At 40.2% G+C, this 144,179-nt stretch overlaps 6 protein-coding genes across 7 annotated transcripts; 4 read left to right on the top strand and 2 right to left on the bottom strand.

The window, feature by feature from the left end:
• Positions 1-2,159: 2,159 nt before the first annotated feature.
• Positions 2,160-23,496, top strand: LOC139443775 (leucine-rich repeat protein SHOC-2-like). Of its 2 annotated transcripts, XM_071224693.1 has the most exons (12): positions 2,160-2,258; positions 3,688-3,938; positions 7,038-7,087; positions 7,902-8,057; positions 10,871-11,036; positions 11,830-11,899; positions 14,177-14,288; positions 14,562-14,616; positions 14,929-15,092; positions 20,649-20,770; positions 21,684-21,845; positions 23,221-23,496. In XM_071224693.1, the coding sequence occupies exons 2-12, from the start codon at positions 3,711-3,713 to the stop codon at positions 23,382-23,384; spliced, it is 1,449 nt and encodes a 482-aa protein (XP_071080794.1). In that variant the 5' UTR covers positions 2,160-2,258; positions 3,688-3,710; the 3' UTR covers positions 23,385-23,496. The 2 variants fall into 2 exon arrangements, with proteins under 2 accessions (XP_071080794.1, XP_071080793.1); XM_071224692.1 differs by lacking the exons at positions 2,160-2,258; positions 3,688-3,938 and having other exon boundaries at positions 7,041-7,087; positions 10,877-11,036.
• A 7,476-nt stretch (positions 23,497-30,972) lies between these two features.
• LOC139442779 (tRNA (adenine(58)-N(1))-methyltransferase catalytic subunit TRMT61A-like) lies at positions 30,973-37,047 on the top strand. Its single transcript, XM_071223671.1, has 4 exons — positions 30,973-31,206; positions 32,352-32,508; positions 33,772-34,038; positions 35,413-37,047. The coding sequence occupies exons 1-4, from the start codon at positions 31,039-31,041 to the stop codon at positions 35,814-35,816; spliced, it is 996 nt and encodes a 331-aa protein (XP_071079772.1). The 5' UTR covers positions 30,973-31,038; the 3' UTR covers positions 35,817-37,047.
• Positions 37,048-57,475: 20,428 nt separating this feature from the next.
• Positions 57,476-96,488, bottom strand: LOC139444231 (transmembrane protein 87A-like). The gene is made up of 21 exons (XM_071225153.1): positions 96,366-96,488; positions 86,083-86,143; positions 84,486-84,577; positions 82,983-83,108; positions 79,493-79,537; positions 77,284-77,379; positions 76,113-76,160; positions 74,476-74,581; positions 73,724-73,785; positions 73,190-73,310; positions 72,415-72,477; positions 70,752-70,851; positions 70,062-70,155; positions 69,475-69,552; positions 66,384-66,492; positions 64,606-64,664; positions 63,173-63,276; positions 61,836-61,909; positions 60,890-60,963; positions 60,177-60,229; positions 57,476-57,686 (listed from the first exon to the last, which is right to left on the bottom strand). The coding sequence occupies exons 1-21, from the start codon at positions 96,486-96,488 to the stop codon at positions 57,614-57,616; spliced, it is 1,761 nt and encodes a 586-aa protein (XP_071081254.1). The 3' UTR covers positions 57,476-57,613.
• Positions 96,489-98,514: 2,026 nt separating this feature from the next.
• On the top strand, positions 98,515-122,223 carry LOC139443082 (endoplasmic reticulum lectin 1-like). Its single transcript, XM_071224014.1, has 14 exons — positions 98,515-98,750; positions 100,674-100,760; positions 102,824-102,904; positions 103,371-103,448; positions 104,049-104,109; positions 105,157-105,167; positions 108,534-108,754; positions 109,527-109,644; positions 111,690-111,839; positions 113,871-113,930; positions 114,108-114,217; positions 115,916-115,993; positions 116,390-116,468; positions 118,340-122,223. Exons 1-14 carry the CDS (start codon positions 98,613-98,615, stop codon positions 118,412-118,414), a joined length of 1,347 nt encoding a protein of 448 aa, XP_071080115.1. The 5' UTR covers positions 98,515-98,612; the 3' UTR covers positions 118,415-122,223.
• A 2,680-nt stretch (positions 122,224-124,903) lies between these two features.
• Positions 124,904-135,724, bottom strand: LOC139442835 (prostaglandin reductase 2-like). Its single transcript, XM_071223737.1, has 8 exons — positions 135,635-135,724; positions 133,092-133,216; positions 131,995-132,189; positions 131,046-131,216; positions 129,441-129,650; positions 128,276-128,397; positions 127,248-127,335; positions 124,904-125,605 (listed from the first exon to the last, which is right to left on the bottom strand). The coding sequence occupies exons 1-8, from the start codon at positions 135,678-135,680 to the stop codon at positions 125,498-125,500; spliced, it is 1,065 nt and encodes a 354-aa protein (XP_071079838.1). The 5' UTR covers positions 135,681-135,724; the 3' UTR covers positions 124,904-125,497.
• Positions 135,725-136,680: 956 nt separating this feature from the next.
• Positions 136,681-140,814, top strand: LOC139442987 (centromere protein K-like). The gene is made up of 2 exons (XM_071223916.1): positions 136,681-136,791; positions 138,783-140,814. Exon 2 carries the CDS (start codon positions 138,808-138,810, stop codon positions 139,642-139,644), a length of 837 nt encoding a protein of 278 aa, XP_071080017.1. The 5' UTR covers positions 136,681-136,791; positions 138,783-138,807; the 3' UTR covers positions 139,645-140,814.
• Positions 140,815-144,179: the final 3,365 nt, after the last annotated feature.

The raw sequence follows: 144,179 nt of genomic DNA, 5'->3' as shown, positions 1-144,179 counted from the left end.
GACCCGGGTTCGATTCCCGACATGGGTACAATGTGTGAAGCCCATTTCTGGTGTCCCCCGCCGTGATATTGCTGGAATATTGCTAAAAACGGCGTAAAACCATACTCACTCACTCACTCACTCTTGTTGCAAAAATAGTGAGTCTCGCCCGAGTGTCTTTTGATATCAAATATATCAACACTCGTTGATAAAAGTGGGAAAACTCAGACGCTTGGCATACTGGGATGATAAAGTGTCTCTGTACACGGTTATCACAATCCGCCTTATAGGTTCTGTACATCTATACGTATACTGTTAATGTGGAGTCTGCAACGCTCCATTGTTCAAGTTGTTGAGAATGTTTTTGTTTGTTTGTTGTTTAACGCCGCACTCAGCAGTATTCCAGCTACATGACGGCGGTCTGTAAATAATCGTGTCTGGACCAGACAACCCAGTGATTAACATCATGAGCATCAATCCACGCAAATGGGATACGATGACATGCATCCAACAAGTCAACGAGTCACCTGATCCCGTTAGTCGTCTCTTATTATATATACATCCACCACCACTCAACTCCAAAATTCGATGTGTAAATTAATGTACCTTTCACAGTCTCTCACACAAAAATGTCAAAATGGTACGTATTTGATTTACATTACTGACTTGTGGCAAGCTTGAAAACCTAGATGTCGTTGTAATCGAAGAGGTGAACAAGCGTTTGTGTGGGCACTGATGTGTGAGGACGGTGCGAATAAACTTGAAATAAGACAATTCTTTCTTGCTTTGATACCCCTGGAAACTCTGTTCACTTGAAACAATTATGTGACGTGGTTGTGCATTTGTGTTGGTAATAGAACATAAAGCAGAATATCTTGATTGAATTTGAAAACTGTTGGCAGGAAGTTCCTCAAATATGACCAAACTTGCGATAGATTGTTTGAAAATAATATTCTTTTTTGGTTTAATTTAGGTTTTGAAAGGTATTTTTCTGGGGGAGAGAGTATTTTACGACAATAGTTTCTTCTTTGTGTTTCCTGCATGACAATATATTGTGTTCCTCGTCTTGACGAACTGACCACTGATCATAAAGCTTCTCTTATGTGTTGAAGTCTTTGCGCCTGTGAACGCTGCCAACAGTCCAATACCCTGGGGCCGATCATTGGCGTAAATATAGCCGGACTTCACCGGTGTCTGTTTAGGTATGTCGTAAAAGTAAATACAGTATGAATTTAACTTTTTCAGAGCAGTTTGTGTGAATTATGTAAGTTGGATACAGTGGAAATGAACGAAATATTAATTACTCAAAGCATTATGGTTCAAAATATTTGTTGACATTTGCGACAACCATAAACCAACGGGCACTTGCTAATCAGGGAAGTAAACAAGTCAGGGCCAGCTGTATGTGTGAAACTCTACGATCTGGTAATATTAACTGCATAGAGGATACAATTTGCACACATATTTTGCTGATATGTCTCTGTATAGCTTTTCTGGTGACCGCAACAAGTTTATCATGTGTTGATTTCACGAGATTAACGAATTTTTAGGCCTAATGAACACACAATGCACTAGGCTAGTCTTGGTCAGTGTGATGTCGTCACTCCAGCCTCTAAAACAGTATTCACGAGTCAAGTTGGTAATTACTGTTAATAGAAAGGAGTGGTGAAGATGGACGCCCTTTCAATAACAGCACTCATAAACACTCATAAAAAATAGCGTATTTGTTTTTCTAAAATGTTAAACAACGGCCCACATGTCAAAGAATAACATTAGATAATAAGGCTGGAAAATTATAATTCAAAACTAACACTATAGGAGAATAAATGGTCTCACCATTTGGTATGGAATGGGCAGTTGGTATTTAGATTAGAAGTGTCATAGATTAGGAATTATAGAATCGATATATCAACTGAAAAGTAAATTGACATGACAGTAAATTGAAGTAAACATAGTAAATGTATTGCAATAAAAAATATTTATAAAATTGCAACGCAAATTCCTTGGCAGATCTTCAAGATATTAAATCATCAGTGATCGTAGTTATCTGTTGCATTTTGTCATAAATACGCCCCGGACCCAAGCAACAGTTTTGGAACAGTTTTTAAGGTGTACTTATGTTGATTTAACAGTTAAATTAATTATAACATTTATAGCATGTATATTTCAGGTACGGACTACATGGACAATGTGCAAGGCAGCTACTGTGTCTTAAGAAGAGCTTGAAATGGATGTTGTGATCCTTCGTATTGGTAGGCGGACATATACTTCACTCTCAGGTGAGAAAGACTTGGTGAAAATTTGAAATAACACAAATCCATTGTAGTCAACATGGTCAACATGATTAACCCTACATGGCTACAATGTGTGAAGCCTATTTCCCCTGCCATGATATTGCTGAAATATTGCGTAAAAAGCGGCATAAAACTAGCTTAATCAACATGTTTTATCGGGTTTAGAAATACGCTTTGGTCTTGTTTGATTATCATGATCATGTTGATCATCACAATAAATCTAAGAAATAGACAAAGAGAATTGTGAAAAACTTACATCATTGTGTATATCCTGATATTTGGGCCCCGTTCCACAAAGCGGTCGTAGCTCTAAGACGGTCGTAACTCCTTTCCTTTAACATAGACTTACGACTGTCGTAGCACTACGATCGCTTTGTGGAACAGCGCCCTGGTCCATCAAACTTACCGTATTGGACATAATAAGCGCCCCGCTCTAATAAGCACCTACTGCGACATTTGTTAAGATATTGGCTAGTGAACAATCCCAATTAGCACCCCTTCTGATTGATCAATGTACACAAGACATATTTATTCGCGTATAATATGCACTCGTGTGTTATATGCACCCTTAATTATGGGCATTTAATTCTGGAAAAATATATCTGTCGTACATAAACATTTCAAGGCTGTCAGCATAAACCACGAAATTCATCTTTCAACTCTGTTTTTTTTCACCAAATTAACATTCTAGTAAGAGCCCCCTATTTCTAATTTTGAGAGCACCCTGGGCACTTATTACATCGAGTACGGTAATAACATTTGATGTTTTTATTATGTTAATCCTGCGATTATTACAAATGTTAACATTTCCGAGTCCCGTGATGGGATTCAAACCATTAACTTACTGATCCGAGGTCAGACATCTTGTCCACATTGTCAAAGAGGTTAACCCTGTCAGCAAGCTGACAAGGAAAGAATGTCATCTGTGGGATGACTCCACGCCCTGCTACATACTCCCTCGTCAACAGAAGGCACGTCCCGGGCCACGTAGTAGGGTACTGAGACTTATTTAGCTCACATTTAATATGAAATTGCTCAGCCCCAGGTTGGGCGCCAATGTAGCGGCCATAAAATGGCGAAGCACTACAATCGCTTTGTGGAACAGGACCCTGGTCCATCAAACTTAATAACATTTGATGTTTTCATGATGTTAATCCTACAAATGTTAACCTTTCCAAGTCCCGTGATGGGATTCAAGCCATTAACCTTCTGATCCGAGGTTGGACGCCTTGTCCACATGACCAAATAGGTTAACCCCGTCAGCAAGCTGACACGGTAAGGATGGCATCGGTGAGATGATTTCCCGCCTTGCAACACATGTATGACAACAGTTGTGAAACTATCAGATATGACTATTGGGGAAATTTTAACAATGTGATTGGATCACAAAACTGATTCTGTTGTTTTGTTTCAGATCCCGAGTAGGCGAAGGCAGAAATGTCGGGCTGGGGACAATATCTGGCCAGGTTCGCCTATGACCTTATCTTCTTCAGCAATGACGTCCAAACAACCACCATCGCCATGGCAATCACAGGTTCCCTGTGCTGTTCAATCCTGTGGGCCATCATCCATGTCGTCACACTCATCCATGACCCCCCTGGACACGGCGACCCCAAGTCTGCCACCACACCCACAGAGTTAGCTCCCCTGCACGGCTTAACCCAGGTATCGAGATCATCCGGCCCTTAATATAGGAGACCAACATATCAGGGCTGGGACAAGACCAAATTTATAACTCAGGCACCCAACCCCCTATAACCCCACCCCAAAATATATTTAGATACACATATAAAACAATCTGGTCATGCATACACTGAAGTTGACTGAAGTTATATCTTTATTTAAATTATGACAGTCAGACAGAATGGATGCATAATGAGAAAGAAATGCGAACAGCGGTGACTTGTAGTGTAAATATGGAGTTCAAGATAAGTATGGCCTTTAAACAATATATCACATGACTAACCACAGGTCCGGGTAGTCCTGTGGGTACCCAGCTTCTACTTGGGTAGTCCTGTGGGTACCCAGGTCCTACTCGGGTACTTCTCTGTACCCACCCGACCCGGGTACCCGAGTTATCCATCACAGCCCTACAATATATGTGTGATGTTTCATAGTCAAGCATAGTGATCACTATAATTCTGTATCTGGAAAGAACATGTCAAACCCCCTCCCTTTTGATAATTTATTTCAAATTTCACTTAATTATTTACCAATTTCGTTTTATTTAGCTGAATTCTCTGAAGGGATACTACCGTATTTTCTACATAATAAGCACCCAGGGCACTCTCAAAATTAGAAATAGGGGCCTCTTATTAGAATATTATTTTAGTGAAAAACACAGTTGTTCGAAGATCATAAATTTCGTGGTTTATGCTGACAGCCTGAAATATTTATGTACGACAGATATATTTTCCCAGAATTTAATTTCCCATGATTAAGGATGCATATAACACATGTATTATACGAGAATAAATAAGTCTTTTGCACATTGATCAATTGGAAGGGGTGCTAATTAGGATTGTTCACTAGCCAATATCTTAGCAAATATCGCCGTTGGCGCTTTTTAAAGCGGGGCGCTTATTAAGTCGAATACGGTATGTATTTTTGTTACTGTACTATGATATTGACCGATAGTTTCACCCATTAAGGTCATGTATGCATTTATCAACAACAAAACACACGTCAGTTTGGCTGCAGCTCTTTATTGTATACTTTGTTGTGATAAATGGCTTCTCGTTTTTCGATCCTCTGACGCAGCACATCAAGAATAGCGGCAAACAGTCGAAATTATAGTCCATATCAACCAGATTTTGAATCCGCAAAGAAAAAGTCGATTCATATTTCAATACTTTCAAACTTGGAGTGTTGTTTCCCTTCAAGTGCTCTGCTTCAGTATGTGTCACTGACCAACTTCCAGATCAATCTGTAAGTAATCTTTATAAGTACCCCGTACAAAAGACTGACAATTTACATAGCAGTCCATATTTGTGTATATTACAGATCATTTTACAGACAAGAGCAGCAAAGAAGGGTATATAACTGCCTTTCATAGATGTTTGTAATAAGTTTGATCACTCTTTCTCAATCTCTGAAAACAAATTTAACTTGTGTGTTTTATGACAGTTTCTAAGCACCCATGTATTTTGTTTGTCTTGAATACACATCTGACTGATCATTGTGTTTACATCAAGCAACTACAGTAACAAACACCCAATCCCCCCCGCCCAATTCAAGGACGGTATGTCGACATTTCTGTGTGTTTTTAAACAAGCATGAAAAAATTTCCATGTGTGATGTCACATGCCCTATTCAAATCTCAAACCCAAACAATAGAGCTCCACACAGAGAAGCCGAAAACGCCATGAGTGTACTGGCGGAAGTCTTGTACTTTATTAGAGGCATACTGAAGAAAAAGATTGTGTTTTTCTCATGGATGAGCTAATTGCGGCTTGATTAGATTAGAAGCCAGTGTTTATCAAAGCCTAGATTACACTATAAATATGCCTTGGTCATATGTTGCCATCACTCTCCTACCCAGGGTTCCTTGCAGCCAGCCATGTTCCTCTGTCACGTCTTCAAATCTTACACACAGTCCATTCAAGTGTTTTTCTTCTGTTTCATGTTAGACAAGTCTGCATATTTATGTTAGCTGTCATCAAAGCCCTATGGAGAACTAGCTGTACGGTCACTTTGATGTGTAAAGTTATATTGTCATGCACCTCACTGTTACAGTTGTGAGTGAGTGAGTTTGGTTTTACGCCGCTTTTAGCAATATTCCAGCAATATCATGGCGGGGGACACCAGAAATGGGCTTCAGACATTGTACCCATGTCGGGAATCGAAACCGGATCTTCGGCGTGACGAGCAAACGCTTTAACCACTAGGCTACCCGACCACCCCCTTTACAGTTGTAGTAGTTCTATATAATGATGAAACACAATATGTAAAGCCGAAAGGCTTGCGTCAGGACCGTTTTTGTTTTAGAATAAGTGTGTTTGTTTACAAACAAGAGAAAAGTCCTGTCATGTGATAAGCCTACACCGGTGGAGCCAAGAAATTATCTCGCAGAATTAGTCAGTAGAACCAAGTAAGCTCGGGGGTTATCGGCTATTGTTTACAAACAAAGTTTGAGAACAGTCGACATGCCATCCCTTTAATCTCTTCAATGTTTCTTTGACGCCCTACAAGATATTAAAAAAACATTTTCAATCAATGTAAAAAAGTTGTCTGTATACTGGTCAATGAAACAAGACAGGAAGTTATTCTGTCCCGGTTTGGTACTGACATGAAAGACGAGTGGTGCATATAGTTACCATGGTCACATCCAGAATTGCGGAAAATCATTTTGTCAGCTCTGTATGGTAAGGATTGATCCCTTCAACCGTTCCTTGTAGGAGGCGACTTAATGGACTGTGGTTTGTTGTTTAGGTTCTAGTTATTGAATGAACATCCCGTGTCTTCTTTGGTTCAAGGATGTTATCCCCTGCCTTGAACATGTCAAAGTGGAAGAGGAATATAGGAATGGGTGCTGTCCGTCATGTTTTGTTTTCAGACCAGAACTCAAAAACTATGAGCGATATCTTAACCAAACTTGGCACATAGATAGGTCTAGTGGTTGAAATGGTGCCTTTTGAGAGTTTGGGATTTTAAAAAAAATTATTTTGAGTTTCCATGGCAACAACTTTGATTTGACTGAAAATGGGGTTACTGGCGGGGGATATGAGTATTTCATGGTTGTTAACATCTTACATCCTGTTTCAGATGACGCAGCGATCACTAATGAGTACTAGTCTGGATGTTCTGTGTATCAGGTAAGACTTAAACTAAGATCTTAATGATGTCTGCTGGGCTCACTGTGAAACGTGTGTATTGAGAGTCCTTTTGCAACCTATTTTAATTCAGTCTATCGCCAATTTAAGTCCAAGATAAACAGCCAAGGGTCATAGTGTTAAAAAATTAAATGTACAGTGTATATATATCAAACAGGTCAATGAAGCTCCATTTCATGACAGATCATCTGTTGCTTGTAGCACCACGACATTCTTTCATTGTCGATTCTAATACCCTCCAATATCCCTGATTTGGAGTTTGGATCTGTCAGTGTCACCACCATACAGATACATGAGGGTTTTAGTCTAAAAAAAAAGTCACATGTTTTGTTTTTATTTCCATTTTCAAAAAAAAAATCCTTAAACTTTCCGCGTCTCGAACACACAACCCTGGCAGTGAAATGCTCCAATACTTTAAAAAACTATCATCAAAGATAGAGTGCAGTTACATCCCATTTACATGCGCACTGCTTTACTGCGCACCTTGTGTTATGGTCATGGCAGCAATAGGAGTTTGTGTGCTTGTGTTTCCGTTTGCAAATTTACAATGGGTGACTTAGTTTAAAAAATCATTAATGTCATGGCCAAAATCATAACTGAAAAGAAATTTCATAGGAATTGATACGAAGACCAAAGACTTTGTATCTCTAACAAACCAATTCATATATATTTTTTTAAGCCTTACGAAAACCTGTTTTTAATTGCAAGTTAAGGAGACGCATCATTTATTAAGCGTCATACTGTTCAAAAGAAATAACCAGCTCACTCACACACTCAATTGTTTTGGTTGTGTCAGATGTGGTCGTCTGATGTCGAACCAGAAGTGTCGCTATGGGATGTGTTCGGGATGTTGCCTGGGGCGACGGCAGTGTCGCGTCCATCAGTCCCTGGTTGTGTCAGACTCCGTCGTCATGGGACTCCGGATCACTGGCCCCAAAGGAATCGATCTCAGGTATAATTGTACATTTAATTGTCAATATAGTCAAACTTTTCAAGGATGTCTCATTCCTTTTTCCTGAGAGACATACATAATTCGTAAGGAAAGAACGCCCGCCTCGGACAATATTCAGACTGCTGTGTCACAAACACTGTTGTTTGAATATGTTTGGGATAAGGCTGTAGCTGAAGAGATGGTTGACATCATCTTGTCATATTTCTTCCCAGGTAATAATATTCAAATATCTGACAAGTTTAAAGGAACTATCGGTGAGATTTGGATGCGCCATCTTGTAATGACAGTAATGAATGAACGATGTTACCAAGGATATGTTAGGTCACGGGGCAGGTAATTTCAACAGCGTCATGATGTCAGCCCATTATGACATAACTAAAAAAAGGTACTTTATTGCAGGATAGCGTACAGTCGGCGCCTTTGAAATTTTAGCAAAGTATCTTAGAATTGTCAATAAATTTTGTACAAGGTTCACACAGGACTTGAAAAGGCCTGGAATGAAGACAAAAAGTCTTGGAATTAGCCTTGAAGGCATAGAATTATTTGAAATGTGTCATTATTTTGGAAACTTTAAAATGTTTTGAAAGCTTTCACATTCTGTCGAGCATGTCTAGTATTACAGTTGGGGGCACGGGTGGCCCAGTCGTCTAAGGCGCCACAATTCCCTGTGCAGAGTTGCGTCCTTTGGGCAAGCCAGAAACCTATGATTGTGGGTTCAAATCCCTGTTCGCCCTGATTATGTTTCTAGGTTTGTCAGCACCATACCCATGCTCGTGGGTTTCACCGAAGTGGTAAACGTCTGAGAGCTGCATCACTTCGGGCTTTCCTCCCACATCAAGCTGACACGCTGTGGTATAACAGCAATGCTGTTAAAAGCGGCGTTAAACCCAACTCACTCACTCACTAGTATTACAGTTAATTTACCATGGTTACTGAAACTGATATGACTGACAGACACATAGAAAAACATACATTGACTAATCATTGGTAGCATTGAGATGTCTGACTATACGGGACAGACATCTAACACTTACATGACACATTCTTACACTGAATCTCTTGAAGTCATGCAGTCATTTCCATTTTAGAATGTCACAATAGCATTGAAAAGATCTTAAAATGCCATAAATTTTGTGAGTGAAAGTCTGTATGATCCATACAATAGTATGCAGCATTACTTATCAAATGCTTGTCAGAATTAATATGGGGAACAGATGGTCAAACACTAGCTGATCAATGCTTCAGCAGTACATAACAAAAGTTTCTCTTCCTTCCGGGCTGGGACAAGTCCCTATTTACTACCCAGGTACCCTACCCCCTAATACCCGACCCTATCCAGGTACCCACTGTAGGTCTTAAGAGTTGGGAACAAAAAGTCTGATTGAGAATAGTTTTACCACATCCCTGGCAAAAACTATTGAGATACATGTATCAACCGATCAGATCATGAATACACTGAAGTTGACGGAAGCTTTACTTTACTCAAACCTATACAAGTCAAAAGGAATGTGTGCATCGCCAGAAAGAAATGCGAACATTAGCGATTTGTAGTGTAATTACTGAGCTATAGCGAGTTTTTGTCATAAAACAATATATCACATGACTAACCACAGTTCCGGGTAGTCCTGTGGGTACCTGGGTCCTACTCAGGACCCACCCGACCTGAGTATCCGAGTTACCCATCCCAGCCCTATCTTCCTCCCGTGTGGAGATTCTAGGTAAGAGGTCACCATGTTTCTCATAGGAATTGACGAAACCAAGGACTGGGTGTTTGCAGTGGGTGGTGTGTGCATAGATTGTTGCAGAGTTGGCTGTTTTCCTGGGGTCCATCATACAGCTGGAGTATTGCTCACTGTGTGTGAAACAATATTCACCCATTCAGGCATTTTAAGGATTAGAAATGGCGATAAAAACGTTGAATTGTGTGTGGTTGAACCTACAAGGTTCTTATTGATCTCACCTGCACATTAATGCGTGTGTGGTTGCCACAGGAATATCTTTGCTTGTAGAATGTTTCTGAACCTATCTCTCACCCTGATGCAAGCTCCTTCCCATCGTGTGACACCTTCGTTACACTCGCTGTAACATCGCTGCCACCAGTGTGGGCGCGGCCATTACAAGAATCTTGAAATTTGTCCTCTTACCCCAAATATAGTAACGTTTATACTTATATTTATTTCTTTGGAAATGCCAGCATAGTTCATTTTGAAAAGGTTTATGACTGGACATATTTTCCAGATGAATTTACCTTTTTCGTTTGTATAATGAGATTGGTTTGAGATTGCAGATGAACGGAAAATCACTTAACTTCCCCGTTACATTCTTACTAAACCAATTACATGATAGTTGTAATGGAATAGAAATTTAAGAGTATTTGGCGTCACGACAGCCGTCACTTCTTTGTAAACATAACGGTCATTCAGTTGCGAGTTCAACTCCAAGAATGGTTGTGGCCACCGACCACAGTGGGGAGTTTTGACTGGTACGTGGCAGCAAAAGTATAGAGACCTCAGTGAACAATCTATCGCTGTGAGGTGCTTGACCCTGATGGTCAAAGGGGGGATAATTTCAGTTGTGTCAATAATTACCTCCCTTAACTTTTGAGAAAATTAAAAAGGCCAGTTTTTGGGGATTTTTTTCTGTTTTTTGGTCATCTTGAGAAAGTATAGGAGACACAGTTATTAGGCAAAGGATACTGCTAGGTGGTTTAGGTGATTTAAACAGATTTGAGTGTGAGGTAGGGGAGGTAACTCTTCAGTCATGATTACATCATTGCCTGGCATGTGGTTATGTCGTACCATGTTTTGTTCCAGCAACAGTTGTATGAGCAGCGTCCCCGAGCGACTTGGGTTTGTAGGCGCCCAGCTCACCTATCTCAACCTGTCCTGTAACAGTCTGACGCAGCTTCCTCCAGATATCGGTTGTCTACAGGGTCTCCGAGAACTACAGCTCAACGGCAATCAGCTCACTCACATTCCAGTTTGTGATGAATTCCTTCTTCTATTTTACTTATTGTCTTATGTTGTCTCATGTGCTTATAATAATTACTCCGTGGTCTAGTAGGTAGAGTGTCTGCCTTGAGAGCGAAAACATGGTGGTTCGATCCCTGGGCGTGTCATATCACAAGACTTTACAAGATGCTACTTGTTGTTACCCTGCCTGGCGCTCGGCATTGAGGGGACAAAACAAGGACTGGTCGACCCAGAGTCAGGATACTGTGTCTGAGTGGGGTATCCATTAAACTCCAGTCTGGAATCTCAGTGGGCTAGCACAAATTAAAACAATATGTTAACCCAGAAATCTGTTCGTAAAAGCACTTAGTGTGAAACTAACTAACAACCAACAAGTGGTATACAATCTACAAATGTATTACAAAATGACACTATGTTTACAAATCAATACAAATTTCGGCACAGCACTTTCAATGGCAGTAAACAATAGAGTGGTAGTACAATATTCACTGTGAGTATATAATATGATGGAAGTGGTCAGTATCAAATACAAAAATACAGTGATCATAGCAAAAGTCAGTGATAATAATATGTATTCACCCAGCGGCACCAGTGGTCAAGCTTCCGATATAGGCTAGGCAGGATATCAGGGATGATGAGCGATCCTCACATGAAAGCTGGTTCTGATGTGATGAAATGCATGAAAGATCTGTATAGTTATATAGTCTAACCAGCTTCTGGAGAGTTCCACATAGTGCCCTCACAACATAGAACATTACACGGCTATATAACAATTGTTGATGATGCTGATTTTGTTACAGTCCACATTAGGGAGTCTACATCAGCTGACGGAGCTCAACCTGCGACACAACCAGCTGGCCGACATTCCAGGTATAATCTGGGTCATCTCGCCCACTGTTATTATAAGGGTAATGCTATTTTTCAGGGCATTATCATTTGCAGAAGCCCGAGGTCTTCCATTAACTGCCCGACGAAGGAGGGCAGTTGAAAAGACCGAGGGCTTCTGCAAATGATAATGCCCAGAAAAATAGCGTTACTGTTATTATAGCTAAAATGGATGGAATTTTTTATCAAATAAAAAGAAACAACAATGTTGTGTTTGATACATTTACTGCAATCAACATAAATGTCACTTACCCACTTTTACTATATGGAAACGTCATAGAACTAATTAGATGACGTCACTATTGAACGTGACGTCACCGATCCTATCCTTTGACGTCACCTAACAACAGGCGTGATAATGGCCCGTCGTCAAGTAATATGAGGGCATTATCAAGTTACAGTGGCCCGCTCATTTCTGATAACATGCGGGCGGTTTAATGATAATTCTATCCATTTTAGCTATAACTGCAGATAGTCCATATTTTTTACTTACCCTGCATTACTCCTTAATGCATATTACTGCTTGTTTATCTGAGAAAAGAGCTGTGTGAAGATCTTGCTTGAAGAAGTTGTTTCAACAAGCTGAGAGGCGAAGCCTATCACGCAGCTCCCACATGACCAGGGGAAGTCACGTCACGGATCACCACATTATTCTTGTCACTTGATGTTTAAAGATCTGTTTTATTATCTGCTCATAAAACTTGTTAAAACTATATGTTTTACTTCTTTGATTTGATATTGATTTGTTAGTTGCTCTGGTAAATGTGTTACCTGTATGTTGTCAGTTTCTCTGCTACATGTTACCTGTATGTTGTCAGATGCTCTGCTACATGTGTTACCTGTATGTTGTCAGATTCTCTGCTACATGTGTTACCTGTATTTTGTCAGATACTCTGCTACATGTTACCTGTATGTTGTCAGATGCTCTGCTACATGTTACCTGTATGTTGTCAGTTTCTCTGCTACATGTTACCTGTATGTTGTCAGATGTTCTGCTACATGTGTGACCTGTATGTTGTCAGATGTTCTGCTACATGTTACCTGTATGTTGTCAGATGTTCTGCTACATGTTACCTGTATGTTGTCAGATGTTCTGCTACATGTTACCTGTATGTTGTCAGATGTTCTGCTGCATGTGTTACCTGTATGTTGTCAGATGTTCTGCTGCATGTTACCTGTATGTTGTCAGTTTCTCTGCTACATGTTACCTGTATGTTGTCAGATGTTCTGCTGCATGTGTTACCTGTATGTTGTCAGATGTTCTGCTGCATGTTACCTGTATGTTGTCAGATGCTCTGCTACTGTGTTACCTGTATGTTGTCAGATGTTCTGCTACATGTTACCTGTATGTTGTCAGATGTTCTGCTACATGTTACCTGTATGTTGTCAGTTGCTCTGCTACATGTTACCTGTATGTTGTCAGTTTCTCTGCTACATGTTACCTGTATGTTGTCAGATGTTCTGCTGCATGTGTTACCTGTATGTTGTCAGATGTTCTGCTGCATGTTACCTGTATGTTATCAGATGCTCTGCTACATGTTACCTGTATGTTGTCAGATGCTCTGCTACTGTGTTACCTGTATGTTGTCAGATGTTCTGCTACATGTTACCTGTATGTTGTCAGATGTTCTGCTACATGTTACCTGTATGTTGTCAGATGTTCTGCTGCATGTGTTACCTGTATGTTGTCAGATGCTCTGCTACATGTTACCTGTATGTTGTCAGTTGCTCTGCTACATGTTACCTGTATGTTGTCAGATGCTCTGCTACTGTGTTACCTGTATGTTGTCAGATGCTCTGCTACATGTTACCTGTATGTTATCAGATGCTCTGCAACATGTGTTACCTGTATGTTGTCAGATGCTCTGCTACATGTTACCTGTATGTTATCAGATGCTCTGCTACATGTTACCTGTATGTTGTCAGTTGCTCTGCTACATGTTACCTGTATGTTGTCAGATGCTCTGCTACATGTTACCTGTATGTTGTCAGTTGCTCTGCTACATGTTACCTGTATGTTATCAGATGCTCTGCAACATGTGTTACCTGTATGTTATCAGATGCTCTGCAACATGTGTTACCTGTATGTTGTCAGATGCTCTGCTACATGTTACCTGTATGTTGTCAGATGCTCTGCAACATGTGTTACCTGTATGTTGTCAGATGCTCTGCTACATGTTACCTGTATGTTGTCAGATGCTCTGCTACATGTTACCTGTATGTTGTCAGATGCTCTGCTACATGTTACCTGTATGTTGTCAGATGCTCTGCTACACCTGCCTAGTCTCAAACACCTGAACGTGGAGCACAACCAGCTGACAAGTTTATCCCCCGGCATCAGTCATCTTTTGCTCCTGGAGGAGCTCTACGCAGGGTGAGACACCTGCCACACCTCTCACACCTGTCTCACCTGTAACGAGAAGAATACAAATAATGGGGAATAATCATGTCAGATACCCTTTTTTCTCAAAATGTAATTCACACTGATATTTTGACAGTTTGACTTCTTGCTACAATAGAGACTTTACTTGAAGCAAAAGGATAACATTTTTATCCCCCCAAAAAGGAGGTGTTTATTCTTATGTATGTTTTTGGTGTAATTCGTTTTTATTTTTCTGTCATGTTATAATGATCCATCGTGTTACAGATACAACTGTCTCACATCTTTACCAAGTGCAATAGGAAAACTTTTTAATCTAAAGGTAAGAAATCAGAGAAACAGCTAGAGATGAGTCTTGTTCTAAACAGACTTACTGTACAGCCACAATCACACATTGTTAGCAGTGATATCTGTTTAAATCGCCAAGAGCGTCAGTATGGTTTAGGTGTCTTCTTTTAGACAAGAATCAGGGAAAGACACATATATATTTTCCTTTAATGTGTCACCGAGCACTACTATGGATACTGAGGTGTACCGTTTGTATTTACGTTACTGACCAGAATACTTCTGATGCATCTCTGAATGTCATTTCATCAAGAGTGAGACAAATGTGTATCCCATTTCATAATTACAGGTGCTGTCTGTCCACCATAACAAGATGGCGACTGGTCTACCGAGCAGTATTGGTAAGCTGATTTGTCTCCAACAGCTGGACGTAGAGGACTGTGATTTGTCGTGCCTGCCGCCCACCCTAGGGAGGTGCATGTCGCTGCGCACACTCAAGCTGTGCCACAACAGGTACACAGGCCCCTCAGGCACACCAGTGTGTGTGTGTAACAATGTGTGTGTGTGTGTCTGTGTGTGCATCGGTGTGTTGTGTGTGTGGTTGTGTGGTTGTCTCCGTGGTTGTGTGTGCGCATCTGTGTGTAGTTGTGTTTGTGTGTTTGTGTGTGTCTGCATGTGGTTGTGTTTGTGTGCCTGTGCGCATCTGTGTGAGTCTGTGTGTGGTTGTGTGTGTGCATCTGTGTGTGGTTGTGTTTGAGTGTGGTTGTGTGTCTGCATGTGGTTGTGTTTGTGTGCCTGTGCGCATCTGTGTGTGGTTGTGTGTGTGCATCTGTGTGTGGTTGTGTGTGTGCATCTGTGTGTGGTTGTGTGTGTGCATCTGTGTGTGGTTGTATGTGTGCATCTATGTGTGGTTGTATGTGTGCATCTGTGTGTGGTTGTGTGTGTGCATCTGTGTGTGGTTGTATGTGTGCATCTGTGTGTGGTTGTGTGTGCGCATCTATGTGTGGTTGTATGTGCGCATCTGTGTGTGGTTGTATGTGTGCATCTGTGTGTGGTTGTATGTGTGCATCTGTGTGTGGTTGTGTGTGTGCATCTGTGTGTGGTTGTGTGTGTGCATCTGTGTGTGGTTGTATGTGTGCATCTGTGTGTGGTTGTATGTGTGCATCTGTGTGTGGTTGTATGTGTGCATCTGTGTGTGGTTGTATGTGTGCATCTGTGTGTGGTTGTATGTGTGCATCTGTGTGTGGTTGTGTGTGTGCATCTGTGTGTGGTTGTATGTGTGCATCTGTGTGTGGTTGTGTGTGTGCATCTGTGTGTGGTTGTATGTGTGCATCTGTGTGTGGTTGTGTGTGCGCATCTATGTGTGGTTGTATGTGCGCATCTGTGTGTGGTTGTATGTGTGCATCTGTGTGTGGTTGTATGTGTGCATCTGTGTGTGGTTGTATGTGCGCATCTGTGTGTGGTTGTATGTGTGCATCTGTGTGTGGTTGTGTGTGTGCATCTGTGTGTGGTTGTGTGTGCGCATCTATGTGTGGTTGTATGTGTGCATCTGTGTGTGGTTGTATGTGTGCATCTATGTGTGGTTGTATGTGTGCATCTATGTGTGGTTGTATGTATGCATCTGTGTGTGGTTGTATGTGTGCATCTGTGTGTGGTTGTATGTGTGCATCTGTGTGTGGTTGTATGTGTGCATCTGTGTGTGGTTGTATGTGTGCATCTGTGTGTGGTTGTATGTGTGCATCTGTGTGTGGTTGTATGTGTGCATCTGTGTGTGGTTGTGTGTGCGCATCTATGTGTGGTTGTATGTATGCATCTGTGTGTGGTTGTATGTGTGCATCTGTGTGTGGTTGTGTGTATGCATCTGTGTGTGGTTGTATGTATGCATCTGTGTGTGGTTGTATGTGTGCATCTGTGTGTGGTTGTATGTGTGCATCTATGTGTGGTTGTATGTGTGCATCTGTGTGTGGTTGTATGTGTGCATCTATGTGTGGTTGTATGTGTGCATCTATGTGTGGTTGTATGTATGCATCTGTGTGTGGTTGTATGTGTGCATCTGTGTGTGGTTGTATGTGTGCATCTGTGTGTGGTTGTATGTGTGCATCTGTGTGTGGTTGTATGTGTGCATCTGTGTGTGGTTGTGTGTGTGCATCTATGTGTGGTTGTATGTGTGCATCTGTGTGTGGTTGTATGTGTGCATCTATGTGTGGTTGTATGTGTGCATCTATGTGTGGTTGTATGTATGCATCTGTGTGTGGTTGTATGTGTGCATCTGTGTGTGGTTGTGTGTGTGCATCTATGTGTGGTTGTATGTGTGCATCTGTGTGTGGTTGTATGTGTGCATCTATGTGTGGTTGTATGTGTGCATCTGTGTGTGGTTGTGTGTGTGCATCTGTGTGTGGTTGTATGTGTGCATCTGTGTGTGGTTGTGTGTGTGCATCTGTGTGTGGTTGTATGTGTGCATCTGTGTGTGGTTGTGTGTGCGCATCTATGTGTGGTTGTATGTGCGCATCTGTGTGTGGTTGTATGTGTGCATCTGTGTGTGGTTGTATGTGTGCATCTGTGTGTGGTTGTATGTGTGCATCTGTGTGTGGTTGTGTGTGTGCATCTGTGTGTGGTTGTATGTGTGCATCTGTGTGTGGTTGTGTGTGCGCATCTATGTGTGGTTGTATGTGTGCATCTGTGTGTGGTTGTATGTGTGCATCTATGTGTGGTTGTATGTGTGCATCTATGTGTGGTTGTATGTATGCATCTGTGTGTGGTTGTATGTGTGCATCTGTGTGTGGTTGTATGTGTGCATCTGTGTGTGGTTGTATGTGTGCATCTGTGTGTGGTTGTATGTGTGCATCTGTGTGTGGTTGTGTGTGTGCATCTATGTGTGGTTGTATGTGTGCATCTGTGTGTGGTTGTATGTGTGCATCTATGTGTGGTTGTATGTGTGCATCTATGTGTGGTTGTATGTATGCATCTGTGTGTGGTTGTATGTGTGCATCTGTGTGTGGTTGTATGTGTGCATCTGTGTGTGGTTGTATGTGTGCATCTGTGTGTGGTTGTATGTGTGCATCTGTGTGTGGTTGTGTGTGTGCATCTATGTGTGGTTGTATGTGTGCATCTGTGTGTGGTTGTATGTGTGCATCTGTGTGTGGTTGTGTGTCTGTGTGTGGTTGTGTGTGTGCATCTATGTGTGGTTGTATGTGTGCATCTGTGTGTGGTTGTATGTGTGCATCTGTGTGTGGTTGTGTGTGTGCATCTGTGTGTGGTTGTATGTGTGCATCTGTGTGTGGTTGTATGTGTGCATCTGTGTGTGGTTGTATGTGTGCATCTATGTGTGGTTGTATGTGTGCATCTGTGTGTGGTTGTGTGTGCGCATCTATGTGTGGTTGTATGTGCGCATCTGTGTGTGGTTGTATGTGTGCATCTGTGTGTGGTTGTATGTGTGCATCTGTGTGTGGTTGTATGTGTGCATCTATGTGTGGTTGTATGTGTGCATCTGTGTGTGGTTGTGTGTGCGCATCTATGTGTGGTTGTATGTATGCATCTGTGTGTGGTTGTATGTGTGCATCTGTGTGTGGTTGTATGTGTGCATCTATGTGTGGTTGTATGTGTGCATCTGTGTGTGGTTGTGTGTGCGCATCTATGTGTGGTTGTATGTATGCATCTATGTGTGGTTGTATGTGTGCATCTGTGTGTGGTTGTATGTGTGCATCTATGTGTGGTTGTATGTGTGCATCTGTGTGTGGTTGTGTGTGCGCATCTGTGTGTGGTTGTATGTATGCATCTGTGTGTGGTTGTATGTGTGCATCTGTGTGTGGTTGTATGTGTGCATCTGTGTGTGGTTGTATGTGTGCATCTGTGTGTGGTTGTATGTGTGCATCTGTGTGTGGTTGTGTGTGTGCATCTGTGTGTGGTTGTATGTGTGCATCTGTGTGTGGTTGTATGTGTGCATCTGTGTGTGGTTGTATGTGTGCATCTGTGTGTGGTTGTGTGTGCGCATCTATGTGTGGTTGTATGTGCGCATCTGTGTGTGGTTGTATGTGTGCATCTGTGTGTGGTTGTATGTGTGCATCTGTGTGTGGTTGTGTGTGCGCATCTGTGTGTGGTTGTATGTGTGCATCTGTGTGTGGTTGTGTGTGCGCATCTGTGTGTGGTTGTATGTGTGCATCTGTGTGTGGTTGTATGTGTGCATCTGTGTGTGGTTGTATGTGTGCATCTATGTGTGGTTGTATGTGTGCATCTGTGTGTGGTTGTATGTGTGCATCTGTGTGTGGTTGTATGTGTGCATCTATGTGTGGTTGTATGTGTGCATCTGTGTGTGGTTGTGTGTGCGCATCTATGTGTGGTTGTATGTGCGCATCTGTGTGTGGTTGTATGTGTGCATCTGTGTGTGGTTGTATGTGTGCATCTGTGTGTGGTTGTATGTGTGCATCTATGTGTGGTTGTATGTGTGCATCTGTGTGTGGTTGTGTGTGTGCATCTGTGTGTGGTTGTGTGTGCGCATCTATGTGTGGTTGTATGTGTGCATCTGTGTGTGGTTGTGTGTGCGCATCTGTGTGTGGTTGTATGTGTGCATCTGTGTGTGGTTGTGTGTGCGCATCTGTGTGTGGTTGTATGTGTGCATCTGTGTGTGGTTGTATGTGTGCATCTGTGTGTGGTTGTGTGTGCGCATCTGTGTGTGGTTGTATGTGTGCATCTGTGTGTGGTTGTGTGTGCGCATCTGTGTGTGGTTGTATGTGTGCATCTGTGTGTGGTTGTATGTGTGCATCTATGTGTGGTTGTATGTGTGCATCTGTGTGTGGTTGTGTGTCTGTGTGTGGTTGTGTGTGTGCATCTATGTGTGGTTGTATGTGTGCATCTGTGTGTGGTTGTATGTGTGCATCTGTGTGTGGTTGTATGTGTGCATCTGTGTGTGGTTGTATGTATGCATCTGTGTGTGGTTGTATGTGTGCATCTGTGTGTGGTTGTATGTATGCATCTATGTGTGGTTGTATGTGTGCATCTGTGTGTGGTTGTATGTGTGCATCTGTGTGTGGTTGTGTGTGTGCATCTATGTGTGGTTGTATGTGTGCATCTGTGTGTGGTTGTATGTGTGCATCTGTGTGTGGTTGTATGTGTGCATCTGTGTGTGGTTGTGTGTGTGCATCTGTGTGTGGTTGTGTGTGTGCATCTGTGTGTGGTTGTGTGTGTGCATCTGTGTGTGGTTGTGTGTGTGCATCTGTGTGTGGTTGTGTGTGTGCATCTGTGTGTGGTTGTGTGTGTGCATCTGTGTGTGGTTGTGTGTGTGCATCTGTGTGTGAGTCTGTGTGTGGTTGTATTTTTGTGGTGTGTCTGCTTGTTGTTTAACCCAGCATTCAACAATATTCCAGCTATGTGACTGTGGCTCTTAAATAAGTCTGGACCAGACAATTCAGTGATTGATATTATGAGCAAAGATCCATCAACCATGTACTCCCACCACCCGATCCATTAACTCGCTTATGACCACCATGGTTTCCTGAAGACCATTTGTTAACCACACTCCCTGTGAGGCATATAATATGTAGGAAGATATTGTACATCAAAATATGTTTATAACGAACACGCTTATAAAACTGATGTCATAATTTGATTTGCTTGTCGACATTAATCAGAACCCAGCTGTAAAGGAAAATAATAACTGGAAATCAAATCTAGCACCATTAATTTGACGATTATCTTTATCTCACATCCTCTAAAGCATTGTGGTTGATGTGGTTGATGAGCTTCCAGACCCGTGAGGATTCCGGGGTAGAATAGGTCTTCAGCAACCCATGCTTGCCGTAAAAGGTGACTATGCTTGTCGTAGAGGCGACTAACGGGATCGGGTGGTCAGGCTCGCTGACTTGGTTGATGCATGTCATCGATCCCAATTGCGTTGATCGCTGCTCATGATATCAATCACTGGATTGTCTGGTCCAAACTCGATTATTTACAGACCGCCGTCATATAGCTGGAATATTGGTGAGTGCGGCGTTAAAGAACAAACCAATCAATCAATGATGAGCTTCCATAATCATGTGCTGTGGATAATGGTTTAATAATGGCAGAATATTTCAGATTGAGTTACCTCCCCTACCAGCTGTCACAGCTGCAGCAGCTGCAGGAGTTGTATGTGACGGACAACGGGCTTTCATCTTTCCCAGCTGCAATGGAAAACATGGCAATCAAAATGGTTGAAGGTAAAAAGGATCTACGGTAGAACACAGCTATAACGACCAGGGCCCTGTTCCACAAAGTGGTCTTAGCGCTAAGTCGATCGTAACTCCCATTCTTTAACACTGACTATAAGCTAAGATCGCTTTGTGGAACGGGGCCCAGGGATAGAGCGAACAAACGGATACAACGAACTGTTACAAAATCCCCAATTTATCTCCTATATATTATCATATAAAATTTACGTACATAACGAACTCTCTACAGTGAACAAACGGAAATAGCGAACTGATATCTGATCAGCAAGCCCACCTACCACTAATTAGTGACGTGTATAGCGAACTGAGAAATCTCTCAGTGTCGAGTGTCACTGACAACTGGCTGTACGCAGTCAGAAGCGAATCAACACAATTGTGGCGATCAACACAATCACTGGTGACGATTCAACCTTGTTAAATTTGTATAATGTTAATCAGACCTGTCCATGTAATTGGACTAATCTAGTCTATAAAACAAACAAATTTCATTCAATAATGTTTACATTAATTTCGGTGATATTGGAATATATTATTCTGATAAAATAATAATTTCAGATACAATTTCTTCCGACTATTGCATTAAAATGTTTTGAAGTTTTTTTTAACTGAATCACCGGTAGATGCGGGAGGAAACGTGTATAAACATGTATGTGTATTGTGTTAGTTTAGCCAAGATGGCGGATGTTTCCAAGCGAAAACGTATATAACGAACATTGTATTTAACGAACTGATTTCTCCGGTCCTTTGTAGTTCGTTATATCCATGTTCTACTGTATTGTCATATATTATTGTTTTGTTCGTGATAATGAATGTAAGTGACCTTACTGATAGCATCTTCGGAACTAACATGTTTTACTAGATCCCTGCTTCGTTAACTTTTTCTGAATTCACTGTGTCTTAGTTTCAGGAAACCCTCTGATCACAAGGGACACTGCTGTAATTTTATCTAACGAAACAACACCATCAGAGGTCTTAACATTCCCTCCCCTCATTGAAATAGTTGCCCGGCAGATAGTATTAAAGAAAATAGGATACCGCCATCTTCTTCCTGACTTCTTGCAAGGTAAGCTGACAATCAATGGTCGTCCTTGTGTCATGATCCAAAATTTTTGAAAAGATAAGGGTTCATGTCTTTTATTATTTATGTATTTTCTGGGGGATGTTGGGCAGAATGGACTCCCTGCTATCCTTGTAATGACATCAAACTATTGGTATTTGGGTTGTTACATTGTGTGACCTGGCCGATTACTCATGCTATCAGTCACTGGTTTACCAGGCCCAGGCTTCATTATTGTAAATCTTGAAATTAATGCGTCTCCAAATTAATGTGACTTTTGACCCCTAGCCAAAAATGTGACTCAATATTAATGCGTGATTCCCGTGCAACTTTTCGAGTTGAGTTGATTGGTTCAACTGTGTCATATGGCCCTGTGACACAGGGTTAGCATTATGCAGATGGCTGTTACAATGAATGCTCGTTCAACCCGTGACGAACAGGTCTGGTTGTTGATGAAATATAGTGATAGCTAAATAGACAGATTTTTTATTCATGCACTGATTGTCTTTAAATGTAATATCCAGTTATGTATGACTGTTTAATAATCTCATACCAACTTTGACTGGAGTAGGTCCGATAGTTTTTCTGATATTGTAGTAAACGTCGGTAACTTAAATTACCTTCCAGACTTTACAATATAGATATTGCCTGATCTCACCCAAGCTATATCTCTTGTTGGAGCCACTTTGGGATGACAAGAGAAGATTGCAACAATGTTACAATGTAATGTCTTACATTTGAAATGTAGCTGCTTGTGACAACATGTTTGTACTGAACCTTATGCAGCAAGTAATACATCTTCCTGAGGCAAGGGAGTTATCTGACTGTAAAAGTCCAGTTTCCACCCTTGCCGAACTAGACTGAAATTTCTTGGCTCGATCGTAGCGCCACCAGTGACTATAATGACTTGTGTTCCTTCTATGTCCCTTCTATTGACCAATCAAATTCCACTTCTCACATCACATGCACTTGCTTCAAACAAAATGGCTGCATCCTTTCAAGACGATCTGATCGATAATCAAAGTCTATATTTTGATAATATTTGGTCTTACATCGCAAAGTGCATCGAATTATGTGAGCACCTTCATTAAAAACATGAAAATATCTGTTGACGCTGAGTTGGCAGTATGCATGCTTTGCAAATCCTGCAATCGTCCGAAATCTGCAGTCTTTTAACCAGATGTTGATTTCATACACGATTCTAATTGGACTATGCATAGACCCGTTAGTCCAGCCAAAACATAACTCCATAATTCCAGCCTAGTTCAGCAATGGTGGGAACTGGACTTTCATCGTCAGTAAACTCCCTTGCCTCGGGAAGATGCAAGGAATACAGATGTAGGTGAGCTACAGAGCCTTGTGTTTCTGGTTGCTGTTGCAGATCTCCTCCAGGCCAGGAAGCAGTGCTGTCGTTGCAAACAGCCAGTATTCCGGTACCACCACACAGCAATACGCCAGGGAGTCATTGGGAAGTACCGCACCAAGGTGCCGCTCAAAGAAACACTGTGTGCTCCCCATCTGTCCAAAAAATGTCCTCTTTTGTGATAAAAAATTGCTACAATTCCATGTTGTATAAAGCCTAAGGGAGCCACTTTGGTAACATATAAATATATTTTAGATCAAAATTTTTGGTTATTTCAATTATTTGTTTATTTTCTTGGAGGTTTTTGCTTGTTATTTCGATTATGTTTTCTACATTTCAATTATTTTCAAGTTTTTCATAATTTCAAGTTTATTTTAAAAAACCCTCAAAATTTCTATTTTTTTGTCTTGTTACCTCGATTATTTTCTGGTTGCTGCCAGTTTTTTCTCGTTACTTCGATTATGTTCTGGTAATTTCAATTTTCTCGTTACTTCAAATTCATCTTAAAAACACAAAATTTCGATTTTTGTTCTCATTGTTTCAATTATATTATGGAAATTATGAGTTTTTTCTCGTTGCTTACATTTTTTTCTCGGAATTTTGAGTTTTTGAAATAACAAGGAAATAATCTAAGTAATGAGAAAATACTCCTAATTCGGGGAAAATAATTGAAATATCGAGAGAAAAATTGAAATTTCGAGAAAATAATCGAAATAACAAGAAATTTTGATTTTTTTAAAAATGAACCAAAGTGGCACCATTAGGCTTTTGTAAAGTTGAAGGTATAACAAATACGTTGGTATTTCTTAAAAAGAAGTTTAATGAACATGCTTTCCTGTAGCAAAGTACTGTAGGTTGTGTGTTCCCAGTTGTCTGAGGTGCAGGAAGTCGCTGTGCGGAGTTACTTCCCTTAGGTGTGCCAGAAACCTTTGACCATGGGTTCTAATCCAAGATTCGCCTTGTTATGTTTCAAGCATAGTTGCCTATTACGGCAAGCATGGGTTGCTGAAGACCTATTCTATCCCGGATCTTCACGGGTAGTTCTAGGTTTGTCAGCACCTTTTCCTAGCTTGAGAGTTTCAACAGAGTGGTAAATGTCTAAGACCTGCATCACCTTGGCTTTCCTCCTGTTCAAGCTGACATGCTGTCATATAACAGAAATGCTAGATACTCATTTTAGTAACATACAAATGTGTAGCTTCCAAAGAACACAAGAAATGGTGGGAAGACTGTCTTTGATTTGCTGGTTTATATATTTCTATTTTACATATCAAGGGTTCAAATCCAGATTGACAGTGATTATATTTCTTGTTCCGTCAGCACCATATCTGTGTCCATGGTTTCACCAGAATAGTAAACGTCTTCAATCTCATTAAAATAAGATCTACGTTCTCGCTGCCGCTAAACAAAGATCTGAGGACATTCCATTACGGGTCACATCATAACGACTTTTCACAAACTTTGACCGACCACTGAAATGACTGACAAGAAGTCTACATCAGCCAATTAGAAAGCAGCTTTCTCGAGCTTAACGGCACTCGTTTCAACCTAGCGACTTCCATTTCAGACTACGCTTGAAAAATATGTTGAGACAGTTCTCGATTAAAATTTTGAAAACTGAACAAATGAACATTCCGAAATGTCTGATATATGGTTGAGATTGTATGGCTGTGTTTCCCACGTACTGTGCAACGCCTCCTCCGTTCAAATGTTTATCCCACGGAAGTGAGAGATAGGCGATAATTTTGACGGAATCAGTCGTACGGGCCATATCTGCCGTTCGGAATACCCCGTGTTAACGTTTTCAAGGTTGCATGTTTAGAAAACACATTCCGACTGTCACTTTCACGATCTGGTAATGGGTTGATGGGTTGGATGAAAGGTCGTTCTGACGTGACCGGTAATTGGATATCCTCAGATCTTTGTTTAGCGATAGTGAGTACTAAGATCTGATTTTAATGAGATTGTAAACGTCTTAAGACTTGCATCACTTCAGACTTTCCTCACACACATCAAAGGGCATGTCTCCAGGGTCTAATAGTCTGTTTATGTATACACAATTGGCCACGAACGGCCCAGCAATCCGAGCACAATGCACAATGCACAATGCACAAATTGCTGACCACAAGATGCTACAGTCAGGGTTGACCAATTATTGTCCAAGATGTTTTGGAGCCAACATTCCATCTGTGTTCCGTGAGATGTGGTGTGTGTTTTTCATACAATTGAGATAATATTTTGATGTCATGTTTGTTATGGACATTGTGTGCAGGGCTTAAAATTACCTGTTGTGTTTTTATCTGGACTGTACAAACTTTATATTCGGCCAAAACAATTTATGTCCGTGTCTCATAGACAAGCCTGAACATGCTAATCTTTTAGAAGTGAAAACAGATTACCGTAAAAATGTCATTTGAAGTAAAAAAAAAAAGAGCACCGTATTCGTCGTAATAAGCGCCCAGGGCACTCTCAAAATTAGTAATAGGGGGCTCTTATAAGAATATTAATTTGGTGATAAAAACATAGTTGAATGATACATTTCGTGGTTTATGCTGACAGTTTATGTACGACAGATATATTTTTCTAGAATTTAATTGCCCACAATTAAGGGTGCATATATCACACGAGTGCGTATTCTATGCGAATAAATGCGTCTTGTGTACATTGATCGATCAGAAGGGGTGCTAACTGGGATTGTTCTCAAGCCAATATATTAGCAAATATCGCCAAGGGCGCTTATTAGAGCTGCCGCTTATTACGTCGAATACGGTATTTAAATTTTATTTCAGCTGTTATAGATTTTTTATTTATAATTTGCATCCTTAACTTTTTTACCAAAAAAATCTGTAAGATAAGAAAATATATTGGTCTGGCCTAGTACATAAGTACAACCGACTGAGCTGTTATGGCTCTATACCGAAAAGCTTTCTTTGATCAGGCAGCTAATGCAAGGGTCATTTGTTTGCTGTGTGTCTGGAGACGTGTGTCTGTCAGAGGTGTGATGTGGGATTGTGTAAATCCTGATTTCTTTGATCTGACGACCCAGACCACCACGCTATATGAATACTACACATTAACTTGTGATGACTATAAAACTTGGATGGTGTTTGATCTTTGTGATAATTTAGCATTAACCCTGTGATGATTTGTAACTCCATATTTGTAAGAATTCCATATACAATCGCATAATTTTTGTGATTTCTATACACTCTTTAATGTGTATTTTATCAGTTAGAGTTACGTCCCCTTGGAGTCCATCTTGGATTGATTCATCTCCATCTTATCATTAGCTTCATGTGTGAACAAATAGAAGAATGATAACAGTCAATATTTGTCCTAAATAAAGAGTTTTTCTCAAAAGGGATGACATTTAGATAACAGTTTCTAAGAATTTAGCAGCTTATTACAAAACCAATACAAGTACATGTAGTTTAGTGAATATGTTACAGATTGTCATTACATCAATAACATAATTAGACTTAGCGTATGTCGGCCATTGCCTTACTTGCTCCATGGTTTACAGATGGAGCATGAGAAACAATATGGCTGTATGGCAAGCATCCTCCTTTATCCAGAGTATTATTTTATGGAATAGGCCTATATACCCTGGACCCGTTTGTCGTAACAGGTTTTGAGTATGCTTTGAATGACATGATGCTAAAGAAAACTCCAATCATATTACCGGGGTACACCTTTCATGATTGCGTGGCGGTCACGCCGAAGACCCGGGTTCGATTCCCAAAATGGGTACAATGTGCAAAGCCTGTTTCTGGTGTACCCCACCGTGATATTGCTGGAATATTGCTAAAAGCAGCGTAGAACCCTACTTACTCTGTAACTCCTTCCATGATTGCAACAAGCGGAAGTATCACCAGCACTTGTCTCACCTATTGTGTCGTCCCTTATGGAAACTCTTGGTAGCGTGGGGATTCACCTCCCCGTCTGGATTCTCAGGAATATATCCTTCCAGCTTGAAGTTTTTTTGGTTGTTGTTTAATGCCGCACTTAGCAATATTCCATCTATATAGCGGCGGTCTGTAAATAATCGAATCTGGACTAGACAATCCAGTGATTGATATCATGAGCATCGATCCACGCAATTGGAATATGAAGACATGCATCAACCAAGTCAGCGAGTCTGACCACCCGATGCTAGTCGCCTTTTACGACAAGAATGGGTTGCTGAAGACCTATCCAACCCGATCTTCATGGGTATCCAGCTCGAAGTAATAAAAGTCTTCTGCTTGTGTGTCACAATGTTGTATGTAGATCTATACAATCTCTTGTTCAGCGCTTTGATTGATTTCAAATGCATAAGGAAGTGAGATTCTGTGCCATGTTAGTGACATGAGAGATGGAGATGGTCACTGTTAACTAACGGCTCAGGGTACTTATGATAATAGAATGAAGATAATATACCCTTGATAACTGAGGATGGATGTACTTCAGTTGGTTTCAGATTTATGTGGGCAGTTCAAGCATGAGTCTCACAGAAGTAGATAAGGATGTATTGGAAGATGATTGTCTGGATCTGTGTGACTGTTAGGCCTGTTATAATGCAGCATTATTCAAATCTAGTCAAGATTAACAGATTGATATTTGAAGTTGTAGATAATTTGATAAAATGTTGTAATTGACAAAAATGTTCTTCAGAGAAGAGTGGTGTTGGTTGGTGCAGTAGTTAATGTGTTCGTCTGGTACACACAAACCCATGTTCAATTTAAATTCAAATCTCCTCGGTAGCTTTGCATGTATATGAGGACTGATGCCGATTTATAGTGCTAGCACACTGAGATACCATGCCGCAGTTTAACATGAATACCCCACTCCCACACAGTATACTGACTCCGAGCCGACCAGTCCTTGTTTTAGAGCCTTAATGCCGAGCGCCAGACAGGGTAACAACAAGTACCATCTTTTAACGTCTTTTGGTAAGACGCGGCTGGGGATCGAACCCCGGACCTTCCGCTCTCCGGGCGGACGCTCTACCATTAGACCAAGGAGGCGGTCCCATAATAAGCATGAACCACCATGAGTGTATTATATATTTTAAAGGAACTCTCACTCGCTTACTTGTCTATTCATGTTAAAATAATCTATTATCACAAAATCACGCAAGTATTAATATATGAAATATTAAATGACTGTCCATTTATATGGCATTAAACTGAACCCATCTGATGAGTGACCTCCCTTTGATTCCTTGATTCCTACACAAGACCATTCCCTTTCTAGTGCTTATTCAACATGTGATCTTATGAAGTCAATTCGAGAATTATTGTTTGACAAAAAGCAACATCAGTTTTAGGACAATAGTAGTATTGTTTATCTAGTCTTTATTCTTATGTGATGATTATGTAGTCAAAATAACAATTCTGTTGTCAATCTCAGTAATTCTTGATCTCCGATCCTATGATTTTTGTCAATAAACATGATAAATTATCTTTACCAATAATCAATTCATGTTTAATGTCCCTTCCAATTAATTTTTGAATTTGCTCAAATTAGAATAATCCTTATTTTGTTTTAGAAAGGATACAAGCATATTGACAGTTTTGTCTAAATGCTACAGAAGAGATGACACACACGTGTATCGAAAGTTGTTCAACTAGCCATGAATCAAATAGCGTTCTTTGTTTTTTCAGTGAGGCATAAATAACTTTCATAACTATATTAGGCTTAGAAAATAAAAGAATTCATTCTCAGGCAATGACTTTTGAAAATATAGTTCAGACAGGCGGTGTTTTTTTGTATTTTTTGGGTGTGTGTGTTATCAATCTATTATGTAACCAAATAAACAGTTGCGTACCATCAACCTGGAAACGGGCCTCCCTACATAAACAAGCATTCATAACACGAGATGCGCATGTAAAGAGAAGTAACTGTGTGTTGTATTGTTTTTAAGTGTTAGGATTTTTTTTTTTAAAATGGAAATAAAAACAAAAACAGCGGATTTTATGATGATGCTGCAGTGCCTGAGAACCAAGACTGTTATTTTTTTTAAAATTGATGAGAATTGGGACAGAGATTCAGCAAGAATCCTTGAAATAATTTCCAATATAAGAATAGGAAAGATATTGTAATCCCAAACAAAAGCCACACATACTGCACAAGTCCCTTATTATCATACGGCTCTATGCCACATGTATCTACTCCACACTTAGTACTAAATTAGACATTAATAAAATTGATAATAAATGTCCTAAACTGTCGCAAAATATGGTGTCATAATGTTAAAAGTTACAGATGTGAATGTTATTTAAGCTACAAGGAAATGACAGAGAAGGCTACTGGTTTCATGGTTGGTTTAGGCACATATGTATATATATATGTACATGTTCTTATTCCACAGGGAACACCCATTATTTGTGTTTAACTGTGATGGAGACTTCTGCATGTACCGTATTTGATGTAATAAGCGCCCGAGGCGTTCTCTAAATTAGAAATAGGGGGTCTTATTAGAATATTATTTTGGTGAGAGAAAAACAGAGTTGAAAGATTGTAAATTTCATGGTTTATGCCGACAGCCTGAAATGATACAAAATAAAAGTATGTGCATATCATACACGACAGATATGTTTTTTCCAGAATTTAACTGGCCATAATTAAGGGTGCACATTACACAGGAGTGCGTATTATACAAGAATAAATAAGTCTTGTGTACATTGATCAATCGGAAGGGTGCTAACTGGGATTGTTCACAAGCCAGTATATTAGCAAATATCAATGTGGGCGCTTATCACAGCAGGGTGCATATTATGTCGAATACGGTATCATATAAAACAGATCAGTGTTGTGAGAAATGTGAGGCAAATGTGCAGGTCTAATTTGTCAATGTCAACGTCTTTTTTATTTTGCATATATTTTACAGATATTTCAAGTGCTATCAGTTTTTCATTCCACTTTTGTTTGCTTGCTTTTCAATTGTTGCTTTGTATGGTTTCGTTGTCGATATTTCTGTATATATATATATATTGCAGTGTGATTGACAATCGTATTGCTAAAACATGTAGATTCTACCCTTTGAATTAATAATAGTTGAAATGATCTCTACCAAAGTATCATGATTATTGATAAAGGGCAATGATGCCCTGTGGTCTAAGGTGCTGCAATTTGCTGTGCACAGTTGCAACCCTTTGTTGGCCAGGATCTCCTGATTTTGAGTGTTTGGAATAGTTTGTTTTCAGGTATAAGAAGTTTTCACTCTATAATCATGAATCCAATACGTTTGCAATTACAGATTAAAATGGTCAGTGTGAAGATAATACCGTACTTGTCAAGATAATACTGCACTTGTTTGTACAATAGGGTTGCAGCTTTGGGCAAGTGAAATGTTGCAGAATTTGAGAAATTGTTGCAACCATATTTATTTTTTACAAAAGGGAAAATGTTGCTCACATAGCTATGTTAAATCAACAGTATTCTATGGAAATGCAATATGTGTGTGTGTACGCTGTGTTCGTTTAGCTTTTTTTACTACAATATGTCCTTTTTTGGACATTACATGAGAATGTTCATACGTGGGGCTAAAGGCTTTTAGTGCGGTTTTTCAAATCTTTGAATAAAATCTCTTCTAGTCCGAGTGCTGTTGTTATTTATTTAGTTAATGACATTATGATATTGAAAGTATCATAACAGACTCAAAATCTGTTATATTGATTAAATTATCAATTGAAGCAGTTTTCAAAATAGATCCTGAAACGATAAAACATATTCTTAGTGGTCTTCTAGATCGCACAGTAAGTTAGAGTTACCTCCCTCAACCACGTTGCTTCCTATTTCGTTTAGTTGCACCATACAGCGAACTTTGGTGAATAAGTAACAGTCTTAAAGAACATGAGTTTTGCGAAATACAAGAAACTGATTGAGGAGGGAGACACGGTTATACTGTACCTAAGTTTCAATAACTTGATCCCAATCACGGTCAAGAGCGGACAAACTCACCAGAACAAGTATGGAGCCCTGAAGCATTCGGAAATGATCGGGGTGGCTTACGGAAGTAAGGTAAAGAAATTAGACTTACAATGGAACTCGGAATCAGGCTAAAGGAGACCCGTGATCACATTTGTTTCCGAAAAAGAAACAAATTGGGAAAACGGACACAGGACATATATAAACAGCTGATAAACAACATGAACTGTTCCGAGGAAAGACTTCCGCCCGTAATACCGGGGAGCAGCCTAAAACGACACCTCAGCAAAACGTCACCGATTTCTCTGGCGAAAACGGCACCGCATTTGGTGAAAACGCTACTATGTGTCGGGCGAAAACGGCATCTCTATTTTCAATAACGATAAGAACGATTTATGTAGTAGTATATATGGTTATTTGATGTATTTGCGATTGTCATCTCAATATGGTCACAGTTGTCGCACGATACAGCATGTTGATTTTTTTCAGTAAAATTGAGTAAAGGTACTTAAAACTTCAAAGCATATATAATTTTTTACAATAAGTTAGTTGCGCTTCCCAATCAGAGTTGGCGAGTAAATTCGAGTAGAGGCTAATTCCTAATGTCAACTTGTTTGAACATTTCAAAATTATTTGTGTTTGTAAGTGACGATCGATGTGAGTTTAATTTTATTTATTTTACTTCAAAGCATGTTATGTTTTCACAATAAGTTGAGTTGCATATATTCTAATTTGGAATATAGTTGGAGTAGAGACTAATTTCTAATGTAAAATTGTTTCAACATTTGACAATTGGTGTTTGCAAGTGACCATATGAGTTTAATTTCATTTATTTCAGTACCAAGGTTAAAAAAAAATAAGGTGTCATTTTCGCCAGGCAATAGTAGCCGTTTTCGCTTGAGGCCAGGTGATGTTTTCACCAATGGGTGATGTTATGCTGTTTTAGCTATAACCCGTAATACCGCAATCCCAATCCAAAAGTTATATATACTTAGGGTGGGTGGGATGACACGGACAGAATCCTTACCACTCCAAAGCTACAACACAAGGCAGGTTTCAGTAACTTGTTGTATTTTGTATCTTGGATCTTTAATCAGTTTTACATTTCCTACTGACAGAATTTTCTTTATGAAAATAGTAAGTTGTTCACTAACTTCAAGATGTTGAATTAACTAGTGTTGTAGTCATGATAACAGCTTCCACAAATCCTACACTGCACCAGTTTGTTATGTTTGTAGATAAATCTGAAGAAGGGCTATGTGTACGTTCTGCACCCAACCCCAGAACTATGGACGCAGACTGTTCCACATCGCACCCAGATCCTCTACACCACAGACATCAGTATGATCTTGACACAGCTCGACCTTCGACCCGGCAGTGTTGTTGTTGAATCTGGTAAGGAATGTATTAAATACTTGGTTATAATACAAAGTGTTGCATCGTGACACGCTGTGGTTCTGTATGGTTAGATATATGTTGTCACAATATTATAGATGTATATGCAACATTTCAGTACAGTTGTTGGAATCTGTCAATTCCGTATAAGTAACTATACCATGTGTACAATTGCCAGGCAACAAAAGAACATGCTGAAAAAAAGAGGGTTATTTGTCTTTAAAATCTAAAATAACTGAAAAATCTGCCCTGGCCTGGTCTTCTGTGCAGAGTTGCTTCCCTTAGTCATGCCAAGACTGATGATCGCATCTTCCCAAGACCAGTAAGTTTACTGACTTTACAAGTCCAGTTTCCACCCTAGGCTGGGATTTCTGGGCTCGACCGTAGCGCTATCAGTGGCTATTACGAGTTATGTCCCTTCTATGCCTCTCCTATGGACCAGTCAGTTTCCACCGCTCCTATCACTTGCATTTGCTTCAAACAAAATGGCGGCGCCTTGTCAAGACAATCTGATCAATAGTCAAAATTTATACTGAGATAAAACAGGTCTTACATCACAAAGTGCATCAAATCACATGAGCACCTTGATTAAAAACATGAAAAGATTTGAAAAATATGTGTAGACAACAAGTTGGCGGTGCACATGCTTTGCAAATCCTGCAATCGAGCAAAATCTGCATCACAGTTAACAAACAGGATATTTTTTTTGTTGCGTGATTTTGATTGGACTCTTCATAGACTTGTTAGTCCAGCCAAAATGCAACTGGACTTTTATAGTCAGTTAACTCCCTTGCCTCAGGAAGATGGATAATTGTGGTGGGGATGTAACTCCAACATTAAACAGCATCATAAGATATTTTTGTTAAATGTGCTCTTAACAATGCTTCAGGAACCAGGAACGACTTTAAACAGCAGTATTTGACCTGTGAAGTTCACACCAAAGGCAGGGGCAAGGATGGCCCAGTCATCTAAGGCACCGTCATTTGCTGTGCAGAGTTGCATCCCTTGGCCACACCAGAAACCTATGATTGTGGGTTCGAATCCCGGTTCACCCCAATTATGTTTCTAGGTTTGTCAGCACCATACCCCTGCTCGTGGGTTTTACTGAAGTGGTAAACGTCTTAGAATAGCATCACTTCGGGATTTTCTCCGACATTAAGCTGACACGCCGTGATTTAACTGGAATACTGTTTAATGCAGTGTTAAACTAAACTCAGTCACTCACAAAAAAGGCTAACAAATTTTGTTCCTCGCTCTCTGCAGGTACTGGTAGTGGGTCCCTGTCACACTCCCTCATCAAGGCAGTGATGCCCACCGGCCATCTCCACACGTTCGAGTTCCACAAAGAACGAGCTGGGCAGGCAGCAGAAGAGTTTAAGGCCCATGGACTCTCGGACTATGTGACGGCCATTCACCGAGATGTCTGTGGGGAGGGCTTTCAGTTGGACCATGTGGCTGATGCTGTTTTTCTGGACCTGCCGTCACCGTGGGAATGTATTGCCAGTGCGAAGCAGGCTTTGAAAAAAGAAGGTAATCCAGACAGAAGAAAGTGTGTTGTGTGAAACAGAGCTCCAAATAACGTTTTGAGCAATTGAGTTTTTTCTCTAGGGTTTCTATTTTAATGGGGTTATTACATTTTTCATTGGGTAACCAATATTTTTTTACTCATCTATTCATCACTCTATTGTGTTTTTCCAAAACTAGTCCACATTTTTAGATTTGTATGCTGAAAAAGCTTCATTGGGCTGTTTTTATACATTGAGTTTTTCATTTAAGGCATGCGTTTCTGTATGGGTTTGGAATATTTTTTGGTGGGTATTTTTCGCAAATACGCTGCTTATCTGTAACTCTTGAGAAGGGTCTAGGTCAAAGTAAATACTGTAAATCTTGAAATTAATGCGCCTCCAAATTAATACGACTGCTGACCCCTGGCCAAAAATATGACTAAATATCAATGCAACTCCCCCCATCCTCTTAATCTTACCTTAATCCAACCTTACCTTCATCCAATCAAACAGCAAATAACACTGCTTAACAGCGCTGAGTAGAGCACTTCCGTTAAAACAGTAAACAGTTTTTTCCTAAAACCAACACACAGTTTATATGTTTATTCTGTTTACTGGCATAAAGGAAGTTCCAAGGCAATAAAATAATTGAACCAACAACAGTTCACTGATTGGTATGCAGAGAAGTAGACAACAAACTTGAAGGCAAATGACAAGACAAAGGCTGTAGATCTGAGGAGTGAAGCCTATCTGCTATCCAAATTGTGCAGTGAGGCCGTCTTGATGTTGATAGTCATTTTGGAGGCATAAATATGAAATCTAATCAATGCGAACAAAGACCACTCGCATTTTTCGCATTTAATTCCCACTCGCGTTAATTTGAAGATTTACAGTATGTGATGTTCTTAGATACCTTGAGTATTGTTAGGATAACATTCATCATGTTATCGGCATGTGGAACTAGTGGTGTTTTCAGATGTATGAGTTCACATCAGTACCAAAGATTCTCCTCTACTCTTTGTAGCTTGTGTGTCATTTTGTTTAAAGGCAATGTTTACACGAAAATATAAGCTTAAAACATGCCAACTCCATTTTATTGCAGACGTAAGTGAAATCCAATTGGTTGAAAGGGACCAATGTATGTTTCGTCAAAATCAAGTTTGAAAAAGTCAAAAATAATGGCCAAAATAATTTCAGAGGAGAGACAGATGCTATTTTTTGCCGACAGGTGCAAACATTTTTGGCAATGTTCAAACACTCAAACATGTTTGCAGCTGATGCTGTCTTTGCGTGGAAAAGCATTTTAAAGGTTCAGAATCAGTGTAGGAAAATCTCAAATTTCAGATTGTGTATCGTAAGAAACTTTTTCTGTATTTTCACCAACATCTGTATTTTCCAGGGGGACGACTATGTAATTTCTCTCCGTGTATTGAACAAGTCCAGAAAGCTTGTGAAGCTCTGTCAGAACATGGGTTCAAGGACCTCACAACACTAGAATGCCTCTTGCGGAACTTCGCTGTCAGGTCTGTCAAACTCCCATTGGCTGATCTTGGCCAATCAGAACTTGAGACACCAGACTCTGCTGAATGTGTATCAAACAAGGTGAAGGTCTCAAAGATGGATCACTCTATGGACAAAGAATCTGGTGTCAAGGAAGTAGCTCAGCCTTTTAAGAAAGTGCCCAAATGTGACTTGATTGGGAAAATGACTGAGAAAGACTTTGTTTTCCAGACAGGAGCACCCCCAGTCAACACTCAGGGTCACACAGGCTTCCTGACATTTGCAACATTGTATCCATCGTGAGATTGTATTTCATTGTGGATATCCTCACGCAAAAAACTTCTACCATTGTCAAACAAGGAAACTGATTTTAAAAGTCCAGTTTCCACCCTTGCTGAGCTAGGCTGGAATTTCCAGGCTAGATCGTAGCACCACCAGTGGCTATTACGTGTTACGTCCCTTCTATGTCCCTCCTATTGACCAATCAGATTCCACCTCTCATATCTCTTGCACTTGCTTAAATCAAAATGGCAGCGCCCAGTCAAGACGATCTGATCGATAATGAAGATCTATATTGTGATAAAACAGGTCTTATTTCGCGAAATGCATCAAATCACATAAGCACCTTGATTAAAAACATGAAAAGATTTGGAAAATATCTGTTGACAAATCGGCGGTAAACATGCTTTGAAAATCCTGCAATCAACTGAAATCTGCATTACAGTTTACGAACCGGATTTCTATTTTGTTGAGTGATTGGACTATGCATAGACTCGTTAATCCAGCCAAAATGTAACTCCATAATACCAGCCTAGGTTGACAAGGGTGGAAACTGGATTTTTATAGTCAGTTACCTCCCTTGCCTCGGGAAGATGGTGGCAGTAGGGGAATTCTTAGTTGTATTTAAGAATTGATTTCTATATTTTTCGTGGCTCTGATATTATCGGAGACATACATTGTCCCAGAAAATTCACGAAAAATTGGATATTTTTTCAGTAAAACCTACAAAACCAGTTGTTATTTTTTTAAACTAAAACCATGAGCCTAAATATTTTTTCTAAAAAAACCCTTAAAACAGTGTAGTTTTGTGTCATATTTATGTCTCCGAACAAAATACCAAGTTCTCCCTCCCGTCATTCTGGAATATCAAATGGTCGGTCCCTAAGTAATACACACATACAGGATAACGTCATGTTTGGGTGCATGTCGTCATACCCTGACGGCGTAGATCAGTGCTCATAATATCGATCACTGAACTGTCTTGTCTCGATTATTTATAGGGTGTCGTCATATGCTGAATACTGAGTGCGGCGTTAAACAGAAAGCAAACAATATAGATATACCTAAAAATATTTTCTTGAAATTTAAGCTTCTTTTTGCATTATTTTGCATAATCCTAAATTGATAAAGGCTCAGTCCTTGGCCCACAGGTGGTCAGCTACACACTACAGTCTGCATTAGATGTTGTGTTTGCCTATATTCCACAATTGTTCCACGGAAACAAAACTGGCAAAACAGTTAATAAACTTCTACTCCAAACAGTAATGGTGTATTGTTTTGTTGTTCAAGTATTTTAGAGAAACTTACCTAGAATGAGTGATTATAGTTTTACGCCGCTTTTAGCTATATTCCAGCAATATCACGGCTGGGGACACCAGAAATGGGCTTCACACATTGTACCAATGTCGGGAATCGAACCTGGGTCTTCGGCGTGACGATCGAACGCTTTAACCACTAGACTACCCCACCGCCCCTCTTACCTAGAGCATGGAGAGGACATATATAGTTCACAAGAGGGTGGCTGAAAAGTTCTGAGCCTACTGCCCTTCCATGGAATGGCCTTGACCCATGAACATCAATGTCGAAGACGGCATTGGGTAAACAAAGTACAATGCTGGCTGACGAAATGAGTGTGTTTATTCTATGTTGACAACTGGGATGGCACTCAACGGTTGGTTGGTTGGTTTGTTGTTTAACGCCACACTCAGCAATATTCCAGCTATATGATGGCGGTCTGTAAATAATCAAGCCTGAACCAGATAATCCAGTGACTGACATCATGAGCATCAATTCACGCAATTGGGATCGATGGACATGCAACAACCAAGTAAGAGAGTCTGACCACCCAATCCCGTTAGTCGCCTCTTACGACAAGCATAGTCGCCTTTTATGACAAGCATGGGTTACTGAAGACCTAATCTACTCCGGATCTTTAAGGGTCGGTAATCAATGGACGTGACAGGGATCATCATCCATCGCAATCTCAAGGGCCAGATTTCCAAGGATGACGTTCTTCAACCCATGATGTTACCATTCCTTCGCCAGTAACTGGGTGAGGTGAGGTGAGGTAAATTGGGGTTTAACATCGTGTCCAAGATTATTGCACTTATATAGCAACGTGCATGCACGTGTGTGTGTGTGTGGCTTCTTGTACCAGTCCAGACTGATGCCGATTTATAGTGCTAGCACACTGAGATACCATGCCCCATGAATACCCCACTCAGACACAGTATACTGACTCTGAGCCGACCAGTCCTTGTTTTAGCCCCTTAATGCCGAGCGCCAGACAGGGTAACAACTAGTACCATCTTTTAACATCTTTTGGTATGACGCGGATCGAACCCAGGACCTTCCGCTCTCCGGGCGGACGCTCTACCACTAGACCACGGAGGCGGTCGCCAGCAACTTGGAACACCCTTGGGGCACGACACGCTAGGCCGCACACAGCAAGGGTCGTCCAGGATTTCTTTTCTTCTCACAACGCCGCAGTTCTTCCATGCCCAGTTGTGGTAGCATCAGGATCTTAAGGTCAGGTGTCCTGATCCTCGACAGAACCGTCAACATTTGGAAGCCTCACAGTGGGACGAATGACAACAGATTTCCAATGACGTCGCCAGGCTAATGACATCAATGAGACAGTGCATATGGGCATTTATTATATACTTAAGTGTGAGTTTTCTAAAGAAAGTTATATTTTCATTTCAGTGAACATAACACTTGATAACTCACTGCTTTGAACATAACACTTTGAAGAAACTATTGTCATACATGAGTGACCTCCCATCAAATTGGCTCCCTTTAATGTAAGTGTCTGTCCCATTCACAAATTGATGGCTTCCTTTTCATGTTAGTTCCACAGTGACAAGGCAAAATATGGACAGATGGTCACTTATGGAGTTAATACCGCCTCATTGAACTTGTTATTCTCTTGAAAATGTTCCCTTACAAACTGTAAATTTCTCACTTTACTCGTCAATCGAGACCGTTTGTTTGGAAAGCCTCATTTTTGTTACTTGGCCAGCTTGTATTCTCTCGCTTCCAACAGCAATCTCAAAGTTTTCAAGAAGATTTTTTTGTTAAAGTTGATTTTGTATATAATCATATCTATATGTATGATACAGTATTTTCCTGAGGCATGAGTGTCCAGCAGCCTTTATCAAAGCCTAGTTTCCGACCTTGCCATTTGAAGCCTACTTCTCTTGGGATTGATCGTGGCGCCTCCCCATATAGAACACGAGTTCTGTGATGTGATTTCCAATGTGGTCTCTGTTCTTTTTTTGAATGGATGACCGCCATATTACAAAGGACCTGGTCAATCAGATAACGAAAAGATTCGAGATTTCATCCCTGACAAACTGGCCAATTACAACTGAAATAAGCGGTCAGTTAAAAAACAATGAAGTTTTCACTCAAATATATAACTTGTGCGAGTTGATTGAAAACTTTGAGCTTCAAAATATTTGTCTTCGCTTAATTTTTGGAATAATTTCAGGGCAAATTTTGACAGGTCATCGGTGTGGCCAGAGCAGTGATTGCAATATGGAGAAATCCATTACAGAAAAGCCACCCCTTATGGAGAAATCCATTACAGAAAAGCCACCCCTTATGGAGAAATCTATTACAGAAAAGCCACCCCTTGTGGAGAAATCCATTACAGAAAAGCCGCCCCTTCAATGGAGAAATCCATTACAGAAAAGCCACCCCTTATGGAGAAATCTATTACAGAAAAGCCACCCCTTCAATGGAGAAATCCATTACAGAAAAGCCACCCCTTATGGAGAAATCCATTACAGAAAAGCCACCCCTTATGGAGAAATCCATTACAGAAAAGCCGCCCCTTCAATGGAGAAATCCATTACAGAAAAGCCACCCCTGATGGAGAAATCCATTACAGAAAAGCCACCCCTTCAATGGAGAAATCCATTACAGAAAAGCCACCCCTTCAATGGAGAAATCCATTACAGAAAAGCCACCCCTTGTGGAGAAATCCATTACAGAAAAGCCACCCCTTGTGGAGAAATCCATTACAGAAAAGCCACCCCTTCAATGGAGAAATCCATTACAGAAAAGCCACCCCTTATGGAGAAATCCATTACAGAAAAGCCACCCCTGATGGAGAAATCCATTACAGAAAAGCCACCCCTTATGGAGAAATCTATTACAGAAAAGCCACCCCTTGTGGAGAAATCCATTACAGAAAAGCCACCCCTTCAATGGAGAAATCCATTACAGAAAAGCCACCCCTTATGGAGAAATCCATTACAGAAAAGCCACCCTGATGGAGAAATCCATTACAGAAAAGCCACCCCTTATGGAGAAATCTATTACAGAAAAGCCACCCCTTATGGAGAAATCTATTACAGAAAAGCCACCCTGATGGAGAAATCCATTACAGAAAAGCCACCCCTTGTGGCGAAATCAATTACAGAAAAGCCACCCTGTTGCACTTACAACATTAATGTACACATATTTACTTTGTATGGGCTTCTGAGTTGATGCTGTGTTTATTTTCATGTACTTAAGGAAGTACTTTCTTATGTTAGAGGTGTTGAATATTTTGATGTTTGTAATGCATGTAAAACATGTGAAAAAAAGGGAAAAGAAAAGTATGTCTAGGTTGCGTTGTATGGGTGCGACTCGAACCAGTGTTGCGTGCACGTTGACATTCACGACGTCATTAATGAACAGTCAATTAGAGTTGTGGTTCTTTGTGAGCAAGCGCGATAACCGTACTTGCGTGGTGGGCATAATGCCGGTTTTCTTTGCTGATGAAGGGGAAAATTTGTAAGTTTACAGCTGATGTTAATCATTATTGATGATGACTCATTACAGTTAGCGTTCATTCATACATGTATGTAGCAGATAAATACGCCTTATTCGGCGCTGTATGGACAGGAAGTTATTTTATCATGCTTGTGTCTTGACTGCTTCAGACTTGAATAAACAAGAAACATTCAAGACCCCTTCGATTTGTTCCTTTACCTCGCCAAATTCAAGTAAATTCCTCGATCAGCAGTCAACCATGGAGGAAAAGGAACAGCTTGAGAGGGCGAGAAGAAACCGGAAAGGAAAACTGACGCTGGCCATGAAAGAACTGATCGACGAGGTGCGACTGGAAGAGACAGACGTGGCTGAACTGCGAAGACTGATGTTAAAGGTTGATCAAAGGATGGAACCTGTGGAAGAGGCTCACGATAGACTGTCTGATGTAATCGAGTCTGACGAGGAATATGCCAAAGAGCAGGGATGGATGGAAAGGGTGACCAGTGACTACAGGGAAACAGTAAGGCGGGCAAGAATGTTGTTGAAAGAGACTGATGATCAAAGTTCAAGAAAGCCCAAACGTAATGTTCAAGATCAGAATGTAAATGCTGAAAATGATAATGTAATTGTTCACAGTGATGATGAAAGTGGTAGTAATGATAATCAAAGTGTATCGGACATTGATGAACAAAATGTAAAAGAAAAGATTGGCAATGTTGCCACAGATGTTTGTAGTAATGCAACGAATCCAATGGTTGGAATGATGCAGGCCATGGCTTTGCCTAGGGCACAGGCAAAAAGGTTTGATGGTGATCCTTTGCATTATCATGCATTTGTTGCATCTTATGAAAACAGTGTAAAATATATCTATGATGATGGTGTAAAACTCAATTTGCTGAGATCATTGTGTGTAGGTAGAGCCCTTGACTGTACAGATCATTGCTTGTTGAAACCCTCAGATGAAGGATTGCGATCAGCATTGCTCACTCTGAAGGAGAGATTTGGTACAAATGGAGTGGTTGTCCAGGCCTGGGTGAGAAAAGTAACAGTCCGCCGTGCAAGAGTTGAAGTGGGCAAACTGGAAGAATATGCAGATGATTTGGACAATTGTCATCAAGCTCTGAAAGCACTCGGGTATCTGAATGAGATGAACAATCAAGCAACATTGAAGAGTATTGTTGAGAAATTACCAAGATTTCTACAACAGAGGTGGGCTAGAGAGGTTTACAAACTGAGGATGAATGGAAACATGCCAGCCTTGCAGGACTTGACAAGATTTGTCAGAGCAGCTGCTATAGAAGTGAATGATCCTGTATTCGGGATGGTTGATCGTCAACAGACACTGACTCAGTCAAGGGAAAACCCTGGTAATCGCAGCAGAGTTCTAATGTTGAGAGGGACATCAAGAAACAAGTGTTGGAACTGTCCTGATGATCATTGGCCTTTTGAATGTCCTGTTTTCCAAAATCTATCACCATCTGAGAGGCTTAAGAGAGCAACTAAAAAACGTGTGTGTTTTTCTTGTTTGAAGATAGCTGGTAAAGGTCACAAAGCAACAACATGTACTCGGCGACGGCAATGCCCAAATTGTGATGCTGTCCATCATAGACTTCTGCATGTTGAGTCAGGACCACATACTCAACAAGCCTTAGTCTGAAGTGAAAATGAAAATTGAATGTTGCCAGTCATCAGTGTTGAAATTGGGAGGAGGACATGTAACGCTGTATTTGATTCAGGAGCTAGCATCACTCTTATCAGACAGCAGGTTGCCAAGGATTGCGAATTTGAGAGTCACCCAGTACAAGTAGAGATAGGAACTGTTGGTGGAGAGGTCCATATGCATAACACCAGAGCATACAAAGTTAAATTGAAATCAGCACACCAGCAGATATTTTCTGTCATTGCAGTAGGGGTTCCAGAGATAACTGAAGTACCAGAAATGAGTTTGAGCCTGAAACAGAAGTTTGAAAAATATCTTGGAGAACCTATACACAGAAGAGGAGGACCTATAGATCTGCTGATTGGTGTGAACAATGCTTGCATGCATGTTGGAGAGATCAGAGAAGCTGATGGATTTGTTGCTCACAAATCACCACTTGGTTGGGTTGTTTTTGGATCAAGTGAAGAAGGTGCATCCAACAGTCAAGTTCTCGTTGCACAGCTAGCGAAACCAGTTGATTTGAGTCAGTTCTGGAGTACTGAAGAAATGGGAGTAAGATGCATGGCAAAAGAAGAGAGTTCACAAGCTCATGAAATGTGGGATTCATGTCAAAGAGTTGATAATCACTGGGAGGTTACATATCCATGGATAAAGTCACCAGACCAGTTACCTGACAATCGGAATCAGTGCTTCTCTCAGATGAAAGCAACTGAGTCAAGGTTGAAGAAGAGTGCAGATTCAGCCAAAGTGTACAATGACGCAATACAATTTGCAAGAAGATTGAACGCAGAAGAGATCCGTGAATACAAGGGTCCAGTGTATTATCTGCCTCATCATGCAGTCATTAGAAAGGAGAGTAAGAGTACACCGATCAGAATAGTCTTCAACTCATCAAGTAAGTACCAAGGAGGCTGCATCAACGACTATTGGGACAAAGGACCAGATTTGCTTCAGAGTCTCGTAGGTGTTACTCTAAGATTTAGACAGTATCAGACAGCCATCGCTGGAGACATCAGTAAGATGTACTATCAAGTGAGGATATCAGAGCGCGATCAACACGTACACAGGTTTCTCTGGCGGAACTTTGAAAGGAGACCTCCTGATACGTATGTTCTTCAAGTGGTAACCCAGGGAGACAAGCCTGCACCGGCGTTGGCAATAACTGCTTTGAGGAAGACAGCTAAGGAAGCAGAATCAGAACATCCAAAAGCAGCACAAACCTTACTTAAAGATACATACATGGACGACATATGTTCATCAGTACCAACTGATGTGAATGAGAAGGAGTTGAGTGAGGATATTGATGCAGTCCTGGCATCTGGCGGATTCAAGGTTAAAAGTTGGACTTCAAACGGAGGCAAGTTCAAGAATAGCGAGTACAAAGAGAATATCATGTGGACAGAGGAACAGAAGATCCTGGGAGTGGTATGGGATCCAAAGGATGATGTGTTGAAATACAAGGTCAAACAACCTGACTTAAAGGGATCAAACCTGACCAAGAGAATTGTTCTCAGTGAGTTGTCAAAGGTGTATAACCCGCTCGGATTTGCTGGAGCATATCTCATCAAAGGAAAGGTTATGATGCAGCAACTATGATCAAGTGGAGTTTCCTGGGATGAGGAACTTGGTGAAAGGGAGACAGTCAGTTGGATCAACTTTTTTTCTGAGCTTAAAGAGCTTCAGGGAGTCAGCTTTGACAGATGTCTCATCCCGGAGCCAACTGCAGAGACACGTCAGTTAGTGACATTCTGTGACGCTTCTGAGAAGGCATTTGGTGCTGTTTGTTATACCAGATGGATAACGGTTGATGGAACTGTGGGTGTAAGATTTGTTGCAGCAAAGGCAAGAGTTGCGCCTTTGAAAGCCTTGACACTGCCCAGACTTGAGTTACAAGCAGCTGTGTTAGCATCTCGACTCTCAACAACTGTAAAGCAGGAAATGACAGTATCCTTTGATCAAGTGTTTTTCTTGTCTGACAGCGTTATTGTCTTGAGTTGGATAAGAGGTCAGTCATGTCAGTGGAAGTCATTTGTCGCCAACAGAGTTGCTGAAATTCAGAGCCAAAGTGATCCTACTGATTGGTTTCACATTCCAGGTGAATACAATGTAGCAGACAAAGTGTCACGGGGTGTGCCAATTGGTGATTTGACAGGGGATTGGAGAGATGGGCCCATATTCCTACAGATGCCTAAAGAGCAATGGCCAAAGTCAAATCCCAAAGCTGATTGCGATGAAGTTGAAAAAGAACGTAAGAGAGAGAAAACAGTATTGATAGTTTCAGAGACTGAACGAGTGATTGATGCAAGAAAGTTCTCAAGGTGGAGAAGACTGATTAGAGTTACATCTTATTTGCAGAGATTCATCAACAACTGCAGAAGAAAGGATCAAGCTATTACCGGTCCACTTACAGTTGAGGAACTATCTGCATCTGAGAAATATTGGATCCTCCAAGCTCAAACGGAGCTCAAGTCACTTGACACTTACAAAACTCTAAGTCCTTTTGTTGAAGATCAGATTGTTTATGTTGGTGGAAGGACCAACAATCAGAGGCTGTCATATGATACAGCCTACCCAGCACTCTTGCCACAAAGTCATCATATTTCATACCTGATTGCAAAACATGTTCACGAGACAGGTCATTATGGTGTTGCCTCAACAGCAGCCAGGGTGAGGAGGCGATACTGGATCATTGGAGTAACAAAGTTGGTGAAGAAAATCAAGCAGAGATGTGCAAGATGCAGAGCCTTTGAACATAAACTTGAGCAACAATGGATGAGTGATTTGCCCATGGAAAGAGTGAAACCCTTTTCACCACCTTTCTTTTACACTGCAGTGGATTATTTTGGACCGATTGATGTTAAAGTTGGCCGAAACAAGACAACAAAACACTATGGAGTCATCTTCACTTGTTTAAGCACAAGAGCAGTGCATTTGGAGCTGGCAGTTGACTGTTCTACTCAGGAGTTTCTGTAAGTGTTGAGAAGGTTCTTTGCAGTCAGAGGTTATCCATGTCAAATACAAAGTGACAACGGTACACAGTTTGTTGGTACTCAGAGACAGCTAAGACAGATGATTCAAGGTTGGGGCAAGGACGAGCTGAAGGAATACTGTGCTGAGAAACAGGTACACTGGAAGTTTGTAACACCATTAGCACCTCATCAGAATGGATGTGCAGAAGCTTTAGTGAAGAGCTGCAAGCAAGGCCTGAAGAAGGCTGTAGGATCTCAGCTTCTAACACCATTTGAGTTGTACACATGTTTGCAGGAGGTGGCTAATCTTGTCAACCAAAGACCCATTGGAAGAATTCCCAATGACCCAGATGACGGATCATATGTATGTCCAAATGATCTTTTTTTAGGACGTGCTACAAGTAGAGTTCCACAAGGTCCCTTTCAAGAAACAAGGAATCCACACCACAGGTTTAAGTTTGTTCAGAGAATCGCTGATGTTTTCTGGAAGAGATGGATCAGGGATGTCTTTCAAACGCTTGTTCCAAGGAAGAAGTGGAATGTACACAGAAGAAATGTGAGCGTCAATGACGTCATAGTTATGGCTGATCCTAATGCAGTTCGTGGTCAGTGGAAGTTGGGAAGGATTGTGGAAGTGTACCCAGGGGCAGATGGACGGGTCCGAAATGTCAAAGTAAGGACAGTCAAAGGAGAGTTCCAAAGACCAGTGACAAAGATTGCAGTGTTGTATCCATCTGAGGGTTTTGACGAGGAATGATTAATGTGCATTTTGATGCGAATCCTCCGCATGGTGGGGAGAGTGTTGCACTTACAACATTAATGTACACATATTTACTTTGTATGGGCTTCTGAGTTGATGCTGTGTTGATTTTCATGTACTTAAGGAAGTACTTTCTTATATTAGAGGTGTTGAATATTTTGATGTTTGTAATGCATGTAAAACGTGAAAAAAAGGGAAAGAAAAGTATGTCTAGGTTGCGTTGTATGGGTGCGACTCGAACCAGTGTTGCGTGCACGTTGACATTCACGACGTCATTAATGAACAGTCAATTAGAGTTGTGGTTCTTTGTGAGCAAGCGCGATAACCGTACTTGCGTGGTGGGCATAATGCCGGTTTTCTTTGCTGATGAAGGGGAAAATTTGTAAGTTTACAGCTGATGTAAATCATTATTGATGATGACTCATTACAGTTAGCGTTCATTCATACATGTATGTAGCAGATAAATACGCCTTATTCGGCGCTGTATGGACAGGAAGTTATTTTATCATGCTTGTGTCTTGACTGCTTCAGACTTGAATAAACAAGAAACATTCAAGACCCCTTCGATTTGTTCCTTTACCTCGCCACACCCCTTGTGGAGAATTCCATTACAGAAAAGCCACCCCTTATGGAGAAGTCCATTACAGAAAAGCCACCCCTTATGGAGAAATCCATTACAGAAAAGCAACCCCTTATGGAGAAATCCATTACAGAAAAGCCACCCCTTATGGAGAAATCTATTACAGAAAAGCCACCCCTTATGGAGAAATCTATTACAGAAAAGCCACCCCTTATGGAGAAATCCATTACAGAAAAGCCACCCCTTTAATGGAGAAATCCATTACAGAAAAGCCACCCCTTTAATGGAGAAATCCATTACAGAAAAGCCACCCCTTGTGGAGAAATCCATTACAGAAAAGCCGCCCCTTATGGAGAAATCCATTACAGAAAAGCCACCCCTTTAATGGAGAAATCCATTACAGAAAAGCCACCCCTTTAATGGAGAAATCCATTACAGAAAAGCCGCCCCTTCAATGGAGAAATCCATTACAGAAAAGCCACCCCTTCAATGGAGAAATCCATTACAGAAAAGCCACCCCTTGTGGAGAAATCCATTACAGAAAAGCCACCCCTTATGGAGAAATCCATTACAGAAAAGACACCCCTTATGGAGAAATCCATTACAGAAAAGCCACCCCTTGTGGAGAAGTCCATTACAGAAAAGCCACCCCTTCAATGGAGAAATCCATTACAGAAAAGCCACCCCTTGTGGAGAAATCCATTACAGAAAAGCCACCCCTTGTGGAGAAATCTATTACAGAAAAGCCACCCCTTCAATGGAGAAATCCATTACAGAAAAGCCACCCCTTATGGAGAAATCCATTATAGAAAAGCCACCCCTTTAATGGAGAAATCCATTACAGAAAAGCCACCCCTTGTGGAGAAATCCATTACAGAAAAGCCGCCCCTTATGGAGAAATCCATTACAGAAAAGCCACCCCTTGTGGAGAAATCTATTACAGAAAAGCCACCCCTTCAATGGAGAAATCCATTACAGAAAAGCCACCCCTTATGGAGAAATCCATTATAGAAAAGCCACCCCTTTAATGGAGAAATCCATTACAGAAAAGCCACCCCTTGTGGAGAAATCCATTACAGAAAAGCCGCCCCTTATGGAGAAATCCATTACAGAAAAGCCACCCCTTATGGAGAAATCCATTACAGAAAAGCCACCCCTTTAATGGAGAAATCCATTACAGAAAAGCCACCCCTTCAATGGAGAAATCCATTACAGAAAAGCCACCCCTTCAATGGAGAAATCCATTACAGAAAAGCCACCCCTTGGGGAGAAATCCATTACAGAAAAGCCACCCCTTATGGAGAAATCCATTACAGAAAAGACACCCCTTATGGAGAAATCCATTACAGAAAAGCCACCCCTTGTGGAGAAGTCCATTACAGAAAAGCCACCCCTTATGGAGAAATCCATTACAGAAAAGCCACCCCTGATGGAGAAATCCATTACAGAAAAGCCACCCCTTATGGAGAAATCCATTACAGAAAAGCTGCCCCTTCAATGGAGAAATCCATTACAGAAAAGCCACCCCTTCAATGGAGAAATCCATTACAGAAAAGCCACCCCTTCAATGGAGAAGTCCATTACAGAAAAGCCACCCCTTCAATGGAGAAAACCATTACAGAAAAGCCACCCCTTGTGGAGAAATCCATTACAGAAAAGCCCCCCTTATGGAGAAATCCATTACAGAAAAGCCACCCCTTATGGAGAAATCCATTACAGAAAAGCCACCCCTTGTGGAGAAGTCCATTACAGAAAAGCCACCCCTTATGGAGAAATCTATTACAGAAAAGCCCCCCCTTATGGAGAAATCCATTACAGAAAAGTTGCCCCTTCAATGGAGAAATCCATTACAGAAAAGCCACCCCTTCAATGGAGAAATCCATTACAGAAAAGCCACCCCTTATGGAGAAGTCCATTACAGAAAAGCCACCCCTGATGGAGAAATCCATTACAGAAAAGCCACCCCTTATGGAGAAATCCATTACAGAAAAGCCGCCCCTTCAATGGAGAAATCCATTACAGAAAAGCCACCCCTTGTGTAGAAATCCATTACAGAAAAGCCACCCCTTATGGAGAAATCCATTACAGAAAAGCCGCCCCTTCAATGGAGAAATCCATTACAGAAAAGCCACCCCTTGTGTAGAAATCCATTACAGAAAAGCCACCCCTTATGGAGAAATCCATTACAGAAAAGCCACCCCTTGTGCAGAAATCCATTACAGAAAAGCCATCATCAATGACAACAAAGCCAGCATTAAAAATATCAAGCTAAGTTGAAAAAGTAACACAACAACATGCCTCAGCGGAAATATTTAATGAGAGTTTTATCAATATAATCTTCCCACAGTGGAGTGAAACTATGTACACATGAAACCAGACATGCAACATCTAATATATACAGAGACGCCATCCACCCACAGACAGACACACACCGCTCAGCAGCTACCAGGACGCCCCCGTGTAGCCTGGAGACTTGTCAGGACAGTATAGCAGAGAATACATACAATCAACCCAGTAATACTCCGTGACATTACCACTGAAATAATTAGGCCACACAGTTCTTATTTTTCGTTTCACGGGCCCGCTGCCCCTACTGAAAACCATCCGGTCCAGTAAAAAAATTAAACACAAATATTTATTTTTATTGTGTCCCGCTAGTAATACAGACCCTCTTATACACTAAAACATACTCTATATAACTTCCATGTCAACATCACTATTAGTGATTCAAGAGACAGTTTTAACTCCTCGAAAGAACGACTTTCATATCAGCAAAGAAATAAATGATTGACATAGCTGTTTATTTAATTTCTACCGACCTTGTGTGGAGAAGCTGGAATAACTCCGTGAAACAATAAATTAAGAAAGTGTGGCCTTTCAGACAATTACCACAACTTATATTTTTTCAGGTTATCAAGCCACAAGCCACGAAAACAACTGTTAAGCAACCTATTTAAACCTTTCTATTGAATTAGAAATAAATGATTTAACCATGGTCACAACAAACTAACTAGTCAGTGAAAACAATAAACCACTAAAGCAAAAAATGTGGCCTTCATAAATGTTATCTTAAATATTATGTGAAATATATGATTGCCCATGCAAGTCTTACATCATCTTCAGGAGTCAAGGGTGTTGATTGGTAAAAGTCCACTTTTCACCCTTGCCAAATTAGGCTGGAATTTCTGGGCTTAACCTAGCACCACCAGTGTAATTACAAGTTATGTCCCTTCTATGACCCTCTTACTGACCAATCAGATTCTTCCTCTCATATCACTTGCTTTTGCTTTAAACAATATGGCCATGCCCAGTAAAGACTATCGGATCGATATTCAAAAGTCAATATTGTAATAAAACGAGTTATATTTTGTAATATGCATCAAATCACGATTTGGAAAATATCTGTTGATGCCAAATTAGTGGTACACTTGCTTTGCAAATCCAATATATAAACCAGATGTTGATTTTGTTACGCGATTTGGATTGGACTTGCATAGACTAGTTTGTCCAGCCAAAAAGTAACTCCAAAATTCCAGCCTAGTTTGGCAAGGGTGGAAACTGGACTTTTACAGTCAGTTAACTCCCTTCACCCAGGAAGATGATCTTGCATACCTTTTATCAGACACTTAAAACAAGTCTGTGATAAATACAGCATCAGTTGATGTTTGACATGCAGTACATCCTACACTGACTACACTACAACTGAAGGAATAAAGTCACATACTGTGGATATGTCAGTTACCCATTCACAGCAACAGAGAGTGACACTTCGATTACACGAACCAGAATTCCGTGCACCCCTGGATTATACAAGGGAAACATCATAATAATCATATTTAATGGCGTAGCTGGTCTGCGGAGGATGTAGCTGAACATGTATGGCACACACTGGTTCAACGCACCAGCCATCTCATAGACACATAACATATTATGCATGTAACAGTCAAACAACGAAACAAATATACACAACAGACACCGAAATGGAGTATTGGGTTCAAATTCTGATATGATGAGCTTACCAACAAAGTTTAGCGATGATAATTATCATTTCAACAATACCGTATCGGTCTCACAATCCCAAAGCATACAAAAAGTAGCCAGATAGTTCTTCCTGTAACACAATGGCCCTGTTGATATATACAGTTGTCAAAAGCCATATTTGTCAACAAACATATATTGTTGACTCTTCAATAAAGTGTTCAATATTTTGAATACAATAATTGCAAAGCTTGGCTTGTTTTGACCACTACACCAGCAGGAGTTGATAAAGGCTTACATTCTTGACTCATCAAAAAACCTTTTCATAATTAAACGACAAAAACAAACCAAAATTGCAAAGTATGGGAAGATGGGCTTCATCTTGTTTGACCGCTTGACCAGAAGCTTCAAGCGTTGTGTGAGAGCAAGCGAGTGAGTGAGTGAGTGGATCCTTGTCCAACTTACAGCATCATTCCAGCCATATCATGCCAGGCTCCACACGACCCACCCATGTGGTCAAATCATCCCAGTGTTCCCATGACGACCACAACGCGACCCCGAGGTCACAGTATTCCAGTTATATCGCGGCATGTCAGCTTAATGTGGGAGAAAAGTCCGAAGTGATGCAGGTCTCAGATGTTTACCACTTCAGTGAAACCCACGAGCACAGGTATGGGGCTGACAAACCTAGAAACATAATCGGGGCAAACTTGGATTTGAACCCACAATCATAGGTTTCTGGTGTGACCAAGGGACCTACTCTGCACAGTTAATCACGGCGCCTTAGACGACTGGGCCACCCGTGCCCCCACATGGCTGACTGAACACATCGTTATGATACAGACTACCCCATCAGCTGGCAGTCAGCTGGAGACGTGTGACACTGTACATATTTACAAAGCCCAACAAAGACAACACCACACTACTTCACCAAATCTTTCAGATGGCCTTGTATATACCATAAATATAGTCCTCAATGCATCATCAATGCACAACTGAATGTGAAGTTAAATTTCCCCAAATACCAACGCATTGTACAATCTGAATATGGATGGTTTTATTTTAAACATGTAGAAAACAAAGCGTTTTGGACACAAAAAATGAGGGTCAAATTGGCTGAAAAGTATTTCCAATGACAAAACATAAATTCAAACACTGACATTGATTTCAGCCAACAAATATCTAATTCTGCTACATAATGAAATTGAATAAAAAATAATTTCCAAGGGATTTGACAATTTGGACAATAAGACCCAACTACCAGAACCACAGCGTACAACCTAGGAATGCTATGTCTGATTTATACATCTGCTGGAAGAAGGAGGAATGAAAGCCAGTGGTTTCAAAACTTGTCGTTTCACAAATACTGTACAAAAAATCATAAGGCAAAGCCAACAACAAAATGACAATCACTACAGACCACAGAGCACCATGACCTGTTAAAGTTGGTAGATTCAGGCTAATTAACATTGTAATTGGGTGTAAAAGCATTTCCTACCGCCTAGTACAACACATCTGTAGGGGCATCCTGTAGGATGCTGTGGCAGCTGTGCAGCCAATGTAGTATAGCTGTAGTGTTCCTTGTTTCGCCAGCCAATGTAGTATAGCTGTAGTGTTCCTTGTTTCGCCAGCCAATGTAGTATAGCTGTAGTATAGCTGTAGTGTTCCTTGTTTCGCCAGCCAATGTAGTATAGCTGTGGTGTTCCTTGTTTCGCCAGCCAATGTAGTATAGCTGTAGTATAGCTGTAGTGTTCCTTGTTTCGCCAACCAATGTAGTATAGCTGTGGTGTTCCTTGTTTCGCCAGCCAATGTAGTATAGCTGTAGTATAGCTGTAGTATAGCTGTAGTGTTCCTTGTTTCGGCAGCAGAGTAAACACATATACACATCAAACAAAGGGAAACAACGCAGTAGAGGAAACAACGCAGTAGAGGAAACAACGCAGTAGAGGAAACAACGCAGTAGAGGAAACAATGCAGTAGAGGAAACAACGCAGTAGAGGAAACAATGCAGTAAGGGGAAACAACGCAGTAGAGGAAACAACGCAGTAGAGGAAACAGGACATTATTTACAACAGAAACAAAAATGGCACTGACTTCTAAAATTGGTCACAAGTTTAACATGACAAGATAAATTGTTCTCAAATCAATTAAATATCTTATTCACAAAGTACACTAGCCATGATATTGCTGCTCTGCTCTGAGTGACTCATGCACTTGATAATCAGATTTCGCCACTTTCTGCCTCTTGGGGTTTTTTTAACAAAGAAATGCTTGTCATAGTTTTCACACTGAATGTGATTTCTCCCAAGCTTCAGATGACAAGAAAAGCCACAATAAGTTGATTACTTGATCTTCATTCATTGTTTTCAAAAGTTTGAGATGGGAGGTACCTTATTTTTTATGTTTGCTACTTGTGATGAACTACTCCAAAGTCCTACCACAAATCAATCTTATTAAAATCAGACCCTTCGCTCTCTGATTTGATGAGATGGACCAAACATTAAAGCTCCATGTGAATCGCATCCGTCAACATTTAATGTATACCATGTACACAGATCTTGAACATTTTGTTTTAAATAAATATATTTTCTTTGCCTGTAGGAACCCGGGACAAAGAGTACCGTATTTGACGTAATAAGCGCCCCGCTCTAATAAGCACCCAGGGCGATATTTGCTGATATATTGGCTAGTGAACAAGCCCAATTTGCATCCCTTCCGATTGATCAATGTACACAAGACTTATTTATTCGGTATAATACGCACACGTGTGTTATATGCACCCTTATTTATGGGCAATTAAATTCTGGAAAAATATCTCGGTACATAAACATTTCAGGCTGTCAGCACAAACCACGAAATATATCTTTCAACTATGATTTTTTTCCACCAAAATAATATTCTAATAAGAGCCCCCTATTTCTAATTTTGAGAGCGCCCCAGGCACTTATTACGTCGAATACGGTAGTACTGATGGGCAGAGATGAAAATCTAATAATTAATCAATCATGGAATACTGTTTTTTGTCTTTTTAACTCACCAACAGGTAAGTCGACTATACCTTCAAATCCTGCTCCTCCTGACAGAAACGCTAACAAGTCTGTCTCAAACAGGTCTGGACATTTTTTCCTTAAAATATATTCTAATTTAAATTAACCACTGATCGCCCATACATAACAAATATTTCTTTTATTTCATAAATATTATGAAGAAGCTAAAATAACACACACAAAACAGGCATTTGACACAAGAGTTTGAACAACAAAACATTCCCTGACCAAGTGATTGGATATTTCAAAAATTTTTGCATCTCTGTGTCAAATATATTTTTTGTATCTTTGTGTCAAATATATTTTTGTATCTCTGTGCCAAATATATTATTTGTATCTCTGTGTCTAATGCCTGTAAGCACACTAACCTGGGACATTTAACATGTATGGACAGGTGGAAGTACTGTGCTTCACAGTGACAAGACTCTCACACAACACACAGCCATGACATCCCACACTTTGCACAGCCGACAAGTGGATTACAAACTCTTACACGTTACATCTGTTTCAACATGGACACCAACTGCGATGATGTCATGAAGCAATTACACATCGATAACAGGGTTTGGATTATAATACATATGCTCCCTTTTCACCAAATTAGTTACAATTCACAGGCTATAGGATTAACAGCATACTGTGAGTATTTGTCCCTAGTCTGGGGGCTATAAAACCCAATTCCCAACATACAGCCCCATTCCCAACATACAGCCCCATTCCCAGCATACAGCCCCATTCAATGAAAAGTTCGACATTTGACCAAGATGAGGTGTCCGTCATTCACCCGCAGTTAAGCCAATCAGATTCAGACACAAACATGCAACTAGCGCCATCTATACACAGACCCTACTGATGACACTACAGAGCAGTTGTTGGAAATAGCATCTGGAATCCAGCATTACGATTGGTCCCTGGTGATTGTATTCTAAGATCGAGTTCTACGAGGACAGCTCTCACAAAACCTAAAATGTTCCTAGCACATGTCCAGAGAGGCTCTAGCATCAGGTTTCCTGCACATGTCCAGAGAGGCTCTAGCATCAGGTTTCCTGCACATGTCCAGAGAGGCTCTAGTACCAAGTACCCTACACATGTCCAGAGAGGCTCTAGCATCAGGTTTCCTGCACATGTCCAGAGAGGCTCTAGTACCAAGTACCCTACACATGTCCAGAGAGGCTCTAGCATCAGGTTTCCTGCACATGTCCAGAGAGGCTCTAGTACCAAGTACCCTACACATGTCCAGAGAGGCTCTAGTATCAGGTTCCCTGCACATGTCCAGAGAGGCTCTAGTATCAGGTTCCCTGCACATGTCCAGAGAGGCTCTAGTATCAGGTTCCCTGCACATGTCCAGAGAGGCTCTAGTATCAGGTTCCCTGCACATGTCCAGAGAGGCTCTAGTATCAGGTTCCCTGCACATGTCCAGAGAGGCTCTAGTATCAGGTTCCCTGCACATGTCCAGAGAGGCTCTAGTATCAGGTTCCCTACACATGTCCAGAGAGGCTCTAGTACCAAGTACCCTACACATGTCCAGAGAGGCTCTAGCATCAGGTTTCCTGCACATGTCCAGAGAGGCTCTAGTATCAGGTTCCCTACACATGTCCAGAGAGGCTCTAGTACCAAGTACCCGGCACATGTCCAGAGAGGCTCTAGTACCAAGTACCCTACACATGTCCAGAGAGGCTCTAGTATCAGGTTCCCTGCACATGTCCAGTGAAGGCTCTAGCATCAGGTACTCTGCACATGTCCAGAGAGGCTCTAGCATCAGGTACTCTGCACATGTCCAGAGAGGCTCTAGCATCAGGTACTCTGCACATGTCCAGAGAGGCTCTCGTATCAGGTACCCTGCACATGTCCAGAGAGGCTCTAGTATCAGGTACTCTGCACATTTTACTAACGTCAGCACTATCTCATAACCTTGCCCAAAGGAACCCATCTGTGATAATAATCAAACTCCCTCCAAACATTGCACCACAAATATTCAGCATTTTTAAAAGGGAGGGCTCCAAAATATCAAAATCATCTCTCAGTCAATTTCACTGCCTACAACACACCACATTTGGTTTTCAAAAGGGGATTTGACTTAGCAGAAAAACAAATTGGATTTTGAAGGCTAAATGCAACTTGCTAGGAATACCACTTGGCCTGGCGTGGTACCCCTTCAAAATTATACTATTTGATGATGTTTGTACATGTTGGTGCTAAGCACTACATAATCCCAGAATAAGCCCAGGGCACATAATGCACAAAACAGCTCCCATCATGGAGGTATTCAATGATTCAGGGCAGATCTGGAGGTGAAGGATCTTGCAATGAAAACATTCAGAAGACAGAAGACAGAAGACAGAAGACTCTACTGGACTCTACAGTCCTTGTGAACTGGTTGGACTGAAGGATCAATATACAGACTAGGGCTGGGATGAGTCCAAATTTACTACCTGGGTACCTGACCCCCGACCCTACGCGGGTACCCACTGCAGGTCTCAAGAGATGGGAACAAAATGTCTGATTGGTAATTGTTTTACTGCAGCCCTGCAAAAACTATTTAGATACATGTATCAAACAATCAGCAATCAGACCACTGTCACTGAAGTTGACTGAAGCTTTATCTTTACTCAAATATATACAAGTCAAAAGGAATGTGTGTGCACCGTCAGAAAGAAATGCGAAAATTAGCGACTTGTAGTGTAACCACTGAGCTATAGTGAGTTTTTGTCATTAAACAATATATCAACAACGGGGCAGGGTAGTCCAGTGGGTAACCGGGTCCTACTCAGGACCCACCCGACAAGTACCCGAGTTACCCATCCCAGCCCTAAGACAGACATAACCTCAGAGCCAATATAACCCATGGGCGGATACAGAGGGGGGGTGCAGGGGTGCGCACCCCCCCTTTTTTATTTCGAAAAAAGTCTTTATTTCCATATAAATTACCACCAAAGACAATAAATAGATCTTAATTGTGCACCCCCCTTTTAAAAAAAGCTGTATCTGCCCATGTGACCTGTAGTGCTACAAACTGATAGTAATATTTGAGCTGCATGTACTCTACATGCAATGTCTTCCCAGATGTTGATTACACAACATCCAGGTCTTCGTCTTTGTGTCGAGCCTCATCCTAAATAGCATGAACATGTTACCTATCACAGCAGAGGAAAGAACATTCAGAAGAGATAGGGCAGTTCGGGAGGGAGACCACCTGTAACACAGGTCGTGGCCACTAACACTTTTGTGGAACCAACTAGCACGGATACATAGCACTGACAGACCAAGACCAATGATCAGGGGAAGTTTTACAACTCAATCTTACACATTGTGTGATAATAACAGACACTTGATAACTATTCTAAGCTGGTGGTGATTAGTAGTGGGACGATACACCGATGCATTTGTGCATCGTGATTTTTCACATCTCGATACAAGTATCGATCACAATCGCACACTATGTAAAAAGTATCGATTCTTACCTTAAATTTATTCTTTAATAAATGTTACACTAAACGCTATGTACTAGTGAAAAAGATCAGAAAAAATGTAAATAATTTCATCCACTGTGCCATATTTGACACTGCCAAGTGTAAATCGTTAGTGTGCCAGGTATTTGGCCATAATGTCTATGACAAAGATGCTTAAGCACCACAGATAAAAGCACATGCAAGTATCGTGATATGTATCGGATCGTACAGTTTTTGTATCGTCCCAGTCCTAGTAGTGATTGAATGTTGTTAAACGTCTTCCATCACGCATTGAACGTGTGCCAAAGATCTATTTCAGAAGTCTACTCAACCATCTCAGCATGCTGAGTGTGATTGTGATGGCCTACTTCTACGCACAACCTACCACACAGTCAATGAGATCTGCTTGCCAAACTGGCCGTATCGTTCTTACCCTGGCCATGATCATTGACATCAAATATGGTGAAATTAGCACTATAGCAAACTCGCCCCCTAGACCCTCTCCTCGCCCCCCTCCCAAAGAAGATGAATGACAGCCTGGAAGTGGTGCAGTATATACAGTTGATGTCTCGCAAGGATTGGTGTCGTTCACACTTGACGAGTTAGATAGCCCTCTATTCCATCTTGGAAATCTCAAAGTGCGTGTTCTGTAGTTCTTCATCCGAGTCCAGAAGGCTTGGCAGGGCTCTACACATAACAGAAAGAGAAGGAGAGAGTGGTTAGTGGTCTGCATTATATCTGCCCGTATTGACAGAACACTCAGCATTGTGGGTAACTTGTGGCCACGATAAATGTATACCATGTGCTTCTACCTTAAATCAGTCATAAGGTGAGGTGAGGTTTAACGTTGCGTCCAAGATTATTGCACTTATATAGCTACGTGCATGTACGTGTGTGTGTGTTTGTGTGGCTGCTTGTACTAGTCCGAGCCGATCAGTCCTTGTTTTAGCCCCTTAGTGCCGAGCACCAGACAGGGTAACAACAAGTACCATCTTTTAACGTCTTTTGGTATGAAGCGGCCGGGGATCGAACCCCGGACCTTCCACTCTCCGGGCGGACGCTCTACCTCTAGACCACGGAGGCGGTCAAATCAGTCTTGAAGCCCCTAAAGCATTCCTACTTTTGTTAAAATGGACATGACATGACAGTAATCTCCAAATGAAGAGCAGATTTTAGAAACATCTTTGCTGGGGTTTTCCACTGGTTTCAGCCAAAGATAAAACTAGATTAACAGGGGTATGTTTGCTTGTTTGTTTGTTGTTTAACGCCTCACTCAGCAATATTCAAGCTTATATGACGGTGGTCTGTAAATAATCCAGTCTGGTCCTGACAACCCAGTGATTGATATAACAAGCATCGATCCACTCAATGGGGATACGATGACATGCATCAAGCAAGTCAGCAAGCCTGACCCCCCCGATCCCATTAGTCCCCTCTTACGACAAGCATAGTCGCCTTTTACAGCAAGCATGGGTTAGTGATGATGGAAAAACCAAATGCTCATACCACAAACATACTGCATGACAGATTTTGATAATGAAGTGAGGTGAAATGGGGTTGAACGCTGCATCCAAGATTATTGCACGATGTGTGTGTGCATGTGTGTGTGTGCGCATGTGTTTTTTTTTGCTTGCTTGCACTAGTCCGGACTGATGGCAATTTATAGTGCTAGCCCAGTGATATACCATGCCGCACTTTAACATGGATCCCCCACTCAGACACAGTATACTGACTCCTAACCAACCAGTCCTTGTTTTAGCCTTTAATGCCGAGCGCCAGACAGGGTAACAACAAGCACCATCTTTTAACATTTGTTGCTATGACATGGCCTGGGATCGAACCCCAGACCTTCTGAGCTGACGCTCTACCACTAGACCACGGAGGCTGTCTTTAATAACGATAAATGCAGCAGTGGCGGAGTAATCGCGTTTAAGTCAAATAGGAAACACGTAAGCTTTGTTTCAGCAACATCCAAGGGTGCACTGGTCATTTCATGGAAAGCAGAAAACAAAGTTTCTCATGTGCCCATAACTGGTGTTGTACTGCCAGAGAAAGACCATTTCAGCATTGGAATTGGCCACAAGACAAGACGAAAACTGTAGTTAGTTTTCTCTTGAAGTTTGGTTGACAGCTTGTCAAAACAGCATCAGTCTGCTGTTGTACAAAACAACCTTAGCGCTTGTCAATATTAAGGTATGGGAGTTATGATCACCTTAGCGCTAAGATCGGTTTGTACAACAGCACCAGGACTATATATATATATGGATTGGTTGGGTTTAAGTGAATGTGTCTAACCCTGCTAATGTTGATGTAGGGATTTTAGTTTTATTTGTTTGTTTGTTTGTTTGTTTGTTTGTTTGTTTGTGCCACACACAGCAAAATTCCAGGTACAGTCGTGCCTCGTTTATACGGACACTTGCGTCATTTCACAATTGGTCCGTATAAACGAATTTCCGTATAACTGAAACCAGCTTCTTACTGGAAGAGTTACTTCCCTGTCCCTTGTCATATCACACAACAAAAGATATAATGCATCTTCCATCTTCTGGTGTTTTGCTACATGGGATCGTGATAAGTCATTTGAATTTTCCGGGAGATTTAGCCACTTCTGTTTGCCTTTTAAAATGTCACCAATTGTCGATTTTCCTATTGTATGTCCAAATTCAGTGCCATAATGCTTACTGATGGGATTACATGTACAATAAACAAGCTCGTCTCAAACGTAACTCAGTGTCACTTGGTTAATTGTCTTCTCACGAATCAAAGGATTACCACCAGTGGAAGTGTATTGTCCGGGTAAGTGAGACAATTTTGTGTGCATTTCAGTGTTTTGTGTATGAAAATGACCATCCGGTTCCAGAAACTGAATTTCCGATTATACAGGTAAATTTATATAGTAATTATTTCGTTTTGAATGAAAATCGTCCGGGAACCTGAGGTTTCTGGATATCTGACTGTATACGACGGCAGTCAGTAAATAATCGAGTCTGGACCAGACAATCCAGTGATTGAAATCATGTGCATCCATCTTCACAATTTGGATACAAGACATGCATCAACCAAGACAGTGAGCCTGACCACCCGATCTTGTTAGTCGCCTCTTACGACAAGCATGGGTTACTGAAGACCTGTTCTAAACCAGAATCCTCACGGGACGTTGGCGGAGAGGTAACTTACTTGTCGGACAGCGATGATGGGATGTTCTCTTCAACCCATCTTAGGTCATCATCCTGCAACAATCACCACAGACCATGTGGAGTGAGTGAGTAACATAAGAGTGAGAGAATGACACAATTTTATGCCACTTTCAGCAATATTTCAGCCATGGCATGAAAGTGCACAAGAGTGAGAGAGTGACAATTTTATGCCACTTTCAGCAATATTTCAGCCATGGCATGAAAGTGCACAAGAGTGAGAGAGTGACAGATTTATGCCACTCTCTGAAATATTTCAGCCATGGCATGAAAGTGCACAAAAGTGAGAGAGTGACAGATTTATGCCACTCTCAGTAATATTTCAGCCATGGCTTGAAAGTGCACAAGAGTGAGAGAGTGACAATTTTATGCCACTCTCAGTAATATTTCAGCCATGGCATGAAAGTGCACAAGAGTGAGAGAGTGACAGATTTATGCCACTCTCAGCAATATTTCAGCCATGGCATGAAAGTGCACAAGAGTGAGAGAGTGACAGATTTATGCCACTCTCAGCAATATTTCAGCCATGACATGAAAGTGCACAAGAGTGAGAGAGTGACAGATTTATGCCACTCTCAGCAATATTTCAGCTATTGCATCAAAGTGCACAAGAATAAGAGAGTGACACAATTTTCTGCCTCTCTAAGCAATATAGTCAATCGGATGACATTTGAGATGGACATGATGGATACTGACCACTGATTTTGACCTGGAGTCCTTCTGCTTGGGGGATCCGTTGGAGTAGGTCTTGGTCCTCATCTTCATTCCATCTACAAAAGCAGTTCAGGACATGTGTTCAGGACATGTACACATGAAATGAACATGTTCATAGGATGGATGGATGGATGGTAGCTCTTCCTGTCATGGGTATCTTGCAATATGACTGAAGGTGTCTGCGCTTGTAAGTACTCTACTAGTCAACCATAACGTTCTTGTGAGATGAAATGGGGTTTAACGTCAAGACCAAGATTATATGGCGATATGCATGCACGTGTGTGTGTGTGTGTGTGTGTGTGTGTGTGTGTGTGTGTGTGTGTGTGTGTGTGTGTGCTGGTACTAGTTCGGACTAATGCCAATGTTATAGTGCTAGCTCAGTGAGATACATGCCGCAGTTTAACATGAGTGAGTGAGTTGGGTTTAACACCGCTTTTAACATTATTCCAGTTATATCACGGCGTGTCAGCTTAATGTGGGAGGAAAGCCCGAAGTGATGCAGGTCTCAGACGTTTACCACTTGGGTGAAACCCACGAGCACGGGTATGGTGCTGACAAACCTAGAAACATAATCGGGGCAAACTGGGAACCCACAATCATAGGTTTCTGGCGGGCCCAAGGGACGCAACTCTGCACAGCGAATCTCGGCGCCTTAAGATGACTGGGCCACCCATGCCCCCCAGTTTAACATGAATATCCAACTCAGACACATGTTGATTCCGAGTCGACCAGTCCTTGTTTAGCCCCATAATGCCAAGAGCACCCAAAGTAACCAGAACCATCTTTTATCATCTTTTGGTATGACGCGGCCAGGGATCGAAGCCCTGACCTTCTGCTCTACCACAAGACCAGGGAGGCGGTCTCTCTTGTAAGTACTCTACAAGCCAATCAAGACATTCTGTAATTACAGCCATGTTATCTGACTCACCGAAGGCATCATTCATGACAGTGTCGTCATCTACATCGTCCTCAGCGGCATCCAACAGCGGGGAGAAGGCATACCTGGTGACAGAATATCAAACATTCATCACTACAACCAGATGAGCCCACAATCATAGGATCCTGGCATACCTAAGGGAAACAACACTGAACAAGCGTATAGTTGACGAAGTCATCTATATCCCCCGCCCATTTTAACACGTTATGGTCCCAAACCAGGTAACTGACCCAACATTTCTCTTAACCCATGTCAAAATAGCTGCAATGGAAATTCTAAAATAAACATTTATAAAACTCCTAAATAGCAAAAGGCAATAGTTCAGTATGCGCTTTATATATAGACATGCAATGTTTGGTAAGGAAATATTTAAGTTTATTTGTTATACTCCTCACGTAAACCAATCCTATATTAAAATTTAAATCCAACTTGTTGTCATGGAAACAAACAATAAAAATTTCTAAAAGTGCTATATATCAAAAGGCACCAGTTCAGTATGTGTCTGGTAGACATGCAAAGTTTTGTAAGAAAGTATTTAACGTTTTTTTGAGTTATCCGGAAACGAACACCACCCTTATAGAACCTAAGTCCAACTTGTTGCCATGGAAACGTAAAACATAAAAATTTATAAAACTCCTAAATAGCAAAAGGCACCAGTTCAGTATGTGTCTGGTAAACATGCAAAGTTTTGTAAGAAATTATTTAACGGTTTTTGAGTTACGCTCCGGAAACGAACACCACCCTTGTAGAACCAAAGTCCAACTTGTTGCCATGGAAACGTAAAAAATAAAAATTTATAAAATTCCTAAATAGCAAAAGGCACCAGTTCAGCATGAGTCTGATAGACATGCAAAGTTTCGTAGAGAAATATTTAACGGTTTCTGAGTTATGCTCCGGAAACGATTTCGGGACGCACACACGCACACACACACGCACACGCACACACACACACGGACGAAACCCATTTCTATAACAATGAATTGTGGAAAATTGAGTGCCCACTCAAGTGCAAACAACCAGAGAAAATATCCAACCGAGGTAAAAATCCACTGTCAGCATGAAGGAGCAGATATGCAGGTCCGTAAAAATCCAGGGTAGAATAGGTCTTCAGCAACCCATGCTTGGCGTAAAAGCCGACTATGCTTGTCGTAAGACGATTGGGTGGTCAGGCTCACCGACTTGGTTGATGCATGGATTGATGCTCATGATGGCTATCACTGGATTGTCTGGTCCAGACTTGATTAATTACAGACCGCCGTCATTTAGCTGGACAAACAAACAAACAAACAAACAAACAAACAAACAGTCGTGCTGCATGTGCCTCGTACCTCTGGTTGTTGGCTGTGGGTCTCCACAGGATCATGATGATGAGAAGGAGCACAGAGAAGAGCAGGTGCCAGAATGCCTCGTCCACCCACAGCTCACGCCAGTCCTACAACATTGTACAACACTCATCAGCCATAGCTTCTGGATATCCAAAACATCTAACCATCTTTACACATTAAAGCTCACGTGGGATATTTTCTAGTTTTTCAAGTTCTAAATTATTGGTTCTGTTCTCGATGTTCTCTTAGCCAGTTTATTTTATAATATACTCATCGCCAAAAGAAATGCCAACCATATCTACATATAGAGGAATATGTACGTTAAGAAGACATGTTTCCAATGTGTACACTTAATGACAAAACTAACTATCAGTCAAGTGTTACCACAGAGTGTCTTTATTCTTATCACGATATGCTGCATGTGATTTCCAAACTTTAGACGCTATTCCTGCACGAGACAAATGGTGCATCTCAAGTCATAGTTGTGTGATGTGTTCATAAGCGTCAGTTCAAACAACATAACACTATATTCGTTTGTGCATTGAACCAATCTAATGTCTCTTGAATATGAATAATTCTTCGTATTTTAACCAACCATATATGGTATTCGCGTTTCTTTTGTCTTTTGAGTTTTTAATACGGACAAGCAACAGTCATTCTTTGCAATTGTGATCAGTGACTATCATTTGTCAGTCCTTATTGTGATCAGTGACTATCATTTGTCAGTCCTTATTGTGATCAGTGACTATCATTTGTCAGTCCTTATTGTGATCAGTGACTATCATTTGTCAGTCCTTACTGTGATCAGTGACTATCATTTGTCAGTCCTTATTGTGATCTGTGACTACAATTTCTCAGTCCTTATTGTGATCAGTGACTGTCATTTGTCAGTCCTTATTGTGATCAGCGACTACCATTTATCAGTCCTAATTGTGATCAGCGACTATCATTTGTCAGTCCTTATTGTGATCAACTATCATTTGTCTGTCCTTATTGTGATCAGCGACTATCATTTGTCAGTCCTTATTGTGATCAGTGACTACAATTTGTCTGTCCTTATTGTGATCAGCGACTATCATTTGTCAGTCCTTATTGTGATCAGAGACTATCATTTGTCAGTCCTTATTGTGATCAGCGACTATCATATCTCAGTCCTTATTGTGATTAGTGACTATCATTTGTCAGTCCTTATTGTGATCAGCGATTATCATTTGTCAGTCCTTATTGTGATCAGTGACTACAATTTGTCAGTCCTTACTGTGATCTGTGACTACAATTTGTCAGTCCTAATTGTGATCAGGTCAGTACCAGCATCCATCATTTGTCTTTATTGTGATCATCAGATAGCAACAGTTAATGATGACACATTAGCATCAATCGTGCATCACCACTGTGCCAGACCACTGTAACCATGGGAACAAGTGTCCTGGCCTCACCGTGATGCATGCCTTCATCTTGTGCTGTGTGATGGACCAGATCATGTAGGCAATGGAAGCTGCAAACACAAGAACAAGGTCTCTATAGCAAGCAATTCTTCTTGTGACCCCATCTGAAAGTTCCCATGTTTTTCTGAGTTACTACTGGAGTAAAGATTACAGCCAGCTATTCTGTCTTTGTGAATGTGAGGATGTTTGTGAAGTGTCTGTAGAGAGAGTGCTTCAATATGTGAATTCTTACCTAGCACAGCAAATATGAGGGTGTTTGTGAAGTGTCTGTAGAGAGAGTGCTTCAATATGTGAATTCTTACCTAGCACAGCAAATATGGTGTTTGTGAAGTGTCTGTAGAGAGAGTGCTTCAATATGTGAATTCTTACCTAGCACAGCAAATATGAGGATGTTTGTGAAGTGTCTGTAGAGAGAGTGCTTCAATATGTGAATTCTTACCTAGCACAGCAAATATGAGGGTGTTTGTGAAGTGTCTGTAGAGAGAGTGCTTCAATATGTGAATTCTTACCTAGCACAGCAAATATGAGGATGTTTGTGAAGTGTCTGTAGAGAGAGTGCTTCAATATGTGAATTCTTACCTAGCACAGCAAATATGAGGATGTTTGTGAAGTGTCTGTAGAGAGAGTGCTTCAATATGTGAATTCTTACCTAGCACAGCAAATATGAGGATGTTTGTGAAGTGTCTGTAGAGAGAGTGCTTCAATATGTGAATTCTTACCTAGCACAGCAAATATGAGGGTGTTTGTGAAGTGTCTGTAGAGAGAGTGCTTCAATATGTGAATTCTTACCTAGCACAGCAAATATGAGGATGTTTGTGAAGTGTCTGTAGAGAGAGTGCTTCAATATGTGAATTCTTACCTAGCACAGCAAATATGAGGATGTTTGTGAAGTGTCTGTAGAGAGAGTGCTTCAATATGTGAATTCTTACCTAGCACAGCAAATATGAGGATGTTTGTGAAGTGTCTGTAGAGAGAGTGCTTCAATATGTGAATTCTTACCTAGCACAGCAAATATGAGGATGTTTGTGAAGTGTCTGTAGAGAGAGTGCTTCAATATGTGAATTCTTACCTAGCACAGCAAATATGAGGATGTTTGTGAAGTGTCTGTAGAGAGAGTGCTTCAATATGTGAATTCTTACCTAGCACAGCAAATATGAGGATGTTTGTGAAGTGTCTGTAGAGAGAGTGCTTCAATATGTGAATTCTTACCTAGCACAGCAAATATGAGGATGTTTGTGAAGTGTCTATAGATAGAGCGCTTCAATATGTGAATTCTTACCTAGCACAGCAAATATGAGGGTGTTTGTGAAGTGTCTATAGATAGAGCGCTTCAATATGTGAATTCTTACCTAGCACAGCAAATATGAGGGTGTTTGTGAAGTGTCTGTAGAGAGAGCGCTTCAATATGTGAATTCTTACCTAGCACAGCAAATATGAGGGTGTTTGTGAAGTGTCTGTAGAGAGAGTGCTTCAATATGTGAATTCTTACCTAGCACAGCAAATATGAGGATGTTTGTGAAGTGTCTGTAGAGAGAGTGCTTCAATATGTGAATTCTTACCTAGCACAGCAAATATGAGGATGTTTGTGAAGTGTCTGTAGAGAGAGTGCTTCAATATGTGAATTCTTACCTAGCACAGCAAATATGAGGGTGTTTGTGAAGTGTCTGTAGAGAGAGTGCTTCAATATGTGAATTCTTACCTAGCACAGCAAATATGAGGGTGTTTGTGAAGTGTCTGTAGAGAGAGTGCTTCAATATGTGACTTCTTACCTAGCACAGCAAATATGAGGGTGTTTGTGAAGTGTCTGTAGAGAGAGAGTTTCACGATGTTCCTTCTCAGTCTCAGGGTCCTGGTGGTCTGGACAAGGCTAGAGAAAATGTATGTGTCGTCAAGGAAACCAACACAGCTGACATGACCTGGCATGACCTGACATGACCTGACATGACAAGAGGGACCAAAGTTGGGACAGCTACAGAAGGAAGTCTAGTCTAACTCACCACGCTCACTACAGTACAAAAGTTGGGACAGCTACAGAAGCAAGTCTAGTCTAACTCACCACACTCACTACAGTACAAAAGTTTGGACAGCTACAGAAGCAAGTCTAGTCTCACTCACCACACTCACTACAGTACAAAAGTTGGGACAGCTACAGAAGCAAGTCTAGTCTCACTCACCACGCTCACTACAGTACAAAAGTTGGGACAGCTACAGAAGCAAGTCTAGTCTCACTCACCACGCTCACAACAGTACAAAAGTTGGGACAGCTACAGAAGCAAGTCTAGTCTCACTCACCACGCTCACTACAGTACAAAAGTTGGGACAGCTACAGAAGCAAGTCTAGTCTCACTCACCACGCTCACTACAGTACAAAAGTTGGGACAGCTACAGAAGTAAGTCTAGTCTCACTCACCACGCTCACTACAGTACAAAAGTTGGGACAGCTACAGAAGCAAGTCTAGTCTCACTCACCACGCTCACAACAGTACAAAAGTTGGGACAGCTACAGAAGCAAGTCTAGTCTCACTCACCACGCTCACTACAGTATAAAAGTTGGGACAGCTACAGAAGCAAGTCTAGTCTCACTCACCACGCTCACTACAGTACAAAAGTTGGGACAGCTACAGAAGCAAGTCTAGTCTCACTCACCACGCTCACTACAGTACAAAAGTTGGGACAGCTACAGAAGCAAGTCTAGTCTCACTCACCACGCTCACTACAGTACAAAAGTTGGGACAGCTACAGAAGCAAGTCTAGTCTCACTCACCACGCTCACTACAGTACAAAAGTTGGGACAGCTACAGAAGCAAGTCTAGTCTCACTCACCACGCTCACAACAGTACAAAAGTTGGGACAGCTACAGAAGCAAGTCTAGTCTCACTCACCACGCTCACTACAGTACAAAAGTTGGGACAGCTACAGAAGCAAGTCTAGTCTCACTCACCACGCTCACTACAGTACAAAAGTTGGGACAGCTACAGAAGCAAGTCTAGTCTCACTCACCACGCTCACTACAGTACAAAAGTTGGGACAGCTACAGAAGCAAGTCTAGTCTCACTCACCACGCTCACAACAGTACAAAAGTTGGGACAGCTACAGAAGCAAGTCTAGTCTCACTCACCACGCTCACTACAGTATAAAAGTTGGGACAGCTACAGAAGCAAGTCTAGTCTCACTCACCACGCTCACTACAGTACAAAAGTTGGGACAGCTACAGAAGCAAGTCTAGTCTCACTCACCACGCTCACTACAGTACAAAAGTTGGGACAGCTACAGAAGCAAGTCTAGTCTCACTCACCACGCTCACAACAGTACAAAAGTTGGGACAGCTACAGAAGCAAGTCTAGTCTCACTCACCACGCTCACTACAGTATAAAAGTTGGGACAGCTACAGAAGCAAGTCTAGTCTCACTCACCACGCTCACAACAGTACAAAAGTTGGGACAGCTACAGAAGCAAGTCTAGTCTCACTCACCACGCTCACAACAGTACAAAAGTTGGGACAGCTACAGAAGCAAGTCTAGTCTAACTCACCACGCTCACAACAGTACAAAAGTTGGGACAGCTACAGAAGCAAGTCTAGTCTAACTCACCACGCTCACTACAGTACAAAAGTTGGGACAGCTACAGAAGCAAGTCTAGTCTCACTCACCACGCTCACAACATATCCCTCAGTGTCCAACAACATAGACAGCAAAACTAAAGTAAGATTCCAGATCTGGCAAAGTTTATAACTATAACTAAATTCTGATATGCCACACAGTTACCGGACACATGTCCTCAAAAGTCTTATCACATTACTACCGTGGTGATAATCTCAGTTTAGAAAATACCTAGTTTGACTTAAACCAGCATTAGAAATTGGCACTAGTCCGGTAGTCCTTGCCAAACTGCCCAATAGTTAAAGGGGAAGTGTACACGCAAAAATAACTCTCTATCTTTTTCTAAACAAAGCACAATTTTAGAATTAGTTAGTATCTGTGTTTGAAAATATACACTCATTTTTTTCACAGTGAAAGAAGGAAGCTCACAATAGTGTGAAAGTGATATGCCGTTATGAGGCCTTTGTTTTTCAAGCTAAACAGGCCTGAGTTATCCCCCTTGGATTATGACGTAATTGGTGCCAATTCAACTGGGTCCCTGTCTATTCTCAATGCAAAAGATATCAAGTACCAGTTTGTGGTAAAACAACATGGCCTACGACACACTCCGGCGCAGTGGTGACTCAGCATAACACTATGCTGGCTGGCATCTGAGACGCTAGAATCACACACCTGTACCTACACCACGTGAAGCGGCTCTAACAAAGCATGATGACGTCATAATGTTTATCAATTGGCACCAATGACGTCATATTGCAAGGGGCATAAGCCATGGTGTTTTTGTTATGGAAATAGAACACCTGGTAAATGTGAAAAATATAAATCGTTTTAATGCAAAAAATATGTTAATTAATTGTTTTATTTTTATATTTTTGTCTATGACACTTCTAGGTTAACACTTTTAATGTGGAAAAAGTACAAGAAAAATAGGTTCATTTCCGTGTGAACTTGCCCTTTAAGGTATCATACGTACTAGTAGAATTTTTGCCCTTTTGGAGGTTTTTGCTATATCTTATTATTATAAGGACTAGTGGACTAAAACTGTGAGTTTCTACGACTGCTTAAACTATTCCTGTGCAGGCTAAAAGGATGTCAATCCTATCCTATAACAGACCTCATAATCAGAGAGCCAACCATTTTGACAACACATATCAGGAGAAGCTAGATTCAGCAACATCGTGGGAGCCAAGGAACACCCATTATTAGAGAGGGGCGCTTATTACGTCGAATACTGTAGTTTACATCAGTTGGTAAAGGATATCCACCAGCAGATGACTGCATCTAAGACAGCTAGTGGTACAGCCGCTAGCATCAACTCGTTGGACTGGTCACTCTTGGGCTGCAACAACAATCACCACACCTCAGGATACCATCAACATATCGACATACCATCAGCATACCATCATTGCTCCTATGATTTAAGAAATAAACGACGAGTGGGGGTTGTTTATTGTACAATAAAACACTGAAGGGAGAAAAAAAACATTTACACCTGCTTTAAAGATGATGATAAAATGTACAAGTTTTATAAATATTTACCTGTATTTAAATAATAACTCCCCCAATAGAATTGTCAACAGCACATGTTCAAATCTCCAGAAGTGATGTCATCATAGAACATTTTATCATGAAATAAACACAGTTCATTCTTCATAGTTATCACATAGGTGTCTTATATATTTGAATCAAGGCACCCCATAAATATTTATCTTTTAACTTTAGAGTTTTGACAAGAACTTTCATGTTAAATTCCAAACACTGCATAAGTATATCATCAGCATACCATGAACAAACCATCCACTTAGACACTGGCATACCACAAACGTTCCTTTAAATAAGGGTGCCTACCTTCAGAGCTCTCATGCAGCCTTCGATGGAGCCCAGCGTGAAGTACATGACGCCCACACACAGCACCTTGTGGAAAGTCTCCCCCAGACGCGGTCTGCAGCAACAACAGACATACAGACACATGTCCATTAACAACAAGAAGCATGAAATACTCATATCCCCAGTCAATATGACATGTCCGGTTGTGTGCAAGGCAAGAAAGAGTGTACGTTTTTCAAGATCTGCTCCGGAAACGAGCACTACCAGCATTTTCGCTGTCACTGCTATGGAAACTCGAAAAAAAATATTTTTTTTAAAACCCAAAATATCAGAAGGCACCAGTATACCACTAGACCTATCTATGTGCCAATTTTGGTGAAGAAATAGTCTATGGTTTTAAACATCTGCTCCGGAAAGGAACACTACGACCATTTTCAGTCAAAGTCATTTTCATTTTCAGTCGAATCCCGGATGGGACTCAACCCAAAAAAAGTACGAGAATATGTACTTTACTAAGAAAGTGTTATCCCAAATATAACATTTGTTACAGTGAGTAAACAGGTGGGTGTTAGGACCAGTGAGGGAACAGATTCAGTCAGGTGGCCGGATGGGCGAGTTAGAATATAATGAAGATTGCAACATCACACCTCGTTTGAGAAGCAGAACAATAAGCCCTGACTAGAATAACAATATCTGCACTCTCCAACTCACTTGACAATTCCGAAACCGAGGCTGACGACGATAACCAGCATCCTGGCCAGTGCTCGCTTCATGGACGACACAAGCTCAGCAACAATGATAGCTCCATTCACTGAACAAGTAAAATAAACACATTTTGAAACATGGCTACCTATGAAACATGGCCATCTCATGAAACATTGCTACCTATGAAACATGGCCATCTCATTAAACATGGCTACTATGAAACATGGCCATCTCATGAAACATGGCTACCTATGAAACATGGCACTTTTCATGAAACATGGCTACCTATGAAACATGGCCATCTCATGAAACATTGCTACCTATGAAACATGGCCATCTCGTGAAACATGGCTACTATGAAACATGGCCATCTCATGAAACATGGCTACCTATGAAACATGGCCATCTCATGAAACCTTGCTACCATAAGAGGGTAAACACTCTACCTCCTCAAGGGAAACAGTCTCTCTTGTGGGGGCAAAGGTGCGTCGATTGTTCTCAAAAAGGATAGATTTTCTGTCTAGAATTGGACAGTGAACCATGCCATAGTTGAAATCCATATTCATTGTGAGAGATGTACTCAGCAATTGGGTAACTGACCTGGTGTCCAATATTATCATGAGTAAGCAGAAAACCCTTCGACCTAACAAACAAATACAGTGCATGTCTGTGATAAACACAGGTAATTGATCAATTGATCAACATGTTATACTTTCATAGTACATAATACCACAAACACCTAGGGCTCAGAGTGGCGCAGTGCCTTCCACCCACGACGTCTATGAAGACCTTGGCAGTTAAATTGGGAAAACATTGTCATTTTGTTCAAAATTGGGACTTGTGTCCTAAATTCAGTTGCAACATTACATTCTAATACTACATTCAAAGCAATAATGTCAAACTAAGCATCAAAGCCTCTTCTTCCGTACTGGTCCTGTTGTCAGTGCAACACAAGTCACCTCTATGAAGTCATATCATTAGTTGTAACTATATATAAAAGCATGATATAAAAGCATGACATATGCTGCATAATTGGGTCTGAATATATGCATCGAAGCATATCTAGATATATCTCTGCTGTGTGAAGGATGACACCCTCCTGAGTATGACAAGCTTCCCAAGGCAAGGGAGTTAACTGACTATGAAAGTCCAGTTTCCACCCTTGACGAACTAGGCTGCAATTATGGAGTTATAGTTTCGCTGGACTAACCAGTCTATGCATAGTCCAATCAAAATTGCGTAATGAATCGATATCCGGTTCTTAAACTGCTATGCAGATTTTGATCAACTGCAGGATTCCCAAAGCATGCGTACCTCCAACTCCGCGTCAACAGATATTTTCCCAATCTTTCCATTTTTTAAACAAGGTGCTCACATGATTGGATGTACTTCGCGAAATAAGACCCTTTATATCATAAAAATGATTTGGATTATCAATCAGATCATCTTGACTGGGCCCACCATTTTGTTTGAAGCAAATCCAATTGATATAAGGGGTTGAATCTGATTGGACAATAGGAGGGACATAGAGGGGACGTAACTCATCATAACCACTGGTGGTGCTACGATAGAGCCCAGAAATTCCAACCTAGTTTGGCAAGGGTCGATACTGGACTTTTACAGTCAGTTAACTCTCTTGCCCCGGGAAGATGGAGTATGACCAACCTACCTGACAGTCCACTCTTGGCTATACTCTCATATTCTGCGAAGAACACAGCCTTCTCCAACATGCCTGCAATGTAGGAGTACAGATTTGTTTGTTTGTTTGTTTGTTTGTTTGTTTGTTTGTTTGTTGGTTGTTTTTTTTGTTCTTTAACGCCTCACTCAGCTATATTCCAGCTATATGGCGGCGGTCTGTAAATAATCGAGTGTGGACCAGACCAAGTCACAAGTCTGACCAGCAAATCCAGCTGAATCGCCTCTTATGACAAGCAATAGATCGCTGGGCATAAAAACAAAACAAATAATAAGGTCCTGACTAATTATCAAGCAGGTCAGCAGGTCAGCAGATCCTGGGAGCAAAGGGACACAACTTGCAGAGAAAGTTGCTGCAGACCACTAAGCCTCACACATGATACCCATGACGAGTAAATGTTCAACCTTTGCCTGATACTCAATGTTTGTTTGTTGTTTAACGCTTAGCAATATGACAGTGGTTTGTAAATAATCGCGTAAGGACCAATCAATCTAGTGACTGACATCATGAGCATCAATCTACATAACTGGGATACAATGACATCAACCAAATCAGTGAGCCCGACCACCCGACCCGTTTGTTGGTTGCTGAAGACCTATTCTACCCCGGAGTCTTCACGCCGACCTGTTAGTCGCCTCTTAGGACAAGTATAGTTGCTTTTTACGACAAGCATGGGTAACTGAAGACCAATTCTAACCCGGATTTTCACTGGTCTCCCATACTCTATGTTTATCAAGAAACTACCTACCTAGAACAATGACCCCCTCGATCCAGAACTGTACACGAAGCAGATCGCGCCAATTGCAGGCCAGCAGCCCGAGCCAGACCAGGCCATACACAATATACACCAGGCCCATGATGCCGTAGAACTATAACACAAAGGGGACTGTACAACACATCTCAACACACAAGAGTCACACACGAGTCACAGTCAAAGTTACCACATCAAAATATCTTCAACAATACTTTTCACATTAGCCAAAATTTAAAATTTAATTTACATAACATCAAGCTTATCAAAAGTGTGAAATGAAAAACATGTTTAAAGATGAATTAAATCTCTGTTCTCAGGTAAAACTTACCTGTTCCTTAAATTCATATAATGACAGAGACTTGCGATAATATTTTGCTAATATTCACTGCTACATTCCTAATCTCTAAGCTAAATGAAAGTCCATTAAGTTCAATAGCCTTTCACAGATGTTCTCTCTGATCGAATGATAGTATCATGCATAGAAATTGTGCGACATTTCAGCCTGATTTGAAATTGCAAAATATTTACGATTTCCAGCGGGAACTCCACTGCTGAGATGTAGCCATGGGGGCCAGGCATTCGGACAGTCACTGTCAGGGAATAAAAGCAGTATTTCAAAAGTACGATCATTGCTTTGTTTGTTGTTTAACGCCGTACTTAGCAATATTACAGTTGTATGATGGCGGTCTGTAAATAATCACGTTTGGACCAGACAATCCAGTGATTGACATCATGAGCATAGATTGTGACACGATGACATAACATAACATAACATAACATAAACATTAATGTACATAACATAACATAACATAACATAACATAACATAACATAACACAACATAACATAACACAACATAACATAAACATTAATGTACATAACATAACATAAACATTAATGTACATAACATAACATAAACATTAATGTACATAACATAACATAACATAACATAACATAACATAACATAACATAACACAACATAACACAACATAACATAAACATTAATGTACATAACATAACATAAACATTAATGTACATAACATAACATAAACATTAATGTACATAACATAACATAACATAACATAACACAACATAACATAAACATTAATGTACATAACATAACATAAACATTAATGTACATAACATAACATAACATAACATAACATAACATAACATAACATAACACAACATAACATAAACATTAATGTACATAACATAAGATAATATAACATACACACACACACACACATTGGAGTCGTCAAAGGGAAGGTTTGCCACTTACCATCAGCTTGGAAATCCTTGGATTTGTTAAAGGGAAGTGGTTGCAACTGCAGCACGAAGAGATAGTAGCCATCTTTCCACAGCTGCGCAAACACATGGTGGTCAATCTACAACACAATAAACACATGGTGGTGAACCTACAACACAATAAACACATGGTGGTCAATCTACAACACAATAAACACATGGTGGTCAATCTACAACACAATAAACACATGGTGGTGAATCTACAACACAATAAACACATGGTGGTCAATCTACAACACAATAAACACATGGTGGTCAATCTACAACACAATAAACACATGGTGGTGAACCTACAACACAATAAACACATGGTGGTCAATCTACAACACAATAAACACATGGTGGTCAATCTACAACACAATAAACACATGGTGGTCAATCTACAACACAATAAACACATGGTGGTCAATCTACAACACAATAAACACATGGTGGTCAATCTACAACACAATAAACACATGGTGGTCAATCTACAACACAATAAACACATGGTGGTGAACCTACAACACAATAAACACATGGTGGTCAACCTACAACACAATAAACACATGATGGTCAACCTACAACACAATAAACACATGGTGGTCAACCTACAACACAATAAACACATGGTGGTGAACCTACAACACAATAAACACATGGTGGTCAACCTACAACACAATAAACACATGGTGGTGAACCTACAACACAATAAACACATGATGGTCAACCTACAACACAATAAACACATGGTGGTGAACCTACAACACAATAAACACATGGTGGTCAATCTACAACACAATAAACACATGGTGGTGAACCTACAACACAATAAACACATGGTGGTCAATCTACAACACAATAAACACATGGTGGTGAACCTACAACACAATAAACACATGATGGTCAACCTACAACACAATAAACACATGGTGGTGAACCTACAACACAATAAACACATGGTGGTCAATCTACAACACAATAAACACATGGTGGTCAACCTACAACACAATAAACACATGGTGGTGAACCTACAACACAATAAACACATGGTGGTCAATCTACAACACAATAAACACATGGTGGTGAACCTACAACACAATAAACACATGGTGGTGAACCTACAACACAATAAACACATGCTGGTCAACCTACAACACAATAAACACATGGTGGTGAACCAACAACACAATAAACACATGGTGGTGAACCTACAACACAATAAACACATGGTGGTGAACCTACAACACAATAAACACATGGTGGTGAACCTACAACACAATAAACACATGGTGGTCAATCTACAACACAATAAACACATGGTGGTGAACCTTCAACACAATAAACACATGGTGGTCAATCTACAACACAATAAACACATGGTGGTGAACCTACAACACAATAAACACATGGTGGTGAACCTTCAACACATGAAACACATGGTGGTGAACCTACAACACAATAAACACATGGTGGTGAACCTTCAACACATGAAACACATGGTGGTCAACCTACAACACAATAAACACATGGTGGTGAACCTTCAACACATGAAACACATGCTTAACAAGCCATTGAGGTTGAGTCTCCATTGATGTGAGTCTAATTGTAGGCCAATCAGATGCTACATACCTCATCGGGTGGATGTTGAGTTACTGGGGCGGCAGTGGATGTTAGATTCTGAAGAGAGAAACATGCAACAAACATGAGAATATCACAGTTACCCAAAATCACAGCTCAAAAATATCTACAAGATACCAATTTGCTAAATATCAGAATGTAATACGACAGTTATATCAGGATGACCTACAGTGTAATACAACAGTTTTATCAGGATGACCTACAGTGTAATACAACAGTTATATCAGGATGACCTACAGTGTAATACGACAGTTATATCAGGATGACCTACAGTGTAATACAACAGTTTTATCAGGATGACCGACAGTGTAATACAACAGTTTTATCAGGATGACCTACAGTGTAATACGACAGTTATATCAGGATGACCTACAGTGTAATACGACAGTTGGATCAGGATGACCTACAAGGTAATACAACAGTTATACCAGGATGGCCTACAGTGTAATACGACAGTTGGATCAGGATGACCTACAAGGTAATACCACAGTTATATCAGGATAACCTACAGTGTAATACCACAGTTATATCAGGATGACCTACAGTGTAATACAACAGTTATATCAGGATGGTCGGCAGTGTAATACAACAGTTACATCAGGATGGTCGGCAGTGTAATACAACAGTTATATCAGGATGACCTGTAGTGTAATACAACAGTTATATCAGGATGACCTACAGTGTAATACAACAATTATATCAGGATGACCTATAGTGTAATACAACAGTTATATCAGGATGACCTATAGTGTAATACAACAGTTATATCAGGATGACCTACAGTGTAATACAACAGTTACATCAGGATGGTCGGCAGTGTAATACAACAGTTACATCAGGATGGTCGGCAGTGTAATACAACAGTTACATCAGGATGGTCGGCAGTGTAATACAACAGTTACATCAGGATGGTCGGCAGTGTAATACAACAGTTACATCAGGATGGTCGGCAGAGTAATACAACAGTTACATCAGGATGGTCGGCAGTGTAATACAACAGTTACATCAGGATGGTCGGCAGTGTAATACAACAGTTACATCAGGATGGTCGGCAGTGTAATACAACGGTTACATCAGGATGGTCGGCAGTGTACACTCAAATCAGGACAGCTGGATCATTTTTAGACATGAGAAGAAAAGTACTAGAAGTCCAAAGGTGTACCTGGTCTTTGTTTCCAGCTGCAGCTCTGCGCCGTCTTGAAGCTTGCGTAGTTGCTGGTGCTGCTGTAGTTGCTTCTTTGGGAGACCCAGTTGATGACTGAAACGACACAAATTACAGTTGTAACAGTTACTTCACTTGTCAGTGGATTGGTCTCCAATGTTTTACAATATCCAAATAAATACACAACAACGAGATAGCATATTCTTACCTACAATAACAGTATGCAGCATCCAGCAGTTCAGCTATAGACCTAAGTTAGTAATGTACCATTTAACACCATTCTGGACCAACATTGATTTAGCCTTGCACCGTCAGAGTGAGTGGCGTGCACCAACAACTCGAGAACATCACCCTTCCTTTGTGTCCCGGCAGAGTAAGTGCAAATTGCCCAGGTCAATATGGTGACAAGTTTCCCACTATGGGAAATTTTCCATGGCTATTTAACACATTTTCCTCCATCACCCATCAGTGGAGTCATGTGTTTGTTTGTTTGTTTGTTTGTTTGTTTGTTTGTTTCTTGTTTATGCCGCACTCAGCAATATTCGAGCTTTATGGCAGCGGTCTGTAAATAATCAAGTCTGACATCCCAATGATTGCCATCACGAGCATGGATCCACCTTATTGGGATACGATGACATGCTTCAACCAAGTCAACGGGCCTGACCACCCAACCCCATTGGTCGCCTCTTACGACAAGCTTAGTCGCCTTTTACAGTAAGCTTGGGTTGCTGAAGACCTATTCTACCCCGGATCTTCACGGGTCTTATGTTGTAGTGTTCTGTCACTGCTTGGTCACTGATGTAATTTTCCATAAACTACTGTTATCATGGTCATGTGGCCATGAAGATGTGATTGTTGTGACGTTATCTGTGGCAATTGTCAGTGGCAGCAAATGACTGAAACACTCATAAAATATTGAGTGCTGCAGCAGCTAATTGTAACAGGAAGTGTGATTTAGAGTTAACTCCCTTAGTTGTTGACAAACACTGGACATCTTGATCATTCAATAAGTTTCACGAATATACAGTTCCTGGAAGACTGGCTATATTATTATAAGCATAACATGATTACAATTCAAGGCAGTTTACAACCTGACTTGCATCTTCTCTACGGAGAAGGTGAGGATTGGGTACCTATCTGAAAATACCATATTCCTGCCAGCTTCCATTAATACACTGGCCTCAAGGATAGAGCACAGGCCTCAAGCTCCTCACAGCGATAGCCCGTATAGCTCTCTATACTATCGCTGCCACCAGTCAAAACTCCCCACTGTGATAGGAGGCCACAACCATGCCGTGATTCAGAATACTCTTACCCTAATTAAATTATTTTCTTAGTTTCTCAATTTGAATTTCTACTTCATTTCAACTATCATGTCATTGGTATAGTAAGAATGTTAGGGGATATTTGGGTGATTTTCCGTCCGTCTGCAATCTCAAACCAATCTGAATAAACAAACAAAAACTTAAATTCATCTGGGAATATGGTCAGTCATAAATCTTTTCAAAAATAAGTGTATTGGCATTCCCAAAGACATAAACAAATGAATAAACGTTACTACATTTGGGGTTAGAGGGCAAATTTCAAGATTCTTGTAATGGCCTCATCCACACTGGTGGGGCAATGTTACCGAGAGTGTAACGAAGGTGTCATGCGCTGGGAAAGAGCTAGTGCAGGCCTCTTTCAAGGGAGATAACTCTAGATACCGAAAGTGAAAAAGAATGTAGACACTGTCAGTGTGTGAAATTCTAATATTGCTAAGTAACTGCTAAGTAATGGTAAGTGATTGTATGTTCAGTGCGAAATACGCATAATGTCGGAAAGAGCATATTAAATCTCCAATAGTAAGTAAGTAAGAATGTTTGGTACATGTTGCTGGCATATCTGGTTAGGTTTGGAAGATGTAACGGAGATTGCAGAATCTACGAGTGTGAGGTATTACCGGTGTATCGGTAAATTGAGGTTCATTCTTTCCACGATACGTATCACCATATCCATTTTTCACGTTCGATTTATCAGGTGATTTCAAATTGGGATACGATGACATGCATCAACCAAGACAGAGAGTCTGACAACATGATCCCGTTAGTCACCTCTTACGACAAGCATAATCGCCTTTTACAGCAAGCATGGTTTGTTGAAGACCTAATCTACCCCGGGTCTTCATGAGTCTGAACTCATGTTGACAATGACATATCAATACACTTACCACCTTAATAGCTGGGAATATCTGTGGCTTGATTTTCGAATAATTCTGAAAAAAAAGAAAAAATGTTCTTTCACTGAAGCAAGAACACATGATGAAAAATATGGATTTGGATATGGACAAATCATTCGGCCTCATAGTCTGGTCTAGTTTCTGGTTGTGTGGGCTGACCAAGAAATACACGATATGTTCCAGTGTCCAACCCAGAATTGAAAAACAAGAGGGGACTTGTCCCCCCCATCATGTAGAAAATAGGAGGGATTTTGAAAAAGTAAGGGGGATAACTGCTTTCTTAAAAAATGTCTTATTTTGTATTATGTACTGGAACATCATCATATAAAAGTGTAACAGATCAGAATAAAGAACTGAAATGAATAACAATGCTTTGTGCTTTTTTCTATTTGGATTAAAAAAGTCTGTAATTCTTTTGTTTTTGCGCGACATGGTCATTCACTATTCAAAAGATCGTCTGCAATGACAGTCATGTATTCATATTGTGTGATTTCAGAAACGAAACTAAACAAACTAAAATGCTCAAAAATATTTTCAGAACTATTCAAGATAGAACATGTATTGTATTTTAACATCTTGTCAAAGGTTTTTGATTACTAAACAACAAAATACCACATAATTTTTATCAAAGTTTTGATACGCTTTCTACTAAAGTAAATTAAATTTTGTTTCCTATGCAAATCCTGTCGATAATTTATTCAGCAACCCAAGGGACTTCACTCGTGTTCGAACTTCCGGTTATTATTGATCGGTCTTCGACAGTTGTTTACAATGTTGCTGTGAACTGTCTTTCTTCGTTAATTTATAAAGATTTAGTGAGTATTGAATCTTAAGGTAGGATAGGATAGGATAGGTAAGATAAATAGCTGATAAAGTAAGTGACTCTACAAGAAATTACTGTGCGCGACAGATCGCACTTTGAGTTTTTTATGAGGGGCGATTAGTTTTTTTTTTAGCGTGGATCGCGCAATCGCACAATCTGGGTTGGACACTGATGTTCCAAACTGTACCGAAGGAAACCCTTGAATAAGTGAGTCAAACAGTTTGGATGAACACCTCTTTGAACAGTTTTTCAGGTGAGCTGAGGTGAAATGGGGTATAACTAGACCATGGAGTCAGAACAGTATTTCAGAAATATGACAAGTTATCAGTAAAAACCTAGGGTCCAAACCCAGAATCATCTGAAACACAAAGAGAGCCAACAATTTGCAGTGCCTCAGACCACTTGATCACCCGTGACTCCAAAAAACTCATTCAGGTGTAAAAGGTATTTCAAATCTACAGCCTTATTTTGATAAACTTTTAAAATTGAAGTCCTTAGCAACTGCAAGATCCTTGATCTGTACATATATCAAGTCTACAGTCCACCTGGCGCTGCATTTATCTTCACTACCAGGGTCTGACATGGAACTGGAGATCTCAACTTCGTGGTAATAATTGTCATGAAACTCCATGATAATAATTGTCACAGAACAGGAGATCTCACTTCCGTGGTAATAATTGTCATGAAACAGGAGATCTCACTTCTGTGGTAATAATTGTCACAGAACAGGAGATCTCACTTCTGTGGTAATAATTGTCATGAAACAGGAGATCTCACTTCTGTGGTAATAATTGTCATGAAACAGGAGATCTCACTTCTGTGGTAATAACTGTCAGGGAATGGGAGATCTCACTTCTGTGGTAATAACTGTCATGGAATGGGAGATCTCACTTCTGTGGTAATAATTGTCATGAAACAGGAGATCTCACTTCTGTGGTAATAACTGTCAGGGAATGGGAGATCTCACTTCTGTGGTAATAACTGTCATGGAATGGGAGATCTCACTTCTGTGGTAATAATTGTCATGAAACAGGAGATCTCACTTCTGTGGTAATAACTGTCATGGAATGGGAGATCTCACTTCTGTGGTAATAATTGTCATGAAACAGGAGATCTCACTTCTGTGGTAATAATTGTCATGAAACAGGAGATCTCACTTCTGTGGTAATAATTGTCATGAAACAGGAGATCTCACTTCTGTGGTAATAACTGTCATGGAATGGGAGATCTCACTTCTGTGGTAATAACTGTCAGGGAACAGGAGATCTCACTTCTGTGGTAATAACTGTCAGGGAATGGGAGATCTCACTTCTGTGGTAATAACTGTCAGGGAACAGGAGATCTCACTTCTGTGGTAATAATTGTCATGAAACAGGAGATCTCACTTCTGTGGTAATAATTGTCATGAAACAGGAGATCTCACTTCTGTGGTAATAACTGTCATGGAATGGGAGATCTCACTTCTGTGGTAATAATTGTCATGAAACAGGAGATCTCACTTCTGTGGTAATAACTGTCAGGGAATGGGAGATCTCACTTCTGTGGTAATAACTGTCATGGAATGGGAGATCTCACTTCTGTGGTAATAACTGTCATGAAACAGGAGATCTCACTTCTGTGGTAATAACTGCCAGGGAATGGGAGATCTCACTTCTGTGGTAATAATTGTCATGAAACAGGAGATCTCACTTCTGTGGTAATAATTGTCATGAAACAGGAGATCTCACTTCTGTGGTAATAATCGTCATGAAACAGGAGATCTCACTTCTGTGGTAATAATTGTCATGAAACAGGAGATCTCACTTCTGTGGTAATAACTGTCAGGGAACAGGAGATCTCACTTCTGTGGTAATAACTGTCAGGGAACAGGAGATCTCACTTCTGTGGTAATAACTGTCATGGAATGGGAGATCTCACTTCTGTGGTAATAATTGTCATGAAACAGGAGATCTCACTTCTGTGGTAATAATTGTCATGAAACAGGAGATCTCACTTCTGTGGTAATAACTGTCATGGAATGGGAGATCTCACTTCTGTGGTAATAATTGTCATGAAACAGGAGAACTCACTTCTGTGGTAATAACTGTCAGGGAACAGGAGATCTCACTTCTGTGGTAATAACTGTCAGGGAACAGGAGATCTCACTTCTGTGGTAATAATTGTCAGGGAACAGGAGATCTCACTTCTGTGGTAATAACTGTCAGGGAACAGGAGATCTCACTTCTGTGGTAATAATTGTCATGAAACTAGAGATCTCACTTCCCTGGTAATAATTGTCTCAGAACATGAGATCTCACATCATGCTAATTACTGTCATGAAACAGGAGATCTCACTTCTGTGGTAATAATTGTCACGGAACAGGAGATCTCACTTCATTGGAAATAATTGTCATGGAACAGGAGATCTCCCATTCATTGGCTTTTCTGTAGAGTCTGATGCTATTACACTTCAACTAGCTGAGCTTACAGCCTGTGACTAGACACAGGCTTCAGGCTACTGCCTAATGTCCCAGACTGGTACACAGGTCACAGCCCTCACAAGTAGTGAGTAAAGACATGATAGAAGCAATGTTGGACCATTCGATGAAAACTGACACCGCAGTTTTTCAACCGTAGCTTCAAGAAGATGAAACAACTGAGCAAAGGGAGACTACTCACCGGTAGATTGACTTGACTGTCTCCGCAGACAATGGTGGTGGTATTATGCATCATCTCAACAGTAGTGTAGTCAAAGTCCAAGCCATACTGGATCCGAGGTGCCATCAGGTAGCTCATTAGACGATTCTGAAACAAGGCCACATGGCAAGTTCATTCAACCCATCTAGGAATACAAAATACCGTATTCACCATATTAAGCACCCTGTTCTAACAAGAGCTCCCTGACCAACCTCTAAACCTATCCCGAAGTAATCTTTTAAAGAGCCCCCTACTAAGACATAAAATCTTCACAACAGTCCATCATGCAGCTGATGAAAGATTAAGTATATCCTCCAAACGTTGTGTTTCTCACAACAAAGAAGTTGGCATCCATAAATCCTCTTCCTGATAACCAATCTTAACCATTTGTAAAATTGGAGAAATCAGTATCTTCCTGGAAAGTGTCATAATTAATGACTTGTTTTGTGCATCACTTCTAAATGCCTTTCGAAATGATCTATTCAAGATTCAAAGACCTTATCGTTTTCAGGGGGTTATAGCTAAAATGGTACCTTAGCATTACATCACCAACTGGCAAATATGCACCTTGCCTAAAGCGAAAACGGCTACTCTTGCCTGGAAAAGACGCCACCTTATTTTTTCTTCACTTAAGTACTGAAATGAATCAAATTAAACTCACATGGTTTCTTGCAAGCCTCTATAATTGTGAAATGTGAAAACAAGTTTACATTAGAAATTAGCCTCTAATTTACACCAATTTACACACCGACTCTGATTGGGAGGCGTAACTAAACTTATTGTGAAAACATCAAATGCTTTGAAGTTTTAAGTACCTTTACCATGTTTACTCACATTAACTCCATGTCAATCTGAAACTGTTAGAGGCCTAACATGGTGCAGTCAGATCACAATGAGCATGATGAGTTCAAACAGTTGGAGAACACATTTAAGGGAGGGTAACACCGCCACTATTACAACATAGTATAATAGGGCATGTGAAGAAAGCATACTTACAACTACATATATCGTTCTTATCATTATTAAAAAAAGAGGTGCCATTTTGTCCGACAAATAGTAGCCATTTTCGTCCAACAAATAGTAGCAGTTTTCGTCCTACAAATAGTAGCCGTTTTCGTCCAACAAATAGTAGCCATTTTCGCCCAACAAATAGTAGCCGTTTTCGCCCGAGAAATAGTAGCAGTTTTCGTCCAACAAATAGTAGCCGTTTTCGTCCAACAAATAGTAGCCGTTTTCGCCCACCAAATAGTAGCCGTTTTCGCCCAACAAATAGTAGCAGTTTTCGTCCAACAAAAAGTAGCAGTTTTCGCCCAACAAATAGTAGCAGTTTTCGCCCAACAAATAGTAGCCGTTTTCGCCCAACAAATAGTAGCAGTTTTCGCCCAACAAATAGTAGCCGTTTTTGCCCGAGAAATCAGCACGTTTTGCCGAGGTGGCGTTTTAGCCTGCACCCATTATCAGGTAATGGAAAACACAAACACTGACCTTATCATTTTCGACCGCATCATACTCTTGAGCACACGGGGAAAAACGTATCACCCACATCACTTCTACACTTTCAGCATGGCTGCAGGATACTGGAGAAGAAATGACAACATCCATTCTGAGGAATTTGACTCAAGCTGACATGAACAGAAGACAAAATCATGAATGATTCCTCATGTTTGGACGGAAATTAATGCCAGAAGTTAACACATCAATGAACTTACTCTGACAAAAAAACCTGTTTGTTTGTTGTTTAGCGCCGCACTCAGCAATATTCCAGCTATATGACGGCGGTCTGTAAATAATCGAGTCTGGACCAGACAATCCAGTGATTGACATCATGAGCATTGAGCACACAATCAGGATATGATGACATGCATCAACCAAGTCAGCAAGCCTGACCACCCGATCCCGAAATTTGTCTATCAGGAATTTGGACAATCCAATAACTTGATGAAGTCTCTGTTCAGATCATAGCTGCAGGCTGTTTATCATTTTAAATTGTGTGTACAAAAATGAGCAAAACAGCCTGAGCGTAAATTTGTTATTACAGAAATATCTGATGTATTAAGGACTGACCAGTACTAACCAGTATCAAGGTCTGACCAGTATTAAGGACTGACCAGTATCAAGGTCTGACCAGTATCAAGGTCTGACAAGTATCAAGGTCTGACCAGTATTAAGGACTGACTAGTATTAAGGACTGACTAGTATTGGACTGACTAGTATTCAAGACTGGCCAGTATTAAGGACTGACTAGTATTAAGGACAGACCAGTATTAAGGACTAACCAGTATTAAGGACTGGCCAGTATTAAGGACTGACCAGTATTAAGGACTGGCCAGCATTAAGGACTGACTAGTATTAAGGACAGACCAGTATTAAGGACTGACCAGTATTAAGGACTGACCAGTATTAAGGACAGACCAGTATTAAGGACTGACCAGTATTAAGGACTGACCAGTATTAAGGACTGACCAGTATTAAGGACAGACCAGTATTAAGGACTGACCAGTATTAAGGACAGACCAGTATTGGACTAACCAGTATTAAGGACTGACTAGTATTATGGACTAACCAGTATTAAGGACTAACCAGTATTAAGGACCAGCCAGTATTAAGGACCAACCAGTATTAAGGACAGACCAGTATTAAGGACTGACCAGTATTAAGGACAGACCAGTATTAAGGACTGGCCAGTATTAAGGACTGACCAGTATTAAGGACTGACCAGAAACTGTATTAAGGACTGACCAGTATTGGACTAACCAGTATTAAGGACTGACCAGTATTGAACTAACCAGTATTAAGGACTGACCAGTATTGGACTAACCAGTATTAAGGAATTACTAGTATTAAGGACTGACCAGTATTAAGGGCTGACCAGTTAATATTCCATCTATTCCATAAATAAATCTTCCAGACTCTTCAATGAAAGAAGGAGGTGAACAAATGTTGAACATAAAACACGCTTTCCCTGGACATCAAGCTTTGTCTAGAGGACAAAGAGACAGAATTTCAAAAGCTTGATGATCACTTGAGATGAAGAAAAAACAATCAGGCCTGGTTATAAAAACATAAATACATACATACTTACTTGCAACTGATATCTTTGTTGAAGCAAAAGCACTCTTGGTAAATCCGTGAATGACATTGTCCTAAAAATAAAATCAGAAAAATATATTACTTCCAAAGTAACCAATAAAGAAGTTGTTTTCTATCTTCTGTCTAAGATTTGTTTGTTTGTATCCTGTTTATGATGCACTCAGCAATATTCCAGGTATATGACAGCAGAAAAACATTCAGATTTGTGGTAATTGTTTCAAAACTTCACCTATATTTACATGAAGTCTCAAATTTGAATTTGGTTGAAATTCATCAAGAAATGTTAAAGATCTCTTCCGAGAACTTATCTTATAACCACTTTAAGCTGGTAATGTCACCTTTCTATCACCATGCTTACTCTATATCTATTCATTAGCCTCATTCCACAAAGCGATCTTAGCAAAAAGCTTAATAAGAGTGCCCTGTGATGCTGAATAAATGTGGGTTTGACCATCTGCCACGCACTGATTCCCATGACAAGTACTGCGTATCAACTTTCCAGAATAACTGTGGGTTTGACCATCTGCCTCGTACTGATTCCCATGACAAGTGCTGCGTATCAACTTTACAGAATAACTGTGGGTTTGACCATCTGCCTCGTACTGATTCCCATGACAAGTGCTGCGTATCAACTTTACAGAATAACTGTGGGTTTGACCATCTGCCTCGTACTGATTCCCATGACAAGTGCTGCGTATCAACTTTACAGAATAACTGTGGGTTTGACCATCTGCCTCGTACTGATTCCCATGACAAGTGCTGCGTATCAACTTTACAGAATAACTTTGGGTTTGACCATCTGCCTCGTACTGATTCCCATGACAAGTGCTGCGTATCAACTTTACAGAATAACTGTGGGTTTGACCATCTGCCTCGTACTGATTCCCATGACAAGTGCTGCGTATCAACTTTACAGAATAACTGTGGGTTTGACCATCTGCCTCGTACTGATTCCCATGACAAGTGCTGCGTATCAACTTTACAGAATAACTGTGGGTTTGACCATCTGCCTCGTACTGATTCCCATGACAAGTGCTGCGTATCAACTTTACAGAATAACTGTGGGTTTGACCATCTGCCTCGTACTGATTCCCATGACAAGTGCTGCCTATCAACTTTACAGAATAACTGTGGGTTTGACCATCTGCCTCGTACTGATTCCCATGACAAGTGCTGCCTATCAACTTTACAGAATAACTGTGGGTTTGACCATCTGCCACGCACTGATTCCCATGACAAGTGCTGCGTATCAACTTTACAGAATAACTGTGGGTTTGACCATCTGCCTCGTACTGATTCCCATGACAAGTGCTGCGTATCAACTTTACAGAATAACTGTGGGTTTGACCATCTGCCTCGTACTGATTCCCATGACAAGTGCTGCGTATCAACTTTACAGAATAACTGTGGGTTTGACCATCTGCCTCGTACTGATTCCCATGACAAGTGCTGCGTATCAACTTTACAGAATAACTTTGGGTTTGACCATCTGCCTCGTACTGATTCCCATGACAAGTGCTGCCTATCAACTTTACAGAATAACTGTGGGTTTGACCATCTGCCTCGTACTGATTCCCATGACAAGTGCTGCCTATCAACTTTACAGAATAACTGTGGGTTTGACCATCTGCCACGCACTGATTCCCATGACAAGTGCTGCGTATCAACTTTACAGAATAACTGTGGGTTTGACCATCTGCCTCGTACTGATTCCCATGACAAGTGCTGCGTATCAACTTTACAGAATAACTGTGGGTTTGACCATCTGCCTCGTACTGATTCCCATGACAAGTGCTGCGTATCAACTTTACAGAATAACTGTGGGTTTGACCATCTGCCTCGTACTGATTCCCATGACAAGTGCTGCGTATCAACTTTACAGAATAACTGTGGGTTTGACCATCTGCCTCGTACTGATTCCCATGACAAGTGCTGCGTATCAACTTTACAGAATAACTGTGGGTTTGACCATCTGCCACGCACTGATTCCCATGACAAGTGCTGAGTATCAACTTTACAGAATAACTGTGGGTTTGACCATCTGCCACGCACTGATTCCCATGACAAGTGCTGAGTATCAACTTTACAGAATAACTGTGGGTTTGACCATCTGCCACGCACTGATTCCCATGACAAGTGCTGCGTATCAACTTTACAGAATAACTGTGAGTTTGACCATCCGCCACGCACTGATTCCCATGACAAGTGCTGAGTATCAACTTTACAGAATAACTGTGGGTTTGACCATCTGCCACGCACTTATTCCCATGACAAGTGCTGCGTATCAACTTTACAGAATAACTGTGGGTTTGACCATCTGCCACGCACTGATTCCCATGACAAGTGCTGAGTATCAACTTTACAGAATAACTGTGGGTTTGACCATCTGCCACGCACTGATTCCCATTACAAGTGCTGAGTATCAACTTTACAGAATAACTGTGGGTTTGACCAACTGCCACGCACTGATTCCCATGACAAGTGCAGCGTATCAACTTTACAGAATAACTGTGGGTTTGACCATCTGCCACGCACTTATTCCCATGACAAGTGCAGCGTATCAACTTTACAGAATAACTGTGGGTTTGACCATCCGCCTCAATCTACATGATCATGTATCAATAAGGGAACCATACAACGACTGACTAAAGACCGGCCACAGGTTTTAGTCTTCATGCTTCTGTAAATTCTAGAATTACCAGCATTAAAGATGTCTTAGACACATCACATAGCGAATACATGACCAATCTTGTCAAACAAGTTTGAACTTAAGAATAACTGATCAGACCATATATCCGCCATAGAAAATGTATGTTGTTTTAGGGGATACTTCTTCAATATACAACATGATACAACACAACTTCGTCTGCGGGTCCACAGCGTTTTATTGTGCATGGGAGCTTACTAGTTGTTTCGTGTTCAGCTCCCAGATCTCAACTGCCAGCTCGCGCCGGTCTAGATGGATATATCTCTTCCTAATATTCATTACTATTCTATATAAGGTAATACAGCTATGCCACGTAGTATCTCGTCCACAACCCACCAGCCTCTCGTGCAGTGGTCGTTCGGATGATCTTACGCTTGGCTTCATAAGACAACAGCATCAAGTTGCAGTCCCATAACTCCAAGAGTATGTGTATGGCCGGCCTCCCGCATCCCTCACTAACCCCAAGTGAAACAGCTGTCCAGTGCACGCCTGACCTGTGACCTGGTCACTCCCCAATAAGCGGTGGCTTGAGGGAGAGGGGGAGGAAATGTGAGCTACTGCCCAGCGCACACTGCTGGCAGTCCACTGTATGTTACTGCTTGTGATATACTCCATGTTACTCTTGAAATACTGTATACTGCATGTGATACATTCTTCAAAAACTAAATTAACTAAACCACCATTAACAATCATTTGTTACCATGTTTAGTGACTAACACTTTTAAACCTACTAACATCATCATGATCATGAAGCAATCATCTGTTCAACATGTGACAGTCTGTATCTCCCCTGCTTTTTCTGATCTGGCAACAGCTGGTTCACCGCTCACGCAATCAAGTGCTGGTTTCTGCTGGCAGTTATTGACAAGCCTGACTCACACACTTGTGTCACTGTCAGCGGAAAATACCAGCTGAACATGGACCCAGCTTCGACTGGCTAACGTCAAACAATCATCAGCTGCATGCCTGTGTGAACATGTGTGTCCATTGTTGGCATGGCTTACTACATGGTGACTACATGGTGAACACATGGTGACTACATGGTGACTACATGGTGAACACATGGTGACTACATGGTGAACACAAGGTGACTACATGGTGAACACATGGTGACTACATGGTGAACACATGGTGAACACATGGTGACTACATGGTGAACACATGGTGACTACATGGTGACTACATGGTGACTACATGGTGCACACATGGTGAACACATGGTGACTACATGGTGAACACATGATGACTACATGGTGAACACATGGGGAACACATGGTGACTATATGGTGAACACATGGTGACTACATGGTGAACACATGGTGAACACATGGTGACTACATGGTGACTACATGGTGAACACATGGTGACTACATGGTGACTACATGGTGAACACATGGTGAACACATGGTGAACACATGGTGAACACATGGTGACTACATGGTGAACACAATGTGACTACATGGTGAACACATGGTGACTACATGGTGAACACATGGTGACTACATGGTGCACACATGGTGAACACATGGTGACTACATGGTGAACACATGATGACTACATGGTGAACACATGGTGACTACATGGTGAACACATGGTGACTACATGGTGAACACATGGTGAACACATGGTGACTACATGGTGAACACAAGGTGACTACATGGTGAACACATGGTGACTACATGGTGAACACATGGTGACTTCATGGTGAACACAAGGTGACTACATAGTGAACACATGGTGACTACATGGTGAACACATGGTGACTACATGGTGAACACATGGTGACTACATGGTGAACACAAGGTGACTACATGGTGAACACATGGTGAACACATGGTGACTACATGGTGAACACAATGTGACTACATGGTGAACACATGGTGACTACATGGTGAACACATGGTGACTACATGGTGCACACATGGTGAACACATGGTGACTACATGGTGAACACATGGTGACTACATGGTGAACACATGGTGACTACATGGTGAACACATGGTGACTACATGGTGAACACATGGTGTCTACATGGTGAACACAAGGTGTCTACATGGTGAACACATGGTGTCTACATGGTGAACACATGGTGACTACATGGTAAACACATGGTGACTACATGGTGAACACATGGTGACTACATGGTGAACACATGGTGACTACATGGTGACTACATGGTGAACACAAGGTGTCTACATGGTGACTACATGGTGAACACATGGTGACTACATGGTAAACACATGGTGACTACATGGTGAACACATGGTGACTACATGGTAAACACATGGTGACTACATGGTGACTACATGGTGAACACATGGTGACTACATAGTGGACACATGGTGAACACATGGTGACTACATGGTGAACACAAGGTGTCTACATGGTGACTACATGGTGAACACATGGTGACTACATGGTGAACACATGGTGACTACATGGTGAACACATGGTGACTACATGGTGAACACAAGGTGTCTACATGGTGAACACATGGTGACTACATGGTGAACACATGGTGACTACATGGTAAACACATGGTGACTACATGGTGACTACATGGTGAACACATGGTGACTACATGGTGAACACATGGTGAATATATGGTGAACACATAGAGAATACTCCACTCATTCTTGTTAGATTTCATAGAAAGTTCACGAGTTTCGTAAAAATGGTATCTAACGAGAATGAGTGTGGTATTTTATTTATTACCCACATTAAATATATATTTAAGTGTAAATACATAACAACTTTCGTTCGTTGACAGACCAAACTGAAACCAGTTGCAAAATCTGGTTGCGCATGAATATTGATATATGCCCAAATATGGGCATTGTTGACATTCCTATGCATACACATTAACAGCATGCGCTTGCAGTTGTGTTTGCAAACAAAACTGCACTGACGCTCAAGATCCTATTGGAAGAAATTCTTCAACTTATGGTAATTCAAGCACCATGTTGTTAGTACGAAGGACACCTTTAAGAAAATTTAAAAAGTCACATTAGCGCCGGGCTTTGAATATCGGACCAACAGTCGGTCACTCGCACTGCCGGTGTCCCGTCTGTGCGATCAAAATGGTTCGGTTACCTTGATCTATCAGCTGAATTCATATCATCATGATCATGTTCGTACCATTTTGGAAGAGGGAAATCAGAGTGTTCACCAAAGACATTCATGTTAACTGTACCACCCTATACTGAAGACGTGAAAATCAACAAACCCAAGTCTGCTTGCACGTCAGTGACAGCTTCGAACGAACGAAGGGCAAGGTCACCACCGGAATAAGAAAAGACAACTGTGATCTACTCACAACTTTTTACGCAAGAGATATTGTTCACATTTGGGGATGTTTGGGGCCACAAAATCAGAAGTCAGGCACATTTCCACAGAGTGTTTGAATGATTTGTATCAGAACTCTTCACTGTTAATGATCTGGTCGTGCAGTCGTGTACGTTCATTCATGAACAACACCTCCCGAAGCAGTGCCACAAAATACACTTCAAAGGGGACGCTGATGGCACAACCGAATCTGCCCAAGTAAGTCTAGATATCTGTCCAGATAGTTTAAACAGACTTCATTTCACCACGCTTATCCTTTTACATTAAACCAAATTGAAAGTTGCGAAAGTGGTTGGGTGCGTCACGCTCATGGGGACCCTCCCTCTATTGATCGGTAGTCGTACATTGTAAATGGATATAGTTTGATTATATAATGTCTGTAGAAGCTCTATGCATAACTTATATATAATGCAAACCAAATTTGATGAGAGTGACTATTTTGTTTGGTTTAATAAAGTGTTTGTAAATATATCTCGCGTTCTTATTAATTTCTTCAGTTCTGCCTTGTAGTTGGAAAATGAATGACATCTCAGGATTTTTTATGAATGAAAAAAATAGTCCCGGTGTGACAGAGGTTATCCAATCAAAACGAATAAAACAAGGTCAACCTTGTACGACACACGTGTGACGTACGGATTTAGTATCTTACCACCTGTATCTTCACCACATGGGTAATAAATGGTAAATACGACCCGTGAAGATCCGGGTAGACTCGCTAACCTGGCTGATGCATGTCATTGTATCCCAATTGCGTAGATCGATGCTCATGATATCAATCACTGGATTGTCATGTCCAGACTTGATTATTTACAGATCGCCATCATATAGCTGGAATATTGCTGAGGGCGACGTTAAACAACAAACAAACCAAATCATGTGACCCAGGGACCCCCTAAATCATTACCTATAACATAGTTTTGACAAGGAACTTGACTTTCATGCTTAATCATGTTAATATCAAACACTGTAACCATGGTAACAAAAAGTTTGCAGGGTTTGAAATTAATAACATAGGAGCCAACTTCAAGGACCGCACAATCTCCTTAAAATCAGATCTTAGTTCTCACTACCACTAAACAAAGATCTGATGACATCCAGTTTGAAATCGTGTCAAACTAGGCATCATTGACCATTCCAATCAGTGAACTGTTGTTGGTTCATTTATTCCCTTTGAACTTCCTTAATGCCAGTCAACAGCATAAACATATCAACTATGCCATGTATGCATTGTTAATAGCAAAACACTGTTCATTGTTATTTAGTTATAAGTGCTTTACTCAGTGCTAATAAACGGTGCTATTTGCTGTTTGATTGATGAACATGATTAAAGTAAGGATATGTATCATTCCACTGGGAATGGGGTGGGGGGAGTCGCATTGATTTTGGGTCGCATTTCGGGCTAGGGTTCAGCAGTCGTATTTACCGTATTTGATGTTATAAGCGCCCAGGGCGCTCCCAAACTTAGAAATAAGGGGCTCTTATTAGAATATTATTTTGGTGAAAAAAAAAACAGAGTTGAAAGATATATTTCGTTGTTTATGCTGACAGCCTGAAATGTTTATATACGACAGATATATTTTTCCAGAATGTAATTAAGGGTGCATATAACACACGAGTGCGTATTATATGCGAATAAATAAGTCTTGTGTACATTGATCAATCGAAAGGGGTGCTAATTGGGATTGTTCACCAGCCGATATATTAGCAAATATCGCCATGGGCGCTTATTAGAGTGGGGAGCTTATTACGTCGAATACGGTATTTGGATACGCATTAATTTCAAGATTAACAGTATTTCATTTTACTTCAAGACAGCAAGACCTGACTGTGGTATCTAACGAGGTACCAATGACTATCATCACATGGCCACTGCAATCATTCATCAGCTGTCACAAGGGTAATAAAACTGAGTGAGTGAAATCGTGGGTCAGTGAATGTTGTTTTATGCCACAGTCATAGATATTCAATCTATGGAGTCTACACCACTACTAAACATCAGAGGTAGCTAGAGTCTGACAGGAATGTACCACTAGTCTGCATGGTCCATACTTGATGACTAATAGACTGCTGTGAACTAACAGGAATATTGTCAGTATTAAAACAGAATTCACTCAATCAATAAAATGTTTGTTAAACACCACATTAAGCACTATTCCAGCTGTATGACAGCAGCTAGTCTGGCATACAGACCCTGACACAAATATATCTATTACAGCCCATGCAAGTCTATATTGTTTGGCAAGTCTGAAAATGACGAAAGTCTTTGGCTCCTTTTTATTATATTTTATAACTATAACATCATTACATGCATAATTTAACAACTGTTTTTTTCTGTAAAATGTGTTCATTTCAAAGACTAGATGTGAGTCTTGACAACAGCTAGTCTGTCATACAGACCCTAAAACAAATATGCCCAATACAGCCCATGCAAGTCTATAATGTTTGGCAAGTCTAGATTACTGCAGTATCTGAAAATGAAGAAAGTCTCTCAGCTCCTTTTTATCATATCTTATAACTATAATTTAACAACTGTTTTTTTTCCTGTAAAATGTGTTCATTTCAGAGACTAGATGTTAGTCTAGACAGCAGCCAGTAAACATGGTTAACTTTGCACGATGCGATACCCGATACACTTAATTTGGCATCGATTCACATTCAACCCCACATTGATTGTCCATGTTGATCTCACATAGAAAAAAACATGATAAAGAAGCAAGTACACACTATTTTGTTTTATTCCTTATAAATTTCTTGGTTGTCTTTTGGATATGAAATCAGCATGATAACAAGACTGACCAGCTTTTCATTGCTGCCCGTCATTATACAGTACGTAAATATGTTTCTTATTTGTCACTCATACAGAACAGTTGACTTGACTCAGCAATGCTCAGTGTCATGTCGATGGATATTCATCTATTGTCAGTTGTCTTTCTTTGTCTTTATGAGTGAATCTGTGGACTCTATTCTCAGTCTAATGACTGGGTTTTCCGCTTAAAATGTTGTATATGCAGTATTGAGATACGTACAATATCGTTTCTGTATCATGATATGTACATGATGTACCTAGTTAATGATAAAGAAGGGATGACTAATAAATATTTCATTAAACATAACATAAAATCATAAAAGTGTTAAAGTCTGTCATCTATTCAATGTAAGAAAAAAAAAATTAATTTACAGGATCATGCACAAACAAATGTACATGCATTCATAATGACTAGAGTGGATCCTCAAGTGGCTACCAGAAATGGCAGAAAGTTTACACACGACACAACACCAAACATGCCAAAAGTTGCAATTTGGATATCTTTGCTCAATGACATCAGCCTAGCCACAAAGATGCAGGGGTTACTGAGAGTATAAAGGATGATAAGCTCCACTCAGTGATACGCATCTACAATTTAGTTGTAAAAAACAACAATAATATAACAACGATAATATGCACATACAGCAATCGCTATCAATCAAGATTAACTGGCTATGAAGATGATGAAGAAGTCTCCAGTAAATTTGTCATTAAAATCAAAGTTAAGTGTATAGTAAACTTAACTTTCCGAATATTTCAGAAATGACACTGAAATAAATATGATGAAGTGTCGGTGGCCAGTTGGTTGTTTGGTTTGTTGTTTAATGCCGCACTCAGCAATATTCCCGCTATATGACGGAGGTCTGTAAATAATCGAGTCTGGACCAGAGAATCCAGTGAATGATATCATGAGCATCGACGGTAGCCAGTAGACAGATTACAAATGAGCAACAGACCATAGAACATGTCTCCCTGTTTCTTTTTGTTCTCATGTTCATTAGTTGCTTTTTTATAAGATGTGAATCTAAATTGTTTACTTTACTTAATAGAAACAAGCGAATGTCTGTAGGTCTACTCCACGTGTTAGTAGACTATCATTGACCATAAGGCCCTCTCGACATACTGAAAAACACATGACTGTGATTGTTTATGCTTTCTCAATCACAGACCTCGTCTTGTAACGTGGATCATGATATTATCCAGAACAATAGTCTGATAATAATGAATTGGTTGTGATTGATACGGCGATTAACGATGTATCATTGACACAGGATCATCAGGAAGTAACCGGTCAATGAAAGTCACTGGCGAAATGAAAATGCAGAAATTAAGGTCGTGTTGACATAAACATCCCAAACAAACAAGACAATGCGAGTAATTTACTGGTAATCTATAAGAAATTCGAATTTTATATTAACCTGATCATATTTAACCGTCCAAATTCCAAGCTCTGGTAGTCCGAACACAGTTGTAAATAGTGCCAACAAATAACATAGGTGAAGATAAGTCGCCATCTTGCTTGGACAACCTGTAGTATTCATTACCGCAGTGAATACTATGACGTCGAAAATCGTCTCTCAGTCATAATTATTATTTTTTGTGTAACTTAAAATCAAAGCTATGGTAGCTAAAACCGTAAAAAAAATTCCAACCATCAACAGATTCTGTAAACATTTTAATATAATCCGATAGATATTGCAGATCTATTTTTTCCAGGGACCGTCTCACAAAGTTAAATACTATTAGTGGCATGTCGAAAACGTGTGGACCCGTCATAGGCTACAGACCCTGAAACAAATATATCCCATACAGCCAATGAAAGTTTATAATAGTTGGGAAGTCCAGATTACTTCAGTTTCAAGAACGAAGAAAGTCAACTGGCTTCTTCTTATATTTTATCAAGATAATTTAACAAATTTTATTTTTTCCTCAGTAAATTACGTATATTTCAGAGGTTAGATTTTAATCTAGTTGAAAGCCGCTCCCCCATGTTTCGTGAATATAAAGTCGATATGTTATCGCAGACATTGTGGTTCATATTCACGATGGACATTTCATGGAATATACTTGAATGGACAGTATGTAGATCTTGGAACATGCCACATGCTGTCTTTGAGGTTTTTCGTTTATTTCAGTGTGCAAGGGAACCCATATTAATTTGTTTATGCATTATCACTGCACCTTTATGTTATTTTAGTGTTTTGCATTATATGTAAGCAGTTGCAATGTAACCTATATATCCTAGTTTTAGTGAAATAGAGTTGCTTGTTTCGTATATATGGATGTGTTTGTAATATAACAAACTAAAAAGTCATCAATCTCATTAAAAATCAGATCTTATATTTCTCGCTACCGCTAAACAAAGATCTGAGGACATCCATCCCATTAAAGGTCACGTCAGACCGACCTTGCGCGAACTTTGACCGACCAATGGAATGACTGTCAAGAAGTCGACATTAGCCAATCAGAAGGCAGCTGTCTCGTGCTTTACGGCACTAATTTCAAATTGGCGACCGTGTTAACGTTTTCGAGGTTGCATGATTAGAAATCACATTCCGACTGTGAATTTCATGATCTGGTAAGCGACGCTCTGATTGGTCGGATGAAAGGTCGGTCTGACGTGACCCGTAATGGGATGTACTCAGATCTTTGTTTAGGGGTAGCGAGAACTAAGATCTGGTTTTTAATAAGATTGAAAAGTCATGTACAGTAATATGTCGAAGATATGGCTAACTAACTTGATTATGCACTTGTTAGAGATTTTCTCCAAACGGTGTCCTAGACAACAGTATGAGGATAGCAATATGACAACTTTCATAATAACAATCACTTTCATAACAATAAACATTTCATCAAAGAAAAAAACAATAGAAGATAAAATGTATTTCATCAATGTCCCTTCCTTTGAAATTTGGAAAGTCTAGTGTAGCCGCGTCCTTTGATGATGTTGGCAAGCAGAAGGAACTAACACGAAACAAACAGCTTCTAACAACAATAAGTTATAACAATCCAATCTATCGCCACCGTGTGTCTGTACAAGCACGGCAAACATTTGTTGTGCAGAGTTGCGTCCCTTAGCTGTGTCAGGATCCGTTGGTTTGTCGATCAAGCTGATCTCAAGAGACGTGTTTTTTTATACTGACAATGGTCCTGCTCTTGTCAAGTTAGGGGTGATGTCATGTCGACCGTAGTCTTAAAAAACAAGTGTTTATCCAGACAATGCTTGTCGTAAGTAACGACTAACGGGATCGGGTGGTCAGGCTCGCTGACCACAGTATATTATCGTTGTGGCAGAGGCAAGTTTATATACAGTCGCATTTCAGTATAAGACTGTAAAGGTTTTTACGCCTATTCGACTATGATACGACCCCTGTAGGTTCAACGTGGCTTGTTTGACCGATAATTAAGACTCATAGTATATATGGAGCCGTATATACAAACTGAATTGACAAAGCTGTGTCATGAAGGAAAAGTGAGGACTCGATATGAATGATCATTTTTCAAGTTTCATTTACGGAAGTAATTATTTTCGTAAGCCCGGGCCTACCATTAACTGCTGCCCTAAAGTATGGCGTCTGCACGAAACTCAAATGATAACAGTACGCGTCATCAGTAAATTGCAACCATTTTATTGTTGTTGTAAATGAAACGGTTGGAAGTGCAATATGAATCTGTATACGCACTATGCATTTATGTTTCTTTTTTCGATATCTACCACTGTCGGAGGGGATTTTGACCCGTTCATGGATGCCGACTTATTCAAGATTACTTGGCCAGGAGCATCAGAAATTGATATTGAGAAGGTAATATTGCTTGAATATTGAATATGTCAGCACCCATGTTTGTTTGATTGTTAGTTTTTTTTAGTTTCGCTTTCACACTTGTCCACACTATCTTTCATGCGTCTTAATAGGGTTAGAAACTAACAGTTTTCGTCCACTAGTCCTTATAATGATAACATATAGCAAAACCCTTAAAAAGGGCAAATTTCTACTAGTCCTTAGGATACCTTTACCATTGGGCAGTTTGACAAGGACTATAGGACTAGTGCCAATTTCTAACGCTGCTTTATGTAAAACCTTGGAGCAAAGCCTGTAGATGTCTCAAGTCGTTAACATTAAAAAACATAGCCTAGTAGACAATTTTTGTTATGGATAACAACTTCTGTAGTATACTGAAATAGAAACGTTTCAGTATAGATCCTTATACCGTTGTCGCTGTTACAGTGTAACAAAGAAGTTGTTATCCATAAAATCCTAATTTTCTGACTAATGTATACCATGTAATTTTGAAAAGAGACTGATTTGTCATCAAAGCTGTTAATCTTTGCTGACTTATTTCATTAACTTTACCTCGCAGAATGGTGTGAGATAATTTACAGGAGAACAGTGGTAAAAACTACCATTTTATTTCCACTAGTCCTTACAATGATAACAAATAGCAAAACCCGTAAAAGGCCCAGTCGTCTAAAGCGCCGCGATTCGCTGTGCAGAGTTGCGTCCCTTGGGCATGCCAGAAACGTATGATTGTGGGTTTGAATCCCGATTCGCCCCAGTTATGTTTCTAGGTTTGTCAGCACCATACCCGTGCTCGTGGGCTTCACTGAAGTGGTAAACGTCTGAGACCTGCATCACTTCGGGCTTTCCTCCCACATTAAGCTGACACGCCTTGATATAACTGGAATATTGTTAAAACCGGCGTTAAACCCAACTCACTCACTCACTCACTCCAGCTATATCATGGTGGCAAGTGAATAACTGACCCTGGGCCAGGCAAATCAGTGGTTCGTGGCATGTGTGTGCAATGATTCACATTGCTGGGAACCATGACCCATAGAGCCAGGTCACTCAATATGGCTGTGGTTGATAGTAGCAAGATTGCACGTTACCAACTATTGCCTACTGCTAATTGGCTCAGGCTGTGGCTCTCACTCAACTTACCTCATGGGCTTCTTATCTATCCGGGGCGGTCGGGTAGCCTAGTGGTTAAAGCATTCGCTCGTCGGGCCAAAGACCCGATTCGATTCCCGACATTTCTGGTGTCCCCCGCCATGATATTGCTGGAATATTGCTGGAATATTGCTAAAAGCAGCGTAAAACCATACTCACTCACTCACTCTTATCTATCCATCTGTCCCCTTTCTAAACAAACACCTCTTCATCAACCTTGGGCACTCCTAGACCATCCAACACCTCTTCATGTTCCTTAGAGTTAGGTTCACCCTTTCCATCCTAAGGATTAGTTGTGAGTCACATGGTCAGCATGGTTAGGGTTATCTACTGAATCCAGTGTAATCTGAAGTAACTCCATACATTTTGATCAAGTCAAGTCTGACAAGTGCATAAATGTAAACAATCGTGCTCATCAACATTTATTATGTCATAGTAGAATGGAGATAAACAGACTAGCATGTGTTTAGAGTGAGTGAGTGAGTTAATGCTTTACGTCACATCGGCAATATTTCAGCCATATCGTGACGAGGCATGTGTTTAGAAGTATCAAAATTCTGATTTGAAACCTGTAACACTATCAAATTCCTAACCTCATGCAAACATGTTCAATCCAGAAAGAAATTCAACATTTTTAAACTGAAAACAAAGTACCCCATTATACCGGTTTCCTGATCATGTTAAGTGCTAAGCTATAGAACACACTGAAACAGTGAATTGTCTCAACAAAACATGTTTATTTACAAGTTCTCTTCACTTATTTTGTTTTTCTTCCAGACAGTTGATGAAAGCCGGGTAGTTGTTATGACTACAAACAAGGAGAGGTACCAGTGCATCCTGCCCGAGTCACGTGACAAGAGAGATGTGAGTAGCCTTCTACTGAGATTAACTCGGGGGGGGGGGGGGGAGGAATGAAGTCTTGATACCTGCAAGGACTTACCTGGATCTATCTGTTTGTTTGTGAGTCACGCCGACTCTCGGGAGTAATTTTAGAGTAGAATTAGATATAGATTTGCATTTACATGTTTAAAGGGATAGATTGCATCGACTACTGGTGCTTCCTATACTTATTTAGATTTCCAGGGAGCAGTTTTCTGGGGGACAGTGAGTGAGTTGGGTTTAATGCCGCTTTTATCAGTGTTCCAGTTATATTGCCGCGTGTCAGCTTAATGTGGGAGGAAAGCCCGAAGTAATGCAGGTCTCAGATGTTTACCACTTCAGTTAAACCCATGAGCATGGGTATGGTGCTGACAAACCGAGAAACATAATTGGGGCGAACCAGGATTCGAACCTACAATCATAGGTTTCTGGCGTTGGTATTTGAACCCCCAATCATAGGTTTCTGGTGTGCCTAAGGGACGCAACTCTGCACAGCGAATCGCGGTATCTTAGACAATTGGGCCACCCGTGTTCCCTCTGTTGGACCGTTGTCCTGATACCATGCGATGCAATATTTTGCCTACAAATATGATAAATCATGTAAATATTTACCCATAACTCAGTACTCCCCCTTTCTTCTGTGCATCGCTCCTGATTTCTGAATTGTCATGGTAGTTGAGTAGTAGAATAACCCTTCCAAGTCACCATGAGATATACATGGATATAAGTGTGTAATGACATACCTCTGTGCAGGTCACAATGATATATATTAATATACATGTATCAATAAATTTGTATTTTGAAGTTTAAGGTATTCTGGTGATGTGATTAGTTTATTAGCTGCTCACATGACCCGTTCAGTTTTCAACAAACGAAAAGTGTCATTTACAAAGTGTACACTTCACCTTTTGACGTTTACATGCTTTTTGACAGGAACTACATTTCATGGGGAATCCCCGAGTTGAACATTTCTCTGTTGTCTCCCTGCTTATCATGATTTGAAGGATCGGCAATGTAGGACGAAAAATTAACAATTCTTTTTCACTCAAGGTTTCATAAAACACTTCTTTACATATTCGCATTAACCCTCTGGATGCCACAGGGGCATATATGTCCCTCCTCTTTTACCCTCACTTTTAAGTCAAATAAAATGAAAAAACATCATCACACAAAATACTCTTCAGGTTTTCAATTCTGTGGGGAATTCCCTGTTCTGTGAAATCATCCACTTTCATTTTAGGCAAAGGATAATTTCTGAAAATGACCTCTGAAAATTAGGAACATCGTAAATCTTGCAATTATTGACACATTAATAAATCACCATTTACAGCGTTATCAAGTCCCTAGTGTATTTTATGAAGTCTAAATATTCAATATTGGCTTGGAGAATTGAATTTCAAAAATAGCATATTAGCAATCTCAGGTAAAAGGTGTTTGGATCAGATCACTAGTGATCATTGTGAAACGTCGCCGATAATCCTAGAATTGGTAAATAATGTTTTGGAAAATATGTAAACACGAACGCCGAAGTGAACTTTCTGCCATGTTTGGACAGTGTTTTCAAATTCACGTTTCATGTATGCCGGTTATTAAGACGTCTATTTCATCACATATGTTTCAAACTCGTTCTCCTATTTTGAGAGATCCATTCATCTGTTCGTTGCATGCAATGGCTCAATATTTTTAGAATATGGTTTGGAAGAGTATTGTAGAAAGAATAAGGGAATTAATTTGGGTAATTCAACAGAATATGGTATTTATCGGCATTTCTGTTGATATGAAACATAAACACAAATAACGAAGGCACATGGGCTTGTACACAGCGAGCAGTCAACAAATCAGATGAAAATAGCAATGTTGGTCACAATGTAATTAATGTACATAATTCACCTAAAATGTGGTTCACAGTAAAATTGGCATCCCGTAAACTACAAAATATGAATTTATAGATTTTAACTTGCACGGTTCAAAGCTTTCATACTCCAGTAAACCAACACAATATCAACCTCATTTCTTGAATGTTCAGTCCCTCCCTCGTCTCTCCACAGAGCTCTAAAAGCGACTATGATGGGCAGACAGCTGATGAACTGATGAACATTCTCTTTACTCAGACCACATGTTCATACCGGGTGAGACTGCAACATGATCAACTACCACAGCTCCAGATAACTTTTTGAGCAATTGAGTTTTTACTCGATTTCATTAAATTTTTGCTCAAAAGTCATTGATCAGCCAAGTCAGTTGAGAAACAGACCAGCTTGGGTCGGGTATCAAGTGTTTGAACCTAACGGGAGTCATTGAAGCATTAAAACGTTCTGATACAGTTAAAATTTGGAAAACCCCTTGATCTTGAATTTATACCATTAGAGCTATGATATAAACCCCTTGACGTTCAGCCTTGATTTCTGACACAGGGCCTCACGGTATTCGTAAAGGTCATTGAGCCTGCATATGTGAGTTTTGTTACAAGATGGTGACTGGCCAATCTGATGGCTAGATTTCATAAAGTGTCAGGCTAGATACAGTTCTGCTACACTTTCCTCGCATGTTTTCCTCACATCAGTAATTATTTGTTATACATTGGATGTTGTTTAGATTGAAAGTTATTGGACGTACGAACTATGCCATGGCAAACACCTGCGACAATATCATGAGACAAAAGATGTTGGGCAGGTTAGTACATTAGTTTTGTTTGTTTGTTTGTTTGTTTGTTGTTTAACGCTGCACTCAGCTATATTCCCCAGCTATATGACAGCGATCGGTAAATAATCGAGTCTGGACCAGACAATCCAGTGATTGCCATCATGCAGTAGTAGTGGGACGATACACCAATGCATCGATTGATCACGATTTTTCATTTCTCGATACAAGTATAGATCACAATTCCACACTATGTAAAAAGTATCGATTCGTACCGTAATTGTATTCTTTAATAAATGTTACACCAAACACTAATTACTAGTGAAAATGAGTAGTGAAAAACGTAAATATTTTCATCCGTAACGCCATACTTGACACTGCCAACTGTAAATTGTTAGTGTGCCATGTATTTGGCAATCCTGTCTATGAAAAAAATTGTGATTGTGATTGCCAAAGATAAGAGCACATGCAAGTATCGAGATACGTATCGGATCATGAGCAAGGTTTCGTGATACGTATCGGATCGCACAGTTGGTGTATTAAAGTCGGAAAACTATTCCTATGATTTATGTGAGAAAGATTTCAGAAGTTTGATATATTGTAGATAACAAATATTTGGTCCTCATGTTTCAGAAACCTAAAGTTCAAGAATACTTTCTTGGTTATGGAAAAGTGGATAAAAAAGACGATTCTGGTGAGTGGTTCAAGAATGTATTGGTTCCAAGGCCCAGTTGCATGAAGTGGTTGTAGCACTATGATTATCTTAACTCCCTGACTTGAACATTAACTGTAACTTTAAATTGTCCACATGCTGCAACACAGTCTGGTCTCCATTTCTAGTCTAGGTCTGTGTGATCTTCAACCGGTTGATTAAAATACACCATAGAATTTGAGTAAGAAGACAACAACAGGGCAACAGTAGCATCCTTGACATAGATTATAGATCACAAGAAAAGTTAGTCTCTATATATAATCAGTGTTTTCAGATAGGGCGTCCCATGTACAAAAACATGCACTGAAAACAAATGGGATGCAAAAAAAGAAACCTACACGCGTCCCCTTACATGTTTTTCGTTTTGAAAAAGGTTTATCGTTGTTTTTGTTTCGAGTTTCTCTTGCCTCCCAAAATCCATATGGTACACAGACACTTAAATATTTCAACCAGACACATTATTTGCACTCAGAATGGCTTAAAATATACCATTTTAGGTCTACATTTGAAAAAATTACATGGGGTGGGGGGGGGTGGTGGTGGTGGTGGTGGTGGTGGGATGCACCAAGATCCCGCCTAGATAGCTGCGGCTAACTCATACAAAGGGGGGCCACGGATGGTCCAGTCGTCTAAGACGCCGCAATTCGCTGTGCAGAGTTGCGTCCATTGGGCATGCCAGAAACCTATGATTGTGGGTTCGAATCCCGGTTCGCCCCGATTATGTTTCTAGGTTTGTCAGCACCATACCCGTGCTTGTGGGTTTCACTAAAGTGGTAAACGTCTGAGACCTGCATCACTTCGGTCTTTCCTCCCACATTAAGCTGACACGCCGTGATAGAACTGGAATACGGTTAAAAGTGGCGTTAATCCCAACTCACTCACTCACACTTGTACAAGGGGACCCCATTATTTTGGAGACCCATGCAAACACTGATCATGAACCTTCACACAATTGTCAAATGTTGCAGACTGAGTAAAGTGTATATTGTGATTACTGGTATCCATTATTGTTTGTTTCTCATGTTTCAGAATCATCGAATGTGAGTATCAATATGTGACGAAGTTTGTCGGTGGTGTATGTTCTTCAGTACCTACGATTAAGTCCTTCCGTATTTCCGTCCATCATGTTTCATTTTGGGAGCCAAACTCAAAAACCATGAGAGATATCTTCACCAAACTTGGCACATAGATAGGTCTAGTGGTGAACTGTTGCCTTTTGATAGTTTGGGATATTTGGAAAAAAAGGTTTTCGAGTTTCCACGGCAACGACTTTGACTTAGACTGAAAATGGCGGTAGTGCTCCTTTCCGGAGCATATCTTGAAAATCATACACTATTTCTTCACCAAACTTGGCATTTTTAAATTTTTATTTTTCGAGTTTCCATGGCAACGAATTTGAATGACGTAGTGCTTGTTTCCAGAGGGGTACTGCCTTGCACACAACCGGACATGTCATATTGGAAGGGGATATAAGTATTTCATGCTTGTTGGAGTAGGAATCAGGGGTGTTCAAGTAGTATGCCCTGACTTGCCTGACCCGTGAAAAAAAAGTGCTTGGCAAGTATGGAAATCATGGGTGTTAACTTTGAAACTTAGAAGATGCATCGTGTGTTTGTCAACTGCAGACGAAGTACATAACGAGTCATTTTTTCAATTCTGCACATCTTCCATTTGCTTCATTTGTAAAGTTTTGTCAAAATTAAAGTTTTACTTCTCTCTGATTCAGCAGGGGAAGTTGAAAGTCAGGCTGGAAAAGGAGATTTTTATTGTTGGGCAAGTAGGGAATTTTGGTATTTGGACACCCCTGGGAATGAATGGACCCTGTCCAGATTGACAAGGTTCATCTTCCTGAGACAAGGGAACTGACGTTAGATTCCAGTTTCCACCCTTGCTGAACAAGGCTGGAATTCTAGAGTTACATTTTGGGAGGACTAACAAGTCTATGCATAGTCCAATCATAATCGCTTAGGACAATTGGTCGGTAAACAACAATGATTCGAACGTGTAAATTTCTGTCGACTGCAAGCTTTGCAAAGAATGTGTTCTACTAACTTGGTGTTGACAGACCTGTTTTTATTACAATATGGATCTTAATTATTGATTAGATCATCTTGACTGATTATGATAGCGGCCATTTTGTTTGAAGCAAATGCAAGCGATATGAGCGATGGAATCTTATTGGTCAGTAGAAGGGACATAATTCGTAATAGCCACTGGTTGTGCCACGATTGAGCTTCGAAATTCCAGCCTAGATCGTCAAGGGTGGAAACTGGACTTTTATAGTCAGTAAACATCCTTGCCTCAGGAAGATGAAGAAGGTTGTCCTGTAAGCAGGTTCTGATGCTGTACCTTTAGGTAGGAGGCATGTCAGACTAGGGTGTAGTTTTATCTACTGATACTGTAATTACTGTAGGCATACTATTCAGTGGATCATATGACTTGGAGACGACTTGATTCTGATTGGTCAGTCAGTTGTTATCAAGTCACTGTGGTTGATTTCCAATTGTGTTAATAAGAAGTAAGCAAAAACAATGCACAGACAAACCGATGGCCCGGGTTGCCGTTTGTTGACAATCTCGAGAGTGATGTCCCTTGGTTATGCTTTCACTAAAGGATCTATTTGTAGGATGGTAATTTAAATGATTGTAATTTGTATGATGGTATTTGTATGATGGTAATTTGTATGATGGTAATTTATATGGTGTATTTGTACAATGGTAATTTGAATGATTGTAATTTGTATGATGGTAATTTGTATGAGGGTAATTTGTATGATGTATTTGTATGATGGTAATTTGTAGGATGGTAATTTGAATCATTGTAATTTGTATGATGGTATTTTGTCTGATGGTAATTTGTATGATGTATTTGTATGATGTATTTGTATGATGGTAATTTGTATGATGTATTTGTATGATGGTAATTTGTATGATGTACCGTATATCGCTGTGTATAAGGCGACCCCACGTATAAGACGACCCCCCTGTACACGCCTTAAAAATCAACCCAAAATCCTATACTCCGTGTATAAGGCGACCGGGAATGAAACACATCACAAGTCTGACTGATATAGAACATTTAACGTGCGCTTTCCGACTGTAGCGTATTTCGCACACGGACATCACAAGTTAGTTAGTTAGTTACTTTGGAGATTTAACGTGCACTTTCCGACTGATGCGTATTTCGCACACATCACAAGTGCGCACACAAACCTTATATATGCAATAAAAATATGTTTATCTTGCGTTGTTTTTTTTCTACAATGATAGGTCGCGTGTGTAACTCCAGCACACGTCGCCATTTTGTGTTTACACGGTACGACACCAAATTGGTGCCCGTAAAATAAAATTCATTTATGAAGTAATAACATATAAGAGACAATGGTGAGTAATTTAATCGCCAATTAACTATGTTGTAACTAACTAGGCTTATGTTTGCTTCACATTCAGCGTGTTTATTCCACAATCACTTGTACACACCGTCTCCAACACTTGTTAATACAACTGTAAAAACAGCGGGAATTGATTTCAGCTTCACCGGTTATCACATGTTAGGTCACATGTGCAATATGCAAATGCTTACCGGTACTTCCGGCTCTCTGCTCACGGATGTTGATTGTTTTACCGTGTCAGGTGGTTTGACAATCTGCATCGAGGCGAGGGTCATTTCAACTTTATTTGCAGAAATTATTAAACTTTATTCAAGGAAAAGAGATACAAATCATGTTTATGTATGGAAATAGTTATTGAAACAGTTATTTAGGACGAAATGCGAAGTTTTATTGTCAAATGCTGGGCTGGCTATCGGACGTCGGTTGACATCGCCAGTGGAAAAAAATGTGAGATCTTCGACTCCGTGTATAAGACGACCCCCCTTCTTAGCCCCCTCATTTTAGGTACGAAAAACTCGCCTTATACACAGCGATATACGGTATTTGTATGATGGTAATTTGTAGGATGGTAATTTGAATCATTGTAATTTGTATGATGGTATTTTGTCTGATGGTAATTTGTATGATGTATTTGTATGATGTATTTGTATGATGGTAATTTGTACGATGTATTTGTATGATGGTAATTTGTATGATGGTAATTTGTATGATGGTAGTTTGTGTGATGGTAATTTGTATGATGGTTATTTGTATGGTTGTAATTTGTATGATGTATTTGTGTGATGGTAATTTGTATGATGGTAATTTGTATGATGTATTTGTATGATGGTAATTTGTACGATGTATTTGTATGATGGTAATTTGTATGATGGTAGTTTGTATGATGGTTATTTGTATGGTTGTAATTTGTATGATGTATTTGTGTGATGGTAATTTGAATGATGGTAATTTGTATGATTGTATTTGTATGATGGTAATTTGTATGATCTATTTGTGTGATGGTAATTTGTTTCAGATAAAGATCCGGAAAGTAGAAGGTATTTCGCTCCCCTATTATGAAGTAAACATGACCGATGGAACAGCGTGTGATCTGACACAACAGCCTCGGAGAACGCGCATCTTGTACGTGTGTCAGCCGGATGGCCACGGGGAAATATACGAGTTCAAGGAGATGTCGACGTGTGAATACGAGATGATGGTCTTGACATCTGTGCTGTGTGGACATCCAGACTTCAGGTAGAAATCACTTGGAATAATGCAAGATCACTTAAATTTACTTTATGTCATCCGATTCATCTATTTGTTTTGCTTGCTGTAAGAGGCACTAACGGGATCGGGTGGTCAAGCTCGCTGACTTGGTTGATGCATGTCATCGAACCCAATTGTGTGGATCAATGCTCATGATGTCAATAACTGGATTGTCTGGTTCAGACTCGATTACTTACAGACCGCCGTCATCTAGCTTGAATTTTGCTGAGTGTGGTGTTAAACAACAAACTATCAAACAAAAACTTGCTGTGTGTTTGGTCATCACATCCAGAACTGAGAGGAATCACGTGACCGTCACATGACCATATACCGGACTGCAACCATTGCCGTGTCCATGTTTTACAATAGTACCACATGTCAGTATTAAGGGTGCACACAGAGTCCAAATCTTACAATTTCTTCACAGATGGAAACTCTTTGCTTTGGTCAGTTCTTCAGTAATATCACAGATCATCAGCATTGTGGGATAAACCCCCAAAGGGACGCAGCTGGTAGAACTGTACCACTTTGGTTAACTAATGAGCAGAGGTATGGTGCTGACAAACCTGGAAACAATCAGGGCAAAGATGAGACACGAACCCATGACCAGCTGATCCTGGCATGTCCAAGGGAAGCAACTGTGTGTTAGTGTGTCTCACCAGGTGACCGTCCCCCTTGGTACTGACCGAGCTGACTGTCCTATTCAGACCTGTGTTTACCCTTAAAAGGCAGATGACATTTCGCTCACTACATTTTTCAGACCCAAGAATTCTCCTGTGGGTGAGATACAGTGCCACGCGCTTGATGGATCGCCAACGAAACCAACACAATTAAGGAGAATGGAAAAACATGTAGTCCACACCAGAACATCCTCTCCGGTAAGCAGCTGTGATAATCAGGACCGAACATCTTGTGTTGGACAGTGAGTGAGTATGGTTTTACGCCGCTTTTAGCAATATTCCAGCAATATCACGGCGGGGGGACACCAGAAAAGGGCTTCACACATTGTACCCATGTCAGGAATCGAACTCGGGTCTTCGGCGTGACGAGCAAACGCTTTAACCACTAGGCTACCCGACCACCCCTGTGTTGGACAGAATACTTGGAAACTGTCAACATGATGGTTATATTAAATGTACATGAGATGCTATCTGGTAATTGAAATAATCTGTCAATTCAGGTTCGTTCAAAAGTCAGTATTCATACTCTTGGAGAAATATGTCCTGGATTTCAAATTCTTCATTGTCGTACACAGTGTTCCATGTTTTTAGGCTTAACTTCTGAAACTGATACCATCTTCGATGTAATAAACACCCCAATCTAATGAGTACCCACAGCGATATTTGCTAACATATTGGCTAGTGAACAATCCCAATTAGCACCCCTTCTGATAGTTCAATGTACACAAGACTTATTAATTCATGTATAATACGTGTGTTATGTGCATCCTTAGTTATGGCAAATTAAATTTAGGAAAAATATATATGTCGTATATAAACATTTCAAGCTGTCAGCATAAACCACGAAATTTACAATCTTTCAACTCGGCTGTTTTTCACAAAAATAAAATTCTTATAAGAGCCCCCTATTTCTAATTTTGAGAGTACCCTGGGTGCGTATTATGTCGAATACGGTAATTCAAATTCACACAATGTTATTTCTCAATAAATATTGTAATGTGGTTGAAAATGAGTAAGTAAGTTCTTGTACACTTTATTACATGTATCATAGGCGGATCTACAGTGGGGTCCGCTGCCCCCTGGGGCGGTCGGGTAGCCTAGTGGTTAAAGCGTTTGCTCGTCATGTCGAAGACCCGGGTTCGATTCCTGACATGGGTACAATGTGTGAAGCCCATTTCTGTTGTCCCCCGCCGTGATATTGCTGGAATATTGCTCAAAGCGGCGTAAAACCAAACTCACTCACTCTGCTGCCCCCTCCCCCTTTTGAACACCAAATGTGGTGGGTGTAGGCAGTAAAATTATCTGAGAGAGGATTTCGATATTTGGACCCCTCCCTTATGAAAATGTTGGATCCGGCCTTGTGTATTTAATATACCGATCAGATATAGAAGTTAATTTTTGTTTCAAAATTCTGTTAAAATAATCTTTTCTAGGTAATGAGTATAAACTGGTAGTCCACAAGGAAATGTCACTAGTCCTTCCTGATTTTTATTAGTCTCAAACTATCATTTCAAACACTGCTGATGGAAAGAAATAACAGACTGAGATTGTTTGCCGATGTACAATATGGAACCTTGATTTAATTGTGGAAAGAACAACTCGCACACTCATGCAAGACAGTTTAGGTCCCTTGTTAATTTCCAGCTGTCTTCCAGCTGGTGTCTCTTGAAGTAGGCAGCTGTGATAGAAGCCATTGCAACTGATCTCCACTTGGGCTGTTACGATTTACTCGCGTATTCGGTGAATCGAACTGTATCCATTCATGAATTGAATTTGTTATTTGTGGCCACTAGAATTGAAAATTTCTGAATCTGCAATCATGTGCATTTACATACCCTGTACCTAAAAATATCCATAAGAATATATTGATGCATAGATTTCTTTCAAAGGCAACACTCTTATAATATTTAATTTGACAGTAATGTGGTCACTGGTCATTGTCGCTTTTGAGCAGATACAAGTACCTGGATAAGTGCAGTATATATATGTATAATATATTAATAATTAACAAACCATGTCAGATAACCATGGTTGCAGCCCTAATTTCCACACACTTTCTCATCGTCACTGCAGTATAAAAATGACTCCTGTGAAGAACCAGGTTAAAATTGGCCTTCTGCATCCCATGCTTGTTGTACGAGGCGACTAACGGGATAGCAGGAATATTGTTTGTGTGGCGTTAAACAACAAACAAACAAAATAAATGTTAACGTGTGTCAGATAAGTGGATGCTGTTTTGACAGGAGCCAGCTCCACAGCCAACCCCAGAGGTGGTGCCAGACAATGTGGCCACCAAGATGCCCCCACAGTACGTCGAGCAGCACAATCTGGGCTCCACCACCGACAAGCAGCTACTGCGAGAGTTCATGACGGGAGACTATTGTCTTAAAGGGGTAGGTCTACCAAGGATGTTCATGACTGGAGACTATTGTCTTTAAGGGTCGGTCTACCTGGGAGTTCATGACTGGAGACTATTGTCTTAAAGGGGTAGGTCTACCAAGGATGTTCATGACTGGAGACTATTGTCTTAAAGGGTAGGTCTACCAAGGAGTTCATGACTGGAGACTATTGTCTTAAAGGGGTAGGTCTACCTTGGAGTTCATGACTGGAGACTATTGTCTAAAGGGGTAGGTCTACCAAGGAGTTCATGACTGGAGACTATTGTCTAAAGGGGTAGATCTACCTTGGTGTTCATGACTGGAGACTATTGTCTTAAAGAGGTAGATCTACCGTGGAGTTCATGACTGGAGACTATTGTCTTAAAGTGGTAGATCTACCTTGGAGTTCATGACTGGAGACTTGTCTTCAAGGGGTAGCTCTACCTTGGATTTTTCACTGGAGACTTGTCATAAAGGGGTAGGTCTACCTTAGAGTTCTTGAATGGAGACTATTGTCTTAAAGTGGTAGATCTACCTTGGAGTTCATGACTGGAGACTTGTCTTAAAGGCGTAGGTCTACCTTGGAGTTCATGACTGGAGACTATTGTCTTAAAGGGGTAGGTCAACTTTGGAGTTCATGACTGGAGACTATTGTCTTAAAGGGGTAGGTCAACTTTGGAGTGAGTGAGTGAGTGAGTTGGGTTTAACCCCGCTTTTAACAATATTCCAGTTATATCACAGCGTAGTCAACTTTGGAGTTCATGACTGGAGACTATTGTCTTAAAGTGGTAGGTCTACCTTGGAGTTCATGGATTTAACACATTACCTCCATTTATCATGTATATTTTTTACACAGGTATTGTTTATTGTTGAGGCTGTATTTCTCCAAGGCCTATCATTTATAGATTTAGGTAGCGGTTTATCATTGTTCTTATAAGCCAAATATAAGCCTGAAAGCTTAAACAACTTATTTATCATTTTGAAGCCTGAAGTCCTGAACAACCTGTTTATAAGCCTGAAATACACATGTTTCTTTGACTCTCTGTTATTACTCTGAGGTATATCTTTCAGTCAGTGTATTTTTACCGACATTTTGAATCGGTGACCATTTGGTGCCCATTGTGTTCGAAATTAAGGGGATCCGGGATCCCTGAGGTCTTCTCCTATGGCATTTCAATTTGTATCTTAATAGTGTAATCTGACCCGTGAAGATCCGGTGTAGAATAAGTCTTCAGCAACCCATGCTTGCCATAAAAGGTGACTATGCTTGTCGTAAAAGGCGACTTTCGGGATCGGGTGGTCAGGCTCACTGACTTGGTTGATGCATGTCATCAGTCCTAATTGCGTGGATCGATGATCATGATATAAATCACTGGATTGTCTGGTAGACTCGATTATTTACAGACCGCTGTCATATAGCTGGAATATTGCTGAGTGCGGCGTAAAACAACAAACCAACCAAACCAACCAACCAATTTAGGACCTGACCCGCGAAGATCCGGGTAGAGAATAGGTCTTCAGCATCCCATGCTTGCCATAAGAGGCGACTATGCTTGTTGTAGGAGGCGACTTACAGCACAGGCTTGCTGACTTGGTTCATGAATGTTATCGTATCCAAATTGCGTGTTACTTCAGAAATGTAGTCACTGAATTGTCTGCCATGAAAGTACACAGCATTGAAATTGATCTTGAGAGAATTAAAACAGGTAAATTTCATATGATTTAAGTTTGTTCAAAGTTGGGACCGACAAAAAGGACTGACAAAAATTGGTGGGGACAATTTCATACGATTTAAGTTTGTTCAAAGTTGGGATTGACAAAAAGGACTGACAAAAATTGGTGGGGACAATTTCATACGATTTAAGTTTGTTCAAAGTTGGGACTGACAAAAATTGGTGGGGACTGGTAATTTTTAGAGTTGCGAGTCCACTGGGACAGGCAGTTTGAAAAGCCAGCAGGAACACTGGGTTCAGCTTGACTCAGATGCTTTATATCGGACCCTGCTGTTTGTTGACATGTTGATATTACTGATGTATTTTGTTCTAGGGCCAGGGATGGTGGAAATACGAATTTTGTTATGGAATATATGCAAGACAATATCATGATGTAAGTACTGGAACGTTTCAAATATCAATTTGTCGTCGTAATAACGGAAATGTAAGAATTTGTTCACAATTGAGAGTAAATGTCATGATTTTTCCAAAAATATGTAAGATATAGTCGTTATGTTCTCATTGTGTTGATGAAGCCAATCATGTCTAATACAAGTGTATTGCGATTCAGGATTCTCAGGGAAGAACAGTCATCAATTTAGGTCTCTGGAATGAAGCAGCTCATTTACTGTGGTTGGAGCAAAATACTCAAAAACGACCACGAGAAATAGGAAAAAGAAAGTAAGTAGATCCTCACAGTTGTCTGTAAGGCATTAAAAAATTAAAGAATTGGTTCTCAGGCAATGGCTTTTGAAAATATAGTGCGTGCGGGCGGTGTTTTTTATATATTTTGGTTGTTCAAACTAGAATGTCCCAAATAAACGGTTGTGTACAATCAACCTGGAGAAGTGCCTCCCAACATTAATGTGTCCTTGTATTCCTTCCTATATTGGATCACTTTGGTTTTAAATATTGTAGCATTTCACTGCCAGGGTCGTGTGATTGAGACGGGGAATTGTGAAGGCGTTTTTATTTTTAAAAAATTAAAATAAAAACTAAATGCGCGGCAGACTTCATAATGATGGGGGTGGTGCCTAAGAACCATTACTATTTTTTATTTTAGCCTAAGCCGTTTTGGAAGTAAGGTGAGGTGGGGTTTTAATGTTGCATTCAAAATTATTGCATTCATATAACCACATGCATGCTGGCGTGTGTGTGTGTGGCTGCTTGTACTAGTCCGAACCAATACCGAATTTATAGTGCTAACCCACTGAGATATTATGGATGTCCCTCTTAGACACCGCATACGGAATCCAGGCCAAGCAGTCCTTGTTTTACCTTAATGTCAAGCACGAGACATGGTACCATTTTAACATGTTACCATATGACGAGGACAAGGATCGAAAACCGACTTTTCACTCTTTGGGCAGACACTATCCACTACACCACAGAGATGTTTTTGGAAGTATGGATTAAACGTAGGCTTGTATGGTTGTTAAGTTTATACAGTACTACAATATAATGTACAGTGAAATCCTGCTAATCAGGAGGGGGCAAGTTGGCCCAGTCGTCTAAGGCGCCGCATTTTGCTGTCGTCCCTTAGGCCTGCTGGAAACATGCGATTGGATGTTTGAATCCCGGTTCGCCATTATTATGTTTCTAGGTTTGTCAGCACCATACCTGTGCTTTGGGGTTTCACCAAAGTGAAATATGTGTCCTGCATCACTTTCTCCTACATCAAGTTGACACGCAGTAATGTATCGTGAATAATGTTCCAACCAGTGTTTAACCCAACTCACTCACTCATTCACTGTTTACCTGGACATTACTATTCACAACCATTGTGATTACTTAATGAATCATGGGCACATATTGTGCTCTTTAATGTATGCAGAATTTCTCAAGAATAATTCATCCATAACATTTTAGAACTCTGCATTCCTCTGGGATTTGAATGCAGAGTTTCAAACCCAAATTTGATGCCTCAACGTTATCAAATTCAAAACTTTCTTGTTACAAATGACATTTGCAAGTATCAAATCTGCATTTGAAACCTCTAACTTCTTACTTTATTTCCCTGTTCTACAGAGGTGGAGATATATGTGACATCACTGTTATCTGTTTTTCAGATTTATTTCCCTGTTCTACCATGGTGAAGATATATGTGATATCATTGTTATCTGTTTTTCAGATATATTTCCCTGTTCTACAGAGGTGGAGATATATGTGACATCACTGTTATCTGTTTTTCAGATTTATTTCCCTGTTCTACCATGGTGAAGATATATGTGATATCATTGTTATCTGTTTTTCAGATTTATTTCCCTGTTCTACAGAGGTGGAGATATATGTGACATCACTGTTATCTGTTTTTCAGATTTATTTCCCTGTTCTACCATGGTGAAGATATATGTGATATCATTGTTATCTGTTTTTCAGATTTATTTCCCTGTTCTACAGTGGTGGAGACATATGTGATATTACAGGCAAACCCAGGACAGTAGAGGTCAAATTGAAGTGAGTAGATTGGAAAAGATGGTATCTCATAGAATTATCTTTTTAAACTTAATTTGTTCCAATCAAATTTCAGGCCCAAACCACAATGTCTAACTCTTGTTATAAGTGACTTGTCATAAGTAATATACACAATCATTCTATCTTATAGTTGTAATATATGCATTAATTATGTGTATTTGATACACTAGGATTTGATTTGTATGCATATTTCAGTCTTTTTAATGCATATTTTACGGAAATACACAGCTTATCTCGAGTGATGCTTTACGCGTTGGGCTTATGACATTCCAACTATACAAGTAGATTCTGTTTCTAGTGGAGATATTGGCCCGCACATGTTTTCTATGAGGCCATGCCCTGAATACCATTTTGAAGGTAATTCACATTGTGTTTCAGATGTGTGGTGAACACCAACCACCCCCACTCTGTCGGCATCTACCTCATGGAGCCGTCCACGTGCGCATATATCCTGGGTGTAAGTTGATGCTGGAGAGGGGCGGTCGGGCAGCCTAGTGGTTAAAGCGGTCGAAGACCCGGGTTTGAATCCCAACATGGGTACAATGTGTGAAGCCTATTTCTGGTGTAACCTGCCGTGATATTGCTGGAATATTGCTAAAGCGGCGTAAAAACCATACTCACTCACTCACTCACTCACTCACTCACTCACTCACTCACTCACTCACTCACTCACTCACCCACCCACCCACCCACCCACCCACCCACCCACCCACCCACTCACCCACCAACCCACTCACTCATGCAGGAGAGCTCATCACATACTCACTCACTCACTCATGCTGGAGAGCTCATCACTTTAACCTTGGAACAGATAACTGAGTAGCATGTCATCACTGTGAGTTTTGTAAAAGAACGTTTTTGTGCAGTGGAGTTTGAGGTTGAGCTTGGTATGCAGGTGATGTTTTGTCTGATAATTCCTGGTATGTGTTCATATAAGTACCAAGTGTGCACAGCGTGGCTTACTTGTTGACTAGGAGGCATCGTAGGCCCTGTTGCTGAGGCACCGCAGTTATCTGTACAGAGTTACATCCCTTAGGTCTGCCAGGAACCTATGATCATGAGTGTGCTTATATACAAGTGTTGGTGATCATGACTGTGCTTATATACAAGTGTGAGTGATCATGAGTGTGCTTATATACAAGTGTGAGTTATCATGACTGTGCTTATATACAAGTGTGAGTGATCATGAGTGTGCTTATATACAAGTGTGAGTGATCATGAGTGTCCTTATATACAAGTGTGAGTGATCATGAGTGTGCTTATATACAAGTGTGAGTGATCATGAGTGTCCTTATATACAAGTGTGAGTGATCATGAGTGTGCTTATATACAAGTGTGAGTGATCATGAGTGCTTATATACAAGTATGAGTGATTATGATTGTGCTTAAATATGTGTGAGTGATCATGAGTGTGCTTATATACAAGTGTGAGTGATCATGAGTGTGCTTACATACAAGTGTGAGTGATCATGAGTGTGCTTATATACAAGTGTGAGTGATCATGAGTGTGCTTATATACAAGTGTGAGTGATCATGAGTGTGCTTATATACAAGTATGAGTGATTATGATTGTGCTTATATACAAGTGTGAGTGATCATGATTGTGCTTATATACAAGTGTGAGTGATCATGAGTGTGCTTATATACAAGTGTGAGTGATCATGAGTGTGCTTATATACAAGTATGAGTGATTATGACTGTGCTTATATACAAGTGTGAGTGATCATGAGTGTGCTTATATACAAGTGTGAGTGATCATGAGTGTGCTAATATACAAGTGTGAGTGATCATGAGTGTGCTTATATACAAGTGTGAGTGATCATGAGTGTGCTTATATACAAGTGTGAGTGATCATGAGTGTGCTTATATACAAGTGTGAGTGATCATGAGTGTGCTTATATACAAGTGTGAGTGATCACGAGTGTGCTTATATACAAGTGTGAGTGAGCATGAATGTGCTTATATACAAGTGTGAGTGATCACGAGTGTGCTTATATACAAGTGTGAGTGATCACGAGTGTGCTTATATACAAGTGTGAGTGATCATGAGTGTGCTTATATACAAGTGTGAGTGATCACGAGTGTGCTTATATACAAGTGTGAGTGAGTCACGAGTGTGCTTATATACAAGTGTGAGTGAGCAAGAGTGTGCTTATAAACAAGTGTGAAACATGAGTGTGCTTATACAAGTATGAGTGAGTCATGAGTGTGCCTATATACAAGTGTGAGTGATCATTATTGAATGACTGTTGTTTTATGTAGCATCAGCAAATTTTATGCAGCATTATGACAGGGCCTTCAGTACATGTGTGTTTTTGTATTTTTCAGATCGAATCTCCCATCTTCTGTTCATTGCTGGACAAGGCAGATGATAATGGAATACTGAGGAATATTGAGACATGATGATTTCGTTAATTAGGGTTTCCAAAAGTTGTAAAATGTTTAAATTACATTAAATTACAGTTGTATCATAAATGCAACAATCTGGAATTCAATTGTATTGGTGGCATACAAGTTATCTTAAGCAAGAAAATAAGGTTGAAGACAATAGATTAAATCTTCAAGTTAGGCATAGGTCCAAATATGAAATTAGATTCAAATTCTAACAAGAATGTTTACAATATAATTTAGTTCACAACTAAATGCCACATCACACTTATATTAAATTATACTAGTATATATGTCGTGCAGAGTTGCATCCCTTGTGCATGCAAGGAACCTGTGTTTGTGGGTTCAAATTCACCCTGAATCCTTGGTTTTGTCAGCACAATACCCATGCTTTACTCCCACAGCTGATGTGACAAAATGAATGCTCTTTAGAGAGCATTATTCCCAACTCTTCCACTCATTGTTTGTATCTTGATAATGTAATCCGACCTGTGAACATCAGGATAGAGAATAGGTCTTCAGCAACCCATGCTTGCCGTAAAAAGCGCCTATGCTTGTTGAGAGGCAACTAATGGGATCGGGTGGTCAGGCTCGCTGACTTGGTTGATGCATGTCACCGTATCCCAATTGACGTCATATAGCTGGAATATTGCTGAGTTGCATTAAACTACAAACAAACAAACAAACAAACAAACAAATGATAGTGTAATCAGATTTAGACAAATGGTTATGAGCCTTATTTTGGAATTGTTTTAAGCGTTTATATTCAATCTTACCTGTTCCATCAACAGATCACATTAAAGCAAGTAGTTATTGTTTATAGATTTTATAAATTGTCAGTGTTAAAAAGCAGGACCTTTTAACAGAAAAAAATGTTTCGGGGCACTGGATTTTATCTTCAACGAAATTGTTCACGTGTTGTTGACAGTACTGTATTTGCTGTTTGATATTTATGTCTATTGCTGTACTCTTCGGGCAACAAGAGCCATGTTAAATGCCTTTTGGCAGAATCATATCAGTTTACGTTCTCTCTCGAGCTTGGAGATAAACATGTCTTGTTATGTGAAGATTGACCACAGTATCAATCAGTAGCACCAAGCGTATATGGAGCGACGGGTAAGCCTAATGGTTAAAGCGTTAGCTCGTCATGCTGAACACCCGGGTTTGATTCCCCACATGGGTACAATGTGTGAAGCCAATTTCTGGTGTCCCCCGCCGTTGAGTAGCATCTAGTTGGAAACAAGGTGCTATGCAAATCCATTATTGTTATTGTCCTTCGATGTGGTATCTATTCATTGTTCAGACTTCAGGGGCTCCTCGGGGCCTTGAGATTCGCTCCTGTAGTATCTAAGGACCCCCTAAATGTTTAACCTTCAGCATTAGCACAATAAGGATCCCTTGACCTTCGTGCATAATCCCGAACAATTGGCTATTGCAGTACGATAGACCCTATGTCTTATATTTTTAATATTTAGTTCACAATACTAAATATATGTGGTCAGAATTTTGTTTTTGAAGACCCTATGTCTTATATTTTTAATATTTAGTTCACAATACTAAATATATGTGGTCAGAATTTTGTTTTTGAAATATCAACTCCCAAATAAATTTACTATTAATGAACATGATGAATGAAAAATAAGGCTGTAATTTGGGAAATCAGTTGTTAGGAGATTCCGCCTTCTTTGTAAACACCCTCAAACATCTTAACTCGTTTCAAGAGACTGTTTGTAAATGGTCGTGATTTCATCATCTAAACAGCAATATTTTATACATTCCTGGGACAACACACCATACATTTTGTGAAACAATCCACCCTTAAAATTTAGAATTTTGGCTTTTTTCATATTTACGTTTTCTCTTTAGTCAGTTTGGTTTTGTAAACCAGCTAATAAAATACAAAAAGACCGCTTTAATAGAAGTATGACAAGAAAGAAATAATCACAGGCTTCAACAAAATCATCTTTATCTATCCTCACATAGCATATGTGGACAGGTTTTAAGGAATAGTGTATAATTTCCTTTAAACTTTTATTTAATAAAAAATGTGTTTCCATGCATTATTGCATATATCTGGAGTTCAATCATTGGTCTCGAACAATTCCTTTAAGTACCCTTTGAATTTTATTTTGACAAAACGCTTATTTATGTTTCCCTTTTTGAAAACTTGTCAGACAAAAGAACAGGGCTCTCCAACTGTTAAATGTTTTCATTTTGACAGTGAGATACCCAGAGGGTGAAGTATTGTGAAGCTGTGTGTTCAAATCTTCAGATGAGCAAAATGTGGCGCCATTTCTTACTGGCCCTGTCTTCATCGTTCTAATGTTGTTGCTAAATCCCTACTCACTCACTCACTCACTCCACATTTGTCGTAAAGGGAAGAACATTGTACTTAAGAAAATCTAATTAGAAGTAGTTTGTTGTTTATCACAAGGGTTTTGAAAGTCATTGACGACCAGCTGTCTATATTGTGGAGGGTGTTAACGATACAATATACCAGCCCGATAAACTCGGTCTGGAGCCAATACATATGCAAATGAGGAACTTTTAAGCTCCAAACGTAGATGCCATATCGGTTTGCACAATACGCCATCGACTGACGTTTAGAGGCTGTATGGACGTAGACAGGTTGCACTGTTTGATAAATGGGACGGATCACGCAACTTTGTTTTCTTACATGATTAAGTTATTTTACCGAGTGAAATTACAACATAAACATCATTATGTTTAGGAATGCCTTGTGTTTATTTTTTGAAAAAATGAATAAAAATTATGTACTCAGTACTCAAAAGATTGTATTTTATCATTTTTATTCCTAAAATATATTTACGATATCAAAACATACTCGTCTAATAATATCGGTTTCTAATGATATGAATTCCAACTCGGTTCTAGATGAGTATTATAAATCAGGGAGTCTTCTTTCAAGAAGTTATATGTAATCATATACCTGTTTATTTCTAACAAAGTTAAATTTATTTCACTCTAAACATTGATAACATGACATTTGAGCTGAATGACATTGTTATAGTAAGCTACTGACCTGAAAAATGTAGACTGTGTGCAAGGTAGACTATGCGAGAAGCATTAGGTTATTAAAAAAATAATCTTGGTTCTCAGGCACTGCCTTCATCATCAGGAAGTGTTCTGTTTTTTTGTTTATATTTCCATTTTTGGAGAAGAAAAAAAAGTCTGATGGTACACAACTGTTAATTTGGTTACGTACTAGTTTGAACAAGCAAAAAATAATTATAAAATATCGCCCGACTGCACTATATTTTCCAAAGTCATTGCCTGAGAACCAGTTCTTTAATTTTTGTAAACCTTACGTTCTTGGGAAGAAGTGTTACTCGTATGTGGTACTGACATTTTACTGATAAATGTGCCATACAGATAGATTTTCAAAGGGCAAATCTCCCCAGAATTTATACAGTATTTTAATTTCTCTTTCAGCAAGGGTTCATATTTTAACTGCAGTTTTCTGAATAATGTTGAAATACTTGTCAATTCTTGATCAAAAGGAATTCCATTGTCGTGGTTATGGATTATTTTTTTACAATGATGTTGGAGAATGCATTTACAAATATTTAAGAATATCAGGTTTTGGAGATTTATTTCTACATAAAAACATAATTGAAGAGTGTTTGTATAGCATGAAAACTCCAAACTTGGTTCATGAATAATTGATATGTAAGTTTGAGATATCCCTGTATTATGCTATGAGGTTGATCTCGCAGCTAACATTTCCATATACAAAGTGTACATACTGTCACTGGCTTATGTAAATACAGACCACAATGTTCTATGCAGTAAAAGACTTTTATGATAAAGACCAGTGTTTTGTTATTTGTCTTCCATCACTTAGTCACAACGGCATGGCCCAGAACAAACCCTTGATTCCTGGCAACTCACTCAAGTGTCAATACAGCTTTCTTTGGAAGAGTGTTGGTGAGGTCAGAGACCATATAATTATATGGTCTCTGGTGAGGTGAGGTGAAATGGGGTTTAACGTCGCGTCCAAGATTATTGCACTTATATAGCGACGTGTGGGTGTGGGTGTGGGTGGGTGGCTGCTTGTACTAGTCCGGACTGATGCCGACTGAGATACCATGCCGCAGTTAAACATGAATACCCCACTCAGAAACAGTATACTGACTCCGAGCCGACCAGTCCTTGTTTTAGCCCCTTAATGCCGAGTGCCAGACAGGGTAACAACAAGTACCATCTTTTAACGTCTTAAGGTATGACACGGCCGGGGATCGAACCCAGGACCTTCCGCACTCTGGGCATACGCAGCTTTCTTTGGAAGAGTGATGCACAGTACTTCGCAAAATGTGGGGTGCACTTTAAACTATAACAAGAGGCCGATAGGTCCTGTATCGCTCACCTGGATATTTAGGAAATCATGACAAAATATACATTTGGATTGTACATGTATATAATACTGCAAATATTTCGTAATTTTGACTGTCAGTATTAAAACAGGTGGATGGAAAATCTGACAGCATGAACGTGTATTTCAATAGCTACAAGTGTTGCATAAAGATCTGAACCGTTTTTATATTATGATCCAGGATTTAAGTTTCCAGAGGCAAGGCTGGGCCACAGGGCAAATCCTACTGGCGTAAATGTATTATTCTCTTCATAACAAACAAATATATACACTATCTGTTTATTATAGGGTGATGATAATATCGGTTTGCATGTTATTTAGGATCCAGCCAGTTTGTATGTCATTTAGGATCCAGCCAGTTTGTATGTCATTTAGGATCCAGCCAGTCTGTATGTCATTTAGGATCCAGCCAGTTTGCATGTTATTTAGGATCCAGCCAGTCTGTATGTCATTTAGGATCCAGCCAGTTTGTATGTCATTTAGGATTCAGCCAGTTTGTATGTCATTTAGGATTCAGCCAGTCTGTATGTTATTTAGGATCCAGCCAGTGTGTATGTCATTTAGGATTCAGCCAGTTTGTATGTCATTTAGGATTCAGCCAGTTTGTATGTCATTTAGGATTCAGCCAGTTTGTATGTCATTTAGGATCCAGCCAGTCTGCATGTCATTTTGGATCCAGCCAGTGTGTATGTCATTTGAGACTATTGGTTTGAGTAAAATATGTAGATTTTGGAACAAAACAACTAGCCGATCTGGATTTTCAGTAGTCTCATGAGTCTGCCTGATTGCCAATATCACAATGATAATTTGATTTATTGATGAATGAAAATGTCACACAATGTGCAATCCCCCAGCTGAATAAACTGAAAAAAACACTTGCCCATGGCACTATCCCATAGGCATCTTGTTACCATGGTTACACTGCTACACTTTGTTTCATAGCTGAAATGAAATATCCCTGAATATATTTTTCATAAAGGTTTCTTCGATTAATAAACGCTCCTGGTATTTTGTTCAGAAATATGTGCAGTTTTCTGTATGACATGAGAATACAGATGACAAAGAAGACACAGTTTATGGATAACAACTTCTTTGTTTACTGTAAAGGCGACATTTCGGTATAGATCCTTATACCTTTGTCAAACAAGGATTACTTGACAACGGTATAAGGTTCCATACCAAAACGTCTCCTTTATAGTAAAAAAGAAGTTGTTATCCATAAATTGTCTACTTTGTCATCCGTCAACTTCTAAGTAATAACTATCAAACAATTCGAAAATACAGACGTATGACAAAATGACTCAACTTCGATGTTCTTCACACCAGCTCCAAACTGAAACTGGTTGATATGTTCAAGAAGTAAAATCAGATAGACTATGTCATGTATGCAAACAAAGATACAGAGAGGATGAATACCATCTTGTACTTGTGTGTTATGTTTTTGACAATCTCAGGAGTGTGTATATACCAACAAAATACTACTTATATCCACCATTACATAAATTTAACTTACAAATGTCTTAAACAAATCCAGAAACTGTTAAAGATCTTGCAACGTTTGTATAAAGTCAATGCAACCATTTGGTTGAACAATGTTTATATGCTGTTACTCTCTCAAGCATTGATGTAACTGTAGAATGGGCCTTTGGCCTCCACTACTTTATGAATAAAGTTAAGGTGAGGTGAAATTGGGTTTAACGCCGCGCCCAAGATTAATGCACTTATATAGCGACGTGTATGCACGTGTGTGTGGCTGCTTGTACTAGTCCGGACTGATGCCGATTTAATAGTGTTAGCTCACTGAGATATCCTGCCGCAGTTTAACATGAATACCCCACTCAGACACAGTATACTGACTCCGAGCCGACCAGTCCTTGTTTTAGCCCTTTAATGCCGAGCGCCAGACAGGGTAACAACAAGTACCATCTTTTAACGTCTTTTGGTATGACGCGGCCGGGGATCGAACCCCGGACCTTCCGCTCTCCGGGCGGACGCTCTACCACTAGATCACAGAGGAGGTCGAAGAAAGATAAAGAATGACAAAATGTTATATCATCATTTTCATAATAGTTGACATTTCAAAGTGACAGGAATTTGATCTGTGAGAGAGTGGAAGGAATTAAGAGGTGATACATTGCTGTCCTGCTCAGTCTTCAGCTATGTTAATTTCCAGTCAGGTTATACAAGTAATGTCTTTTATTTTTAGGAGAAATACACACAATGAGAGTAAGCAGAGGTTACATACATGTCAATTTTAGAAAGAAAACTTGTATCAAACACAAACGCATGTCTTGATCACTGAGGTCACTGGGAATATGAATTATTGTTGATGCTGATGATGACAATAAATGAGGATGTCCACAATGTGAAGGTCAAAGTCTGTCTGCACACAAAGTCCCCTTCACACATATATCATTTTCACATGTCTGCCACTTTCAGACATGTGCCACCTTCCCACTTTTGTCCTAATCACACGTCTGCTCCCATCACGTCTGCCACGTTCACACGTCTGCTTCCATCACACGTCTGCTCCCATCACACGTCTGCTCCCATCACACGTCTGCTCCCATCACACGTCTGCTCCCATCACACGTCTGCTCCCATAACATGTCTGCCACGTTCACACGTCTGCTTCCATCACACATCTGCTCCCATCACACGTCTGCTTCCATCACACGTCTGCTCCCATCACACATCTGCCACCTTTACACGTCTGCCACCTTCACCACTTGTTTCCCTATGTTCCCACCCTTCATCATGGACACGAAGGCTTTCCCTGCATTCTCAATGCCTTCCATTACGGTCTCTCGAACCTGAAACATGAGTACATCACCCAAGTTAGATGGAATCGGAAATGGCAAGTAAAGTCAACATAGCAACTCTGCAGAAGACCAAACTAAATTTGAAAAAGGGAAATGCCGTAAAATGGATGATAAAAAACGACACATGAAATTGTCACCCAAACAAAAAATTCTGCCACTGAGGGGAATCCCCTTAGCGGAGGCTAAAATAGGTTATCAGTGTTTGACACCACAAATCATCTCAAGGGGTGGCATCCAAATATGTACAAATTCATTGAGAAACTAATCCAGGTAGTTTGATGCCACACAAGAAGAAGAAATATCGAAACCTAGACTATACCCTTGAGAGGGAGAAGAGACAACTTCTTGCCAGAAACCAGTGAATGATTATCACAATATTGTTTCCCATCTAGTTGGACTATGAACTATGTAAATGGAATCATTAAAAGTGAAATTGGACAAATAAGACAATATGACATACAGTGCTCATTCTTTAATCAATTGTTTCTTTTATATTCTAAAATAAACTAATGCAGGATGCTGCATATTGCTTAAACAAAAACAATGGGGACTAACCCTTGGCCAGCTGTTGGACAAGAAGGAAGTGATCCAAACAGGATGTTAGACGTAAAAAGCTTGTGACGAAAAGGTAGCTTAGTGAGTCAACTTTACATGAATGTGTTGTAGTTGACACAGAAGGTTGGAGTAGCATGTTTATTTGACCGTAGTTTTATAAGGCTGGCGTATGTCTGGACTACTCGATGATAAATAAGGAAAGAGTGAGATTGGTTAAACACCGCTTTTAACAGTATTCCAGTTATATCACAGCGTGTCAGCTTAATGTCGGATGAAAGCCCGAAGTGACGCAGGTCTCAGACGTTTACCACTTCCGTGAAACCCACGACCACGGGTATGGTGCTGACAAACCTAGAAACATAATTGGGGCGAACTGGGAAGCAGGGAAAGTGACGGGATGATGCAGGTTAGTGAACTTTCCTGATTAGACCATAGGCACTGAGTGATAATGGGTAATAATGAAGGAATATTTATTTAATCATTTTATGGCTGTGAATACACAATATCATTTAGAAAGCGGTCAAATATAACAAATGTTATACTTGGGATAACACTTTCTTACTAAAGTACAGATTCTGGGGGACACTTTGCACTTGTCAGAGGGGTACACAAAGTTCGTGATCTTGACTACCAGTTGTTGAACTTTCATTTTTGTGGATGCCTCGTTGGCTGAGAAGATCGCTGACTTTGTATGCTGGCAATTAGGTGCCTCATTCTGGGAGTGTGGGTTCGAATCCTGGATGGGGCTCAACCCCAAAAGTACCAGAATCTGCACTTTACTAAGACAGTGTTATACCAAATATAACATTTGTTACATTTTACAGCTGCTTTGACAATGTCTTGAAATGACTAAACGAAACATGCTTCCATAAATGTTTTGTCTGTTGTCGGTCTGCCAAAATAGCTACAGCCTAAAACTATTGCGAGTTTGTGTTACTGGCAGTTTTCACAGTACTTTCCTGCTTACAAAATTTTCCGGATGTACAATATAGTTTTATACCACATGAATGTATATTTTCCTTGCAATTTTGCTACTAAGTTGACGTAAGGTGTGAATCTGTCACAGTATCTACATCACCTGCAGCTTCCCTTGTTGCAACATGCTGGCTAGAGTCAGCAGGGCTTCATCAAACTGGTCCGCATAGTTCAGTACAAGGAATCGATCTCTGCCAGACAGAAACACAATTGTGATGTAATGTTTAAAGAGCCTCTGTGTGAACTTGCTGTAATGCTTCACAACAATGTTAGAGCGTCTTCCTCAATACCATACTTAATTCCTTTGAATGCCCTACCCAGACACATTTCAGACACTGTCAGCATTCCAAACAATTCAGACACTGTTGTCAACATTCCAGACAATTCAGACACAGTTGTAATCATTTCAGACATAATTCAGACACAGTTGTTAACATTCCAGATATAATTCAGCCACACTTGTCAACATTCCAGACATAATTCAGACACTGTCAACATTCCAGACATACTTCAGTCACAGTTGTCAACATTCCAGACATAGTTCAGACACAGTTGTCAGCATTCCAGACATGATTCAGACACAGTTGTCAGCATTCCAGACATAATTCAGACACAGTTGTCAACATTCCAGACATAATTCAGACACAGTTGTCAACATTCCAGACATAATTCAGCCACAGTTGTCAACATTCCAGACATAAATCAGACACTGTCAACACTCCAGACATAATTCAGACACAGCTGTCAACATTCCAGACACAGTTCAGACACTGTTGTCAACCTTCAAGACATAATTCAGGCACTATCAACAATACCAACACACTCAGACAGCACAAACATTACTTGAGATGCCCGACCCGTGACGATCTGGGGTAGAATAGGTCTTCAGCAACCAATGCTAGCCATAAAAGGTGACTATGCTTGTCGTAAGAGGCGACTAACGGGATCGGGTGGTCAGACTCGCACACTTGGTTGATGCATGTCATCGTATCCCAATTGTGTGATGTCAATCACTGGATTATCTGGTCCAGACTTGATTATATACAGACCGCCGCCATATAGCTGGAATATTGCAGAGTGTGGCGTTAAACAACAAATAAACAAACAAACAAACAAACTTGAGACGCCCACCTGGTAATGTTCCTCTCCGCCAGGGTTTGCTGGGTGGGTGCTGGGATGGGTGGGGGGTAGGGGACGTCCTTGTTGTACACGGCGATCTGACCACACAGGATCACATGGGAGTCCCGGTTCATCTGGAAGTGGACATCACAGTGGGACAATATGGAATGTCTTCTTTCATACCATGTGCACATTAACTACATATCATATCTACACGATAAATCGCAAAGAACAATGAAGAACGAAGTGTGGTTTATTTCACGTTCTATCATGACGTCATTTCTGGAGATTTGAAAATGTGCTCGCATCTTGATGATGTCATATATTTGACGACATTTTTTTGGAGAGGGAAGTGTCAAGTAAGTTGTTCCCCATAGATGTAGCTGTGCTTTGTATATAAATGCAGTGGCCGAAAAATCGCATCCAAATGTTAAAGAGATATGACAATCGGTATTAGGAGAAAAGGTACAGATGATCAACGTGAAGATTGTGAGAATATGCGGGAATACCAAACTTAACCCACCTGTTCGTAAAATGGACTTGTCCAACATTTCCAAAGTTTGATTCTATTCAGGGAGTCATCATTATCAAAATTAGGGTAAATATTTTTAAAACTTGTACATTATATCAACATCCTTAAATAGGCTGTACATGATGTTGATATCTCATATAAGAAATAAACAACTCGTGGTCGTTGTTTATCGTACAATAAAACACAGCTGCGCCTCTCATGGTTTATTCTCCCTGCAGTGTTTTACTGTACGTTAAAGAGTGAGTGAGTGAGTGAGTTGGGTTTAACGCCGCTTTTAACAATATTCCAGTTATATCGCGGCGTGTCATCTTAATGTGGGAGGAAAGCCCAAAGTGATGCAGGTCTCAGACGTTTACCACTTCGGTGAAACCCACGAGCACAGGTATGGTGCTGACAAACCTAGAAACATAATCGGGGCGAACCGGGATTCGAACCCACAATCATAGGTTTCTGGCGTGCCCAAGGGACGCAACCTTGCACAGCGAATCGCGGCACCTAACGACTGGGCCTCCCGTGCCCCCAGTACGTTAAAGAACTTCCACTCGTGATTTATATCTTAATTAATGGTAGTTGAAAACTGGTGAGTAAGTTGGTTTATAAACCATATTCAGGGTCCGTCACAGAGCACTGAAGTCTCCTTCTCACCTGCTGTATGACTTTGTCGCTGATGTCACCGCCAACGTTGTCGAAGTACACGTCTACACCGTCAGGACACGCCTCCTTCAGTCTATCACTGACATCCTCTGTCTTGTAATTTATGGCAGCATCAAAACCCAGCTGGGATGTGAGATACTCACACTTCTCCTTGCTGCCGCAGATACCAACCACACGCTTGCACCCCTCAGCCCGTGCTATCTGCAGCACACATGAACACGTTCACAAGGGGGCTTGTGCTTACATTACATATGTACCCCCCGACTGCAGCACAATATCTTCAGTACCGTAATCAACCCATGCTTGCTGTAAAAGGCGACTATTCTAATGGGATCAGGTGGTCAGGCTTGCTGACTTGGTTGATGCATGTTATCGTATCCCACTTGCGTGGATCGATGCTCATGATATTAATCACTGGACTGACTGGTCCAGACTGGAATACTGCTCAGTGTGGCGTTAAACAACAAACAAACAAAACATAGATAAGCTGAGGTATTAAGATTGTCCTTGAAATCTGTATCAAAATGTTATGTGCGGTACATAAGCCGTTGTTCATTCACCTGAAGTGATACTTTTAGTTTTTCCACCAACAGAAAAAGAGTTTGATGAAAGTGTAACCCTTACATAGGCCGACCTCTTGCTACAGTATCTTTTTTCTGGTCCTCAAATCTGGCTTATCTATGGTTATATATGGTACCATTTTTACCAGGGTTTGCGTATCGGCACATAAATCGTATTGCAATATGTCCCAATAAGGAGGGCTGTACCACAATACATACTGCAATACATATTGGGGCCCAAATGATATATATTTGTCCTGTTCAAATGGTACTTCTGACGTGTGTGCTGTGCACATGGCTTAGTTAGGAACCCAGTAGTGATGAAACGGTGCACCGGTGCATCGTGAGTTTTCATGCGACAATACGATACACAATACTTTTTGTTTCTGTATCAATACAAGACGATACACTCACTCCCCTCAAACTGACATCAGCTCTGTCCAACCAATCCCCTTAAACTGACATTAGCTCTGTCCAACCAATCCCCTTAAACTGACATTAGCTATGACCAACCAATCCCCTCAAACTGACATTAGCTATGTCCAACCAATCCCCCTAAAAAGTGAGATTCGCTATGTCCAACCAATCCCCTCAAACTGACATTAGCTATGTCTAACCAATCCCTCAAACTGACATTAGCTATGTCCAACCAATCCCCTCAAACTGACATCAGCTATGTCCAACCAATCCTTCAAACTGAGATTAGCTATGTCCAACCAATCCCCTTAAACTGAGATTAGCTCTGTCCAAGCAATCCCCTCAAACTGACATCAGCTCTGTCCAACCAATCCCCTTAAACTGATATTAGCTCTGTCCAACCAATCGCCTCAAACTGACATTAGCTATGTCCAACCAATCCTTCAAACCTCAGTTCAGCTCTGTTCTGAGCTGGTTGTGATAGTGTAAAATCATACCCCCACATATTGGTTCACTTACTGTTCTGCTCACCGTGGGGCTGTGATCACTGAAACGTCGCTCCCATCATTTATCAGTGACCATTCAGGGGATAAAGGCCTGCACGGCATATCAAACTGACCTGTCCAGCAAGCGACCCTGTTGATCCTGCTGCGGCACTGATGACCATCGTCTGATTGGCTGCTGGAGACACATGACCCTTCACCTTGATTCCAAGGTAAGCCGTGAGGCCAGTTACGCCAAGTGCACTCAGTGCCAGAGATGGACGATCTTGGACACTTTCTTTTGGCAGCTTTAAATACAAAAGGTTCAAACATACTCCTGGTGCATATAAGAAATCACAACATTAACCCAACACTGGAAGCTTCATGTGACCCATCTTCCATAGTCCAGAGTATTATATCCCCATCCAATTATGATAAGTACCTTGGACAAATTTGCTATGATAGCTTCATTAGGGACAAGCCAAAATTCACTCAAGTGACTGCTCATATTATTTTCCAGTCTAGACAATGGATCAGTGTGCACTCAAAAAAATGTTACATGTAATTTGGTCTCGGGAGGCGGCATTGAAAAATGTTACACATACTTTTGTCGGGGGAGGCAACCTTGTAAAAAATGTTACCTTTATTAGGGTTGTGGTTGGTGGCCATGAAAAAATTGTTACATATATTTTGGTCGGGAGAGTTGGCCATGAAGAAATGTTACATATATTTGGGTTGTGGTTGGCGGCCATGAAAAATGGTTGTTAAATGTATTTTGGTTGGGGGAGGCGCTCATTGAAAAATGTTACATGTATTTGGGTTGGTGGAGGTGGCCATGAAAAAATGTTACCTACAATGAGTGGGCGTCCAAAACAGTCCAAAGACCAATCTCTCCTCCCCTGCCCATAATACATGAATAAATGGCCAAGTCCTCAGAGGCGGCAATAATGTAACCTTGGAGATAAATTGTTCACTTGTCAACCCGAGTTTTAATCCTCCACATGTGAAACCAGTAGGTCTTAAGTCGGAGTACCCTGCTTATTCAAATATAATAATCCAGTTGAAACCATTCATTAACATAGGTACCTTTTTCAGCTGGCTAGCTGCCTTGACAAAGACATTCGTCCATGGCCAGTCAAAGTTTGATGTAACATAGTCCCCTTGCTTGAGGCCCTCGTCCTTGCTTGCCATCACAACGCCGATACCTAGCCAGTGCACGGTGTCTCCGATCTGCAGGGGAGTCAAATACTCCGCCCCTGTGTCCTCATTTAGACAACATCTCTGAAAAATTAAGTGAGTAGGTCGTCAATCATCTTCCCAAGGCACGGGAGTTAATTGACTATAAAAGTCCAGTTTCCACCCTTGCCGAACTAGGCTGGAATTTTGTGGCTCGATCGTAGCGCCACCAGTGGCTATTACGAGTTATGTCCCTTCCGTGTCCCTCCTAATGACCTATCAGATTCCAGCTCTCAAATCACTTGATATTTGCTTCAAACAAAATGGCGCTGCCCAGTCAAGACAATCTGATTGTTAATCAAGATCAATATTGTAATAAAATGGGTCTTACCGCGATAAGTGCATCAAATAACGAATGGAGAGTTACAAAGACATTCTCCTCTATGTCATTGTTTCTGCCCATGGGCAGTGAACTTGACATGACAATAAACTCCATTATGTCCAGGTTAAAATGTGTTATAAGAATAATACAAGCAAGGGACACAATATGAGTTTCATGAAAAAAGTTTCTCCTTGGGTATACAGAGCTCCAGATAACTATTTGAGCAAATGAGTTTTTACTCTAGGGTTTCTATTTTAATTGGGTCATTACATTTTTCATTGGGTAACCAATATTTTTTCACTCATCTATTCATCACTCTATCGCATTTTTTCTAAAAATTAGTGAACATTTTTAGATTTCAACAAAATGAAAACATGTTTTAGATGTATATAACTGTCCTAAATATATACACGCTTGACTCAAAAGGTAAATTATCCCGTAATCGTGTTTCAGAAATTAGCTCATTGGGTATTTACGCATGCTGTGTTTATTTGAGCTTTTCATTTAATGCATGCATTTCTGTACGCAAGTTAATTGAAAGTAATTGGGTTTTGAATATTTGGGGGTGGGGTATTTTACGCAAATACGCTGCTTATCTGTAGCTCTGTATGTATAACATGCTTACAAATGCTGGGTCGACAGAGAGGTAGAGGGTTTTGACCAGAGCCTCTCCGTCCTGGAGCTTGTCTGATGAAGGAGTCTCACAGCCCTCTACATCAAAGTTGTCATCAGTAGGTTCCCCATTCACCCCTGAAAAGGACCAGGAGGTTTTAGTAGATGGGATTTTAGAAACTGAATGCGAAACACCATGAGACCAAAGCTCAAGGGTTGAGTGAGTGAGTGAGTGACTTGGGTTTAACGCTGCTTTTAACAGTATTCCAGTTATATCACGGCATGTCAGCTTAATGTGGGAGGAAAGCCCGAAGTAATGCAGGTCTCAGATGTTTACCACTTCGGTAAAACCCATGAGCACGGGTATGGTGCTGACAAACCTCGAAATATAATCGGGGCAAACCGGGATTCAAACCACAATCATAGGTTTCTTGTGTGCCCAAAGGACGCAACTCTGCATAACAAATCGCGGCGCCATAGACGACTGGGCCAGCCATGCCCCCCTTTAGATGCTCAGAAAACATGCACAAATAACCCCTTTTCTATGTTTAAAAATCAGTGTGGCTACGAATATTTAATCGACAAGCATAATTTCCCTGGCTTTGTACTTGGCAATGCCCTATAGACACTGGTTTCGGGATAGTTTACAAATTTTTGGTGAAACAAATTTGCTCTAAGTATGGTCACTTAATAGAGTGAGTAAGTGAGTGAGTTGGGTTTGACGCTGCTTTTAACATTATTCCAGTTATATCACAGGGTTATGGTAACTTAAAGTGTGAACAGGATCAATTATTAGCTCTACCATGGCATTACCGGTAATACATACAGGCTCACCAGACAATGTGTATGGGATTTTACAATAGGGTGTCTATCCTATTTCACAGCTTTCTATTATGATGTGTAAACATGGCACTGCGTAATGTATGTGTATATAATGTTATGAGTGTAGTGTATTTTCACATATAGGAAGTAAGAGAAATAAAAAAACTGTCTATATATATATATATATATATAGTCAGACAGATATAGATAATCACATTAAGAAATGGTATGCAGTTACAAAAATGTTTTGCAAGACTTCGCTTTGCAGTAAATCCTTTCTCCAGCTACCACCTATGGAGTCTGTTACAAGATGATGTTAAGCATTCTAGCATGGACGCTGGTTTAAAAAGCATTGCATACTTCTGAAAATTGCACATATTTTGACTTAAATTACAGTACTCAATACTGTAAAATTGTTCATGCTTGTTTAAGAATTGGGTGTAGCGATCTTAATACTCATTAAGTAGAAAGAAATATTTAAAATATTGCAGCATGTCAGTATGATTTTTATTTGAAGTCTCGACTTCACTTGTTCTACTTATTATTTGTTGTTGTTTGTTGTTTTACGCTGCACTCAGCAATATTCCAGCTATATGACGGAAGTCTGTAAAAAAATCTTGTCTGAACCAGACAATCCAGTGATTGATATCATGAGCATCGATCCACACAATTGGGATACAATGACATGCATCAACCAAATCAGCTAGTCTGACCACCTGATCCTGTTAGTCGCCTCTTACGACAGGCATAGTCGCCTTTTACGGCAAGCATGAGTTGCTGAAGACCTATTCTACCCCGGGGCTTCATAGGTCAGAATCTACTACACAACTGGTTTTCATCTGAAAACAGCATTGTATAGTAACAGGAATTTAACACAGAGATAACAACCACAACATACTTATATCTGTCCAAAATATTAAAGAAAATAGGTTTGTACATTGAGTGTGACTGCATATTAAGCTTATGTGAATATGGCTGTAGTTTTGGTAACTTGTGTGGTCTTCTTGCTATATAATTTGTGTTGTTTCTTGACCTTAAACTTTTGATGTCTACACAAATGACACTCGGAGTTGTATTTTAATAAGCAGTTAGGCCTGTTTACCAATCGATCTCGGGTAAAGTTGAATAAAATATGTTTAACCTAACATATAGGCCTACAAAGTACAGACACCCTGATGTTTATGCCATTGACTGTTGATGCAACCATAACAGATTCAACACTGTAATTTCAAAGGAAAACTCTCTGTGTGTATAATACCAGAGACCATATAAATAGATTTCTATCTATCTATATAAAATCTATTTTATGGTCTCTGATAATACAGACAAGTTTATTCATTAATAAAGGCCATCGGCCCACAATACAATAATATGAATATTTAAATATCCTGCATACAACGGTATTATTATTAAATAACTGTTCTCATTTCTCATTGTAAAAGTTTCTGTGAAGAAAAGACCAATGTTAAATATAGCATGACTCTCTGTAGTTTTCATAAGGTGGATAATTTTTTCAGTTGTTGGATAATCTGTTTAATATTGAGGTATAAAATGCTTTCTGAGCTGGGAAAACAAAGGAAAACCGACTCTCTGTATTATACATTGTTAGCCTATTTTTCTAAAGAGAATATATTTCTGAGTAAAGAATTTCATAAAAACTTCTGTGTACTGTTGTCAACTAGATTTATGACACATCACGTCATTCACATTATTCATAAACTTGCTATATATTACCAGGTCGAGATTTCAGAAACACTCTCTTGTTGACATCTTGAGGCATTGTACCAACAGGCCAGTTTCATCTGTCACTGTGTTGGACTTTGGCACATCGTCGAAGGGAGATAACTCTCACCGGAGCTCGACTTTTTTTGTATACCACTGAAATTATTTTGATGCCTTGATGGTGAAAACTTTTAGGGCCATTTGATTTTTTTTTTCTTGAACTTTCAAGATAATAATAAGTTGACATTTTGTCACAACTACGGAAGACTTAGGGCCACTTTTCTTTCATAATTAATTACTGGAAATTTCAAGATACCAAGTTGAAATTTCACGACACATACGGTGAATCTTAAATTTTCAACTTAATATCTTGAAATTTCAAATTAGTGTGTAAAAAAAAAACAACAAAAAAGTGGCCTTAATTAAAAGGCTTCCGTACACAACTACTGCATGTTCACAATTTGTCCTCAACAGTGTAAGCAAACAAAATATGTACACTATATATACCCGTCACTAGTGTAATGTGCAATCAAGACAGGTAGTGCATTATTTTTTTAAATTTCAACTTAGTATCACTCTTGAAATTTCATTCAACTTGTTATACTGAAATTTCAACTTATGTATCTTGAAAATTCAACTTAGCACCTTAAATTTTCAAGAACAAAATATGAAAGCAGCTGACCCTAAAACATTTCCGTAATTTCTGGTCACATAACATTTTCAACTGATCGCGTGACCTGAAAAAAGTTGTTCTATTTATGAGTACATAAGAAACATCACGTCTTGTCGTAGATCTAATTATTAAAGACCTGAGCTTATATTTTTACAACAGCACCTCCCGTATTTTCGTAACTAAACGTAAATTATCCAAAATCATATTACAAATGAGGTTGCAGGTAATAAAACGATATTCCATGTTCGTTTTATTGGAAGTCATAAACTCAGAGCATTGCTTTTGTAGTAAAGACTTCTAACAGGAGCTATGAACGGGCGCGGCACAGCGATGAACGGAGTTCACATCCGGTTAATCCGCAAAGTAGTTAAACCGTTGTCGTTTCCGGTGGCGGGAACGAGCTAAAGAAGATGGTTATTGATTATGCCCTGGTAGTAAGTGTTTTGTCGCTGTCAGTGATATCCAAGTCGTTGCTCATGCACCTACATTAATAAAGGTACCATTTATTCAGTAACAATACCGAATATCGTCCTGTCTCTGCAAATGAGGCCAAATGTAATCGTGTTGGATGTCGTTTCATTTCATCTGTATTGCATCGATAATATGCTACTAGTCCCATGCCTTCCATTGGAACAAGTTTTACCTAAAATGGTTCATTTCGTCTCTTCATATATCTTTTATATTGTGGGATGTAAGCAAAAAATACTTTATGAATACATTGCTGCATCTTCCTGGGGCTAGAGTATCAACTATCCTCAATCAAAGTATAGTTTACTTTGATATAGACGAGTGGACACTCTCGCCTCGGGAAGATGACATCACTGTAGACATCAACCTCAAGTCAAAGTGTGTATCAGTGTTTTTGTACTCAACAGAATCCCAACTGTGACATGTGAGCAAACTACACAAATACATGTTAATTATCTTTTAATCAGAGCTACATATACAGATAAGCTGTGTATTTGCGTAAAATACCCCATAAAAATATTCAAAACCCAATTACTTTCAATTAAATTGTGTACAGAAACGCATGCATTAAATGAAAATCACAAATGTATAAAAACAGCTTGAGTAAATACCAAATGATTCTTTGTCAGCATGCGCACAACAGAGCTAATTTCCGAAACACAATTATGAGCTAATTTACCTCTGAGTCAAGCCTTTAGTTAGTCACCCTTATCTACATCTAAACCATTATTATATTTTGTTTTGAGATCTTAAAATATTAGCTCATTTTGGAAAAACCCAGTGATGAATAGATGAAACAATATCGGTTACCCAATGAAAAATGTAATAATCCAATTAAAAAAGAACCCTTCGAGTAAAAACTCAATTGCTAAAAAAGTTATCTGGAGATCTGTTTTAAATAAGTTGAACAGGATAAGGACCCAAGGTTTAAGTAGCTCTTCTGTATGCTGGTTTCTACTTTTGAGGGGGTGGTCGGGTAGCCCAGTGGTTAAAGCGTTCGCCGGGTTGGATTCCCGACATGGGTACAATGTGTGAAGCCCATATCTGGTGTCCCCCGCCTTGATATTGCAGGAATATTGCTTAAAGCAGCATAAAATCAAACTATCTCTCTCTCTCTGCTTTTGAGTGTGAAAGAATCATGCATCCGTTATTATTTATTACCAGTTAGATCTATAACAACATAATTAGGTTGTTCAAAGATAAAAACAGACCTGTTGTAAATATGTACATAGTGTTTCTTCTTGAAAAAATGCCTGCCATTTGTTGGATCAACTCGTACTGACATCTTGAATATTACTAGTTTGTAAATATTTGTTTATAGTATCCATTAGGGCTGGCTGTCAATATAGATTATAGATATCAATAATTGCTAACTAAATATCCAACAGTTATCAATAAATATCGGAGAAGTAACTTTAAGCAAATATGCAAGAAAATCCCAAAAGAAATCAACATATTTCATGCCACTTGAGAGCAGTGACACATTTATGCATAGATTACTTTGAGGACACTTGAGTTATAACAAAAACAGTGGTTTTCCGTCTTCGACAGTTTACAGTAGTGACACTAACAAGTCTGTTTCGGTAAATCCAAACTTTATTTCATCACAATAGTTTATGTAAGTTATTAAAGATTAGGGGCAGTCGGGTAGCCTAGTGGTTAAAGCGTTGGCTCGTCACACCGAAGACCCGGGTTCGATTCCCGACATGGATACAATGTGTGAAGCCCATTTCTGGTGTCCCCCGCAGTGATATTGCTGGAATATTGTTACAAGCAGCGTAAAACCATACTCACTCACTCACTCACTATTAAAGATTACAACTATTTCATATCGATAATCATTAATATTTCTTCACATCGACATTAAGTCCTATTATCGATCTTTTTTGCCAGCTCTATTCATATAGCCAAGTTGTTGACAGTTTGCTTGTCTCGGGGAAGATCTGGGTCTCCCGAGCATCTGTTTTGTTGGAATATTGCTTCTCTTCCTGAAGACAGTTTGTTTCTTTTTTTTAACAGAATGTGACCTATAACAACACTGAAAATGGCAAGTTTGCAAGGGGAGGAAACTCCTGATGGGGATTGCACATCGCCGACAGCTAAAGCTGTAGCAGAACTGAAACAAGTCTGTCAAGAGAAGTGGGAGGCTGTTAAGACAAATCATGAATTGATTACAAAAACCAGTGATCCAAAAAACGTAGATGATGTTTCTCCCCTTTTAGCAATTTTGCACGAAAAGGAGAAACGATTGACGGGTGAGATTGAGACTGTAAAAAATTCAAAGCCTAGTGTCTTACCTGAAAATCCGGACATCCTCAGAGAAGTGCTGAGAAAGGACCTTACCAAGAGTATATCCCAACTGCAGGAAGTTTTAACCTTGGTAAACAGTCAGAAAAAAGAGCTGACTCAGCAAATATCCCGTGAGGAAGAAATTCAGAGACAATTGCAAGCGGTTCATACTTGTCTGGAGATTAAGCTCGAGGGTATTGCTAACAATGACGAGGAAGAGGTCACCATGTCGTCTGTGATGTCCGAACTTGATTTAAAGATTCGGAAAGGGGAGACAATGAACAGGAGTTTGACAAAGAGGCTGGTGCATTTTGTCAACGAACATTTCCCTTTGCCAAGTGTTGAAGAGGTAAAGGCTGGGAAGAAGAAACTACGATCGAGTGACAAGAAGATCTCCATGGAAAATCTTGTCCCGTTTAAAGTGGTGCTTCAAGAACTGATGAATAAGTGTATCGACGAACCACACGACCCTTATGTGATAATTACTAACCGATTCTGGCCACCGTACATTGAACTTTTGTTGCGATGTCAGATAGTGCTTCGACATCCTGAGGATGACCAAAGAATCAAGCTTGTTCCATTTCATTTATGAAGTTATGGTAAAAAGATGATGGCCTTGCATTACCCTTGTACTGATAACCACCTCCGTGTTCTAATGGATACACTGTATAGAACGTCTGCGAGAGAGTGGAAGCTTGGTGCTTCTATCCCTGGCCTTGACATACCAAAAGATGGTACTTGATGCCATTCTACCTGGCGCTCGGAAATATGGGGGTAAAATAAGGACTGGTTTGTTTGGAGTATACTGTGTTTTAGTGGGATGTCCATGTGAACTATGGCATGGTATGTCACTGTCCTATACTATAAAACCGGGACGACTTTGATTTCTGTGGGGGTGGGGATTATTTTGAGAACAATCTATTTTTTCCCCAGTTGTATCCAACGATCTTATTATTTACTGAGCACCATCAAACAATCTATTCATTGTCACTATTATCACAAAACAATTTGACATCGGAGTATTTTCCACAAAACAAACTATGCATTAATCATGTTAATTTCACCATTGCCAATAAACTTTTCATTTGGGCATATTTCTGGAAACATTTATTTTTAAAATCTCTCTCTTCTAAGTTCTCTCCCCCTCCCCCACTGGAAATCAAATGGATGTTCCCTAATAGTGGTTATAGTGTTCTTTTGGTCCTGCCTGCCTGCCTTCCGGGGTATAATAGGTCTTCAGCAACCCATGCTTGCCGTAAAAGGTGACTATGCTTGTCGTAAGAGGCGACTAACGGGATCGGGTGGTCAGGCTCGCTGACTTGGTTGATGTATGTCATTGATCCCAATTGCATGGATCGATGCTCATGATATTAATCAATGGATTGTCTGGTCCAGGCTCGATTATTTTACAGACTGCTGTCATATAGCTGAAATATTGCTGAATGCGGCTTAAACAACAAACCAACCAATGTTTGGTCCTGCCAATTACCTGGGTGTATCCCCATGATAAGATTAATTTTAATTCTAAATCCAAATTTTAAGAGCACAAGGCCATTTTCTACTTTTGAGTTCTTCCATATGCATGATATGTACTCACCTACATTAATCTTGTTATGATTAGACTATATGTAGTAGTACAGTAGAAGAGAGACAGTCATAGTGTTGTACATGTGACATTTGGGAAAAGGTCCCTGGTCATACCAGGATGCTGTATAGAATTATGTATTTGTATATATTGTTTGTAAGCAATGTTTATCGTCATCATATGAATGTTCTAAAGTATATATATAAATATATATTTGTATGAAAAACAATCTCCACAGACTATGATAGACTTTTAGAGAATCAGTTTGTTGCCTCTAAAATGATCCCACTCTGTAGTTTACACTTAATAAATGCTAAGGGAGCGGTCTGGTAGCCAAGTGGTTAAAGCGTTCGCTCGTCATGTGGAAACCCGGGTTCGATTCCCGACATGGGTACAATGTGTGAAGCCCAGTTCTGGTGTTGCCCGCTGCGATATTGCTGGAATATTGCTAAAAGCTGCATAAAACCATACTCACTCACTCACTTATAAATGCTAAGGCATGACAGAGTGAGAAATTATAGGACTTTGAATTGTACAAGGTATTTACTTGACACTTATGTAGGTATGTTAAACCAAAGCCACTTTTTTGTGCACCCATGAAGATCCTGGGTAGAATAGGTCTTTGGCAACCCATGCATGACATAAGAGGTGACTATGCTTGTCAAAAGAGTTGACTAACGGATGGATCGTGTCAGACTAATGATGCATGTCATCGTATCTCAATTACGTCTCAATTACGTCGATCGATCACTGGCTCGTCTGGTCCAGACTCGATTATTTACAGACTGCCGTCATATAGCTGGAATATTGCTGAGTGCTGCATTAAACAACAAACTATTTTGTGATCATACAATATATATTACTATGCTAAGTTCACAATATAATATGCCCCTATGGAGATTCTGGGTACAAAAATGTGTCCCCAGCAACCAAGGCGACTACTTAAAACATCCTTATTGTGTGGATCATGCTCATGATGTCAATCACTGGGTTATCTGGTCCAGGCTAGATTATTTACAGATCTCCGTCATATAGCTGGAATATTGCTGAGTGCAGAGTTAAACAACAAACAAACAAACTTAAAACGTGGGTGGTCAGACTCAGTGTATTGTGCAGATCGTTGCTCACAATATTGTTCACTGGTGTCAGATTTGATGAACCAGCTGAAGTAAAGATAATGAAAATAAATAGAGCAATTTTTGAAACAATACATAATACATGTATATCAATACAGGATGAAGCGCATCATCTTGTTGATTTCGAGTTGCTTCTGTAATTTGTTTCAGCCTTGTGTCAGTTTTGTTCAACAGCTGACACTCCTTGTCACGTCGCCATGTTGTGTGCTTGCCAACCAACAAACCGATTCGGACATTGCCAAGGCAGAAAGAACACGACTGGACTTGTTACTCGTCATAATGTCTTGTGGGTCCGAAAAGAAACAAAAGTTTGTCTGCATATCAGTACTTGACACTGACCAAAATTTGTCAGTGGTTCAAAAGACCGGCACACAAAAAATCAGCTGGTCCCGTTGGATCTTTACTAGAGACATTGGTGTGTTGAGTTTAGACTTGATCTATCCTAATTTCAAAGTCATACAAACCTAAGTTACTTTGTTCGTTCCCAAAATACCACTGGACCACCATTTATTAAGTTTTACTGGTACTTAAGAAAATATACTCGACTCAGACCAGTGTTAGTATCGAGCACTGTCATATGTTATGAAAAATACAATGGGGAGTGATTGTTGATATTAATGTCAGTGTTTGAAATTAAGGGGGGTCCATTGTTGTTGTTTTTATTGCAGTATTTGAATCTAGGGACTCGCATGATTTTCAACGTTTAACGTTAGGGTTGTGATGTACATGCTTAACACGCTTAAGATTGAACACTGTCATATGAACATTGTCATTCTGAATTGAAAAACAACAAACTTGGTTCCTTTCGAAAGTGAAAGTTTCTTGTTACTTCTATTTGGTAATATTCGTTTGAGAGGAGAGATAACTCGACCACACTCTAGTTCTTGCAGTGGTAATGTTTCCTATTCAATATGGCTGTTACCCCTGTAGTAGCCAGAAACCTATGATTGTGGGCTCGAATCCCGGTTCGCTCCGCATTGAGCTGACACACCGCGATATAACTAATACTGTTAAAAGCGGCGCTAAACCCAACTCACTCACTCTTTATAACACGAGTCACATGGCTTGACCGCAAATTCTTTGATTGGCAATGTAAGTTGTGTAAGGTTAAAAAGCAACTGTACTGATGACAACCTCTTGATTTATACCTGCGACTGTTGCAGGTGTTAGCACATCTTTCATCACGGGAACGCCTCCGAGTAAGTAAGGAAGTTATCCATACAATTGCTTAACATATCATTATGTGACACTCTCTGCTCTACAGGGGCGGTCAGGTAGCCTAGTGGTTAATGCGTTCGCTCGTAACGCCGAAGACCCGAGTTCCATTCCTCATGGGTACAATGTGTGAAGCCTATTCCTGGTGTACCCTGCCGTGATGTTGCTGGAATATTGCTAAAAGCGGCGTAAAACCATACTCACTCTCTCACTGCTCTTCAGGGTGTGATGACCCTAACTACGACATGTTATTTATCGAATGCTTGGTATATATGAGTGTTTACTCCAAACATTGCTTGTGATAAATGAAGTAAATGAGTAAATGAAATAAAGCAATTTAATTCCGTTTTCATGTTTTTATATATTATAGCAAAGCTATGCTTTTTTCCAACGAGAGACACCCTTGAAGATTCCGGAGTAGAATAGGTCTTCAGCAACCCATGCTTGCCGTTAAAGGTGACTATGCTTGTCGTAAGAGGCGACTAACGGGATCGGGTGGTCAGGCTCGCTGACTTGGTTGATGCATGTCATCGATCCCAATTGCGTGGATCAATGAGCATGATATTGGTCACTGGATTGTCTGGTCCAGACTCGATTATTTACAGACCGCCGTCATATAGCTGGAATATTGCTGAGTGCGGCGTTAAACAACAAATCAACCAACCAATCCAACGAGAGAACGCCGTTTGATAACATCGAACCTGTCTCTGCTCATGTACTGCTGAAAAATCTACATGAGTGTTTTGCGCATGCGTATCGTGCACAAGGGGACGGGTGAATGAATGTTGTTAATTTTCCAGCAATACAAACTTTCAAAGATTGCACTTCCTATCCTGCCCGGCATTAGGGATAAGGACTGGTCGGCTCGGAGTCTGTATATGAGTGGGGAATCTATTTGGGCTGGGACGAGTCCAAATGTACCACCCGGATACCACCCCCCACGGATACCCCCCTAAAAGCGGCGTTAAACCATACTCACTCACTCACTCACTCACTCACTCAAGAGATGGGTACAAAATGTCCGATTGGGTATTGTTTTACCACAGCCCTGGCAAAACGTATTCAGATACATGTCTTTAACAATCTGGTCATGCATACACTGAAGTTATATCTCTATTAAACCATATGTAAAGTCCGAAGGAATGCAAACATTAGTGACGTGTAGTGTAACCATTAGAATTCCAGATAATA

The sequence above is a fragment of the Haliotis cracherodii genome, unplaced genomic scaffold (genome assembly GCF_022045235.1).
Source record: "Haliotis cracherodii isolate W230 unplaced genomic scaffold, xgHalCrac1.p SCAF_5, whole genome shotgun sequence".
NCBI classification, from domain to species: domain Eukaryota; kingdom Metazoa; phylum Mollusca; class Gastropoda; order Lepetellida; family Haliotidae; genus Haliotis; species Haliotis cracherodii.
This window is presented reverse-complemented; position numbering and strand designations above follow the sequence as displayed.

Excerpts from the sequence above, each read along its gene's own strand:
- LOC139443775 (XM_071224693.1), top strand. The coding sequence starts at position 3,711 with ATGTCGGGCTGGGGACAATATCTGGCCAGGTTCGCCTATGACCTTATC. Across the intron at positions 8,058-10,870 it reads CCCAAAGGAATCGATCTCAG|CAACAGTTGTATGAGCAGCG; the intron begins GTATAATTGTAC and ends GTTTTGTTCCAG. Across the intron at positions 14,289-14,561 it reads CTGGAGGAGCTCTACGCAGG|ATACAACTGTCTCACATCTT; the intron begins GTGAGACACCTG and ends ATCGTGTTACAG.
- LOC139442779 (XM_071223671.1), top strand. The coding sequence starts at position 31,039 with ATGAGTTTTGCGAAATACAAGAAACTGATTGAGGAGGGAGACACGGTT. Across the intron at positions 31,207-32,351 it reads GGGTGGCTTACGGAAGTAAG|ATAAATCTGAAGAAGGGCTA; the intron begins GTAAAGAAATTA and ends TTATGTTTGTAG. Across the intron at positions 32,509-33,771 it reads CAGTGTTGTTGTTGAATCTG|GTACTGGTAGTGGGTCCCTG; the intron begins GTAAGGAATGTA and ends CGCTCTCTGCAG.
- LOC139444231 (XM_071225153.1), bottom strand. The coding sequence starts at position 96,488 with ATGAATACTACAGGTTGTCCAAGCAAGATGGCGACTTATCTTCACCTA. Across the intron at positions 69,553-70,061 it reads GCTGCATGAGAGCTCTGAAG|CCCAAGAGTGACCAGTCCAA; the intron begins GTAGGCACCCTT and ends TTGTTGTTGCAG. Across the intron at positions 63,277-64,605 it reads AGATGAAGGCATGCATCACG|GACTGGCGTGAGCTGTGGGT; the intron begins GTGAGGCCAGGA and ends ACAATGTTGTAG.
- LOC139443082 (XM_071224014.1), top strand. The coding sequence starts at position 98,613 with ATGAATCTGTATACGCACTATGCATTTATGTTTCTTTTTTCGATATCT. Across the intron at positions 98,751-100,673 it reads CAGAAATTGATATTGAGAAG|ACAGTTGATGAAAGCCGGGT; the intron begins GTAATATTGCTT and ends TTTTTCTTCCAG. Across the intron at positions 111,840-113,870 it reads GAGACTATTGTCTTAAAGGG|GGCCAGGGATGGTGGAAATA; the intron begins GTAGGTCTACCA and ends ATTTTGTTCTAG.
- LOC139442835 (XM_071223737.1), bottom strand. The coding sequence starts at position 135,680 with ATGCCTCAAGATGTCAACAAGAGAGTGTTTCTGAAATCTCGACCTG. Across the intron at positions 133,217-135,634 it reads GTTTCTGAAATCTCGACCTG|GGGTGAATGGGGAACCTACT; the intron begins GTAATATATAGC and ends GGTCCTTTTCAG. Across the intron at positions 127,336-128,275 it reads GCGGAGAGGAACATTACCAG|AGATCGATTCCTTGTACTGA; the intron begins GTGGGCGTCTCA and ends TCTGTCTGGCAG.
- LOC139442987 (XM_071223916.1), top strand. The coding sequence starts at position 138,808 with ATGGCAAGTTTGCAAGGGGAGGAAACTCCTGATGGGGATTGCACATCG.